The sequence below is a fragment of the Strigops habroptila genome, chromosome 12 (assembly GCF_004027225.2).
Source record: "Strigops habroptila isolate Jane chromosome 12, bStrHab1.2.pri, whole genome shotgun sequence".
Lineage (NCBI taxonomy): Eukaryota > Metazoa > Chordata > Aves > Psittaciformes > Psittacidae > Strigops > Strigops habroptila.
Window position 1 is genome coordinate 19,101,462 of NC_044288.2, and position 138,702 is coordinate 19,240,163.

At 42.8% G+C, this 138,702-nt stretch overlaps 4 protein-coding genes and 1 long non-coding RNA gene across 10 annotated transcripts; 2 read left to right on the forward strand and 3 right to left on the reverse strand.

The window, feature by feature from the left end:
• Positions 1-464: 464 nt before the first annotated feature.
• Positions 465-22,288, reverse strand: CCNJL (cyclin J like). Its single transcript, XM_030504009.1, has 5 exons — positions 22,128-22,288; positions 12,249-12,459; positions 4,599-4,898; positions 3,626-3,785; positions 465-2,591 (listed from the first exon to the last, which is right to left on the reverse strand). Exons 1-5 carry the CDS (start codon positions 22,188-22,190, stop codon positions 2,144-2,146), a joined length of 1,182 nt encoding a protein of 393 aa, XP_030359869.1. The 5' UTR covers positions 22,191-22,288; the 3' UTR covers positions 465-2,143.
• A 7,756-nt stretch (positions 22,289-30,044) lies between these two features.
• Positions 30,045-39,627, reverse strand: C1QTNF2 (C1q and TNF related 2). The gene is made up of 3 exons (XM_030504205.1): positions 39,546-39,627; positions 32,915-33,163; positions 30,045-31,631 (listed from the first exon to the last, which is right to left on the reverse strand). The coding sequence occupies exons 2-3, from the start codon at positions 33,153-33,155 to the stop codon at positions 31,018-31,020; spliced, it is 855 nt and encodes a 284-aa protein (XP_030360065.1). The 5' UTR covers positions 33,156-33,163; positions 39,546-39,627; the 3' UTR covers positions 30,045-31,017.
• Positions 39,628-46,424: 6,797 nt separating this feature from the next.
• On the reverse strand, positions 46,425-60,311 carry SLU7 (SLU7 homolog, splicing factor). Of its 3 annotated transcripts, none has more exons than XM_030503991.1 (16): positions 60,229-60,311; positions 59,320-59,505; positions 58,558-58,711; positions 58,190-58,270; positions 57,388-57,552; positions 55,832-55,897; positions 54,238-54,285; positions 53,606-53,737; positions 53,203-53,300; positions 51,762-51,829; positions 51,430-51,569; positions 50,372-50,533; positions 49,826-49,930; positions 49,551-49,625; positions 49,194-49,298; positions 46,425-48,245 (listed from the first exon to the last, which is right to left on the reverse strand). In XM_030503991.1, exons 2-16 carry the CDS (start codon positions 59,481-59,483, stop codon positions 48,066-48,068), a joined length of 1,743 nt encoding a protein of 580 aa, XP_030359851.1. In that variant the 5' UTR covers positions 59,484-59,505; positions 60,229-60,311; the 3' UTR covers positions 46,425-48,065. The 3 variants fall into 3 exon arrangements, with proteins under 3 accessions (XP_030359851.1, XP_030359849.1, XP_030359850.1); XM_030503989.1 differs by lacking the exon at positions 60,229-60,311 and adding an exon at positions 59,965-60,000; XM_030503990.1 differs by lacking the exons at positions 54,238-54,285; positions 60,229-60,311.
• Positions 59,882-64,999, forward strand: PTTG1 (PTTG1 regulator of sister chromatid separation, securin). Of its 4 annotated transcripts, none has more exons than XM_030503992.1 (6): positions 59,882-60,572; positions 61,419-61,520; positions 61,837-62,015; positions 62,661-62,754; positions 63,557-63,706; positions 64,844-64,999. In XM_030503992.1, exons 2-6 carry the CDS (start codon positions 61,439-61,441, stop codon positions 64,921-64,923), a joined length of 585 nt encoding a protein of 194 aa, XP_030359852.1. In that variant the 5' UTR covers positions 59,882-60,572; positions 61,419-61,438; the 3' UTR covers positions 64,924-64,999. The 4 variants fall into 4 exon arrangements, with proteins under 4 accessions (XP_030359852.1, XP_030359855.1, XP_030359856.1 ...); XM_030503995.1 differs by having other exon boundaries at positions 60,365-60,572; positions 62,670-62,754; XM_030503996.1 differs by having other exon boundaries at positions 60,365-60,572; positions 62,673-62,754.
• A 40,608-nt stretch (positions 65,000-105,607) lies between these two features.
• On the forward strand, positions 105,608-111,400 carry LOC115615801. Its single transcript, XR_003994145.1, has 3 exons — positions 105,608-106,030; positions 110,239-110,383; positions 111,164-111,400. It is a non-coding gene; the product is annotated as an uncharacterized LOC115615801 (long non-coding RNA).
• The last annotated feature ends 27,302 nt before the right edge of the window (positions 111,401-138,702 follow it).

The window sequence follows — 138,702 nt, forward strand, 5'->3', positions numbered from 1 at the left end:
AGACACACTGGCCATCTGATCTGGAACAATCTGTTCTTTTACGTCTCCACCTTGTCTTTGCCGTTTTTCTGCCTTTCTTGTGCAGTGATCAAATTCCTGATCTGTCTAATCCTTCACAATTTACTTTTTTGGCAAAGCCTTTCCATCACATGTCCTACCACTCTTCTGTAAAACATTATGAGTGCTCACATCAAGTATTTTGAAGGTAAAGACATATACTTTTTGCTAGCTGTTAAAAACTAAGGAGAAACCACAAAAAGAAGAGGGTACTTCAGCTGTGTGCTTGTTTATTGGAAACTTTCATTGGGAACTTGGCAAGTATTTTCACCATTAAGCACAATGGCAGTGCAAAGTATAACACTGCACATGATGCAAATTATAAGGTTGATAAAACCCTCCCCACAACAGTACTGCCATGCGTATGTTGTTCTTTACGACTGTTGACAGAAAAACACACACTGAAGTCTTCTGAAAATAAAGTTTAATATAAATACAAAGCCAACAGAATAAAAGACAAACTAAGTTCTCTAAACTCCTAGACTAATTTCTGAGGAGTACTGCCTTCTCAGTTACAGTCTGCATTTAAAAAAATAGGAAGAATCCTCTAGCCTGCTGAATGGAAGAAATTATTAGCTTGATATCAGAAGTTGTGTTCTTGGAACATAGTACATAAACACGCATTAGCACGCAGGCTCATTTTTCCCCTCCACCCTAAAACACCATTAAAAACAATTCTCTAAAAATATAATTTAAAACAGCACTGTGAGACACAACTTGAAAAAAATGCCCCAAGTCAGTAAAAGCATATTGCACATTACGTGTATTGCTGTCCTGAGAACCTTCAGAGAGAAGGCAACCCAAGAGTACTGCCTTCAAAGAAATTTACAGTAGGTTGCATATATCAAAACTAAAGGTTCACATTTGCAGAAGTCCATTTCTTGTAAATATGTACGTTAACATAAAAGAGCTTATACAGTTTTTTGAACTATGAGCCCTGGTTTAGTTGTGAAAGAAACCTCTGGATACATGACAGTAGGTGTGCGTCTCATTGCAAAGAAGCCACAGGATCTTCAATTTACCAGTTACATTTTCCAAGAGAATGCAAAGATGGTATTGAGAAAACCAAGTCAGCACTGCAGTCAAACTCAAATTTCACACTGAAGTTAACCAGTTCCCTATCTTTGCCACATTAGCACCAGTTCCTCTGTCCTGAGCTACTGCCACAAGTCATTGAGCCCAAAAGATAAAATAACTGAAGGCAGTGAACCTTTTAAGAGGTTTTCCAAGAGGATTTCTTCAAGTAACATTAAATCCCTGATAAAGCTCATGAACAATTTGACTAACAATAATCTCCAGTCTCAAAAGCAGCAGCATGTGAAAAGATCTAAGAGATGATTTAAAGTTTTGGGTTTGTTTCTAAAATACTTGAAGGCAGAGTGATGTTCTGTTCAGCAGCACCACATTTAGATTCCAAGAGAATTTTAAGTCAAAAATCATTTGATAGTCTTCTGGCCAGTGTTTCTTTTCTTCCTTTTATTCGAAGGTCTTACTCCTGAACTATCACTCCTGATCAAAGGAAATGGAAAAAGTGTTCTACATATAGATTTCTGCATAAACAAAGTTCACATTTAACTGATGCCAATTTCAGTATGTTTTAGTAAAAGCTTCCAGTAGTATAAGCTGCCACTGTTCAAACAACACGTCACTGGGGGAGAACAAGAGTACTCCATGTTTTCCAACAACATCCTCTAGATACATTGCTACTTGGCCATAAATTCAACACATACTCCAGCCTGAAATAACTCTTCAACACAAGCTTTCAGTCAACTCTGATGAGTCACTAACTGAAGATCAGAAGGAAGTAATCTCCACAGGGTCCCTACGCAGATGCCTCTCAAAGTGACATTGAGTGAGGTATATTAACAGATTTCATTTTCTCTCTCTCATTAAAAGCCAAAGCTACAACCCTTGGCAGAAAGGCACCAGGTTCCAGTCATCAGTGGATCCATATCAATATTGGCTGAATGGGCAAGTCATAAGGATGCTGTTCCTCTGTGGTTTTAATTCAGATACACATCTTCTATCACACAGAGTCTCTTCTTCAGTGTCTATTCATACCACCTTTTAATCCTGTAGGTATTTATCAGTCAAAACACCCAGCTGCATATGAATGATGATCACTGAAGTAACTACTGCCACAAACTGTGGAAATGCAGTGTCTGGGCTCTGTTCCAAATGCCACCTGCACGGCAAAGGGTGTTTGGATGGGCAGAGCCTGGGCAGATGGCTGAAGGCTGGCCTGGAGAGCTGTGTAGGAGTGCAGGGAGCTGTCAGTGCTCCCAGCAAGCAGACCACTGGGCCTGTGGGCCTGCTGTAAGGATTCACGATAAGCAGAGCACAAATCTTGCACTGGCCACTGGAACTGGGAAAGTGTAGCTGAATGCTGGGTTAAAGGGTGGTAACTAGATTGCTGGAAGAGAACTTGAGTAGTAGCTTGGTAACTCAGGTTTCCCGCTGCTTCCTGTTCTTGATGTTGAGTTGTTACTTGCTTTTTTATGTTACTGGCTTCATTGATGTCATTCTCATAATATCTGAAACAAATTATAAGTAGGATTTATCAAAGAGAAGTTCACTGAGGCTGCAAATATACCCCAAAGTGTTCACCAGTTAGGCTACATTATCAGCTTTCTGGCCCTATGTATATACTGTAACCCTCAGTTGCTTTCACAATTAATTTCTAATTACCCTTATGCAATCTTCACACACAACAGGTCTATGGATCATTTTGTATCACAAGTATGTTTTTACTGATGGACTGGTTGTCTTGGAATCTTAGGTCCACAACACAAAGACATTTGAAATAGTATTTGCAGAATATGAAAGTGCATAGCTGTAAAGGAACAATGCAAATTCCTGTTAGATATTAGGAAGAAACATTTTTGCACTTTTGATTATCATGAGAATGATACTGCGCTGCAACAAGTTGCCCTGGGAGGTTAGGAAGTCTCTGTCCTTGGAAACAGCCAAAATTTGACTAGACAACATCCCAAGCTGTCTGATTTAACTTCAGTTGGCTCTGCTTTTAGCAGGAATTCAGAAGGTCCACCATCACTCCCAACCTAAATCATTCTATTAAACTTTTAAAATTTTCTATTAAGACTGTATGTGCTCACATACCAGACCAGTACTGATGCATCACAGTCATGTCCTTTACTGGAGAAAGGACAAAGAACAGTTCTGAAATGCCTCCCTACTGTATTCTTAGAGACACTGGTGTCTCTCTGCAGCAAGCGTACTGCAGGTACAATGAGAAAACAGAAGGAAAAAAGCTTTCATCAACCATCTCTAAAACCTTCCATCCAATCACACAGACAACCAGTAGACGAAAACATCATGAACACTAAATTGTTCACTCCATTCTGCATTGCAATTATTGTTAAAATACAGTACTTAGTAAAGTGACTTGATTTTTAACATTTTATTCCTCTCTCCAAACTGAAGATGGAAATTACCATAGTAATACTATACTATCTTAATTCTAGCCAAACAATTATTAAAAGAAAATAAAAGAGCATATTAACATCATCTTAAGAGCGCAAACAGGTTTGTTTCTTTCTCGTCTTACATGAGCATCATCTCAATGCACGGGGCAAGATGTTCCAAGGAATAGCATGTTAGCAATTCAAGCTGTGTTGTCCAGGCAGGAGAAACCTGCATACAGATACGCGAGGCACACACACAAGCCGCAGCAATCAGAGATGGACGAAAATGGAGGAAAGTGGGATCTACAAAAGAAAAAACAAAAGCAATAATTACACTCCTGCTCATCACTGCAGTGAGCCCAGTATGTGTATACATGGCAAAGCAGGACAAAATTACATCCACAACTTTGTTCCACTCATCTCAAAGTACTAACTCATGACCAGAAAATGTCTCTCAAAACTGGATGAAGCTTTCCTGAAGATCTCTGTACTACTTGTTCTTAATTATTATCAAGGCTTCACTAAGTTTTTCATTTCAGAAAAGGCCACAAAATAGACTGTGCTGAAATTTGTAGACTGGTCTCAGCAGAACCACAGTTAGGTACTGGCAATTACAGGTTACACACATTAGTGTTGAACCTGGCCTGTGAGGATGCTGTAGTTCACTGCCTCTCACATGGGCAGATATTGGAAGCGATGCTACAAAGGAGATCATTAAAAGCTCCATCATTCTAAATGTGTCTTGCAGCACAGGACCCTCTAAAAAATATCATTTCAAAAGATTCATATATTGAAATGCATCATGTCTGCAACTGACAGTAGTTCACAATCTGTGGCAGACCGAAACTTTGACCCCATTTCTGACAGCCTCACCAATTACTATTCTAAGCTGAAGGAAAAAATTGATCCCACCTAGAGACTTCTGAAGAGAGAAGAGACTTACGCACAAAGAAGGGTCACCTCCCATTTGCCATCTGAAATAGCTGCAAAGAGAAACCATTCTGCACAGATAACTTTATGCAATCCATATTATGCTAAGTTTTAAAGCCTTTATCTCTTTCAGATATGCCTTTTGCCATATGGAAGATCATTCTAGCGTAAAACTAAACCTCTTACCTTGCACTGAGAAATCAAGGAAATAATAGGCATATTTCTCAAGAAAGTCTTTGACTTTGGTTGGCGAGGTGATGGGCCAGCCATTGTGAAGGTCATTCTCTCCAATAGACACATAGAGGTAGTAGTCAATGTAGTGTGCTGGCGTTGGCATACAGAGGTTCCAGCTGAAGTTTTCCAAAAGCAGTATTTCTATTGTAAGCAAATCTTGCTTGTTTAATACCACATTCACGTTGCACATGTATGCCAGGTTATTTAAGAGCTCCAACTTTGGAACTTTATCTTCTTTTTCTTCAAATTTACCTGCCAGAAGAGATGGTTTTCAGGTGAGATTTATCATTATGATTGAGTGTACAAAAGCCAATGAAGAACACTCCCAAACCCAGAAAGTCTAATGATAAAAGGTGCTTTTTAAAGAATGGTGAGAAAGTACAGTGACGCAAGTAGGAAAGAAGGCAACAGACTAGTCAATGTATTCCTACTATCCTTTTTACAGTTTTGTTTGTTTTTAATTGTTTGCATAGTATCAATGCCAAACCCAAGATTATAAACTCATTAGGATTAGATACTTTTTCTGACAATAACTGGAAGCAATCTGCTGAAGGGCATTCAGTCAAGTGTGAAGAAAGCAATCAGCATGGGGAAAATACAGCGAAGGAAGATCTAATATTGAGGGAAAAAAAGCTCCTTTGGGTATAAAAGCTAAATGCACATGCTACAAAAAGGAAGACATTAAAAACCCCTGGGCAAGGCCACCTTTGCCCTTGCTGCTTCAGAATTTCTCTTTGTTCCTTCCTGTCTTGGGGGCCTCATTAACTAAGGTCACTGAATGGCTAGGAGAAGTACACTGTAACCAAGTGATTAACATAAATAATTCCTACAGGGTTAAGAGAGAGCATACATTTTCAGAGTCAAGATAGATGAGCAAAACTGCACCTTCCTCTAAACTGTATTTACCAGCCTACTGAAACAGCAGTGGTCTCTAGAATGGCTCAATTTTCAGCAGTAGCTACAAAGTGCAGTCATTTTGTACAGAAAACCAGGATCTTGCTCTATTTCCTAAAAAGCATCCTCCTTTCTTAAAAAACATCCAATAGGTCTAGGCTGGGGAATCAAATCTGCTATCAGGAATACAGCAACAGTGTTACTTTGCTACAAACTTAAAGCAATTAAATCCTAAATACACACTGTTGCTTTACCAAGTTGAAAAAGACCTATCTACCAGACACTCCTTGCTCAAGAGCTAGCAACTATCAATCACCAGTAATAAGTTTCCACTGCAGCTTAAAGAGCAGCCCTGCTGCAAAATCCAAACCCATAGCTACTTAAGAGTACTCTGTAGTTACTTTTCCTCTTTGTTCTTGAGGGCATATATTGCACAACTGATTCTTGTTTCTGTTGTCCTTCTGCTGCCTCTGTAAGAGTGCTCCTTTACCAACACGGACCAAGTGACAAGATATTGGCATGTCATATGGCTTCAGAGTGTTTTGTCAAATCTAAAAACAATTGAGTACTGCACTAGAAAATTATTTTTAAAGGTCTTGCTATCCATTTAAGATATCAATTCCATCCAAAGTGTTTCCAGTATATTAAAACCCTGACCATTTTCTGTACTTCTAACAGCTTGTGTCTTTTTAACACATTCAAAAGTGGATATGAAATGCATTAAAAGTGTAGTATGGCAGCACCCCACCATCAAAGAGCAGAACAATAACAATGAAAACCAAAATTCATCCATCATATGAAGTACAATATGGAAGGGTCGTGGGCATACTGTCGGTGAAAAAGCCCTTCAAATTCAGGAGTCTGTATACATGGTCATGTGTTCATGAATCACTTTGTTATCTGAACTCAGAAAAGTTAAATTAGAGTGAAAAGTTAACCCTTTGTTCTCCCCCTCAAGTGATGTCAGCCTGTTGCAGGAATTTAATTAATATGCTAGTGGAAGTAGGAGAAATCACTGCATGCCCAGAGAACTAAGGACAGGATCTGTCATTCTGGCTTCTGTAGGTTCTAGCTCCTCCTTTCTTCCCACTCAACTTTGGAAATTTCAAAAGGTCAAACTATAGTCTGGAGAGCAGCACAGCAGTGTTGGGAAGGGCAATGCTATTGACTTGATAATTCTTATTTTTAAGCTTTCCACCTTGATCTAAACACTTTCCTTCCAAGTTTACCAAGCCCCTTCCCTACCTGTTTTGAATTGAAATCTGGAGAAGACAGCAAAAGTTAGTTCATGCCATCAGACCAAAGAGGTCAGAGGCAAGCTGGGCATGAGCAAGTTTAAGATGTTTTTTAAAATGCAGTGTGACCTTTTCCAGTTCCCCAGTTTCCCTAATTTAAAGATATCAGAATAGATCATTCCTATTTTTGTTCCTTCAGTTACAAAACTGAGGTTACAAAACTGCACAGCGTATTTATGCTGAGAGACCTGGGACCTCCAACACAATTGCTGCAAAAGTATTAAAGGCTCAGACAAGACAGTTGCAAGTTTAGTGCTGACCAAACAAATAACACTGACTTGTTTAATCAACATCACACTTTGGGAAGAAAAACAAAGCTGTTTCACCTACATTATCACCTGGAGTCTGTAGTTTGAAGTTTATGAGAATAGTGTACGAGTCATTTGCATGCTTTTGAAATGCCACTGTAGACAGCCTCAAATTCAAAGTTTGCTGTTGTGTTCTGGGCTTTGGTTACTGATAAAACCATCTAGTTGTCACTATTGCCCCTCAAAAAGTTTTGTTTTGAGGTAACAATTATCAGCCTTTAAAGCAATTCTTAATTTAAGAAATGTATGGATGCTGCAAATCTTTATATAAGGAAGCTTACTGAGGTCAATAGGATAAATAAGATGAACCTGTAACATAAATTTACATTTATGAGCAACTTTTTTGTAGAAATCTAAATAAATGGGGGCAGCATGGGATGTTTTTAATATACGTAATACTACTATGATTAATGATACTTTAGATCATGTTCTGTCCCACTCCGATTTCTACAATCAGATGCTCCCCAGAATAAAAAAAGTGAGTGCTTTTTATTTTACACATTCACACTTTTGATGAATGAAAGCCAGAGCAAGTCCTGTTGTCAAGGGGACAAGGCTGAAGCTATAAAGAGTACATTTCATTAGCACATTTGTCACATTATCAGAACAGCCTATCAATCCATGCCAGCTTTTCTCTAGGAAAAACTAAAGGTCTCAGAGAAGCATCACTCCTATCAAATATACCCTGAAGAACTGCTTTATCCACTGCAGCAGGCAAGTGGATGGAGCAGTCACAATGTAAATCTTCCTATGCAGCAGCAGTTCAGACTGATTGCTTGTGGTTGGGTAGATGATCTTCCTGGGGTTTTGCATGTGCAGCAAAACAAAAGCAGGACATGCAGGCAATTTGTTTTATTACATTTTCAGAGTCCTTGAGAAGACCAAGGAACAAAAAGGACTGCCAATTTAAGAGTCACTAAACTGTAAGTACATTTTGTCCCATACGCAATTAAAATCAATCCAAAAGAAGGATAAACCAGTCAAGCTCATCTAGCCCAGCATGAAGAAAAGGCCTTTGGCTGCTTACACAGCTGAAGGCCTACTTTTCTTTATTCCTACATTCTTCCAGAAGGTGGTACAACAAACTTCTGAGACTCTCTCCCAGGCTGCCCCCAGATACAAACACAGCTTCTAACTGTTCTCTAAGCAAGACAAGAGAGACAGGCTATTTTAGAGATAGCCTGCTTAATCTCTTTTTTCTGCAGTGTCTGTCATCTTTCTGTACAATACCTAGCATACATGCGAACCACTTAGCTCAGGGCACCTGAGTTTTTAATGCCTTATTATAGTAAAGTTTAATTACTAAAGAAAATATTCTGTACATGTTACATCAACAGGGAAATAAAAACAATAATTAAGACTACTAAATTTTACAATAATCTATATCCTGTACTGACACCCACTATCATCTTTTATTGAAAAGAAGTAGCTCAGCTGTCTTTGTCAGAACAGTTACCTGCTTAGGAAAATGGGACAATAGATAATGGATCAGAAAACACAGTCAAACAGGACAGCTGCTTGATGTCTGACAACAGCTCCAGGTAGTCAATAAGGAATTAGGCAATAAAGGATTACCCATGCCCTAAATTCAGCCCATTTAGCACAGACATCTTTTCTTGCTCTAATTGCTTTTACTGTCCTGAGTTAACTCAGCTGCTGAGAATCCACTGGCAGACTAAGGAGCTGGGCAAAATAAAGCCAGGAAAACCACAAGAAATACCCAAGTGCTTTGTGAGGCAATGCAGCACTGGATGTGCTGAACAATAAGCCAGCCTTGCTTAAATCAAAACTCACATTTAAGAACTGTTTTCGTGTCTCCATAGCAGCAGAACCCTCTTGAGGAAGAGGGGCCATAAGAACTAGAATTGCTGGAACATTCAATGCCACTGAATGGCTGAGATGTTGCTTTTATCAGGTACTGAAGCACCTGCTGCTGAAGGGGGTTAGCTCTTCAGGGAAGAATGGAACAGCTTTTAAGACCCAGCTAGGATTTTACAGCGACAAGCAAAAGCTGTACTGCTTTAACTATACTGATACACCATAACAGTATAGCCCCTGTATAGCAGAAGAAACAGTTGCAGTGGTTTAAGACGTACTGTCCAGGTGCTTGCTTTCTCCCCAGAGTTTACTGCTCCTGCAGCTGGGCCATCTGAATGGATTGTGTCAGTGCATCTCATCTACTGTGGGGCAGCTGGTTTGCACAGCTTTCATCAGGCAATTTGAGTCAAGCAGCACTAAAGCAGATGGAATATCTTTACGCAATCCCTTTTTCTAACAGAGCACTTAGGGCTAGAGCACCTTAATATCACTATCATTTTCTGTAATAAATTGCCCACTGAAGATGCAGTTTAGAACTTTGGTACAATCTGCTGCTGCTCAACAGTGCTCCTCTACAAGGAGCTGCCTTCTCAGCTGCCAGATGAGGCAAACTGAAAGTTCCTCAATTCCCTTCAAAGTGTTAGTTAAACTAGATCAATCCACCTACTGACAGCATCAGACAGCTGATTTTGTCTGGAAAAAAAATAAATCAGAGCTTACTAAAAGCACTGGGGCACTCCGGGGGAAAAGGAAAGTAGTAACATTTTTAGTCACTTTTAGGAGCATCCGTCCATAGCCTGGTGCACAGACCGCATCCTGGCTTCTGTGCAGGTGCATTGGTAACTATCCTGCTCTCAATCCAGCTGGCTTGGCTGAAGACCACCAGTCCCAGCTACCCAGCATTACTTCTCACCAAAAGCCAGCATCTCCCCTTTTGAACAATTAAAACCACTGGACTTCATTAATGATCTTGCAGCAGCAGGAACCTACAACGTCTTGTATTACCACAGCTGGACCTCAAAAGAAGGTCCTCTGTCTCTAGTCATGTACCTAGCCAAAACATCCACCTGGACAGGTCTGTCTTACAAAAACATGTTTAGTTTACGATTCTTATTTAGATCATAAAGTTTCCCTTAGTGCAAGTGAAAGAGATGGGCTATTCTAAATACATTCCTAAAGAAACTGTGACATCAATTTTTCCAGCAACTTTTCCTTCCCTCCCCCAAAAGCATTGAGTTCACTGTGAACAATTTTTACCATTCTTTTTCAGAACTGATTCAGAGGAAATAACAACCATTGATGACATTAGTAAACTTCAAAGCTTTTGTAGTTGTTCTGAGGAGCTAAACTATCTGGAAGGAATTTCCAGAAGCCTTCTTCTATTTTATGGTGTGCATGCATTGCTAAGAAACATACATCTTCTGGCTAGTGAGCAACTGGATAATATGAGGAACACACACCCACATTCCTCTCAACTGCAGCAGTTCCAGGCTGAACATTACTTGGATGCTAGTGCAATTTGTTTGGAACTGTATTATCTTCTCACTCCCTCCCAATTATTACCAAAGTGGGAAGCACTATCATCATCCAGTGTCCCTGGCTGGGGAAACTGCTGACCCAGTCAAAATGGGAAAAATAAGAAATTAGCCCAGCTAACTAAAGGACATCTAGCAGAATGCTACATTCTCCATCATGATAGCACTGCTGTTGTATGCTATGAAAAACAGGTGATGACAGTGTCTGTAGGTAAAGGAAAAGAGATGAGTTTTTGAGATCCTTTAGATCTAAATTAGAAGCAAGAAGCTTCAAAGCAAAACAAGTTTACAACAATTTCACTAAGCTTAAAAATAGTCTTCAACTTCCATTTAGTTTAGAAGTTTGTTGCTTCTATTTCAAAAGTTGTGTCTAAAAGCTTCTCTATTATGCCCCTCCTACCCCCAAAACAACCTACACTTACAGTAATTGGTGGGAATAAGTAATCTTGCCTCTAACTACACCTCATCTTACTTGTGGTCTGCACACTAACCTTAATCTCCTGCTCTTTTCTAAGGAAGCAATCAGGAAGAAAACCCAGAGTTTCTCAAAGCGTGTTTATAACAATTACTCAGTCTGTATTAAACAGTCATTTTGATATGATGTAAACACCACAACTATTATTGGGGTTTTTTTGCTCTCTATGGTAAAGGTGTATTTTGTTCCAGGAGTACAAGTGCCTTGCAACATAGCCTGAAGAACACTTTTGCTGCAACCCTCTGCTGAAAAACCATGCCACTTCCTACAGTAATGTTCTGCAGGAAGTTCTAATTGCTGCACTTGCAGTAACAGGCAAGGGACTAGTTTTATTCTTCTTTGCTGCAGTTAGAACTTTTTAAGGTGACTTTGAGTCAATACATCTGACTTAGAATCTTTTACTACAAAACATTAAAAAAAAAAAAATCATAGTACAAGTCTTCTGCCATTTCCGATGATTTTGAAAGTAACAAACTAAACACAGGAATTCCCGCTTACTGCACAGTGGCTTTTCTTGACTTGCATCACTTTGAACTACACATACCAAAACAGAATATCCTTATTGCACATTAGGATGGCCCAGAGAGTAAGAACAGAGCTTACTATGCTCCCAAAAGTCACCAAACTGAGCCCTACCTAGCATTTTAAACCTTACTATGCAAGTTAATGAGGCGTTAATTTTGTGCAAAGCTGCTTTGCTTCAACTTTCAATGTTTTGTTTCTACATGTCGGTATGAAAGCTGCCTTTACAGTAGTAGATCTTTCCCCCTTCCTGTAAGGGATGACTGATTCCAGATCAAGATGTATACATGCTACTGCATTGCTCTGATCTTAATTTTAGAAAGATTCTCACCCTCTTTAGTTCACTAGACATAGGCTTGCTCTTTTAAGCAAACTGCCTTTCCCCCCCCCCCCCCAACAGGCAGAAGTTGCAGAACATTTCCCTCTAGTATTATCATAGGGCAGTTTGTGAACTTCCTTTTCCTTCACAGTTGCATAGAGGTGGCCTAAAGTTGCATTTTACTTCAGTTATTTACATAATGAAAGTCTTGAAAGCTTTACTGCTTCTTTTTAAACCCTAGAATATAGATGTGTAGTGCAAGCTATGCAGTTGAGCCAAGTTTATTAACAGACTGCTTTATGCCTTGATTTGGACTTCATTAGGCTTTACCCTAAGTAGGTGAAAGCTGTTAACACAGGGAAAACAGTACATGATATATAAGGAAAACAACCATCTGCTCAGAAAAAAAAGCCTTAATAGACAGCAGCCAACTTACTTGCTAGGAGAAGACAGGCAAATGAAATGATGTACAGTTGCTTGGCAGTCACATCATAGCGATCCATGAAGAGGTCCAACAGATAGATAGCGAGATGCCGGGCTGTGGGACAGAGGTTGCAATGGTTGCTGAGCACAGTCAAGACATCAATGAAGTATCGGCGCATGCCAATCTGTGGTGAACAAGCCTTGTACACAGGCAATTTAAGTTCCTATGGAAAAAAAAATCGGAAGGAAAGAAAGGTCCTGAAGCAAAAACCATTTCAGTGTCTGGAATCCCAAACCAACACCCACCACCTGCTATGGCAAATACTTAGCAGCTACAGCACTGATTGACACAAAAATCAGGGCTGGATTACTGCATGTTTTGACAGTCAGTTAACTTCTAATACTTTGGTCATCCATACACTTTCCTCACAAGCATTAAACACATGGTCAAACACTGTAGTCTGACCCAGGAACAACTTGCTGTTGCTTTCTACAGAACACCAAACTTCTTGGCCATCTTAAAGGATTCCATTTTAACTTTGTTCACCCAAATTGCACTGTTACATAAAGTTTTAAGAGTTTCATAAGCAAGAAGGGCAAGATATTTCCCTGATACTGCCCCTTCCTCAGCTGCCCAAGTTACTGCATCTGGTGTAAAAAAATAAAGTGTAAGTCTTTAGAATAAATAACATATATCTAATATTTAAGAAATTCACATGGTACATGGCTGTAGCCACAAAAAAACCCGACAAAAGTAATCACAATGGGAGAATGATTAGACTTTTCTAGTTAGAATTTTCTAGCAAATTCCAGTATTCTCTGTAGTAACCTATTTCAGCATTTTAAGAACTAATTATTGAACTGACAGACTGTATTTCACAAATAATGTACTAATTTTATGTCTACCTATGCAAGATCTTCACCTCTAAGGGTTTTTACACACAAATTTGTAGCCACTATGCAAAGGGTAGCTGAAGGGTGGGAGTGAAGTTGCTTGGGAATACCTGCAACAAGCTAACGCCACTTAGAGGTTGACACTTTCCTTCTAGGCACGGTCATATACTAATGCAGTTACCATGGCCAGACTTGAACTAAAATGGGCTGAACATCATATTGATAGGCATGGACTAGAAAAATACCCTTTCAGCAAGGTGTGTATCTCAGTAATTTATCAAGGTAATACATTATTTTTGTATTACCTATATTTTAAAATAAATCAGAAGTAGTACAGTGCAGCAGGATAAAAGCGTTTCATAGTGGAATACAAAGCTGTACATAGCATTTAATTCTGCTACATAAATCAGGTCTTTTTTTAATCAAGTGTTGGGAGGAAGTGTGCGCTGGCTATCCCCTTTACAGAAGTAAGAGGCAGCACCTTGCACATGTGGCACGGTGGCTGCCCATGCTCCTTTCATCCCCTGGAAGGAGACATTCCACAAGGAGGTTCAACTTATCATGGAAAAATAGCTACACAATCAGACTCAGAGGGGCACACAACTGGAAACCAGGGAGGCTCCTGAACGAGAAGCAGTTTACAAAGACAGCAAGCTGAGTGCTGTTCCGGATGATTGCTTCCCAGGCCTTTTTAAAGAAAGTCAGTGAAAAACACATTCCGGACTGAACAGACACATGCTGTGGGCAGGCAAACAGCCCTTTGAAACCTGGGACAGCCTGCACTGGGGGATTAGAAAGAAATCGCCCACCAGTAACAATTTATAAAGCAGTGAGACAATGGGACATGTTCCCCCCCATTGTTTTATACCCAGAAAAACCCCATAAATTTGATTTTTCAATTGCCTTATGTACAGAGATTTCAATCCATCAGTGCAACTGACATGCACAGGTTCAGAGCAGGAATTCATAACATACCCATGAATGTTTTGGCAGAAATGGTTTCAAGCTCAGTGCTTACATCAGTTAAAATAGCTGCATTGTTTTTAACTATGTCAATACAAAGCCCAAGCTATCGTAAGATCAAGTGGCAATTCTACCTCTGACATATTTTGTTCTTCTAGGTGACTGGTAGCTTCAAGTTTCATTTTTTGAGATGTCTTTCCTGTTTCAACAACTAAATCTCCCAGCAAAATTATGCTATAGACTCTGAGGTCAGCATACATATTTAATGTGGTATTTCATTTTTAGACCACAATAAAACATAAACAGTAACTCCAGTTATACATGTAGTAAAAAATTCTGACACGTCTAAATGTTACAGTTCAGTGAGTGAGCATTAGAGGCTCAGAATGAAAGCAGAGATCCAGAGTTCTGCATCCAAACCTCAGGTGCTCAGAAGCCAGAACTACCTCTATACTCAGCCCACTGCACTAGAAAATTCAAAGACCAGTCAAAGCACTGGATTTAAGCCAATAGGATTATTCTGTTACTGGTTTAACAGACATTTACTCCCCTGTAAGACATCTGCTTTTTTAACTATATTTATTAGTTTTTGAAAATCTGTTACTAGCAAAGGACACAAGTGAAAGGCATTCTCATTTTCACCAACAACGTGCACATGGGCTTCAGTATAACAAGACTTGACAGCACAGACAAGGTTCAACTTCAGGATTACTGTTTGGAGGAACAGAACCATGTGCTGTGGTTTCTTACAAGATCAAGTTTCCAGGTATTAATTCATCAAGGGTAATTATCTGTGTATAGGCAAGAGCCTTGCCCTGCACCACATAGCATGAAGCAGCTAGTCAGTGGTTCAATAGGGCTGCTTTTACACTGACAGAGCTGTCTTAAAAGGTGGGATTTTCTTTTAAAGGAAAGCAGGTAGTACATAGTTTAACAATGCAAGAGGCTTACAGTTATCAACATGGCTGTGGATATGTACCTCTTTCCATCAACCCCCTTACCCAGGATTCTTTAGCATAAACTCATCAAGAAAATAATTATTCTTTTGAATTAAAAAATGCCTTTGCTGCTCTGGGGATAGTGATGCAGAATCAGGAAACACAACTCTTAGGGGAAAAAAAGAATGAACTTTTGGAGAGCAAGAATAAATCGTTTCCATTGCTTTTTTTTTTGCCACTATCTCCAGGAAAGCAAGAGAAGAAACTGGAAGTCCTGCTGTCTGCTGGAATTGCCTTTTCATATGCTGTTTCTGCTTATCTTTGACCTGTTCATCTGCATCTACTTCAACAACTTTGCTTTGGGCTACTGAGCAATTGCCACATTGAAATGCTAAAAGCAGCAGTATATAACAGACTCACAGGTGTCTTGGAAATTACTTGACAAGCTTTGCTCAACATATTGATCAGTGTCTCTCCACAAAAAGCCTCCAGAAAGTCAGACCACAGCGTTTAAAGGGATCACCACTTGAACTCAAAACCTGAAAAGTAAGGCTTGGACTGAGAAACAGTGTTAAGGGTGAAGACAAATTTCAAGCTGTCACCTCCTACCAGCTTCAAGACCTGACCTTCCAAAAGAAGGGAGTCAGTGTAAACATTTTTAAGTGGTCTTCTAGTGGACAAATCTTCCTCAGCAGTCACATCTGAAAGACAGCCAGGCTCCAGACATTAGCCATTCATTCTCTGCAGAGAGACAGCTCACCACCAGTAACCTGACTGCTTCAGCTCGCACCATTCATTACCTGAGCTTGGGAGACATGATTTCGTCTGGTTTGGATGGCTTTGTAACTGGACTGAGCAAAAGCACTTCAGAATCCATCCCTAAAGGAGACACTAGACAACAAGACTTAAACTAAAGCTTTTGAGCAACCAAGCAACCACAGGAAGGCAGCGCTTTCACTGGCCATTAGATCTAAATCAGCCAAACAGCAACTGAAGTGGAGAGGAAGAAAACTTAAGGATCACTTCCTCCAGCTTCCTTAAAGCAGCACATGATACAGGCCAGTCTACGCAGCACTTAAATTCATCTGAGTTCCACATCAGGTTGTCTGGTGGTTCAACATGGCAAGAAATTCCATGCGTACATTTTTTTCTGTCCAATTTCTTTTCAGGAAAACTGTTCTCCCACTGGTAACTAGTAATGAACTGACAAGCAGTCAGAGAAAAAAGCTAGCAGTAGAAAGATAGCAAGCGATGTGACACTATGGTAATAAGGCACACTAATAGCGATCAGTTCTCTGAACAGAACTGTAATTCATCAAGGTATTTTAGAACGACTCACAGGCTTTTAGACAAGGAAAATGAAACGCTGTAACAAACACGCCTCAGGTTCTGAAATTCAGGGAGGTGTTAACTAAATCTGGTTGTCTACCATGTAGTTTTCTACCAGAGCACTTGGACTTCAGTTGGGATCTGTTCTGTGCCACAGGTCAAACATGCAGCATCTCCTGATTCCTGCAATAGCTCCGGGTTCTCCTTACTGCCCTCCTCCCTGTCCCAGCTGCAGGGTACCAGCTGCTGCACAGCCAGTCTCCAGAGAGCTGCATCCTCTGTGGACAGCCAGGTAAATTACCTTAGCCTTTCTGGACCAGAACAAAGCACCTAAACCAAAGCTTCTCAGTAACAGTAAAGCCTATTCATCTAGAAATAACTGTTGGAATACTCCCCTCCATAGCCTTCATTTACTACTATGAACTTCATACTTCTCTCATTATTATATCTTATTATCTACTTCTGTTTCTGGATAGGTAATCAGAATTCAGCATTCAGCCCCTCCTACCACAGCTCACAAATATTCATCACTGATCCTAACCCAAAACCTGAAAAAAAGGTTCCAGCTGATGAAAAAGACACCCAACGAAGTGTAACTTAAGTTTCAACAAGTTCTCCATGATTCTTATTAATCCAGGGGAAAAGTATGTAAAACCAAGACACTATTTGTGTGGTGTCAGTACTCAAATTTAAAAGTGCCTTTACTAAGTTTTTAAGTCAGAAAAGAATGAAAAACCATGGTAACTTCGGCAGTCATTTAGCTCTCTGTATGTTGCATGTTCTGGAAAAACAGCCTGTACGTGACCTCCACCAGATTCTTAAGAATTCCTACAGCAAGAATAACAGATACTGCAAAGTTGTTGGCGTTAGAACAGGAAAAAGAAATGCCTGTAGATGAAAAATAAAGAGAAAGCTTATCTAGCAGGCTATTAACAGTTGTTCTTTGAAAGAGACAAACTCCTTCCTGTTTTGTGTTCTAAGCAAACAGCTTTCCAGCTGTGGGAGAAAGGCGCCAAACTGACCTCTTAGATGCAATTATTGCACCACGAGTAAGAAACCACTAAAAGCTACCTCCTCTAATGCATTATTTATGCAGGCAAGAAGGTGACATACAAAGAAAAATTTATACTACTTTTTTTATGCAGGAGCTTGAAATTTGAGAGCACTCAGCATGCTTTTTTTACAGTAGGTAGGTAGCATGCGACCAATTTAATTCTGCTACTAATGTCATGCTGCTCTCTCTCCCCCCGCAGAATCAATCCAGACTGCAGCACTGTGCCTTCCAGTAACAAAATCACTTATAGGAAACTTGCTGGTGAGTGCTTCCATGCTTAGCTGACTGCAGTTTAATTAATTGGTCAGAAAGATTAAGAGTCAGTGTGTTTGTGAACAGTCTGATAGTGGAGTACAGCTGATGCATTTAGCTTTTCCTCAAGATCTGAACTTAGCATAGACATTTAAGCTTCAGGAATACTACTGAGATGTCACACAAAAAACCTGTGGCAAACCAAGACGCTATTTCAACTGTACATAAGAAATTCTTGGGCTTGAATCCACTCCACCCTTCAGCACCCTTCCAACAGTCCCAGGCATTTGAAATTTGCAGGAAAGTTGAACTAGTATTGTGCTTGAAAATCCATTACTTCACGTGTTCCACTGTGGTATTTTATCAAGCATTTCATTAAGTCCTTCTTACACACTTCAAAGTATTCACAAGCAGCTAATCTGAGAAGGATCAGAGAAAGGAGTGTGAAAATTGAAATCCCAACTTTAAGGAAAAAAGAAGAGAGATCATGAATAACCATGTACTTTATTAGGACACCTGTTCCTTTCAGCTTCATGCACATGCTGCCATCTATAACATAAGCAAATTACAGCAAGCAACCAGTAATGCTATTGTTGCTGATTTTCAAAAGCTAGGGGGTTTTGTGTTTTCTGTTAAGTGAACAGATTATGCTTTTGTGGCAGTCTTGGATAAAAAACCTGCTATTAATACACCTCAATGCCTTTTACACCTACTTTCTTCTACAGCTGATTAAAACTGGAAAGGTGCATCAGAATGCAACGTTAATGTTTTATCCTATTAAATGAAATGGAAAAGAGCACAAAGCCTTTTGCACGTCCACAGGTTCTCGTCTAGATCTTGTTTTAAAAGGAAAACCCAGAAGCAACACTTATACAACACCCTAACACCTTCCCTCTGCTCAGTGTCACTGTCTAGTCTGCACCAACCTGCAGTTCAGGCCGTGCCAGGCAGATCTGACCATATCAAATTTACCATTTAATTAAACATTGAAGGGGTGACCATTTTTTAAAAGAACAAGAGTGGACTTAGAGGCTGAAAGATAACGCAGTACTTTGTTACATCAAGACCTTCACACTATCTGCACGTTAAGTAAACCAGATGCTTTGGCACCAGCACAGAAAGTACAGGGACATACACTGGATGCAGGGAGAAGTGGAAGAAGTGTTTTTACCAAAGTTTTTACTGACCAAAGTTAATAACAGGATCCTGCGCTACTAACAGGATGGTCTCAAACTGCAAGAAATGTATTTATGCTGACATTACTAAAGAGTAATGAAGAAAAGGGCCCCTCACAACAAACCCTGTATGGATTACACTCCTATTTCAGAGACTTCAGTCCAAACTGACACTCCGGACAAAGACAAGGGAAATGTTGCATGTCAAAATGGAATGAAACACATCATGGTGGTAAACAGCCTTTCCTCATTAAGATCTTTAAATCAAGAGGAGGGGGGAGATAGCTGTGGAGGAGCGTTCACCTAGAGGAAATCACTCATACGTTTCTACCACTTAATGGCAAAGGACTGTTTGCTTTCAGCAGAAACAGGATCAGCTCTCCTCACCTGGCTGAAAGTAATTGCAGACAGTAATTTGGACTGCCTTTAAAGAGATCAAGTTACAATTATTAACCTTTTAAATTCCCAAGCAACAAGTTCTGTAAAATTTGGCCCTCCTCTGAGAAGCTATGCAAGAGATAAATAAAAGGGAAATGCAGGCAGATTAGCAATTCTCATTAATTGCAGGAAATGAACATATCCTGGGAGGAAACAGCCCAACATAAGCACAAAAATAGGGGAGGAATAGCAAACAGACATCACTTACTTCTGGGACGCTCAGACTGCCTTCTAAAGCAAAGTATTTCCTCAACTTTAAACAATAAGCAAACAAAAAACCCCATCACTGACTTGTCACTCAGCTTTCCACTCTTGTGGAATATTCAGCGCTACTAAAGCAGACAGACGAGGTTTGGGCAGATGTTACAGTAGTCCCACATCCATGCAGAGAAGTCTCTGATTTTTGACATGGAAGTCAGCAGCCCAGCACAACCAGTACCTTTCCATTATCAATAATGTAGGGCCATTGTAGAAGTAGCAGAAAATATCAACACATACACACAGCTTGGTGTTAGACACTTCTACTACCAACACACAGAGTATGCTCCAATTTTTATTTTCCTTCTTAGCTCAGTCTTGCAACAGGTTTAATACTCTGGCCTAATCCAGGGAATATTTAACCTTTCATTTAATGCCTAAGGATGCGTGTAGCACTATTGTAATATAAGCATTTTGTTCCACTAGGTCAGCACTCTCAGTAACTAACACAATACAACCCTGCTAAGCTGAACACTACATCCCAATAACCACAGCACAAATATTTTACTAGTCAGACAATTCAGAGGCTATTAATTTCCTCTGCATTGAGCTAGAGCCTTTGGGAAGTCACAAAGCCTCGCAGCATCTTTCAGCCCTCTCTGAAGGAGAAGCCAGGTATAGCACACACATTCAGTATCTGCTCTCATGCAGAACATACCCATCAGATATAGCACACAGCATCTGCCACAAAGGACACCAACTTTCAGTGAGGTTAAGAATAATTCCCAAATACAAATGGGGGAATCTGAGGGATGGCATAACACTTTTTTCAGTTGTTAACATAAAACCTGGGCTGTTCCATGGTAGGCATACTTCTCCTGTATTTGTGTGCCTAAACTATTTTTGGGGAAAAAAGTGCTTTTAATGATCCTTCAGTTGTTTTCAGAAAATATTTGTTATTTGAAACAAATTATTTTAAACTACCTCTGTTCATTCTCACCAGACACACACTGTTCCAGAAAGACTCCTCAGCAAGTGTCTTAAACCAGAAAGGTCATTCAGGCTTGAGGATACCTTTGCCTGAATCTTCTGTACTCCATTATCAACATGTTCGTACACTAATAGTGCACTAACACACTCATACTCTAGTGGGGATGCCTCTATTGAAGCCTATTCTGTTCTATGCAGTGGCCACAGGTGTCCCTAAAACTGGTCCACACTTACAACACTGACTTCAGCACCTCAAAACTACTTATCTTCCCAAACTTTGTTGAAGGATCCTTTTGAGGAGTTCCACAACATCCTACAGTAAATTCTGACACTTCAGACATCAAAAAAACAAACCTTGGCAAAAGAAGATAAATCACAGGAATGAACCAAAGGAGTTTTAAGGGCTGTGATTATTTTTGCTTGATATACTTGCACTCTGGATTCTCATGTAGTACTTCCTTCAAAAAGCAGAGTTATCCTTACAAGGTGGGCAGAATTAGGATTATAATTGTCCAAGCAGAAAGAGTTATAAACCTTCCTCAGAGCAGAAAACGCAAAGCTCCCTCTTTGAGGGTTCTTTGACTTCAAACAATTCTTGTCATTTCAGCTGGCCTAGCTTAGTATCCATATACAAAGAACAGGTTTTTGCAATTTGGAGTCAGATGCATCCAAAAGCAGGCTGAAGAATGAAAGAGTTGATTAAAAGGTAATGGGCACACAGAAATAGATAAGTAATCAAAGCTTCCCCCCACCCTTCTTTTAACACCCTGCAAGTCGATTCTCAGTTATTCCTCCCTGCAGTGTAGGGTGAGAAAGACCTGCCTCAGCTGGAGGAGGTGAGAACTAACCAAGCCCCTCGCAGAGACCTAACAACAATTAACTCACCTGACATAATTTATTGCTAAATGCCTGTGAAGAGAACAAAGAGGACAGAATGTCCAAAGCATAACTTTGCTAGCCATAACTTTAGCAACTTAAAAGCTGTGTCAAGTGCAGGTAATCCATATTTGCCGAGGGCTCTCTCTCATGTCACCCCACTAAACTGCACTTCAGAGCTTCTCCGAAGCTGGAAGCCTGCTGAAGGGAACATGAGAAGCTAACGAGCAGCTCGGCTGTACCTGCTCCCCGTACGGGTTCAGCGAACAGCCGCCGGGCTATTCTGCAATATTATTGCAGTACATTTGGCTGGTTTTCTACTCCACGTGTAAACGATACATTTAACTTCCAGAAAAGCCCCTACAAGCCCCACTACAGCACTACAGCTGGTTTTTCAGCTCCTCTGCAGTCTACCAAGGAGCAGGATCCCACCTCTTAACTCGAACTTTAGCATTTATGAGAAAAGAAACAACGCTCTTTCTCCAGTCCCACAACACACTGATTTTTGACGAGTCAGCAGCAGCATCCTCTTAGGGTTTAACGCAACCAGTCAGCAGCGCCTCCGCTAAGTTAAAGCTACAGGGAAGTCGCAGAGGGGTATTTTTAGGCAGCAGCTTTCACGGGTTTGGCTTTGAACAGGTCTCGAGCAGAACACAAGGAAGGGCTCAGTGCGAAACTGCTCCTCCGCGACCCGCCGAAGGGGAGCTGCCGACCCCGAGCCCAGCCGGGGCCGCTCCGGGCCCTGAGGGGCGAGAAGGGGAGTAAGGAACAAAGCGGGACCCAACCTTCGTCCTCAGTGTGTGATGGATGTCCGCTGCCAGCTCCCCCTTCCACCACTGCTCCTCCATCCTTTTCTTTCCATCCAGACAAAGGTCTGGAAGAGAAACGGGGCCGCTCTGCAGGGAGGGAGAACAAACCGCACAAGTCACCCAAAGCCCCGCGGCCGTTTCCGCCGGCCCTCCCCGCCGCACCGGCCGCGCCAGCCCCCGCCCGGCCCCCGCGCCCCGCTATCAGCGCTAACGATCGCTTAACGCCTTGATTTATGCACCACGTCCGGGGCGCCGCGCAGATCCCCCGGGGGCACCTCCCCAACCACCCCCTCGGGTCCCGGCGGCGCTTGGGACCATCTCCCGGCGCTTCGGGCCGGTGGGAGCGCTGCCGCGGGGTGCACACCTCGGGGGAGGGCGCTGCTGCCGGCACCGGTGCGGCTCGGAGGTTAATTGCGCTAATTACCGGCCGGCTGCTCCGCGCAGGGACGCGTCCTCCCGCCCCGAACCCTGCGCGTCCCGAGCGCCAGCGGCCGTTAGCGGCGGTTACACCTGCGCTGCCCCCCGCGACACCGGACCGGACGGTGTGGACCAGGTTGCGCCAGGGCAGGGCAGACCCGGCGGAGCGGTGACCCGGGTCTGCCGCCGGTAGCTGCACCGGAAAGGGCAGTGCACGCAAAACGGCCGGAGAAAATGGAATGTAAAGCTTGTCCCAGTAACGAAGATTCTGAATACTCAATAAATATCCTCGGAGTTAACAGAAGAGATTGACTTTTTCCTTGGTTTATGATTCCCAACACAAGATGCCCTGCCTTAAGCTGCCAGAAACCTGTAGACAGAAGTGCTTGATCATGTCTGAGCGCGAGGTTTGGTAGGAGCACAGCTCCCTTTGGGCCACATGTCAAGGTTTGCCAAGGTCTCACAGGGCCAGAAAACAACTGTCCTGTGCAGACACTGAGCTGGGGCTTACCAGAGGATGCACTTCCACCCATTCCCCGTGTAACCCACATCTCGTGTCTTTGGGATAGGTCCCTGTTACACAGCAGCACACAACACAAGCTACAGCGGGACCCTGCTGTGCTGCCACAGAACCTGGAGATGCGTGGTTCACTATCAGAGCTCAGCCTGGCTAAAGCTTCAAGCCTGGGCATCAGTCACTGCGTTGCCCTGGGAGCTCAAGGACCCTCATAAATTCCAAGTTTTACACCAAAGAGCCCAAGAAACCACCAGGCACTGTGGTTCCCAGTCCTCTGAGGAACAACCATATGGTCCAGTGGATACTGCAGCAGACTGAACTGAAATATTCCAACAAGTCTTTCACAGCACTCTGCTTAGCAATCCCAGGGGCCAAAACAATCACCACACAACCTGTTTTATACCCAAATCTCACCACTGACCCAGGCAGGATGAAAAATGTTCACAAGAAATGTTAGCAGGCCTAGCAACAGCTTTCCCATTTAAAGAGCTAAATTTTCTTCATTGGTTTCCTAAAGGAAAGGAACAACAGAAATCTGTTGCTCCAGTCAAATGTTTGTGTTGATTTTAGTGTTCCCGGGAAAATATTTTTGTGATCAAAGCAAGCTGTTGACCAGATCTTCCCGGAAGACATGCCCCGGTTGTTTACAGTCCATCTTTGCTGGCTTGGCCCTGCTATAAAAGGGAGGCAGTGAAGTTAAGTGGCAGCAGCTATTAAGCCTGCAGATAAAAGCTGCCACCAAGTGTCCATCAGAAATAATTTTCCCCTATTTTCCTTTAAGCACATCCCAGTACCCTTAAACAAAGCATTTGGGTGCCTTACATTAAGGCAGAGAAAAATCTATCTTGTGTTTTTGCTTAAAACTGAGCATGTGCTTAACTGTTTTGTTGAATAACAGCCAAAGCATTTCTTTACAAGTAGTCTGATCAAGGTTCATACAATAATACATTAATTTTCTGTAGCAGTTTTTATATACATGTCATATCAATAATTCTCCTTTTTTTTTTTTTTACAGTGTAAATCAAACCAATAGTAGTATTTGAAAGAAAGAGTAGCACTTCTTCGAAATCAAATTTCAATAATATGAACATGGACTGGATTTGCAGAGCCTCGTGTCCGTGGCATCTATTGATTTAAAGCTCTTGTATTTTTAAAATCTGAATTCATAAAAAAATACCTTGAGATTCCACGTGAAATAGAAAACTGTCCCATGTGATGTTGGTTTTAACTTTGCAGCCAAAAGCTTTTGGTTTTCCAGAATATGGTCCATGTATTTCACTCATTCCATTGGAAAACAAATTATGATGTATCAGAAGTTTCCTTCAGTAACTGCATTGATATTAAAAGTGGAAACAAATAATGTTCTCCTTTCTGCAGCATGGCTGTTAGCAGTCTCAAACAGTGTCTTCGATATCATAAAATATTCACAGTAACAAATTAGAGCAGTAATTCTGGACTCGATAAGAGCTCAGACATAGCCTTGAACCTTGGAATTGCTCTGTTCCAAAGGAGGGAGTGCCAGCAAGGCCATGGACATAAACCAGGGGATCCAGAGCTGTTCTGATAGTCAAATGAGCAGCACACAGACATTATCATTATCTGGTTGATACTGTGAAAACTGACTGCAACTACAGTATGTCTTTTTCATCCAAACAGGTTCAGTCAAATCCTTCATTAGGTTCTGATAGAATGGGTGAAGTTTGGGTTAAAAACCAGGCTTTAGCCATAACACATATGTGTTGATTGAATTTTCAAGTGTTTTAAAGTCAGGCTGAGATAAAAGTAAAATCCCAAGGACATTTCCAAAGTAGGTTTGCATGGAGTTTATGTTAACTTCGAAAAGGTTTATGTTCTTTTTCATCATTAGCAAGTCAAGGCACAGGGGTAGAGTCAGTGAAATTCACTGGTGAAGCTGAAATTGTAAGCTAAGAGAATTGTCAATGTTTTCCCTTAAAAACCAGTTTAACTAAGCAAGTTAACATCTTTACCACTAGTACTACCATTCTGGGTGCTGAAGCAATAAAACTGCTTTTAGGCAGCAAAACTGTCTGAAAATAGCAGAGGACAACAACTGCAAAATGACCCCAAGTGGCTCAGGCAAACCCGCATCCTACCAGCCAGCACGAAGGGCTCCAAGGAGGCAGGCGCTCAGCTGGGGAAGCAACGCGGTGGAAATGCAGCGGTAAAACAGACAGCTCATGCACAGAGAGAGGCTGTTGCTGTGTCAGTGAGGAGCTGGGCTACTCTTAGTTGAGCCTGGGTAGGCTCAACTAAGTCAATGGGCTTTTTAAGTCAAGTCTCAGGTATAACACAGGCAGCATCTGCTCATGCCTGTGCACCTAAAGGGAGACTATGTACATGAGGAATATACACCAAGAAGCCACTTGTGTGTATGTTCGCCCCTCTACCCCACCTGCTACCAAAGGTAGAAAGGAGTTTCTTTTGCACCCAGCAAGGAGGTTGGTGCAAACAGGGACCACTTCATGCCAGCATAGGGCCCAGCACCCCTCAGGGCTACTGCTTCTCCTCCCCCAGGTGAGCAGCCCAATTTGTGATTACCCAGGTGCCTCCCATTTCACCACGGCCCCAAAGCTAGGTTGGCTCAGCAACAGCTTGAGCGTTATTTAAGCCAATTTGAGTGGTCTTGTACAGTGTAGTGATTTTTTGCTGATAGGGAGAAAGAGTTTCTTCAACTCTGTTTCTCTGTGCTCTTCCACACTTTCTATTGCCCTTTCCTGTTTCTTGTGCATTTTTGTTACATGATCTATCTTACTGAACCTAGTTTTTCTCCTAGGTTGGTTTTCTGCAATGGTTAGAGAGAGATATCAGTATGAAGCAAGGAGGCACAGCCTTGAGCAGCAAGAGGTAAGAAGGGCATTTTCCTTCTGTGGTGTTAAACTGGAACATTGTGATTTGTGGAGTTGTACCTAAATCTGCTTGTCCCGTTTCTTCTAAGAGCCAGCACTGGTGGGGCTGGGCAGGGAGGGCCTGATCCACTAGTAAGAAAAACAGCCAGGGGAGAATGCTGTGAGCCATGTGGAGTTGTGCCCTCACTTTGCTGAATCAGGCTTAGTACAGAATTATCACCAAGCTGATCAGAGGCATGGGGGCTCTGTGCCCCTACAGATGGCAGAGATGAGGGCAGGGTGAGAGCAGGGCTGCCCATTCTGTATGGAGTTCAGAGTTTGGAAAGCTTCAACCTGCTTTCCTCAGCTATTAGTAGAAACAAGTTATGAACAACTGTTATTTTCATTTAGGCAATGCTACAGGATAAGGACTGTCCTTGGGAGCTGTAATTATTAAGCCTGGCTGGTATAAAGGCTTTAACCCTGGTGAGCTGCTGTTGGGTGTGTAGCCATGACAGACTAAACCTGAGATGGTGCAAGGAAAGAGCAGTATTACAGATAGCATTTTAGGGTTTAAGGAAAATATTGTTGCACTTCTGTGTAGCCTGAAGAGCCTGTTTTATTCGAAGGCTTTTAAATGGTCACAGTTCCTAGCTCTCTGCTGATGCTGAGTGGTTTGATTCTTGCCTTGGAGCACTGAGAGCCCCAGGGGAGGTTCATGAGCCCATTGCTGCCCAGCAGCTTGAAACATCTGAGCTTTGTGCCTGAGAGCTAACATGAGGCACAAGCCAGCCCCCTCCCTGAATTTCCCTTGAAGCACACCATCCCCTCATCCCTGCTCCTTCCTGCTCTGAGCACTCTCTTCCTTGTTCCTCCTCTTAACTAGTGGTTTATGTGGAAATTAGAAACTCTGTGGACATACCCCTCCTTGTTAGAGGCTTTTGCTTCTTGACCTTCATGTCAAGCACCAGGGGACATGGCCTTTCCTGCACACAAGTGCTGAAAAACACAGGGAGGAATGACAGGGCTGTTGTGGGGTTACAGCAGTGCTGGAGTGTGGCATGGGGAGCTCTTGGGCTTGTGCTGTCCTGAGGTAACTGCAGCTTCTGCTGTTGGACCTGGCTTGTTTCAAGTGTGGAAGTGGCCCTAGACAGTGGGAAGGGGCTGCTGGGAGGTGGGACAGTGGGTATGGTGCAGAGAGCCACCGGTAGCCACATGGCCCCAGGGCTGTGTGATGTTATACGTTATAATGTGGGCCTGGCATAGTATGGTCATCAGGGACATGGTGCTACTTAGTAAGGCAGCACAGCTTCTAGCTGTGCCATTACATCATTGCTTTCCAGACATTCTGTATACACCAAGTCAATGGTTAATGTTAATTTTCCATAGTGAAATATCTTTGTTTTTTCATTTTCATTGCTAGCATTGAAGTGCATGGTTGAAAACCTCCCAAACCTTTGAGGTCCTTTTGCGCAGACTAGCCCTGAAGGGATGGAAAAAGGCTTTGGGAGGCTGAGTTAAGGAGTCAGAAGCTCACAACAGAAGCAGGAGGAGTTGTCTTTGGGCTCATCCAGCGCTGAGCGCTTCCCACCCTCCAGATGTTTGTGCAGAGTGCTCAGGCAGTATGAAATCAGAGTTGTGCCTGAGCTGGAAGTGCAGTGCTGCAAGGAAGTGGGCGTGGATGTGGGATGGAGAAGGCTCTGTGGGAGTGGAGACAAGCTCCTGTGGTAGAGAAACCCTCCTCTGCTTTAGAGGGGATGTGAGCAAGAGAGTGTGTTCATAGCCAGGTCCATCCTGGTCTCTGAGCCACCAGCTGAGCCTTTTCTCTGTTTCTAACTGAACACCAGAGGTGGGTGCTCCTGCCTTGCCTTGCCTCCCTGCCCTGCCATGTTGCATGTCCCGGAGAGAGTCTTTTGTACCAAAACATGGTGCAAAGGGCAGCTCTGACAGTTGTGGCAAGGGGGGATGCTGTGGCATAAGGTCAGGCAGATGTGGATGGTGTCCTGTTCAGCCAGGATGCTCCTCCTGCCTTCCTGGTGGCATCTGCCCATGTACTTGCCCAGCTACCACTGTTCCCAGCTGTTTTCCCACTGCGCCAGAGGTGCAGGCAGCTGCCTGGGCTGAGGCGAGCAGCCAGTGTGGGAGCAGTGCTCTCTTGAGGCACAGCTTGGCTGCGAATACCACAGCTCATTACTTGGTGAGTTTCCAGAAATTTATGTTTCTGGAATAAAGATACTTTATGTAAATCTTGGTTTCAGTTGAAAAAACCAACTAAGTAACTGCTTGGCCGGGGGATAATGGCAGCACAAACCAGAATGCAGCCTGAAGATGCAGAGGCAAGCCAGAATGTGGTGGTGTAAAATTCTCCAAAGTCTGAGCCAGTCATTTTGAGTTTTATGTCCAGTTCCCCCCACTTAAGTACTTTAATGATTGGCCACGTAGTGACCCAGGCACATTGCAGCTAGCCAGCTGCCCTTCCCTCCCTTCTCTCTGGGTGAGGCAGGATGAGGGGAGCCCTCCGCTGCTTGAGATGAATCTTCTTGCAGGATTGGGCTGAGTGAAGACATTTTGTTCAGCATTCAAGTTGCTCTTACAGCATTGTAAGATAAAATTCATCCTTTTCAAGAGGAGCCTGTGCAAGAACGCACATGTATCATCAAATGTTCATGCCTCTTTCACAGAAATACTTCTGATGTATCTTTAAATGTGCTCAGCCCCATGGGAGATTAAACAATCTGGAGAAGCTGTTCCACTCCCTCTGGCCTGCTGTGTTTTATTAGTTTGGGTTTCCATTGCTTGGAGGCAGCAGGTGCCTGGGGCTGGAGTTTGAGCTGTGCAGCACACAGAGCAGCACTGTGACCCCGGGGGGTGGCTGGGGCAGTTCCCGGGGGGACAGGAGGAGGCTGGAGCCTGTGCCGCTCCTGTGGAAGGGCCTGGCATCCCAGACTGAAAGCAAGTGCTATGGCACTGAGCTCCCAGCGGGGAGCTGTGGTTCTTTATAACTTGCGTTTTGATATACCAGACTTAAAAGACTCATTTATGGGTTTTCCTTTTCACTAGAATAAAAAGGACACTGCCAGACAGTTAATGTCGCTTGTTTCTCATCTGAGGAAACCAGCTTGCGTCCTTCTGAGAGGGCTGTCACGGGGAGGAAAAGGCTCCCTGCTGGGGCTTTCCCTGCAGATAAGGGAAGACTGAAGGGCTGAGCTGATCTAATTGCTCACTGCTGCTTCTCCTCCACCCTCCTCTTCTCAGCCTTATCCCCTGTGGTCCTCTCCCAGCTCTGGTATCTGCCTGGTGCCAAGGGGGCTCAGCTCAAAATCAGTGGAGAACTAACTTCAATACAAATAAAACCCAAACAGTAATAATAAAAACCACCCCTACTTCTCCCCCAAAATACTCACTTTAGGGAATGTGTAATGCACTGAATGAAGGAGGAAGAACAGGGAGAGAAGCAAGGTTTCTGTATTTTGGCAGCAGTGAGCTGTGAGCACTACTGGATTAATTACAGCTGTGCTGTGTAATTTTCCCTTCGGGTGCAGCACAGCGGGGTGGTGCTGTAAAGAGGCAACATCCTCCCCTGTGTCCCACCACCTCCCTTGAGCTGTCCCTAACAGGTACAGCTGCTGGGGGACCTGTGTTTGGGCAGAGACCTGTGTGCACCTCAGCCCAGCCAAAAGGTGGGCATTTCCCTCACTGGACTGCCAGGGTGGGAGTGAGGGGCTTGGCATGAAAGAGAAATACAGTTGTTGAACTGCTGCTGCCTTTGGGAGGCTGCCTGGAGATGCAGCCCAGGACACACGAAATGAGAGCACTTTGGAAAGAGAAATAAATTATCTGAGCTACCACTGTCAAGGAAAGGACATCTGCCACCTGGGTTAGCAGCTTTAGGGGAATGCACAGATCTTATTCTTCCACCTTGTTGGTTTCTGGTACAGAGAGTAGAAAACCTTGTGCATTCCCCAGCTTGCTGGGCTGGAGCGGGGAGCACTCCTGTTGCTCTAGCCCCTACAAAATCATCCCTAAACCAAATTGTGTCTGTGGAATCTGTAACACAGTCTTGAAATACCTTCTGGGAAGCCACTTTAATAAACATCAAGACTATTCCAGCGATACTTTTGTTCAGCTTTATTTTGTAAAATGTACTCAAAGATTTTTGTAAGGTACAACACAGTTAATGTAACTACAGTTACTGTAGTCCACAAAAATCATGCAGATATCTTGACTTGTAAAAGTAGGATTGATCTGTAGAGTCCATCCTCCACTGTGGCTCAGAAGCCCACAGGTAGTTGACTTGCACAGTCCAGTTTAGACTCTGATTGCGGCTTATCAAAGCCTGTCTGAAACCAGACACAGGACTCCAGTGCTGGTACATGGAGGCTGAAATCTGAGAAACACCAGTGATGCTCAATGCAGCAGGTTGTGTCTTAGGAGGAATCTTACCTTTAACCTTAAAAATGAGAGCTCTTTTGTGTCATTTCCTATTTAGACCAGATGCCTTTGCTTATCAGTGCTGCTTTGATGAGGCTGAGAGCTACTCTTACTTTTATAACTCTAGCTGATCACTTCCTGACTCTTAAGTAGCTGGTAAAGTGTAACTCTGTATTAAGAAGGTTTATTACTATTATAGGGTGTAGGGGGAGGAGGTGCACTGATACAGACTCTTAGCATCAGTGGCACTTCTGAGCTCAGCTTTCAGGAAATGGTTGTTGGTTTCCAGGCTTTATAACAATAATACAATAAAGCATTCTGCACCAGTATGTGACTTACATGTCCATGGCATGACTGAGTAACCAGCTGCAGGACTCCAGTGCTGGTACATGGAGGCTGAAATCTCAGAATACACACTGGGTGGCTTTGAGATTGAGAGATTCATGAAGCTGCTGAAAGGTGAGTCCTGCTGGTCCTGGTACCCTGCAGACCAGTTGATGACATCAAGTAATTATCTGAATAGCCAATACAGGCTGTTAGCGCCAGAAATGTGGAATCGTATGATAATACCACATATGTCCATGTACAGGCTACACTTTGCTGGACTGAGGTCTTGTGCATTTCCTGTTTTTTTCCCACAAGTTAGTTTCTCATCCTATATTTCATTGAGATAATCTTGATCAGGATATATCAGGAAGCCCGTAAATAAGCTGTCTGTCCAGTAGGGATCATAAAAGAGCCCATTTTGTTCTGAGTAAAATATTTGCAGCCATACCTCATCCTCCTGTTTCAGAGAAAGGATGGTTGATCCGGAGGCAACGTCATGGTTCCCAGTGTTGGCATCAAAAGTCTTGATCCGGTACTGCCCGTTGTGGACCAAGCCAATGGCCAAATGTTTGTTGGCCAAAGTGATATCATAAGTGAAGTAGTAAATACCTGGAATGCTGCATACAAATTTCCCACTGGAAGCATTGTAATGTCCTCCCTCGTTCATCAGGATCCTGTCAAATTTGATGGGCAGCCTTTCCCTTGGGTAGCTCTTTGAGACTGCCACGGAGAAGGCAGACTTGGCTTTGTTGGCATTACAAGTGCAGGGTCCTGGCAGCCCAGTCTCGCCCTTGTTCCCTTTGGGCCCTTTTTTCCCTGGGGCCCCATTTTTTCCAGGGTTACCCTTTAAACCTTTGGGCCCTCGTGGGCCTGCCTTGCCAATAGCTCCTGCTTTCCCCTTTGGGCCTGGCTTGCCGGGGTTTCCTGTTCTGCCTTGTGGACCTAGAAGATAAATAGCCTTGTAAATCTTTCAGTGAAAGAGTCGATATGGCAAGTAGAAAGGGGTTGTGTCATTCCAACAGTATATTTTCATTTAGGAGGAAAACCTTGCTGGTGAGAATCCCAGTGAAATACCACCTGGGAGGCATCTGTCAGGATTGTTTGGTAGGTAGTTGGCATGATAACAATGGGACTCGTGAGCAGGACAGCCTGTCCTTTTTAGGGACCAAAAGGCTGTTTCAATTATCTGGCTCACTTGGGAAAAGGGAGTAATCAATTTTAGAGCTAGCCAAGAACAAGCTTCAAATGTTTGGGTTTTTCAGGAATGGGACAGGTTTGCGAAGCTTTTTGGAACCCAGCTTTGAGCAGATGGAATACTTTCATCTTCTGTCTCTTATTTATTTATTTTCTTACATTTAACATTAATCTGATGTTTATAAAAAAATAAAACATCTAAGTGTAGTAAAAAGCCCAGCATATCTGGGGGATGAACCAGAAGACATGCAGTGCAGGGACTACCTTGAGATGGGAAGCGAGTTGTGCTGTCACAGTGATGCTGAAACTGCTGATTGTGGTGGGATCTGATATAAGACAAATTCACAGGGATTTATACCCTGTCTCTTGAGCTGCTGCTGCAGAAAGATGAGAGTTAAATGCAGCTGTAGGTGGAAACCTGTTCTCCAGATTCCCTGTTTTGGGGGTGGGAGAAGAGAATAAGATGCAGCTTTGGCATGCTGATGCTATGCTGAATCAGGAGTGCACTCTAGTGTGGCAATGGGAAAACACTGTGTTCTCACCGCAGCTGGTCCTGATGCTTGCTGACTGTAAGGCTGGATTTAAAAGGTCGTTGGATTAAATAAGGGTTGTTGTTTGCTTTGATTTAGATTCAGCATGGTCAGAGCAGTGCCTGTCACCCAGCTAGAGTGCTCTGGGCAGCAAGTGCTTGATTTTTTTCACCTGACTTTGTTCTGCTTGAGAGCAGGAGTCAGAGACCACCACTTTGTCTTGTCTAGTGAGCATATATCAGAACAGGGAAAATGTCACTTCATAACAAAATGAAGCCAATAGGAGTTGCATACAGCATTAAAATGCTATCAGCAAATAATGTGAGCTGACAAGTGTGAGATATTGGAGAGCAGAGAGTGGAAATGTCTAGAAGTTTCCAATGAGATCTTGTCTGTCCTGGGGCTCAGATTTGGGGTCACAGGTTGCTATTAACCAGGCTGTTGCACTATTGTGTTAACTAACACTAACCCTTGTGCTGTTAAGAAGTGCTTTTCTCTTACCTTCATCCCCGTGCTCGCCTTTATCCCCATCCTTGCCGTCCTTGCCATCTTTGCCTGGGAATCCCATCCTGCCAACTGTCCCTGGAGCCCCGGGTGCACCAGGGGGGCCGGGTGGCCCAGGGGGTCCAGGCAGGCTGCATGCCAGCTGGGTACCTTCCTGCAGAGCTCCCTTGGCAAAGCCCCCCAGGATGTGGCTCGCCACACAGGGCACAGTCCACAGGAGGAGCACAGCGGAGATCATGGTGCAGCCTGTAAAAAGGAGATGGGATGTGGCTGTTGTGGGTGGTAGCCAGCACATGTGGGTACGGAGGTGTCCCCTCCACCAGGACTTGCATGAACCCAGGAGATAACTGGGGTGTTTTTGGCAGGGTGCTGGAGCTGTTTGATTTGGTGACATGAATTCAAGGACTTGGCCCATGGAGTTTTCTAGGTCTGACCAATATTTTTTTCAGCCTTGCTCTTCTCTGTGTCCATATCTGTGGCCATTCCTTGTTTTGGTTTGTTCCCTGGGCCTCCTTTCCCCCCAAACACAAGTAGCGGTTGCAGAGGGGTGCAGAAAGCAGCTGCTTGGGACTAGTGGAGTGGAAGAGGAGAAAGGGTTTTGGTGTAAACCTCCTCAGTGAGACCTGCTCTGCAGCTGGGGTTTCTTATCAAGCACAAAACCCATAGCATGATGCAGGCCTGAATTTATGCCCCATCCCTGGCAGTGTTCAAGTCCAGGTTGGATGGGGCTTAGAACGATCTGCTTTAGTGGAAGGTGTCCCTGCCTGTGGCAGGGGGTTGGAACTGGATGAGCTTTAAGGTCCCTTTCAACCGAAACTGTTCTATGATTAAGAAGACAGGCTTATGGAGGCTTTGGGCCAAGGCAGTCCTTACTGTATTTTGCCTGGCAGTGCACACTGAGCCTCTTATCTAGTTCTGTTCTTCATCACAGCTCATCTGCACAGTACTGCACAACCTGAGCTGAACCATCCACCAAGTCTGGCTTTGTTCTGGGGTGCAGCTGCCCCTGCAGCTGTGACTGGCCCCATCAGTGAGTTTTCAACCTTTCACTGTGCTGCGCTGCCTCTCTGGGCAGGGGGGCAGTAGCTCCATCTGTTTGTTACTACCATTCATCTTGGAAAGATAGGTAACTGTTAAAACCCTGGCCAATGCTGGTCTCCTGCCTCTGCAAAGTGAGCCACTGCTTGAAGTATAGCAAATGCCAAGGGCTTTTTTGGAGCCTTCATGCACAGTGGGAGGCTGAGCCTCCTGGGCTTGTCTCACTCCACTCCTGCATAGGGAGATAGTGATAGAAAATAATTTCTGGAATAAAGCTATTCCCGTGAACAGGCTAATGATACAGAGCAGATATTATACAGTAAAATAACCCTCTGGATGTCTGAGCATGGAGCTGTTTGCAAATAGCTATGCTCCATGTGCATCTCCTGAGTATCTTCACTGCATCTTGAAATATTGCTCAGATGCATCAGCAGCTGAGAGAAGATGCCCAAAATCAGGCTGATTGATGAGAGCCCATCTTTGTGCACGACCCACCTGAGACTCTGGATATTAGAAGCATTCAAAATAGAATTAGAGTTCTGCACATGGCTACAGATATAGTAAAAAAAGAGACTTTCCCCTATACAGTATCAGTTTCTGACTACCCATGGGTAAAGGTGCTCCTGCCATCCCCTCCCCAGAACAGAAGGCCTCCCCATGCCTGGGCTGAGGATTTTCTCCTCCCTTTGCTTTGCTGGTGAGGGAGGTTATGGCCACAGTCACCAGCTCCCCAGGCCCGGTGCTCCCTGATGCGTACTGACCATGTGCTGATGGAGTCAGGCTCTCCTCCAGCTGTATGAATACGGAAACAAGCTGGTGGGGTGATGCAAGGCATCCCCTGGCCCAATTTCTTTCTTTCAGCTTCTGTAGCTGGAGTATCCCTTGGAGAAATGAGACACGAAGCCTAAAACTGTCCCACACAAATCTGTGGCTGGTTCACTGTTTGCATGATAGCTTTCTGATTAGGAGAGATCAAGCTAAAGCCAAAGGATTTTCTTCTTTTTTAAATGGAATTAGCCATGTATCACTTTGATATAACTCCTACCCTAGGGCTAAGAGGTGTACACTCTGATGGAAAAGAGTGCTATGCATTTTAGTTTTTTCCCTTATTACACCTACGTCTGATGGTAGGGGTTTAAATATTTTACAAGAATCATGAGTTTGCATGGGCTTTCTTGTCCTGTACAATCCTAGAATGATTTGGGTAGGAAGGGACATCCTGAAGTCCTGCTAATGAAATACAGAATAGAAGTGATGATTGAAAGGCAAGAAAACTGCCTTTCACATATTTCTTCAAGCTTTGGTGCTGAAGTAAATTTGGAGTTAAACAGAAGATGAGCTGGGATATCCCTGCCTTTCAGCCTGTTGGTGGTCTTTTGGTCAGGAAGGGTCCTGCTTGGCATTGTGTCAAACATTGGGAGGCTTTAGCATCTTCCCAGCAGTGTTATGTTTAACTCCAGCACTGGAAATAAGACGCTTAAAGTATTGTATAAATTTCATGTTGGTCTTAGTGCTCTCATCCTGGTATTGGCTGCTGAAGGGGTTGGAAATGCATATTACATGTTCCACATCCAGTGAGCAGTGTGCTACATACTAATGCTGAGTGTGAGCCTTCAGTTCTGCGATACGTATAATTAAGAACATGCAGAGGAGTGGGAAATGCAGAACAGATCTCCAGGCTGGATTTGGCTCTTAAGCCATTTTGTTCTTCAGTGCTCTTTTGCTTTCCTTATCCCTAAGTTTACTTGCTGCTGGTGAAAGGTGTCAGTTTAATGGCCTTGTGAGAGAGAAATCACCAGCCAGTATTACTGTGGACAGTTGAAAAAAGGCTTCTCAGTTCATGGGAAGGGAAACAAAATGTTAAAATGCCTGAGGATTGGGGAGGTCCCAAGGAAAGCTGCATCCCTGCTTCCCAGTAACCACCTCAAATGGGGCGGAAGTGAGAGGCGTCTGGAGGTGGATGACGCTAGTAAGTTGTGGCAAGGAAAAATGTCATTGTGGAGTGTAACCTGGAAAAAAGCTGGGACTGCTTCATGTAGAGAAAGAACATGCAAGAGGGAGCACACGGCAGGAGGGCAGCTCCTTCTCTTAATGCTTCTTACCATAAGTACTTCTTCTACCTACAGACAACCCAGCTAATTGACCTGATGAGATAAAAGAGGCAAACACAAAATGCCCCGAGGCTGGGAAGTTAGTAGCATGTGTACTTGGATAGGTGGGGAATATTGGACTACCTGGAGCCATGCTCTGACACAGCTCCTGAGTCCATGTTAATTAACGGCTCCACAAGAACATTTCATCCCACATCACAGCAGTGCGTGGGATGCAAAGCACAGTCACATTCACAAGAGGAGCTATAAATAACCTCTTAAAGAAATCTCTTTGAAAGAAAACAAACCTCATGCTGTTCCACCTTAAAAGGAAAATTGCTCCGCGATGTAGAACGACTGATGAGCTCCAAAAAGCAAATTGGAAACAGATCAGCATCTTTCCTCTTGGCAGCATGGGCGGCAGGCCTGGCACTGGAGGCTATGCAGCGTGCTTTCAGCTGAGGTCTTACTTTTCTAATGACAATTAATGTCTTTGTTTGTTAATAGTGCTTTGGAGACTTTTTGGGCAGAACTGATGCCTGTTGTGCGGGAGTGTGCACTGTGCCCAGCGGGTTACGAGCACTGACTGGTGGTGGAGGCGAGGAGAGCAGACCCTGCATTGTCTGATTGAGCACAGGGACTGGGAGATGGCTGTAGGAAAGGGACCTGCTGCTGAAATGCAAGCGTTCAGCTTCTCAGCATGGGGGCAGAGCACACTGGTACTGGGCACAGATTTCAATGTGGTAAAAAAGGCTAGATCAGCTTCACTTAAACTCTAGCTTTGGTGTCTGTAGCATAGGCATGGCTGGACAGGCCTTAGGGCTGCTGGGCTACAGCTTCTCCCAAGCAGAGCCTGCAAGCAGCACTAGGATTTGCTTGAGGTTAACAAGTGCATTTGTGCTGAGCTTGGGCCTTCATGTGTGACGTGCCTCTCCCTCAGTGAGATCAGATCTCAATGCTTTTCTTCCCAGTATTTAAAAATATCTATTGAGTCACTCTGAAACTATGTCTTCTGAAATACTTAGCAGCAATGGTGCTTTCTAGGTTGCTCTGAAGAAGACCCAGCCCTTGGGCTCAGGAGATGGTGCAACTCGTAGTGGGCACGTGATGGACACGGCAGCAGTAAGTTGCTCTGAGGGTCTTGAAGGAAAGACCCTTTGAGCTCCCAGTTACTAGGTAGGGTCTGGCTGAGACCTCATGTTCTGATCATAGTTGATCAGGCCTCCATCCAGAGAAAGAGGAGAGAGGCTCCAAAATGTGCTGCAAATGTCTGGGCTCAGAAGTGGAAGGATGAGGCAGACAGATGGAATGACAGGTGTCCATCAGCAGGGTTTGAGAGACAAGGTTTACCTGTGTTCTTTAGCTGAATCAATGGGAATTGTGCCATGGGTCCAAGGCATCCCCTGGGATGATTACAGTTTGTGCTGTGGATCCCACTGGGCAATTTTGGGGGATAGTTGTCAGGAAGGGGATGATTTTGGAAAATGTTCACTGAATCTTAGAGCTAGAACACACCTTTATAGAAAATACCTCAGGGCCAATAACGCAATAAAGACAGAGTGTCTCTGGTTTGCAAGTGTGGTACATGCAGCGCTGGGTGTTTACTGGCTTCTCTTTTCCTAACAAGCCATGTGTTTAGGGGCCTTCACTATAATTACATAACAAAATGTAATGAACAACTCTGTCTGAAATGGGATGTTCCCATGGCCTTTAGGTGACACTTTCTGTTTCAGGATGTTTTGTTATCATCACTTGTTACCTCAGTGGATCCTTCTCTTTGGGCTGCAGCTCAGGCCTTGGCAGAGGCTGCCCCTTGTCCGGCTCTGCCTGCTGCTGGGGCTCAGCTTTCCTCAGGATCAAGAAATGCCAGGAGCAGTGGCTGCCTGCCTCCCGGGTGCCCAAACCAGCCTGGGTAAAGCAGACACTTGTACGCTCAGCAGGATTTGAACCTGACCCCTCCATTCTGAAACCTGAGCATCCCATGAGCTTCTGTAGCACTAATGCACTTTTGTGGAGCACCTGCGCAGGGGGACTGCAGAGCCATGCTCTCTAATAGCTTTTCTGTGCGTAGTGCTTGTCACCAGAGCTACAGTGCATCACTGTGTCACCAGAGAGCCTACATCCTCACAAGCTGTGTCCCCACAGAGCTCCCTACAGCCCCCAATCCTGACCTGCAGCTCCTGTTTCTCATGGCCACTACAGCCTGGGGCATGCTTGCTGCTGCTGGGGGGCCTCACAGGCAGGAACTTGCGGGGCCACATCTGTTGCCATGTCTCCCCTATGGCTTTGGCTACCAGGACATCCCTGCTCCACATGGCTCCTGCAAGCCTTGGTGCAACCACCCTCATCCCAGCCCTGCTGCAGGTGAGCTTCCTGAGGCACTTCACAGTGAAGAAGCCAGGACAATTCTATAGATGTGTATGCATTAAAAAGGTGTGTCTGTAAGTAAAATTTTTGCCTATAAGAATGAGATGAAGGTGCAAAGGATCAGTTGTACTTTCTGGTGCTTACGGGACAGCTGGTCTGAAGTGCCATGAGAGGGAATGTCCCTGAGGGTTTGCCGGACGTGGGCAGGTTTGGTGACATGTGCAGTGGTTGGATAGTGATTTTTGTCCAGGGAGGCCACTGTGCCATGCAGTGGTGGTGTGTGCCTGCCCATGTGGAGGAAAAGTGCAGCAGGGAAGAGAAGAGGAGACATTTTGAGGGGACTGCTGTGCAGAGGGGTGGAGGAGGATGGTGGTCTGATAGCCTGAGAGGGGACCCAGCAGTGAACAAATGACTGTGACCTTTTACTCTGTTTCCTTTCAGTACTCTTAAGGAGACTTAAACAGAACAACCATCTTCCTACTTCACAATTTCCCAGCATACCTCAAGGTGTCCTAATTAGTCTTCAAAATAATCATTATACCTGTGAGCCTAATTCTCAGCTCTGGCGGTTGCCCTGCAGTGTCCCTGAGGTAGAAGCACAAGAGCTCTTGGCCACATGGGGCTGATGTAGATGGAATGAGGTGTGCTGCTGGTTACAGCAGCTGAAATGAATGTATTTAATTTCTGATATAAGTCAGTGAAGTAGTTACACCAGATACAAGTTTGATCTGTTATCTGCTATTGCACAAAGCAATGCCAAAGGAGATAAAGGAGAGTGATGCATCTTCTGTGCCTGAACCTGCATCACTATCTCAGCTTTAGGCATCTGGGGCTGCCTGTGCAAACCTCTTCCAGCCCTGAGCTAAACCCCTGTTACAGAACCTGCTGACTGGAGCCAGAGCAAAGGGAGAGGCTGTGGTTTTGGCTGTATGAGGTGGGTGCTCCCAGCAAAAGCCTGAGGAATGTTTCCTTCCTCGAGTACTTCTATAAGTGGCGACTGTTGCCATTATGGATTCCTGTGCAGGCGTTGCAAACCTGCGTGCTCAATGATTTAAACCTTATTTGGTCAGTTTTCGAAGTTAAGGTTAAGAGGAGGGGGGGAAGAAAAGAAAAGGCAAAGTGAATCTACTCACCACAACCGATCTTTTCAGTGAGATCTTGACAGGCGCTGGAAACCACTCGGCTTTAAGCAGCTGTTTTGCTGCAGAGCCCGAGCCCTGTCCGGCCGCAGCAGCGTCCTTCGAGGGGTCTGCGGTACCGACCTCGGTCTGTGATTTTTAAGGTTTTACTCCTTTCTGTGCGGGTCGCTGGCTGCCTGCAGCAGCGCCAGGTTTTGGCTCAACGTTGCCAAAGGCATATTTTGATTATTGTGTAATGGGTCTGCGCCTCTTCCTCTGTCACGTGGCATGGGGAGAAAGCTTTACGCACATATGGCTGGAAAGCTCTTGATGCTTGGGGAGCTTTTCCCTTTCTCTCTCTCCTTGTGTGAAAGGCTCAGGAGTTCCCTGGATTATTTCTGACTGATTCTGTCCCTCTTTGCGGTAGCTGCTGCCCGCACAAACAGCATTCATAAAGGGATGGGAAATGCACATCAAACTAGGGAAAAACTTTGATGCTTGATCCTGGAGCATTAGCAAGGGAAGGAAACCTTGTCCTAAGGGTGGAAACTCGCTTCTGAAACAATTTAGACAAACAGGTAACGGCCGATTAGTCCAGGCTTGAATTAAAGGAGGTTGTGAAGCAGCAGCTTTGTGAATTCGGAGAGGAAAGTCCCTCAGCACTGCTACAGGTGGATGTGCGAGGCAGAACATGGAGACACTGCCATAGGGATGGCAAGGCAGGAATGCTTCTGTCTTTGGAAAAGGTTGGAATTTTGTTTTAAGCTTGCAATGTAATTACAAATCCCCTAGCAGTTGCTTAAGGTAAGGCAGTAAAACCAGAAGCAGTGGCTGAAGTCAGACTTCAGCTTTAGCTCTGCCAACACGCAAGTATTGAGTCGCAGTAAATACCTGTCCCTTCTTGTTTTTCTGCTGCAGCAAGTCATGATGTTGATGCCCTGGCTTTATACTAGCCCATTAAACCCAGAATTTGGGTTTAAATGGTTTTAAAAGGTTTTCCTTTCAACTCTCAAAATTGATGGTGCTTCCCTCCCTGGGGAGGTGCAGAGAGACAAACTGGGGGTGAAGAGTTTCCTGACCCCATCTCCCCTGCCCACCCCTTCCCTCCCTCCCAGTTTGCAGGTTGCTCTGTGATGCTGCTGGGGTTGGTATGGATCAGACTGGTCTTTTTAAGTGGCTGATGGGGAGAGCCTGGGCAGGAGCTGTGAGATGACTCAGAGGTGCAGCCTGGCCCGATGGGTGCCTGGGCTGGCAGTGTGGGAGGTGATGGGGGACCTGTCACCCTGCTGGGAGGGCAGCCATGGCCCTGGGGCCATCATCACCCACACAGAGCAGGGCGCTGGTGCTCCCGGCCGCAGCCTGTGAGTGCTGGTTTTGGGTGTGTGGATCCTGCTCTGCCCCGGCCAGGATCCTGTGCAGGACTTGGGACAGGCGTGTGCTCGGTGGCAGTGCTCCAGATCCTGCCCTGCTGCTCTCCAGCCAGGGAGTATTTTCTGCTCAGTGCAGATTATCAGCTGGCTGGGAGAACGCAGGAAGTATCACTCCTTACTCTGCCAGAATTCATCCTTATCAGAGTTGTTGTGGGGTTTTTTAAGCTTTTGCCTGCACTTGCTGTCAGAATACGGTGGGAATGGATATAATGTGAAAATGAAGCATGCATACAGCCTGTTTGTGAGTTGTCATCAGTTCAGCTGCTCCTGGGAGGGGTGGGAATGTTTGCCCAAGGAAGAATGGGGCTGTTTTTGTGCTGTGCCAATATTCCCACGGACCCAGTGCTCCAGCCCCCAGCAGTGTTCCCTGCCATTGAACAACCCCGGCACTGGGGTGAGCACTGGTGGGGACACCCCAGACATGGGCTCTGGGAGCTGCTCTCCCCTGGAGCAGCTCTGGTGATCAGTCAGATATGAATTCTCACTCTTTGCTTGTTTCTATAAGGTTTGTAGGAAGCCGGTTCTCTTGGAGAGCCTCTTCCACTGGCTTGTGAGGCTGGAGTCAGCCAAAAGGCTCAAGGCATTGCATGTGCACAGGTTCTGCCTCATGTTTCTTGTGAAACCAGATAAGAACTTCCTGTGAGCTTTGCTGGAGTGCCAGTTGGGTTGCCCTGGGAAGCCACAGAGGTTTCCTGGGATGCTTGAGGAGAAAAAGCTCTTACTCTTCTCCTGAACCTGCCCCATGGCAGCTGTGCTGGGGCACTGAGCTTTGGGATGGGTGTGAAACGGGCCAGGGATGAAATGATGCCTGAAAATACAGCAGTCCTGCTGGGCACTTCAAGGTGTGCCTGGGGAATTCGTGGTTACTGGTGATTTTGTGCCCAGATCTGCAGCTTGTTGAAGGCAGCAAGAGCCTGACCTAGTTCAGCGGTGTGGGGAGAGACAGCGCTGGGAAGCTCCTGCCAGGCAGATGGAAAATATGTCTGTGCTGCAGTGCTGCGTCGAGCTCACCCGGGGTCCCAGACAGCTCTGCTGCAGAACATGCTTGGCAGCACACTGTGTTAAACAAACTGCCCGTCCACAATGAAACAGAGCAGCCTTGAGACTCCGTTCTCAGTTCATTTTGTTTCAGATAGACAGGGAAACATAACAAGGGAAAGTGTCCCTTCTGTGCTTCTTTTTGGCAATAGTCTCCCTGCCGTGACTAACATGGTTTTTATCGCTGAGCATGGAGAATGCGGCTCGATGCAGTGCAGGAGCTGGCTCGGTCTGATCCCGCCTTGGCAGACCCCAATGTGTCAGGCGGGGTGATGGGTCCCCACTGCTGGGGCCTGTTGTGGTGCTCCCTCCTCAGCAGTGAAGCCATCCTGCCCGTGTTGCCCCTCGTTGCCCCCACACCAGCCTCAGAGGTGCTGCCTCGCCTGGGCTGGACCAAGGATCTTGTGCCCTTGCCCATGCCCCCGGCACAACACACTCTGGTTTGACATCCTTCAGATGAAGCTTGTTGCTCACGTGGCAAGGGTAAGGTGCATCATCCAGCACCTACAGAGTAAAAAGCGTAATTTTAGCTGTGCTATCGCCTGAGCACATGCTTTGGGTGGGAAACGTGTGCCCAAAGGTGGGTGACCACATCCCAGCGGGGAAGGATCTTCCCTTGTTTGCTTTCTGAGTGTTGATGTGTTTCACCATTACAGATACTGACCTTGCAGCAATGACTGTAACCAAATAAAATGACTCAGCAAATGCCAAACTAGCTGCAGTTCACCCAGGGGCTGGAGACAGCCTGAAATAACAGCCTCCCCTTGCACTGGGCAATGGCAGTGAAGTGTCCCTCTCTTCAAAGATGAGTGTAGGTGCTTTGAGTGGGTTTTTTTGAGATCCTAATGGGAGGGGAAAAGCATTTTTCTGCCTGACAGACCTCCTGGCTTAGTGTGGAATGGTGATTTGAGTAATTTTTATTGCCCTGCCTAAAAGGAGTTTGAAGTCTGTGAGCAGTCTTCAGAGAGTGATTGTCCCTTTCCAAAAGCCCCCATAAAAATGAATCAAATCTCTGTTTAAACCTAAAGGATGCCCTTGAGACCATTAGCTCTGCTTAGGAACTACAGTCCTAACCCATTAAGATAAAAATAAATAGAGCTTATTTTAGGAAGAGGGAAGTGGGAACCAGCCCAAGCACCAGTGAGCCACAGCAGGCGCAGTGCAGATGTGTTAAGGTTGGGTTTTTCTTTTGTCTCATGCACCTTCTCATTCAAAGTGAAACTCAGCAATCTTTTTAATTTGCCACAATTGGCTCCTGCCTTAGTATCTAACAACATACTTGGACAAGAAAAGACTCTTCTGAAAATGCCATGTATTTCCCAAATACATATTAGTCTGTAGCAGCATCAGCAGCAATCCCAGTACCTGGGGACACGGGCAGCATTTGCCCAAGCCAGGACAGCCAGTGACAAATGCCACTTACCCATGTCACGGTACAGTGCCTCTGACCTTCAGGGCAAAGCAGCACCCCCCAGAGATGAATGAACAATTACTCATGTTGCATGCAAGCAGTGACAGTCTGTGCAGAACGTAATAGCTACAGCTAAAATCCCCTTTCCTGCTGCTGCTTCCCAAGCAGAGAATTTTGCTTTAGAGCTGGCTTTTCTGTTCTCAGAGAATTGGCAACTGAATAAAATTAAGTCTTTCAGCCATTCCTCAAGTATTGGGAAAATACGAGTGTATCAGCAGAATATACTGCAGGGCTGTGCTGCCTCCTGGGTGTTAAAACCCCCAGCGCTTTTGCTTCTGCACAACGCCCAGTGTAAGACTTGTCAAAGCATGAAGGGGCAGCCGAGCAAAGCCAGGAGCCAGCTGAAGGCACCATTTTCCCCCCTCAGCTTGGGTCTCATGCAGCCCAAAGGCTGATGGCATCACCCCTTCCCAATGAGGATGTGCAGAACCAGAAGCAATGTTCACATGAAGCAGCTTCTCCACCCGTGCTGCTCTAACAGCTGCCCTGCTAATAGGACACTACAATGGATGATGTCGACCCCAGGCCTTCTGCTCCAGCATCCGCTCCCCAATGCACTGGTAGCACACGTTGTAGCAGCTTGTGGATAAAAAGCAGCAATGGGTTAAAACTCTGCTGTGAGGTGGTGCTGGAGCTCTACTTCCAGCTTTATGTAAAAAATTGAGAACAAACGCATGTGCAAATGTGATAGGGCTGAAAATGCATCCGAAAACAAGTCCCACTCACAGGAGAGGTGATGGGAGATGACAGAGCAACGGGCTGAGGACTGCGCTTAGATCCACATGCCATGCAGATGAGTGGCTGGGTGGAGGCTGATTCTGAAATGCTCTGCAACTACTTTTAAGACTTTGTAGGCTGGAAATTCTGGGTTTGCAAACCTGTCCACTGAGCAAGGTTTTCTTAGGCACAGTGAATTTCCCCTCTGTTCCACTGAGGTCTGAATTGTGCTGGTATTTTGCAAGAAGCAAAAACTATCTCTGTCTACTGACCCTGATTGGGTCATCTAAGAGATGTGAACAAATCTCTTCCATGTAAAATAACTAGTTTAAGTTAGAATGATATTTCTGTCTATTTCTTTGTTACATCTGCCAAAAGAGGAGCGCTAACAGAGCAACAGGGAGTTGCCTGCATGTAGTTCAGGCCATGGCGTTTTGGCCTGTATGGCGTAACTCAGGTTATACCCAGAAGTGATAGAGAAAACTGCAGCTACTGGTTTGTAGTAGGCACTAGTGAGCACAGAAAATAGTCTCTTCTGCTGTTTCTTTATCCTAAAAGTTGAGCTCCATTTCATCCTTAATGAATTGCTATCATTCCTGCTTTTTTCTGATCCCTCAGCAGCCTAAACTAATTACACTCACACACAACAGTGCATCTCTAACTCACTCAGGAAAGCCATAAAGATCCAATTACAAATAAAGGTGGAGACAGTAAAAGAGCTACCTTCTGGCACGCCTCGGAAAGCAACGCAGACTGCTAAACTTTCCAACAAAAAATAAAAGAGAACATTTTAATCTGCATCTTTCAAAAATGCAAACGTCTACACATCAGCTGGCTGGCTCAGTCTGCAGCCTGAGCCTGCCTCCAACAACCAGAACTCAACAGGATGAAAAATGAGGCAATCGAAGCACTTGTTGAAAAGGGAGTTGAGAAAATAATGTCTGAGCTTTGCCAAGGGCAAGATTCAGAGAAAGCTGCTGGCTCTGTCTTGTACCACGATTTGAGGATTTGACTGGTCTGTGTTACCAGGCTAAGGTGTTTCCTCTCACCTCGCCTCCTTGTGCATGCGAAACCAGTTCTCACTTCAGCTACCTCTGCTAGGGTATGCTTGTTTTCACTGTATGTTCAGTTTTGTCCAAGCTAGCCTACAAACTTGCTTCAAATTCATTTTAGAAAGGAAAGAATTCTTCTTGTGCAATAGGGAATATGCAGTCATATTGCATGCCAAATTCGAGGGGAAGCAGATGGAGGAAAATTAATCCTCATGATCAGATCCACAGTGTTCTTTAACATTTAACCTTTATGATATAAATAGGACAACATGTTTTAAGCTTTATTTGTCCTTTAACTGTTGAGTCTGATCCAGACGAGATCTACTCTGCATCATTCACAAGCTCAAGGAACTGTATTTTCAATAAAATGCCACTAATTGCTTTTTCCCCCCGAGCTGCCTTTCTGCTTCTCCAGAGGAAACTGGTCCATCTTCCCCATCGGCTCTCTCTTGGCAGGGTGAGACAGGGCATGGCCCAAAGTCAGCTACAGTCATGTCTTTGGGTATTGAAAAGCAAAATCCATGCACACGAGCATATGCTCAGGGTGGAATTCAGTATGTTTATTTGTAATAAACAGATCTCCCTATAGCACTGAACATGCTACATTGACTTCTACATGAACCTTTAATTCTCTCCCCATTTTTCTCTTGAACATAAGAAAAATACTCACTAAACAAGCATCTAAACCTGAACTTTACAGGCTGCCTGGATTGGTGAATTATTTGTTCTGCATTCTAAATTGCTCTTTTCAGTGTTATTTCTGAATTGCCTCCTTCATAAATAATCAAGTCTGTAGCTACTTTTAGAAAGGTATCTTAATAGCTCAAGGAACTGCTGTAATAGACCCTTCTTCTACCTCACCTTCCCAATTGCCTTGGCACTGACCAAGACAACAGCAGTTGGTATCTCTGCAGCTGGACATACGCTGGCCAGAACTTCAGATGTTACAGCCCTGAGAAGAATAACAGTTTACAGTTCAAATCAGCTAATTTGGAAAAATCCAAGGACAGTTTGCATTCAGGTCATACCAAAGGATCTCTGGAGCACAGTAAATAACCTAAAATGTTGATCATCAATGAGAATATCACAAATAGTTTTAATATAGAACTACACTGCAGCCTAATGCAGAATTTCCATTATTAGCTATGTATGCTAAATTAAAACACTCAAATCCTCAAAGCACCTGTGAAATCACACACATGACACTTAAATGTATGTTTATTGTATGTAATGACTTGTGGAAAAGACCAGTTTTTTGTTTAAATTATCCATAACCTAGAGAGGTCGAGACATGAGCTGATGTGGAAACTTAGAACGTGAGTCACTAGTATAGCAGAAGGAAAACTCTATCCCTAATATTTCCCCCCTCCTCTGACTGTCTAAATCCACATGGTCTGTGAAAACATAAAAGCAATTTCTGCAAAAGCTGATTTCTATTTTCTGAAGATTTTCTTTCCTGCTACTTGTTATTAACAATTCCACCCCGAGATCTTTGATCTCACTACTTGGGTTTGTTTTCTTGCAAGTGCCAAATCAGGTTTTAAAAATAAATGCCCACAGTCAGATGTACAAGTCTTATAAAATAAAATCGGCATCCAGAATTAGCATTTTTGTAACAAAAATAAAGGGGAAGCAGACTTGGAGAAAATCTAATAAAAAAAGGAAAGCAGCTTTACAGGTACAACATGTTACAGCTATAACACTGTTTCACTTTCTGCCAGTAACTTTAACTTCCTTCATTGTTTACAAAGTGGAAATTCTAATCAGATTCTTCATTTTAAGAAGAAAAGCCAGGATTACAGCCTCTTCAGCCTTACCATTAATATAACCACATTAAATGTGGTTATAAAAGCCATGTTTAATCAGACAGTTTAAGCCATAACAGAAATGATTTGTAAGCCTTCCAACTCTAAAGTCATGCTGTGAAGTTTTTTACGCTTCTCCAACTTTTAATAATCCAAGGGGAAAACTCCCAGTTTAAGGACTAATATTGCCAAACACACAGCAGATGATGCTTTACATTGTCAAAAGATATTAGAGCCTAACACTTGGTATTACATCAAGCAACAGGATTCTGGAAGTTATAAGGGTGAGATGAAGACTGTTATCAAAAGAACTTGGATCTCTGCAACTGAAATTTGTATGTTAACATCTGCAGAAATAGAATTTAAAAGCTCTACAGTCAGCTTCTATTGAAAAGGCTGGACAGCATTTAAAATATTCCTATTAATTTAACAAAAACTGTACAAAGTTATCAGTTTTTACATTTCCAAAATAATTACTACAAAGTGATTGAGAGAAAATCTATTTCTCCTTTTAAAGCCATGTGACAAGCAACTCCCCTTATAAAGAAGAGGATTCAGTAGTTGAATACTTTACCTGTTGTAGTATTTTTGCAACAATTTTTATTCTATATTAAGTGACACTTAACAACCATTTCTTCTCAGCAGTTTTGCTAAATGTATCATTACTTCATGCATATATTGATTGGCCAAATGAACCTAGAATTCCAGCCAGGATCAGATCTTTTCCAATAAAGAAATAAAATACATACTTCTACTGTAATATCTTATATATATACACATGTGTGTATATATAATTTGTGACTATGTATACATACACACATATATAACATGTCTATAAATGTCTCCTGAATTGCTATGTCTATTGAACTAATTGCTATAGTATATCTATTTATGTCTATTGAAAGCCGTATTCACCAACTTTTTTGGTGCAAAAAAAAAAAGTCTCTGCCATAGCGAATTTCTATAGAGTTGTAAAAAACTATGAAAAAGAGTCTTGTGTATAGGAATGATTTTTGTTGTGACTACTGTCCAAGAAAAGAGGCCATAGGATCATCAGGTCTCTGACGTTTCATTCTGTAAGCTTCCATTTCCTCTTCTGTTGGCTCCCTGCTGTCATATAGGCTGTTGTATGGTCTCTTCCTCTCATCTATCTGCATGATTTCTTTCACGTGAAGAAGACGAGCCTCTTCTGCATTTAGTGCCTGAAATTAAAGGAAAAAAAACAAACCAAAACATCACAATGAAAGTTTGTATTAGATTTCAGTACCATGAACAAGCAGCAGGCAGAATGGTGGGATAAGCAATATACATCCGTCCAGTACACCTACAGCCCACTTCACTTAATGCTCAGTTTTTAAACATAAAATGATGGTAAAATGATATTTAACAAACAAGATCCTTTTACCTCTTTCCAATGGCCAAAATCAAGTAAGAAACTCCTCAGCTCTACCGAAAATGTAATCATGACCCAGGAAGTACAAAAGCAGATAAGCAAGCATGTGACCTTAGGGGTTTGGGTATGTGTATCTTTTTGGGGGGGTTATTTTTTAAATGCTTTTTGATATACATGTTATACTCCTCAAACTACTACTGTTGCTCCTTCTAGCTACTGAAAAGAAATTCTATTTGTACAATGCTTTTACTAACCATAGTTTCACATGGTGACATTATTTCACACTCTGAATATCCAGCGGCTGTGCTTGTGGAAGAGCTGTTCAGCAGCGTCAGCCTACAGCTTGGTGGATGGATTTATTGCATCAGCTGTGAGACTGGGCACAAGTCTGGGATCAGAAGTGCTAAGCTAAGCTTTGACAGTGCCTTTGATCTCCCCATCTTCCTCCAATACACAAATCATTGTGTTCTGAAATGTCTTTTATAGATCTACAGCTGTGGCGTAGACAGGAAGTGTTCTAAATCATCTAAACTAAGTCTTCCGAAACTAAACATTTATTGCATGCTTGCCCAAGAAATAGGGAATATACTTTAGAACATCTAACAGCATTTTAAATTTGCTTTAGCTCAAAATTAGCATTAAAGAACATCCCACAGAATACCACAGGAACTGCATTACAGGCTTTGTAAAACTGACATTGCTGTAAAGTATTTTTCAAGTTCTTTTTGCCACAAAACCACTGAAGAATATAGTGCACCTTTTTAAGCTTTTCTTGCTTCTTTTTCTCTTCACCCTCACTATCTGAATTTGAGCTCTTCTTGTGCTTCTTCTTTTTCTTCTCTTTCTGTTTCTCTTGGTGGATCTGTAAAGTGGGAAACCGCTTACTGTTAAGATTCAACTTGCACACAGTAATGTTGAAGTCATTAAATCCCAAGGGTCCACTGAAAACTAAGCTCTCAAATAGCATTAATAGAGATGTTAATGATCTAATAATGCAGTCTAATGATTCTCAGACTCATTATGACTTGTGTAATTTTGTAGTTATACGTATCTTTCCATCTCTTAAAACGCTGAGGAAAAACATCTGCCTTCCGGAGAAAGGCAAACAACCTACCTCCATCAGTGTTTTGGGTTTTGTCATGTGTTCTTCCTCCCTGGGTTGTTCTTCTAGTAAGCTTGCTTCAGCATTCTACACAACAGACAAGAGAAAGGATACCCATTTACTAAACATACTTGAAAGGGGAAGGACAAAAAAAAACCCCTAAACCAAACAAAAAACCCCACAAACTCAAAATACCCCAAACCCACCAAAGAAGCAAAACAGTTTAAAACTTAGATAGGAAGATTAATGGTTTTTAGCTCTTACCAAGTAGCTAAGACAATACTTACAGCAATTTCTTTCCCAGCTTCTCCTGTACAGTATGAGTACTTGACAAATGAGTGGCAGCACTTGTAACCCCACTTGCCTTCTTTCCAGTATGAACCCCAAATGCACTGCAAGAGAAGGCACATACACCCATAGTGATACTCCCATAAGGAGCAAGCTGCAATCTATTCCTGAGGTTATATCCTGGTAAGTAAATTATTTGAACAATCCAGAAGGGAAAGTTATGAGAAATAGTTTGTAATTTTGCATTAGCCTTACAGATAGTTTCAGAAAAGAGAAAAGCAACAGGATGTGGTCAACTCATATTCAAAGTCAAAGGGAAATACAGTAACTTTCCCTTTAGCTTAAGATTGCCATTGTAACAACTCAGATTCACATTGCAACCATGACAATTTGAAATCCTGCTTGGTAGAAAAAGAGAGTGTCAAATTTGAGACGGAGAAAATTTATTTGCTGTATTAATTATATTGTACTATATCCTACCATACCTCATACCCTTCCAATGGGAGGCAATCTTTTTTATAATCTTAACATAAGCTAAGGCTTACTGTATGGTTGTTGATCTTTACATCTTCTTCATATTTAGAGCAAGCAACAGCTTTCTCTTGTCCTTTGATGACTGTTCCATGCCTAGAGTACTCCACGTAATCTTCCGTTTGAGCTAACAGCAGTTCAGCTGGTGGGGCATCTAGATGTTCTTGTCCTCCATACTGAAATGCAAAGAGAAATGGCATATAGCAGTTTGGGAAAAAAAGCCCACCTTTTATGTGGTTAAGCATTACATTTCAAACTGTGTCTCTTTCAGAAGGCAGTGAAGGTGACACAAATGAAGTGGATTGAGACAATTTAATCTTTAGGGAATAGTTAAGAGTGAAATACATCTCCTCCTATGGCCATTGTGGTAGGGTTTTTGTGTTTTGGCTTGGGTTTGTTTGTTTTGCCTGGAGGATTACAACAGTGCTACTCCTCACACAAAGCAGGAAAACTTTTCAGACCAAACCAGAAGGCTCTGGTATAACCAAAGCAGTACTTTCTGTCCCACTCCTGACAAGGTTAGAATCTAAATGGATTATTTAGTTGCCAGCTGTCCAAGAAGCCAACTGCAAAATAGAAAACAAGTATTTGCCTAGAAGACTGCACTGAAAATTCTAGACTGAAAATTCTGCTTTTCACATTTAAGAGAACAGGAATGGTTAAAAATAATTCTGGGAGACAGTAACTTGGGTATTTTACAAAAGATACCACTTTTAAACTAAAAAAAAATTTTCAACCACTTGTATTATTTAAAAAAATATAAAAATCCAAATTCCCACTCCTCCTACATACTGCTGTCAGATTTTTGACTGGAGAAATTCTAACAGTTAATGGAAGAGCTCGCAATAATCCAAAGAAATATGAGCACACTTTCACAGTTTCCTATATTACATACTAAAATTAATCTAATTGCTGAGATAGTGTGTTTAGATACAAAAATCTTTTTTATGAATCTAAGCTGCTGAGAACAGCTGATGCAGTTTCACACAGCATTACCAATTTTATTTGTTCCTCAAGACCTAGGCTTCAAACTCAACAGAGTTCTTATTAAATAAAATCAAATGTCTGTTACCTTCTCTAAGATGCTTTCTTTCTGCTGTGCCTTGAAATCTTCTTTTTTCACTTTGAAGGATTTATAAAGTAGCTCTAATTTTGTAGGGTCTGCTTGAAGATGAACTTCAGAGCCTTTGTCATAAGCCTCCCAAGCAAACACTGTGTACACAAGAGGTTTCACTTAATATTTATTCTAAAACTGACATGTGCATTCAAATTATGATCTTTAATTCTATAGTAATTTGAAAGAAAGCCTCAATTTAAAAATATTTATTTCTCTTTTGCAAGAAAGAAGCATTAACTTACGTCTTCTAAATCAATTTCCTTAGAAAAACCTCAAAATCCACTTACATTGAGTCTGTGCCATTGAAATGGTATCTCCAGTGTAGCGAACAAAGTTATCACCTGCGTAACCAACTCTGCAGAAAAGAATAATAGGATTCTTAGCATTCAAGTAACATGATTTCCTTTTAAATACAATCATAGAACACCAACGGGAAAGTAAAAAGTCTCCTTTGTGACCTGAGAGTTAAGAACAGAGGGAGAGGAAGGAGCATTCAACTCAACGTGTGAAAAGCAAGTCTAGGCTCCCCATAGTCACGCAAGTGTTAGATAGCAACTCAGAATACTTGATGCCTACATTTACATGGAATCATCTTACGACAGAGACCTGGAGCTGTGTCTGGGATACCAAGCACTGTAAGTCAAACTTGGATCCAACTGCACAATAAATATGCATAAATGGTATATGATATTCTAGCACAGTGATTCTCGCTTTTGGATTTGTGAATCTCTCCTCCCACCCAGACCCAGTGTATGGCTCTACCATTCTCGGTTACCTTCTGCACCCCTCGAAGAGATTCAATGACTGTATAGAACAGATTAAAAATCAAATAATATTAACAATCCAATTTCTTATTCTTTTCACCTTCCCAAAGCCACTCTGAAAAATTCAGTCTGTGGCGGAAACACAGATTTAACAAAGGTCAAATTATGATTCTGGAGAGAAGTGAAAAGATCAGCATCTAAAAAAAGAGCTGGCTGGCATGATTCTAGCTGGGGGCAAGGAGAGGTGGAAAGAGAATCATTTGCTAGCATTTATTCACTGCCATTCTGTTTCAGGCAGAGAGCTAATCCAATCACTGTACTCTGAATAAATATTTCTACTCCAGGCCTGTCTGCTCTGCAAGGCCACAGCACTACACAGGTCAAGGCGGGGTCACAGCTCAAGTGCTTGACTCAGGTTTTAAGTGAGACAGTCTTATGTGCAGCCAAAAGCCAGCCTATGGTATTCTCCAGTTATCTATCTAGACAATGCCAAAGCTTTCAGACCTTTTTTACGCAGACTCCATTAATATATGAGGAGCTCTTGCTCCTAATTCAAGCATTTACTTGGGTACCACAGATATTCCACGTTAGTCTCCAGTGCTGAATGCTTTCCAACAAATGAAGTTTAAGATTTGGTTACTGAAATACTTTACATAAACATCATTATTGTTTACAGGAATCACCTCTAGATACAGCAGTATTCTAATCCTTGTACAGATCATTAAACTAAATGGTGGTCCATATGCCTGAACATTAAGGGCCAGAATTACTAAAAACCCCACTTTTACATACTAAAACAAAAAGTGCTGCTGAATATTTTTTTCCATATTTACTACTACTTCTATCCATAACTGACTAGAGATTCATTAGTAAAAGGACATACACATAAAAGAAAATACAAAACTATTAATCTCATTTTTAACAGTTGTGTTGGATACAGAAGCATGATCCTGTTTTAACTTACTCATCTGGATTCTTCCCTGTATTGGCATATGGGTTTTCCCTCATTGCTCTTGTTTTGGGATCATAGTAAGCGGAGTTTGGATCTAGATTTCTCAAGTACTAGGAAAGAAAATAACATATAAGATATTTAATATTTATGATTGTAAAAGAACTGAAGTTACTCCTATATTCCCCAGCTTAGACATTTTAAGAAGTTGCAGCTGTGCAGAAGGATAACCTTGACAAAGTCATAACATGAGCAGGAATAGAACTGAAAATAGACCTGAACCTCCATGCCCCAAGACCCATACATAAACTCATTAACATTTGAGCACAGAATTGTTTAGAAATGAACTCTCATGAATACAAAAGAACATAAAGATAAAAAAAAGAACATAAAATTCTGTAAAGAACTCTTTACTTACTTTAGCAATATCTTCCCGAATACGTAAATTTCTAACTGTGATACGTCTTTTCGAGTCAAAGTTCTGTCCAGGCATATCAATGTCATCTGCATATTTATCTTCATCTTCATCTTCACTGTTATGATCTCTTTCCTGAGGAGAGATGGGAAACTCCTAAATAAAAGGGGACATTCACACTAGAGACAAGTATGAGAACCTGATTTTAGTGGTTTCATTAAAAATTCTGCAATCTGTGTAGTTAAAAACTAGCATCATTTACCTGGGCTTAAGTGTGCTATCATGCTAACCTAACATTCAACAGTTCTCAGAAATACTCTTGTTAAAGGACTTCCACTTCCTCACATGGGAACACTTACAAAACCAGAACTGTGATTATATTAAGGAAACAGTTATCATGGACGAACTATACCACTTGAGAACTAGTTATTTGCATGCACTTCCAAGGTTTGACAACACACAGGAATTAAAACCAAAAACCCTTCTGTGAAATCCAACGATCTCTGCTGGAAAGAACGGGCAGCCAGTGGCACGAACCCAACATTCAAACCCTTATGCCACCCTTGTTTCACTGTTCCACTAACTACAGGTCCTTTTTTCTGCCCATGGTGTAATGCAGTGGGTAGTCATCTTACTGTCTGTGAATTTGGTTCCTCTTCTCCCCACTGGTGTCTTGGGGAGTTCTGCAGCAAACAAAGAGCACATCAGCAAAGAAGACAAAGTAGTGGAGAGAGGAAAGATGGCAGGGATATAAAGAGCAATCAAAGCAGAGCTTGATGCTGGATGCAAAATACAATTTACATGTGGCACAAAATGCACAAAGATTGCAACATAATGTTCTAGGAAAGAGCTTGTAAATGTCTCTATTACAGACACATGGTGGAGATCTTTTCACTGTTTTCCAATCTAATTTTCCAAGCCTCTGCAGGAACAACAAATTCTAGAACTGTCACGGTTTGTTAGAGCTTGCTATGCCTTTGAACACTAATGGTTTACACTATGATATTTCATATCATGCAAACATAACCAAGGTTCAACTCTGAAGCTTAAAAACAAAAGCAATTAAGAAATATTTATGCAAGTGTTTAGTGAGGATTGACAGGAATTCAGAAGCCATGATTTAATCTGGAGAAACAGAGCCAGACTGTATTTTTCAATGTGCTTAGCCTCTAATTTGAGAATACTTGCACCATTAAAAATGGAAATACGTGGGAGTCCTGGAGGACTGACCAGCAAACTGGCTACGCAAAACAGTCTTGGTCCTGTCAAGATCTCCTGCCAGAGATAGTTCTTATGTTTCAAACACACTGCCCTTCTTACAGCTTCATTTTGTAAGGAATATGGAAGCCAACAATGTTTGCCTTGAGGTGAAAACAGGCACCAAAAAGAGAAAGGTTATTTTTCTACCGGGAAGGTTAGAACGCTGTATTTTGTGCTGGGTCGGAGATTAAGTTCACTCTGCCATCTAGTGACAAAATGTGAGGTGACAACCTCTGGAAAACGCAGGCCCAATTGTATGTAGTCTTTCTGTTGCTTGTTTTCTCTCTTGCAATATTAATTAAAAAACCCCTACTTCTGACCAGTAGCAGTATCTAATTTTTCCCCATTTTACAAACTTAGAATATTATCAGAAATTATGTTTAAAATTAGAATTTTATATCAAAGATTATCAAAAGCATTGCCTGTTATCTAAGGGGAGCTTGTGGAAGTTAGCAGAAGGTGCAAACTCTGCAGTTGTAAGCTAGATGGGAACGACACTGAAAATAGTCATAGCAACGACTGAAGAAGAAACAAGTTTGGTTTAAGATAAAGAAAACACCTTCCTAGTCTAATTTATACCAAGCATTACTAAACCAATCCACAGTCACGTTATGGTCATTACCTCAACATTAGTCAGCCGTAACCTTTCAGTATATGAAAAAAGTTACATGTAAAACAAGTTTTTTTGACCCAAAATTCAATGTCATTAATTTTAGCAAGAATAATCATCATACAGAATTTTTACCCATAAAGGGAAAACAACCAACTTTCACATGAAAGAAGATGCTTCAAATTCTTGAATGTGACACATACGCTATGCTGGTGCTAGGGAAGTCTTTAAATTATTGAAGGGCATAAAAAAAGCAGTAACAGGCCCTGTATTGAGAAGAAAAGCAACGGAGAGCAGAAGTAACCTGCTGTATTTTTATTCAGGCTAAAGAAAAATACAAAAGGGGTTAGTTTACTTACCACTTGCTCCAGCTTCCCTGATGCTAACTCTTCCTGAAGCTTCTGGGCTTTCAGCGTACGTTTGGCCTGTGTTATCATGAAACACATTTGTTTTAATATTTCTTTTTAACAGCAAGTGTGTAATAATACTTCTTTATCACAACCAGCTCCTCTGACTGCTGTCATTAAAATATATTAATTATTACCAAAAAATGGGGGTTTTAATTGTCTTGGTGCTTGTAAAAAATCAGCAGCCTACAGCTGTCTCCTGTGCTTTACCACATTGTTTTTCTGAAGCTCAAGGAAAGGAAACTATGTACACTAACCATTTTACTACTTTATATTATACTGTTTAATAAAAGTTTACCAGAGTTTATGCAGCTGTACCATTAATACATTCATGCTACTTTAAGAAATAGAGAGCTTATTTTAGTTCAATAGGGTTTAAAACCAAACACGTTTTACTATTGTGTCCTCATAGACTAGTTAGAAACTTCAGTGTTTAAGGTACTTCGTGACTGATGCTGCATTTATGGTTCACGCAAGAAGCACCAAAGTCTAGCACCTGAAGCGGGATTTTAAAGCAGGATGTAGTGAATTTTTGTACATCACAGAACCACAAACAGTTGACAACGGAGGTACCTCTGGAGACTGCCAAGGAAAATCCACCTGCCCAGAGCAGGCTTACCTGCAACAGGTTGCCTAGGACCGTGCCTAGGCAGGTTTTGATTACCTCCAAGAATGGAGGCTGCCCAGCCTCCCTGGGCAAGCTGTTCCACTGTTTGATCACCCTCACAGTAGAACATTTTTTTCTTAAACAGAATTTCTTGTATTTCAATTTGTGCCCACTGCTTCTTGTCCTGTCACTAGATACTACTGAGAAGAGTCTGGTTCTGCCTTTAAACACTCCCATCAGACATTTATGCACACTGATTAGATCACTTTTAGCACAGCTTTCCTACGTACTGTAGGAAAATATTGAGGACCAGGCATCGAAGGGAGTTACTTAGGCACCTAATTATCTTTTGGAACAGCTAGCTAACATCCAGCTAAGGTAGTGAACTCTTTTTTTTTTCTCTTCTTAGAAGTTACTTAGTGCACATGCATTTGGTGCATACAGATATAAAGTTATCTGCAACAGCAAGATGCCAGCCTGCACAGAGCTGTGTACAAATAGTCCACTGCTCCATCATGGTAACAAAAAGGATTCATGAATAAAATAACATGAATGAGGTTACAAAATAGGTAGAGATTTATTGGCTCTAATACAGCCAGATAATAAATTCCTTTCTTGCCTGTGATTCAATCTGCATCTTGGGTAATAAATTCTAAGGTTTGCCTATTAAAAGGTGAGCAATCTGGAGAGACACTTTATTGTACAGATTCATACTCGGTTGCCAGTTCAGATCTCAATTTTCAGTTTAAATGAAGTTTGCTATCAACCACAGTATCCATCTCACTTTTTCATTATCAATACAGCACAAGGTCTAATATTAACACTGCACATAACAAACATGCCTTCTCCCAGCCAAGCCAAACACTAAGCTTTTCCTAAATAAAACATAGCACCTACATACCAAATCAACCTTGGCATATTCCTCTACAATCTTCATATGCTCTTCTGGGTTATAGCCATTCCAACGGTCTCGCTTTCCATCATAATCAAACATCAGTTGAGGCTGCACATGTTCATCTGGTGCAATATTCATGCCTGTGTATCTTGCTCCAATTTTCCTGGGTCTCTGAAAGTTAAAAAACAATGGCTGGATCAGTCCATTAGACTAAGATACATTACTCAGATACCCGATTAAAAATAGTATCAATTGAGCTTCTCTAGAGCCAGTTAAATTCAGCACTATAAGCCTGTGAATTGTAAATAAATACAAGTAATTCATTTCTATATTTTACAGTAGCACAACTGACTCCAAACCTCATCAATTTCAAACTCTATTTTCCACAGTTATGAAAGAAGTTTAAACACAATTTCTGGGGATGGCTTCCAGCTGGCATGAAACAGAAAGACAGCACTTGAGTTAAAGCAAATTATTATGAACAGCTAAATGTTTTCACCTATTATCACAGTATCAATAATCTCAAACAGATCAATGATCACAAACAGAATTGATGAACAACACCCTGAACAGTATCATTCTTTCCTTTTGTTTTTCCTACATAACAAATTTCTTTAGAAATTTCCAAGCCACCTTCCAATATCTGCAACGTGTTTCAAAATAGCTTTTTCAAAACTAGTAATTTCTATTTTATCTATAGCTGGCTATTTTTCACTAAGATTAGAATCCACACTGTTTTCAAAACCATTAAAACATCAACAAAACGATTCTATTTCTATGATTCTATGATTCTAAAAGTTGAGTTTACCTCCATGCAGTCTTTCTTACTATGTGTCAATGCGCCACAGTTCTCGCAAGCTCCTTTACGGTATCTAGTTGCCACAGCATGCTAAACAACAAAAAAAGACAGTGATGTACAAACTTGTGGCAAGATTCATACACGTGTTCCCAACACCCAATTCATTTTTTCCATACAAGTAAAATGTGCATGATCTACCCAAGCCCAGAACATGTATTTTGATTATTATCAAAAAATGCCTTGTGTTTGATCAAATCAGACTTGACAGCTGAATCAGAATTCCCAACTCCTGTCTTCCTCAAAAACATGTAACCAGAAATTATATCCTCATGGACTCAACCCAAATCTTTATTTTATGACAAAAATATTTTGCATACCTCTTTAACTCCTCGTTTGTACCAGTCTCCAGAGGAACTATACTGTTTCTGCTTCTCTGGCTGTGGCCTCTGATGCTTTAGTGTAGGTCTTTTAGAAGGATCTATGTACCACGGTACTGAGGATATGTACTGAGGAATATGAGGATTGATATCCCTGTAAAAGATGTGTAATAAATACATGGCATAGGGAAAAAACCCCACAAAAACTTAGCCTAACAAATAACTCTTACATGAAAGTTCAGTGCTTTAATAAATATAATTAAGTTGTTAACACCACATTGCAAATTTAACTAGATAAACACAGACTCATGTTGAGATGTCGTCGTCATCTAATTCCTGACTCCAAATCAAATACTTCATTCTGTGCAATGTTACTGAGCACAAAACCAGTAACATTCCTCTTCTCAGAAGCAACAAGCAAGAGACGGAGAACAGATAAGGTATGCTGTGAAGTTCCCCAGTACCAGGTTTTGGTCACTTTTAAATCACCACCAATAAGTATCCACACAGATGGAACTTTTAGCTGCACTGTCAATAAATTACAGTCAATAAACACTGAACCCACATTTTTTGTGGGGAAAATATGTTTCTAGGGATGACAGGAATGTTAAAAGCAAACTAACAGAGTTCAACTATTTATTTCCACAATGACTCATGTAGAAATCATGTATCACGCTCATGATTATTCTGTAACCACAACAGGGGAAAAAAGACATTTTTAACCAGTAGCTTTACAATAGCCATAGCTTTGATTAAACTTACTTTCCTTCTTCATCCACCTCAGCAGGCGCATTTCCTAGTTTCCTCTGTTCTTCTAATTCCTTTTTTTTCCTCCAGTCTTCTCTTGTCATCTTCTTTGGTTCCTCCAGGCTCACATCATTTGACCCTCCTGACGGAGCGGCGTTCATTACCGTCCCTGATGACATTTTGGTTTTTTTCTTTTTTTTCCTGTTAAGAGAAAAAAGCCAAAGCCTTACAGATCAGTATTATTTGACAGCACAGTTCTTCGACATAGTTTTGCACTGAGTGAAACCAGTTACAGTGTAAAATGCATTCAAAAATAAGCAATGGTGCTGGGAAAACCCCCTTACTATTAATGAATGCAATGCCTCGTTTGTTATGTTGATTAATGTATTATTTAGGGTCACCTGCTGGAGGTGCCTTACCTCCTATGTTGTTCATCTATAGGAATATTACCAAGTCTTGTGTATTTTCCTGCCCATGGCTGGAACTAGACGATCTTTAAGGTCGCTTCCAACCCAAACCGGTCTCCGGAACCATAGTCTCTAGTTCCTGTTCCCTATCCAGCAGTACGCTCGCGGGGACGCGCAGCAGCAGCTCTGCACACAGCAGCAGGACACGCACTACCGGGCCCTGCAGCCCGCGCGGAGCGGGACACGGACTCACCCGGCACCGCTGCTGCTGCTGCTCGGGCCAGCAGAGCCCGCGGACCGGCCGGGGCTGCCGGAAGGCCCCGGCGCGTCCATGTAGCATGCGCGAACCCGGGCCTACGCGAGGCGAGTCAAGAGAGGCCTGCGAGGAAGCAGCGCTCCACCAGGGCCCAGCCCCGGAGGGATGCGGGTACTTCCCCGGAGCCCAGCGCGGCCGCTCCGGGCGCCGGTCCCCGCCGCTGCCGCGGCCCCTCCACCCCAAGCCCGCGCCCTTGTTTACCTGCCAGGCCGCGCCGCCGCCGGGACCGCACCGCGCGACGTCACAGCGAGCGACGGCGCTGCCGGGGGCGGTGCCACGCCGTCACCATAGCAACCGGCTCCGCCCCCGGTACGCAGCGGGTGGAGCCACGGAGAGGCAGGCGCGTAAGAAGCAGCGCGGCTGAGCCAATGGGCTGCGGAGCGTTAGTCGAAGCAGCCAATGGGCGATGCGCAGGCGGTTTAAAAGGTGGCGGTTCGGCAGTGCGGGCTGTCTGTGGCTCGATTCGGCCTTTGCGTGACCTGGAGCGGGTCTGAGCCTCCTCGGTGCGGGTGCTGCTGCGCTGGGACCTGCCGGGGGTGCCTGAGGTGAGCCCTGGGCTGGGTGAGCGCGGCTGGGAGCAGGGGGTGGTTGGTGTTACTGCTTACAGCCGGCGTCTCCGTGGAGTACGGGAGGAGAGAGGGCTCCTCGGACCAGAAGTGGCTTGAACTGAGGGAAGTGCTGAGGCCTGCGGCTGTCGGCCTTGCTTTGGCGTTGTGCTTGAGCTCTTGAAGCTGCACTAGCTAAAAGCAGCTTTTCCTGCAGGCCCCTCTTGAATGCTCGTTGCATACCTGTGCAGTGGCAGTGACAAGGTCCAGGCGGGAGCTGCCTGGCTGTAATTAACGGTGTGAGGGAATGCTCTGGTCTGTTGTCTTGGTTGAGGCTGAAAACCAGTGATGAAGTAAGCTATTTGTATAGGGTGTCCTCTAATGGTTTCTTTTTCTGGTGAAAACATGTCTCTGCTAGTAAAGTGACTGTAATTGCACTTACCTGCTCAAATGCTACATCTTCTGAGCTAAAGACTGGATTGCCTGGCTAGGAGATGTACTCTTATTGTACTGGGGAAACTACGAAGAAGTGACAAAGCAAGCCAAAGGTATTAGATCTTTCCATTTAGGATTGCTAGTGAGGCTTTACTACTTTCCTGAACTCATACAAGCTCTTTTAGGACTATGAGACTACCATGTGCACTAACAATGCCTTCAAACGTAAGGGTCTGTAGCTAAACTACTATGAAATGGTGTGAGCTATGGGTCTCTTTCCCCTTGTCTAAGGACCAGCACATGGCAGCTATATTGTCTTTAATGTGGTCTGTTTAAAAAGTGTGCTTTGGTGGGGAAAAAACCGACAAGAATGATTTCCTCTTTTTTTTTTTTCCTGCATGGGCTTTTCAGAGTGTCTCATCAGCCTGAAGATGTCAACTCTGATCTTTATTGATCAGGAGAATGGTGAAGTTGGTGCTACTAAGAATCGACTAAGACTCCCTTCAGGATCATGTGCGTACATGCTGCTTTAAGACAGTAGGGAATGAAACAAAGTGCATAAATCCATGTCTTGTTAATGCCTGTTTTGATCAGTAATAGTTTTCTATCCTTATATCTGCTTCTCTAACCAATTCTACTGATTTCTTCAGTTACCATAAAAATGAAGAGAACTGTTTTTGCCATAGATGGGGCTTGTGCTTCTGAGTTATAAGTGGTGGGCAATGATTTTTCACAGCTACTTTTCCAGCACATGCACTTACTGAAGCAAGCTTTAGGGTTGATATGGTGCTAAAGCTTCTTTGTTATGTTTTCCTTCCACCCACACCAGCAAAAGTCTTATCTGAAAGAACACAAGTTAACACTCCACTTCCCAAAAAAACAATTGGTACATCTCCTGCCACATCTCGCTCTGTCAGAAAGGCTCTTGGAAATGTGAATAGAACTCAAGAAGTCACAAGCAAGTCGGAAAAGATAAGACAGAAAAGTCAGCCTTGCACTGCAAACAAAGTGAGTACAACACACTTATGAGGGACAGAGGGGAACTTCCCCATCAGTTTTCACTGTTTAGCATGATGTCCTATTGTACAGAATATCCCTTTGGTCTACTGGGTCAGCTGTCCCAGCTGTGCCCCCTCACAACTCCTTGTGCACCTCTAGCCTATGCATGGGTGGGATGAGAAGCAGAAAAAGCCTTGACACTGTGTAAGCACTGCTCAGCAATAACTAAAACATCTCTATTATCAACACTTTTCACTCTGAATCCAAAATGTGGCATCATATGAGCTACTAGAAGAAAAATAACACTATCCTAGCCAAAACCACAAGGAATACAAGAGCCTAGGGGGTACCTAATGGCAAAGAAGTGGCTTTAGAGAAAATACTGAGTTATTCTCTTGTTCACATGTCAAGTATCAGGAACTTAATATTATGAGTGTAAATATTCCAGAGCAGTGATTTATTGCTGCTGTGTATAGTACTGTACTACATAAACTCACATGAAGCATTTGTCTCTCTTCAGGTTATTTGTGTTGAAGGTATTTAGGCATAACTTGACTGTAGCAGGCGTTCTTGTCTGTAGACCTGTATAGCACAGGAAAGCCATTACAAACAGAAACTACAGTAGCTCAAATAATGTGACTTCCTCTTTTTAAGGTCACTGAGAAGACTGCTGGTTTAGAAAGCTGTGGTGTGGTGGCTGAAGAAGAGTGGCCAGAAATAGAAAATATGTTTCCTTTTGATCCTCGAGGTAAGAACTATTGGTGTAATTATTAAAATGAACCATCAGGCTTTCATGTGTTGCTATTTTTTAAAAACTTTTTCTGAACTATTGTGGCACAGAAGTTAGCATTGCTGTTCTCTGGAGTCCTTAAACACAAGAGTGCTTGCTGCTTCTGAAACACCATCTTGCTCTCTTTTAAGTATTTTTAACAGCAGTAGCTGTGCTCCACAGATGTAGTAATCAGAGTCCTTTACTGTGATGGCAGGAAACTACTTCCAAATAACCATGCTATAGTCTCTTAATTCATTAAATAGCAACTAGTAGACAAATATTAAAAGGAGTACCTAAGCTGTACTGGAAAGTAGACTAATTTTAAGATTGTATGCTGAGAGTGGTAGTTTGTAACTGAAGAGATTCCTACTGCTGTAGGGGATACAATAGTTTCATCTTCAACTTGTAAAGCTGTTCTTTGCACAGCCCACTGCAGATATTCTATCAATCCTCCAAAGTGTGTCCTTAAGTCATCCAGTTCATCTGGAAGTGAGTGTGCAAAAACTAATTTGCCTAAGACTACTTCAGTGTTGAGGAAACGTGTATTGTGCTTCTTAGGAAGAAATTACAAAAAGCTCCTGCTTTACATTAGCAGTTACATTATGCAGTGTATGGGATTTTATGGACAACTAAGGTGTAACTGTGAATAAATACCCCATAGAGGGGGGATTGTTGGATTGTGTTGTTTTGGACCTGCTCCCACTTCATTTAATCTAGGAGAATTTGTGGCTTTCCAGGCTGGACACTTACTAAATTACAGTGTGTCTTTCTCAAACAGACTTTGAGAGTTTTGATCTTCCTGAAGAGCACAAACTAAGCAATATCAACCTGCATGGTGTTCCCCTCATGGTATTTGAAAGGACATATGACAAATGTGTGAACATGGTTCCTTCACCTGTGAAGATGGAAGAGGTTTCATGGGAGTCTAGTAAGTGGGAACTTGGCATGACTTTCAGTACATACAGTGCTTGTCGTGGTTTAGGAAAGAATCTAGTGCAGAAGTGAACTGCCACTGCTCTTCTAGCTACCAGAATAGCACATGACTGTCAGCTTTTGGTGTATAGTCAAGCTGAATTTAACTGGTCAACCACTACTAGTACAGGTAGTGGTCTCAGTGATGTTGCTGAGTGTAGACAGAGGTGGTGTGTGGAGTTACTGGGCACCAGAGCCAGCTCAGGTTGGGTCAATGCTGTACTTGCACTGTTTCTTGTAAGGCTCTACCTGCTCTGTTGTGGGCATATCTATGGCTGCATGCATTGAGGTGCTCCAGCATGACCTCATGCACAGCCACAGATACTTCAAGGTATACCTCTCCACCATTGACTTATCCTTGGGCCACAATCCCTTCAGAGGTGTACCTGCTGCAGCACAGATATAACTGTAGCCTCAGACACTTTGAGATGTACCTGCTCTGGCACAGGCTTATCCACAGCCAAAGATGCTTTGGAGTGTCCTGCTCCTGCATGGACTCATCCACGGGTCACAGTCCCTTTGACTCGGATTCGTGCTGGAGTTCCAGCCTGTCCAGTAGAGCAGCACAGAAACAGCAGTGGTGCCCTGTCCATCTGCCAGCCCAGGTGTACACCACTGCTGTTATTGGAATGTTCCAGGCATGACAGACCAAGATGATGAGCAGTGCAGTGGTACAGTGAGCAGTGAAGTGAAAATCAGCCACTAACAAGCCCTAGACTCTAATTTACAGTAAGGCAAGCAAGGTCCATGGCAAGCACAGGAGCCTGCTGATTAATGGCTGAACAGCAATAACGGGTGCAAATTTGATTTAGCACATTCCAGTTAAATCTGCTGTTATCTTGAACCCTTTGAGCCTCATGTTGGGTGCCCAGTAGTAGGTAGTATGAAGAAGATTACCCCAGCCAAAACCTGTGTGCAGCAATCTTTTGCAAAGCATTGTGGACTGATTAGTGAAGTGGAATTGACTTATGCAATCATACTACTTCCCTTAATCATTCAAGAGCCTTATGTTAATCCACTGGGAGCTAGCTTATATTTGGGAGTATAAATTCCGGGTTTCGTGAGAAACTAATTTGTTCTTTCTAACTTTCAGACTTGCTACAATCAACTGCTGACTTCCTTGCTACCCTGGATGAGATCATTGACATGCCACCTCCAAATTATGACATTTAATGCATATTCTGAAGCTTCTATTGAATTCAGATTTCATAGTTCTGTATTTTTAAATAAAAGTTAAACCTGTATAATACTAGACTTGTCTGTTTTCAATAGACCCAAGATGTAGATAGTACAATAGTGCTTTGGAAAAGGAAACTGTTAAAGCAGAGCCTGGGCAAGCTGCAAAGCAAGACTATAATACACTGTTGTCCACTGTATCTGGAAGTTAGTACCTGCTGATTAGACTGCATGGTCATGATAGGTTGAGGCCCTTCTGAACTGTTTAGATGACTTTATTAAATAGGCAATTGTTTAAAACTGATGTGTATCTAGTGTAAATTAGGTACTAGAGCTGGTACTCTTTTGGCATTTTCCTTTGTTGAACTTGTTTGCTCTTCACTGTGGTTGTTCAAGATGATGTGTTGGATTCTTAGGCAGCTGTAGATTGCTTCTAATTGTATCATCATTACGTGGTGCTAATTGCTGGGTACTGTCTGTGCTCTGTGAGGAAACCCCATCCTTCAAGTTATAAGCACACAGGCTCAATAATCTTTTTTTCTTGCATTTTAAGGGTCTTAACTCCTGTTGTTCATCACATAAGGCAAGTCAGTTGTCGAGGTGGTCAGCCTTCACTTAATTTGCCCTTGGGCAGTGCTCTGATCTATTTGGATGACAGCAGCCTGAGCTGCTTTCAGCTAATGCTTAATATGGATTGCAATGCTATGCTTGTGTTCTGGTCACATGCTGAGGCAGAAAGCCTTTCTGTATTCCATGATGCACCTGAGCTCTGAACAGGAGGCACTGCCATTAGTTCACTGTGGCACTGTGTAACTGCAAGCAGTAACAACAGCAAGACCAGCTTTTCAGCTCACATTTTACAGTAATGTCTAAAGTAACAAGAAATATGCTTTTATGATTGCAAACTGACTATGAGATGAAAATGCTTTAGCAAAGGAAGGGGGTTAATTTGGTGTGGGTCAGTGCTGTATCCCACAGTTCTGTTTCTTGGAAGCATACCGTGGCTGCAACCTGACTGCATGAAGATGAGATGTGAATCTGTAACCATGCTCCTTTCATATGTCATTTCTAGGAAGCTTAAAAATGAAGGCAGTGAAGGAGCTCTTGTGCTTTCCAATGGGTTGTCTGGTCTGCAGGTGCTGAAGGGAATGCACAGCCCTGCTGTGATGACATAATGAAGGCTCCTTTTAGCCTTGAAAAGGGCAGCAGGCAGAGCAAAGAATACCCATTTTCACTGTTTCCTGCTTATGGATGTTTCCTTAAGATATTTCATTCCCTTAAGTGCTTTTTACTCATTGCGGGGTAGATGGGCCTTTTTGGAATTGTCCTCTTGCAAATGCTGACCTTCAATCAGTTAGGACTAGAAACTTGCGGTTGCTAAATTATCAGATATCTGATGAAGTGAAAACTGATATTAATTCTGTTTCTTCTTCAAACTTGCCAGGGTATCAGCCAAAGTGTTAAGCTGTAACAAATTATATAATGGTCTTTATCTCTGGTTTCTTATATTTGTTTTCGGACTTCAAAGAATTCAGGGGAATATCAAACTAAACAAATATGATTAAGGAAATTCTGTATAGAGATTTCCAGTTTTGGCTGATTCTTAATCGCAGTTTAATAGCTTTTGATTCTGAATTAACTTGGCCATCTCTGCTGAGAGATGTTTAATGGGTATAGTCTACCAGCTGCAGGAGTTAAACTATAATAACTATAAAAGAAAGTGACAAAATGCATCTTCCTTTGGCTTTTTGTCTTTACCAGTTCGAGTGAGATGGGAGAAAACAGTCCAAGCCCAATTTTACAGAAAAATGCCTGTAATTAAGGCACTGAAACTGGTTACACAGTGCCATCATGCGGCCTCTTGTTAAGCAGCCACACAAGTAAAAATAGTCCTTGGTATGCAAAACAACAGATAACATGGTATAAGATACCATAAGAGTATGACGCTAAATCAACGTAAATGTAAGTTGTAACCTTTTGTATGTACAAGCAGACATCTTCTCTGGAGAGAGACACTTATGCTTTGTGTTATGGAAGTTTTATCATGGTAAAAATAATTATTTTTAGTTGGTTTAAAATATTCACTGTGATCAAGCACCTAGATCTACTATCTGAACTTCCAGAGATAAGCTTTTCGTGCTGAATCCATGTATGTATACATGCACACATGTCAACATTTAAAACATGCTTGGTAGTTGTAAGTTTTTTTACACCAAAATGGATAAGCATTTGTCTAATGTTTGTAAAGGTGATAAATGATTCAGATAGGCCTGTTGGTACTGACAGACTTTAATCCCGAAAAGTTGTTGCTTGTGGTTGCAGTGGAATGAGTATGCAGAAAGCAAAATGTGAGTCAGACTTGGGAATATTGCTGGTCTGTCTTGCATGAGAATGAATGCTGCTGCAGTGTAGAGCAGAAGGTAACAATGCTAGAATAAATGATGTGAGTTCATACTGGTATAATCTTATTTTGCTTAAATTATTAAATCCTTTCAAAGTCTAGGGGAAAAGACACAGTCACAGGTTTCTGTCCTTTACCTACATCCAATCTTTTTCCTGTGAAAATAAGAACGGGTGTTTTGGGTGCAGAGGAACATTTTCTTTAGGATACTTTTTAGCGTGTTTCATCTGATTTTCTACAAATACTGTCTCTTGCAGATGCTGGCGAGCAAGACAAGCCAGTCAAAGCTAGGTCTGAGTAAGAAGCAAGCGCGGTGCTCAAGATTTTATATGTAAATAGTTGAGATCAAGAAGGTATGTTTCATCATGTGGCCCATCTCTGGAGCCAAAACAGAAGTGTTGCTAGGAAGCTTCTGTATTGGGTATAAATCTACTTAGAAACACAATGCAGACATCAGTTTTCTTTTTACTGCTACTGTAGCTATTTAATATTTAAACATTGGTTAGCTTTTAAAAATGTTGTCCATGATCCTTTTGGTTTAAAAGATTCAAAATAAATAAAATGCTAATGGTCAATTTCAGACACATCCTTGACAAAATCCAGACTTAGAAAGTCTCTATAGCAGATGAATGATGAAACTAACTTCAGTTTTGGTTAGATGTTAACTCTCAGCACCAAATTTTGGGTGATTGGGAATATTTTTGCTTCCTATGGTAGTGTACCTTACCTGGAGCTTCTTGTTTTCATTGGGATTTCTGGTTAGTGCAGGTCCAGGCTTTTGCTTTTACACAGCTTTATTTTGTAAGCATTCATCAGAAAGATCCATTTGTTTCAGCTGGCTTTTCCCCATTTCAAGTACTGTTCAACTTGACTGGCTGGGGTTAAAGGGAAATGCATGTTCCTGTGACCTGCATGAGAACAAAGCTGTGATGAGACTCAATCTGTGGATTGAGCTTCCTGCCTGCGGTGACCTGAGGAGATAGAAGTCACAGACTCATAGTCTCCTATTTAGAAAATGTAAACACTTGTATCCCCAGAGCTACAAAATAGCCTGTGCCTGCTCATGAAGTGCTGGCTTCCTGATATGCAGGGAGCCTGGTCCCTGGGAATTTGGCACTGCTTCATGCCATTTCAGTTAACACTGACTTCTACTGGTGGCTGAAAAATCAACTTCCTTAACTGTTTTAATATATGCAGCTTTTTATACTTGTAAGGTTTTGTTTTCTTATGAGGTATTGTCATAGATGCAATAGATGCAACTTGGGTTCAAAATGCCATCTGAGCACTAACCTGCATAACAGAAGTTCTATTTAAAACTGCTTGTGGTGTTTTGGTTTACTTGATCAATTTACATTTCCTGCAAAGATCTGAGGTAAAGTCTGAGATTTTAAGTGCATGGCTGTGATGAAAACAAATGCTTGCTTAGTGTCTTGTTCTCAGTTTTAACAAGCCTTAATAAGTCACTGTAACTGTATACCATGATTGGCAAATCTGGATTGTAACCAGGTACACAGAGCAGGTATCCTTTTAGTTGGTTATCACTCTGTAAAGCAGCATCTTTGACAGCGTTTTAGCTGTGAGAATCACTTTAAATCCTTACCTGAATTTCTGTAAGGAGAACTTGGAGATTCATATAAAAATAATCTCTTAGCAGGCTCAGTAAAATTACTTCAGTGCACATCGGATAATTCATCCTATTTGTAATGTTCTGGCAGCGGGTGGCACCATGGTAACAGCATGTATTACGGCTTCTCACTCCTGCAACCTGACAGCTGTGGTGTGATGTTTGCCTTTGGTGCACAGTGCAGGCATCTGTAATGGGTTTCTTTGCTTCATTAATGTGAAATGGAGGATAAGAGTCAGCAATAAGGAATTCAGAGTGCCTTTACCCTGTGACTACAGGGAATAGCGTATCAGCCAAGGGCATTTTTATCTTTTGTCGTTTAAAAAGAAGAGGAATTAGAAGCCTGGAGGCAATTGGTCTCTCTAGGGTTAGCAGAGCCAGGAATCTTGTAACTTTTAGTTTCACTGTAGTTTTATTGGTGTTAGCTGTATAGAAATACAATAATGTCCCTTTAACTATCCCCAAAGTGGTACTAACTGCATTCCAAGAGACACAGGCACTGATCTGCCCAACATGCTATAATGAGGTTTATATACAGATTATATACACAATATACATTTAGTAACTGGTTGTTTGGGATCTGACTGCAAGCATGTGGTTTTGCATAGAAAGTTACAAACTATGTAAGAAAAGTATAATTGATAAATTTATTTCTAACTGTAGTTGGGAAGAAGTTGAAAGCATGGTGGGTCTGTTGTGCTTGAATGATCTATAGAATTAGAGGAAGAAGTTATAAAATGTCCCTAATGTGTATTTTCTTGAAGTCAGATTATGAAGAAAGCCAGGATGAAAAAGAAGTGTGCAGGCAACTTACTGGGGTGGGTGTTTTGTGCTTTTCAAACAGGTGAGGTAATCTCCCAGTCAATGAAGTTGGAAGGAGGTTCATGGAGCTGAAGGCAGTCTGCAAGGATATCACTGAGATGCTGAACTTGTCTTAAAAGTTGCTGAGGACCTTTAAGATCAACTAAGATGGAGATACTGCTTTGGTGATGAAGATTCTTTTTCTTGTATCATTTTTCAGTTACTTAAAGCAGAATTAGAGATGCTTCCTTTGGGATGGTATAATGACTGGTGTAGCTGTACACAGAAGGATTTGAAAGAGGGGAAGCAAAGCTTTTCTACATGGGACACTGAAGAGTCAAAGATCAGACAGAATGGTGCAGGGTGATAGACATAATGTGTGTGGAGACATAGTCTTCTCGGTAACATTTCTCTTATTGCATCTTAAATTCAACTTCTAGCTCCAGTGTGGCCTGACATAACCACAGCCTCAGACACTTTGAGATGTACCTTCTCTGGCACAGGCTTATCCACAGCCACAGATGCTTTGCGGTGTCCTGCTCCTGCATGGACTCATCCATAGGTCACAGTCCCTTTGACTCAAATTCACACTGGAGTTCCAGCCTGTCCAGCAGAGCAGCACAGAAACAGCAGGGATGCCCTGTCCATCTGCCAGCCCAGGTGTACCACCATTGCTGTTATCAGAATGTTCTTAGCATGATAGAATCATAGAATGGTTGGGGTTGGAAAGGACCTTAAAATCATCTAGTTCCACCCCCCCTGCCATGGGCAGGGACACCTCACACTAAACCATGTCGCCCAAGTCTCTGTCTAAGATGATGAGCAGTGCAGTGGTACAGTGTGCAGTGAAAGCAAAAACCAGCCACTAACAAGCCCTAGATGCTAATTTACAGCAAGACAAGCAAGCTCCATGGCAAACACAGGAGCCTGCTGATTGATGGCTGAACAGCAATAACAGGTACAAATTTGATCTAGAACATTCCAGTCAAATCTCTTGTTATCTAGAACTGTTTGAGCCCCATGTTGGGTGCCAAAAAGGACTGTCGTGGTTTAGTCTCAGCTGACAGAACCATTTGCTTGCTCCGTCCCAGCAGTGGGCTGGTGTGAGAAGCAGAGAAGGCCTTGACTGTGTGTAAGCGCTGCTCAGCAATAACAAAAACATCCCTGTATTATCAACACTGTTTTCTGCACAAATCCAAAACATAGAGAAGAAAATTGACTACCTCAGCCAAAACCAGCACAGTAGGCTTCATAGATGTTAAAACAGCCAACAGAATATCCCAGAAAACATGAATTTCTGTCCTGAGAAAAAACCTCTATCACCTTGCTGTACCATTGAGGTGTGTCCTGGCAACAGTGTCCAGTTTAGATGTCACCCACGCTTCAGCTCACAACTGTCTTATTTTGGGGTTAGACTGTTTTCCTCATAGAGCCAAATCCTGGAGGAAACAGCTGTTTTTTGAGCTATTTAAACATTTGGGAAATATCCTTTCACATTCAGGTATTCTGCTTGGCTTCAGGAACAGGCTTTTGGTTTCATTTTCACAATTAACCCTGAGCCTCCTTGACAAAAACATCTTTTGGAGCTGAACTCTCAGGCAGCCTCTCCTCGTGGCAAGTGTGTTTTTTGCGTATTTCCATCTTGAGAGAGAGTCCTGCAGGAAAAGATAAAAGCCTGGTTGGGGCAACTCTGAAGGTAAATTTGACCTAATTTCCTTTGCCCAGCAGTCCAGAGGTAAGACACCAGCATAACTAAAAGTGACCCTTGGGGTGCATGCTGTAAATCCAGCCTTTTATAACACTGCAGCTTTGGCTGAGACCTACTTGCATGTGAGTGCTCAACAACCCGGTGGGATCTGCTCTGATGTTTCCTAGAGACCAGATCCTGCATCTTCTGCTCTCTCCTAATGCAGGCAAAATTTCCATGAGCAAAACTTTGAGAGCACTGAGTAAAACCAGGAATTTCAAAGGTGCTGTAGTCAAGAAGGGGTGATTACAGGTCGTGTGGATACATCCAAGCTCCCTTTAGCCTTGCCCTAGACATGTCTCAAAACTAAGCTGCTGCACAGTCTCTGCAGAGCAGCTATAGTTAAGCAACACTGGTGGGAGCTGCTGTTATCCTGATGCCTTTTTCCCCTGTTGCCTGCTACAGATTGAAAACTAGCCCAAATCCTCGTGTTTGATACTGCAAGCATGGTAGGAAAGCCCATGGGTTGAACTTCATGGCATGGAGGTAGAACTGGATATCGTCACAGTAAGAGTGAGGGGCCATGCCCGGGCTGGCACAGGCAGCCCCTCACCATACCTGGAGGAGGTAGAACTAAGGGGTGGGACTGGGAGAACTGGGCTGTCCTCACTATGGCTGGGAGGTGGGAGCTCTGGATGGTGGCAGGAGAGACAGACCTCATCCCTTTGGTATGGGTGGCCCTTTGCTGTGATGGCACAAAAGACAAGGCTGCCTTTCTAGGGGAAAGACCCCTCCTGCCAGACTGCTACCTCTAGGGAAAGCCAGGCCCTTTTTATTGCAGTTGTGTAAGTCCAGTCTTCATCTGTGAATATAGAAGCCAAAATGAATTTAAGTATAGACATGTTTATATGTATATATTACAAAGATAATTGTAATTCCTATAATGTTATGAATATGTTCATTTGCACAGGAGTCACAAGGCAGGGCATTTGCTGTCTGGTGAGGTGTTGAACTTGCTGCATTGCTGTTCAAAGTCTCCAGTGGATGGCAGAGCCAGACACTGAGTAAAAATGGAAAAGTCAGGGTGAGAGCTTTGAAGGATGAGGACAAAATGCTGATGACGTGATCTGGTTTACATGCAGAGAACATTTCACTGGTGAGAGATGGGGTTATCATTGTGAATGATCGTGCAGGATGGCTGTGGAAGGATGCAGAGACCTCCGTGATGGCATCTGAGGGGGTTTGGTGTGGGTGCTGTGAAAAGACAAGCGGAGAGGCTGAGCCATGAGAGGGAGGCCCTGCTGCTGGATGGCAGGAGAAGGAGGTCACAAAGCAGCTTTTCCCAAATTCCTCTTGCTGCGAGGCTGCACCTCTAGCCTGAGCCCCAGCCTCACTGGGGCTGAGTGAGGGACCAGTGCCGAGCAGCAGGGCAGGGGCAGAGCCTCTGCCTTATGGCCTCAGTGCACACCACCACTCCATGTGCTTTGCCAGCCATGCAGCCACTGCTAGTTCTCAGCAGCCTTCCTTGTGCTTCCCATTGTTAATTCTTTCTCTGGCCACAGCAGCCTGTGTGCGTGACATGGATCCAAATAAGGAGGAGAATTCTCCTTGATCCTGAATTATAGACCCTTGTCTTCCCAGAGGGCAGAGGCTGACCCTTCGTCCGAAAGCCAAACATATTTTCTCGTGAGCTGTGACAATGTGATTGCTGTGCAACAACAGAGAGTGCCTTTTTATGTTTCTCTGTCACTTTTCTCTCCACTGTTGTTGCTCAAATTTCTTCTGACATGTCAACGAGATGCTGCTGTTAACCTTCTATGAATAGCCAGCTGGAATACTGGATATTTAACACGTTTAAACAAAAATCCCTGGAAATATTCATATTCCACACAGTGTTTTTTTCCAGCTGCAGTGTGAGTGTGCACCTCAGAAGATGGAGAGAAGAAGAGCAGGAGTCAGCAAGAGTGCAGGGGAGAGCAAGCAGAGCTCCTTGGGACAGGAAGTGCAAGCTATCCTGTTCTTTGGTAAACCCCCAGCTATCCACAGAGATGCAAAACCAACATGTGTCTGTCCCTGCAGCAAGGGATCTCCCTGGGACTGTTGCAGGGAAATTCCTGCAGGCCCTTACCTCTCTCCAGAGCGATACACAGTTCTATAGCCTGTGGGGTGAATAACGTGGCTATAGCCATATAGCTTCCTTCTGAAGCAGCTTGGATAGGCTGAGAAGTCCATGTGGTGAGTAGGTCCCTGCAGGAGTCTGAAGAGCATCACTGAGCACCTCTGCAGGGCAGGGATTGAAATGGCCCCTCCATGCGCTGGTGGATCATTGAGAGGGATGGGGCTGCGGCACAGACACCTTCTGTGCTGGGTTGCCCCCAGCAGGGGATATCAGCTTTTGGCGGAACAGTTTCCTCAGCAGGAATGTTTTCTTTGGCTGTTGTTGTTCTAGTGCAGGTTCTGCAAAGTCTCTATGACTCAGTTTTGGAATAAGAAAAAAACCCAAACAACAAAGCCAAGTTGAATAACTTACCTTTTGGCTTCAGTTTTCTCTAAGCCAGGTGAGCAAAACCATTCCAGCTTCAGGAATCTATAAACTAACATCATGTTTAGCTAACCTATCCTCTTGTTCCTTAATCAAATACATTGTACTGCTGGAATTTATTAGTTCATAGCATTTTGCGTTTTGTTCCGCATGGTCTCAACCTCCTTTTAAAAATATGGTTAACCAGAATTGTGGTTCTCTGTATCTGTTGCTTGTGGAAATTCCAGGCAGGAGAAGTGAGTTGTGATGCTCTCTGATGGACTCTGTTTATTTTCAGGGAATGTACCAAGATCTGTTCATCTAAACATATCCAGCAGCAAACAGTGAGTGACAGTTTCTTTGCTCTCAACCTCTTTTCAGCTTGAAACCTTCTTCCTAAGGTTGTTTAGGTATTGCAAGTCCTTGCGCATCACCTTCCTTCTTAAAAAAATACACAACCCTTGAGAGCTGCTTTTAGAAGCTACGTGATCCTCTGCTTGGAGTAGAGCCTACTATGTTTCGTCTCCTAGATTTTGTGAAGGAGCTTATAAATTCTTTTTAGGTATTTTAAATTGTCAGTTAAAGTGTCCCATTCTTATGAAACCAAGAATTCTAATTCCAAAGCTGACCTACAAAATCTTACTCTCTAAACTTAGGAATGAAACTTCATTTTGTGAATGCAATATCCTGTGGTTCCAGAAGCGTGCTGACCTACCAAAGCATGTGTGGGAGAAAAAACCCCAAATGAAAATGGAAACATTCCTGTGGGAAGTTGATTCCAACAGCACAGCACTTTTCTAAGAATAATTATTCCACTGGCAGATGTTCAAAACTTGCAAGTTGTAACCAGGTACCGGATTTCGCTTTTTACCTTCTACCCAATCTTGCCTCAGCGTTTTTGCTTCAGATAAGAGGTTCTCAACTGCTTCTTTCAGTGTTAGTAAACCTTCCTCTGAAGTGTTTTGTTCTTCTGTGCCCATCTTCCCATGCCTTATTCTGAACTTCTTCTGAAACTAGGAAGGATCTGGAAATGCTTTGCATTGAAATCCAATTGCCTTGAGGGAGCTCATATTCTACTTCAGTTATGTCCTGGTTCCCCAAGCTGGTGTATGTGACCATGCTGTGACTCTTAAGTCTTTTGCTGCAGTGGTTTGCTGCTTTGTAGAAGACTACTCTTGGAAGAAGCAGAGGGGCAAAGGCCTTTTGTAGTGCTGGAACACAGCCAGTTCCGTCTGCCCTTCTCCAGGTATTTTTTTGTTTGGAACTAGCATCCTACTTTTCTGATTAATACAGAGAGCAAACATTGATTTGTCCTCCTAATAGCTTCAACAGGGTGCTTGAAACAGAGGCCAACATAGTAGGAACCTGATGCACTACTTGTGGAACAGCTAATTCTTTAACTATTTTTCCCTGTTTAGGAGCCTGCAAAAGTTGGTGGGAATTTGTTGCTGATCTAGGGTCTCAGTGCTTGTGAGGCTGTCCAGGCTTAAGGGCTGAGTGTTATTTACTGGTGCTGCAACCAGGAATGCAACATTTCTCTTTGATGGGCAGTACTGTCAAATATGTAGAGTATAATTTTCAAAATTGCCTGTGTGACTTCAGAGCCCAGGTTCTATTTTTAGATGTAATTTGTGTGCCTGGAGCTACACCTACAAAAGGATTTTGGCCTTTTTTGTACCTATCCCCCACATGCAGATCCTCGGAACTCCTGCCATAATGCTGCTGAGCTGCGGTAGCACTGATGGCTTATGGCTCTTTTGTTTACTCCAGTTGATTCTTGGATAAGCATCTGTTTTTAGGCAAGCAGCTAGAGTCTCATTTATGCTTAAGCCCTGCTAAGATGTTCCTTGGCCTTCTTGTTCTGTGGAGGCTGATGTGACAGTGTTTTCAGAGCAATTTCTTCTCATGTGGGATGCAGGCAGAGTAGGATGGCAGCTGAGGAGGAGGTGTTGGTGTTTCTATTTCCAATAGCACAGTACTCAGATGAGTGCGTTAGAAACCAGTGCTCAGATTTCAAGATGCTCGAGGGGACTTCAAATCCTGATCCCAGTTGAGTTATTCTGGAGGACAGTTCTCAGCTGCTCCTCCTGAGCAGAGCTGTGTGGGATGCTGCAACGTGCCTGGGCAAGGAGGGGATAAGCTGGTGGCTTGGTGGTTAGGCTGCTTCTACAAGAAAAAGGCAAACTGGTTAGAAGACAGTCCTCTGCATGGAGGACTTCCCTCCTTTGGGCTGTGGTCAGCGAAGAAGGGTCCCTTTTCCTCTCAGCTCCAGCCCTGCTGGCACTCTCTGCTCTCAGGTTCATTCGCTCTGGTTCTGGATGATCGGGTCCATGTCCCCTGGCTGCGTATCTGCAGTGAAGGGGTTGCTGTTTGCTATCCCTCGTGCTCAGGGCTGACTCACTTCCTGCCTCAGTAACTCATTTGAAACCTTCCTGTTTTCTGTAACTTCTGACTGCAAAGCATCTTAGTGAAGCCATCTCTGAAGCTTGTTACAGACATTGTACTGTGCTGCCTGACACCACTCTGCATCAATTCTTTTCACTCAAGCTGGCGTGATAGGGCAGCAGCAGATATTTTTTACCCATTGAAATGCTGCATTCATCTTGGTGAGAGCCATTTGCCACAAGTGCAGGTTGCAGGCAAACCCAGAGTTGATCATGGGCAGCAGCTCTCAGGCAGCAGTGAGCAGCAGAAGTGCTGCAGGCCAGGATAGAGCCGCGGCAGATCTGCAGGCATGCGGTGTGGTCTGTGCTGTACCGGCTCTCACAGCCTGGCTTTCACACAGGTTAAAGCCAGTCACAGAAAAACAATTACCAGAATGATAAACCTGAGTAGAATAACTCTGGCGGGGTTTTAAGACACTAGGACAGATAATCTGGCTGTCGTGACCCTGAGCAAAGCTGTTCTGGTAACATCCAAGCACTCTGCCCAACTACGGAGCAAAATTCTTCCTTTAGGTTAAGAATTATGTGCAAGTACATGCACTCACATACACAAACAGATTCTGGGGGGAAGGTTAATGCCTCTGTATGAATCTCTGCAGGCATTTCCTACTGGAAAGCTTCCCAGTTTAGAGAAACATGTCAGGTAGGGTAGCTGCAGCACTCCTGTCTTGGCTTGTTCCTCCCTCTTTTGTGAGTCTTGTCCATGAGCAGAGCTTTGTGGCTTCCGGAGGTTGCATAGGTCATCACAAGTATGCGGAAGGGTTGTTTCTGCCATCCCCTCTCTACTCTGCTACCCAAGCATGCCTGGCAGAGCACTTCACTGCTTGCAGAAGAGGTGGGAGTACCGTGTCCTAATTTATATGCCTATTACAGTGCAAGATAAATCCTATCTGGCTTTTGATATGACTATAGCCTTTGTAAATGTGCAAAGTGGGCTATGAAAGGTGCATGGTTTATAAAGTATTTCCTAGGTTTCTCTGTCAGTCCAATCTCTTTTGAATAAGTTGTATTGGATATTAAAGCAATGAGTCAGAAATCAGTAGGAGAGCTCATAAGATTTGTAAGTCAATTCAGCTTAAAGAAACCTGACAACTAGATGCACAAAAGTAAAAAATAATATATGTACTTGTATAAGGCTCTATAGCGTAGGAAAAGACCCACAGAACTTATCTCTCAAGGGAAACAAGTGAAAGTTTGCTTTTAACTGTATTGAGGGAGAAATTCCAGTTTCTTCAAAAGTATTGTGGATTTTGCCATAGTTTTCAATGGGACCAAGCTCCAACTCCTCTTGGAATTCATAGCTCATGGTATTATCACACTGTCTGTCACAATGAAATACTGTAAGCAGAGTTGGAAGATTAATGGTATCGTGCAAGAAGTGACTATATGTCTACTGTGCTTTCTGAAGGCTATATATTTTTGAAAGACATTTTATGTACAGGACCTGATTTATCTCTGATGCCTGCATGTTTTATACTGCTGTAAAGATTTTAACTAGCTTAGGATCCTCTCTTCTGTGAGGACCTTCCTCCTCAGTGAGAGCAGGAAGTCAGCCCTTTATATTTGTACAGAATACAGTGAACAGCGATAAATAAAGGAGAGAAGCTGAAACTACCTGGTGGTGATGATTCTGGCACCTGGGCTGTGATTTAATGCCTTTAGAAAGCACTGCATGACCACACATTGTGCTTCTGATAGTGCTGTGCTCAGGGCTGTAGTGTTGTCTTGTTTGGCCTAACATAATATTGCCGCAAGAAATTCCAGCCACTGAATTAGGGTAAGATCTAGACTTCCTGCCCAAAACCAAATTCAGTTAGTCAAAACTTTCCAGATGAGATGCTAAGACAATAATAACCATCCCAACTGATGCCAGCTGTCAAGCAGTGCACAGTATATTGTCTGTCTCTTCCTTTATCGGTCACGGTGTACAAGCTTGCTTCTCCCCTTTAGTCTTTGCTTTTGTTTCACAAAGCAAAGCAGAGAACCTGTCCTGTCATCCTTCCTTTCTAAAGGCCTTTGTAAATGTTTAGGCTTTCATGATCACCTTTCTGCTTTTGCTTGGAAGATATACTGAGGACTGAGGAATGTGATTCTCTCACCATGGGACTCAGGTTGTGTTTAGCTTCTGCTTTAAGTTCTCCAGCTGTGACACATGCACATAATGGAACCTTCCTTTTGGGACTCAGGAAACCTGAATAATCTTTACTTTTAAAGAACCAGCAAGGATGTATTGGTCAACAGGGAACACATTAATTTAGTTCAGTGTCTTTTACAAAGAGGCTTTTAAATCTGGGACTAGAGCAAAGATGCATTTTGAAAGGTGTACCAGTGAACACTGAAAATACAAGTCAATCCCAGCCTGAAACATCACTGTTCCTCTCTTCCTATGCAATGACTTATACAAACTCACTTGTACATCCTTCTTGATTAGTCCTGTGAGGATCTTTGCTTCTCTGTGCCCAAAGTTGACCCAGGGCAGCATCTAAGACATGGTATTTTATTAGCTAACACCAGGTATCCCATGCTGGTGAAAAGCAAAATTCCAGTTTCATATGTTTTCAAAACTTTTGGAATATTTCCCATCTGGATCTGGACTCAGTGTCAATGGATCTGTCTTCCAGTGTTAATTACTGTTGTTACATATTTTAACACAGGTATTAAAATGAGGAATGGTTTTGTGTCTGAAACTTCTGCTCTTATGAAAGACGTTTTGCGTATTAGCATCGTTGGAGATCTGTAAACCAGATCTTGGGATGAAACAAAAGATGGTACATACTTTTGCCCTGAGTATGGGCAACCTGATCCTTTGTACTGACTCACACGAATGTGGTTATTAAGAAGAAGTATCTTCCCAATTTTCTTCTCTCCAAAGTAGCTGGTCCATACATGAGCTTGTTTTTATGGTAACCCTTAGGGTGAGTGCAGCAGAAAACATCAGAGCTCTCATGAAAAGCATTTGATATGTTTTATTCCTTGGGAGTGGAAAGCAGATTAAGCCCTGACTGCTTGCAGTCCTGTACCTGGGAAAACATTCCTAGTTGCTTCCAGACTCGTAGATGGAGTGAGTTTCTCCAAGATCTTCAGAAATTGTGTGAGGAGAACACCCTGGAAAAGCTCCTTGGCCTGAGTGAGATGGAGACCAGTGGAGTGGGAGTGCTTTCCTGCAGGTGAGTCCTGATTCAGTACCCATCAGAACTGGAAAATGTTGGGGGTTCAGACTGAGGTAGTAGAGATTTACTTTTCCAGGGCTAAATCCACAGATTGAAGAGTTGAGCCTTCTGTTAGCCTGCAATGAGTGGCTGTGAAATAGGTTTGGAAACATCTGTCTGATGCCTGGTAAACAAATGTCTACGTTGAACAAAACAGGGATTGGCACACTTGCCAGCTTTGCCTGAGAAGCCTGTAGGATGAGCGAGTCCCAGTGTTTCAAACAGTTCCTCTCTCTCAGAAACAATCTGCCTCAAGTCAATGGTGAACAACATCGAGATGGAGTACGCAATCTGTGCTGCTGCTTCTGCTGCCTTATTTGTTTGTGGGTAAATAAAGGCATTTAATTAATCAGACATTTCATTCCATCCCTTTTTAATAAGCTTGAATTACACACACTTGAGCATCTTGATGCAGGTACTGAAAAATACATTTGTTTATGCCAGTTTTAAACATCAGTTGCATTATTTTGGTTACCAGAGATGTTAGACTACAGGTCTAATCTCTTCTCCATTAGGGTCTTGCTTTTTATTTAGATTTTAAAACTGTATTCAAATGAGGTTTTGACCGAAACTGAATCACTATGTACTTGAAAGCTAAAGAGCTTATCAGGCATCTGATAATGTTTTCAGGATTTCCCCAGATTAGACCGCGGAGTGTACAGACAGGAAGCTGAAGTATTGAGCGCCTGACCAGGGCTTCCTCCTGTGCAAGAGTGGGGGTTTCTCTGACTTCGGTTAGCTCTACATGCATGGTCTCAGCCTTGAGATCTAAAGGATAAAAAGCACCCAAATCTCCCAGCTGGGTCCTCCGAGCAAGGCGAACAGAGCGCTTCATTTAAGCCCCGCTTGCAAGGTCAGCAAAACAGTTCTCACCTCTCCCTGCTGTTGCATTACCTTCCTGGCTCTTTATCAACCAGGGAATCAGAAAGGGACTTTCCAGAGCTATAAATGGCTGAGCTGAATAGATGGAATGAACCTGTATGCAAATGAGTTTTGATTCCTTCCCTTTATAAAGTTAAAATGTTTTTGAGAGAGAAAGAGATCGTCCAGAGTGTGGGTGTCCAAGATTGTTACCTTGGACTGGCTGTGTCTCTCTCCCTGCTGTCTGTCTGTCTGCCTTTCTGCCTGTCTGTCTTTCCATTGTAGAGAACAAAGTGGAGTGATGTAAAATAGAAAATGAGAAATGCAAACCTCTGGTGATTGAAGAGAAGGAAGGAAAATGAAAGAGAAAAAGCTGAAGAGTGGGAAAAGATAAAATAAAATGAATTTTGGGGATTCCACTGTGAGTAAGAGCTGAAAAAAAGTAAGCTGATTTATTACATGCTTATCTTCTGCCTGAGAGCCAATATGCTTTGTATATGTGAAAGGTAAATTGCACACTAAAGATTGAATTAATATGCCAAATTCTTCCTCAATTCCTCCAGCTTTAAACCAGAGTAATTCTGTCAGCTTCAACAGATTTATGCTTTGTAAACAGCAGCAGAATCGAGATCAAGTATTTGAAGTCATTTTGGGTTATATTTGTGCTAATGCAATGAGAAATTTAGAGTGATTTTAAATACTGTTGCGTAGGGAATCTGCACATTTTCTAATGCTTCTCTTCACCAGGCAGGAATTTTTTGCTGTTGTCCTTCCAGTGCTGTTATGACTTTATTCCAAATCCAATGGCAATTCGGAAACAAGGGGCAGTGGTAGCATTATGTACATTAATGTTTTCCTTGTATTATGATTTCTGTATATATATATTTTTTCTTCTAAATCTGTATTTTAGCCCACTTAAATAGCAACTATTTAAATAGGGAGTGGATGTGAGTTAATTGATATGATATGATGATCTCCATTAAATGCCACTGATTTTGAAAGTGCAATGTTTGATTGCAGCCGAGGGGATTGACTGGCTATACCTGGTTTTCTTTCACGTTGATCCTTTGCTTCTTTGAAGATGGTTTATTTTCTTCTGTCTGTGCTCTGAGCTTATTTACGCATTCAAAAATTTGTTTTACGATATGGAAAAAAGGGACGAAGAAAACACCACAGTTTTCCATGGTGGAATTTCCAACAAATTCCCTGTTCAGTTGCAAAGGTGCAGGGATGGGTTTCTGGAGTCTGCAGGATAAGGCAGCTCCCATCCTTCCATCTCTTAGCCTGATTAGAGACAGGTAGTTACTCTTTTTTTTCTCTGAATAGTTTGCTTGCTGAAACATGCTATTTTGAATGAGCTAAAATGATTTACAAAGTTCAACTGAGTGCAGCAAATAGTATCGGGTAAATAACAAAAACTTAAAATACTTTAACATTTTCAGGATTAAACCTTAATTAAAAAAATATCTGTTTTAATAATAATAATAATGATAGCAAAAAAGAAACTTCTTTTTTATTTTAGGCCCAAAAACACCCCTCATAATGTACCTAAAATTAATGTGTTTTATCTTCAGAAAATAATCAGGGGGTGGGGAAGAATCATTCCAGGCTCAGCCAAATTACACTTTTCTTTTGCCTTATTTTTTCTTCTTTCTGCTTAGTGGATGAAAAAATTGCTCATAGCCATAGCTTTGGTACAGACCATTATTTGGACTGGCTATATTTCACAGTCATCTTGGAAGATGTTGAGACTTTACTTTCTCTGGGAAATGGTGATGAAAAAGTGAATTATTTGGATGATAAAAATGTATACTTTTATGTCTTTTTATTGGTCAAAATAAACACATTATCCATCTTTTCCCATAATTAAAAAAGAAAGGAGAAAAGTCAGTTTTCGTTATTTGAGTTAGATTTTGTACATAATTTTTGAACCAATTCCCTAATTTCATGAGCACGGCTTCAGCTGCTCTCTCTTCTGCAGCTTTTCAAGTATCCCTACTCTGTCCTCGTTTGTTTCAGGATGAGGCTTCACTGGTGCTTAATACAGTTTCATTGTTGGCTGAGCAGGGCCTGGAGCTCCCGGGGGAAGCGGGAATTTGAGGATTGCAGACACGGCAGGACAAGGGCCTGAGGTTGCAATGGGGACTCTTTGGCAAGGCAGAGGTTTCAAGTATGTCAGTGGCTACCTGTGACCTTCTTGGGAGGATTCATAAAGGAGAAGCCACAAAAAAATGATTCAAAGCTGCACCTAATCCTTTAGTGGATACTGGATATCCAAGCCCATACCAGCAGCTCTAATGATCTTATGCTAAAAGTCTGTGCATGCATCAAAGAACATCTTTGCTTTTCACTGTAACCATTAGTTGTAGTCAACACACTTGACTAAGTGTTCTAGATGTGATCGTGTTGAACCTCAGTAGTGTTTAAAATTGTTTCCCTAAAATCAGATCAGGTGAGCTCAAGGGAAACACGATTTAAAACCCTGAATAGGAGGCAAGCATATCCCAGAGGAAAGCAGAGCCAGGTCCCCCAGGCTGGCTGCGTCAGCATTTCTCAGCCTTTTCTAATGGAGCCCCTTTGAAACAAAAACCTTGGACTATTTCACATGCCCGAAAAGGAGCTGTCTGCACCTGCAGGCAATCCCTGGCAGCATCCAGAAACAGGCTCCCAGCTCCGTCTGCCAGCGCTTGTGCATCCCTGCCAACAGCATGGGGATAGAGGTGCATTTTTTCATCTTCTAAATGAGACTGTTCATGGACCAGCTCCTGGTGTCTGACAGCAGTGGTCCACAGCCCTCCAGCTGAGTAATGCTGTCTAAATAGCTTGCAGGGGTTAGGGTGCCTTAACCGGGTCACAATTCGTTGCTCCCAGACTATTTTATTAACTGGCACGTACCTTTCTCTGTGTTAACTATGGCCAGTTTCCACAGTACTTAAGCTGTTTCACTATTCTAATATCACACTTGTTTATTTCGGTATATTAATAGTGAAACAGACTGTGTATGTATTGAAAGTCTGTTTGCTATTCATAGACTACTTTATTTTCAATAACTACAGTATAGTTACAATATAAAATATAAATACAGCAATCTTTTATATTTCAGTATTGATATATTGAACCTCTTTGAAGAAAAAAGATATCTCTGGCTTCTAATGGAGTACTAACATTACGTTTATTTATTACAATGTGCTTTTCCAAATAAACTCCTTGCTGGGTGATTGTCACATTCCTTTTTTAAATAATGGGAGGGTTACTAAAAGGTGATTGATTGATGTTTGCCTGTTTGGTTTTTAACAGCTTATACAGAGCCTAACCGTTTGGGATTAATAACATACAGTACAGTAGTTATGCAGTGACAAATGCTGTAAATATCTGTGTACTTTCAGCAGTTGAAATGTTACCAGTTCTATTGAATTATTACAAGTGTGGAAACTGGAAGGGAACAAGAAATGGCCGTATACTCTCTCCTGTTTACTTTTTACCCTCTTCATATATATTTGAGCATTTAGATCACATCTGAAACACACGGATTGACCAGTCATTTCGAGCTCACTCTGTTCCCCTACATTTATCAGGAATTGGTTCAGATGAACAGTTCATCTTACCACCTCGTCTGTTTTTTCATGGGCTGGTGATAGCATGTGTGTCACCTTCAGCATCTGCCGTGGGTACGGTGATCAGATATCCTGACCAAGGGAGGAAGTGTTGCTGGGTTTGGAGGCAGCTCCATAGTCGAAGAGGTAGGTCTTTCCTTCATCCTCGTTATTAGTCAGCTGGTATAAAACTTCTTGTATGTTTAGAGTAAAAATTTATTGCTGAAGTTATAAATAATAGATAAATATGGTGTTTCACAGAGTTGTGAGGGGTTTTTAACTTCTCAGTTCTCGTTATCCTTATTAGCACACTGAAAATTGGCTTTCCAGCTATCCCTCCTTACAACATCTGAGTGCTGTTAATACAGCTGTTCCTACAGTTGTATCGATGTGCAAAATATGTTTTAGACTGTTTACATCCCTCTGTGCGGTGTTTCATCCTGTTAGCTGAGAATATATTAAAAAAAATATGAAGCCCATAAATGCTTGTATTTTTCAATGCAAAATACTTGCCGAAATTGCCTCCAGGCTGTAACTTATTATGGCTTTCTGTGAGCATAACTGAAACTATATGATCTTGTAACTATACTGTGAGTATACGCTATAGAGGTTACTAAAAAGAATAGTTGGTATTAGAAGTCTGTGCTGATGGCCAGATCTTTGTAAAAATCTGAAATTACATTTTCATTATACACTTTCTGTGTTACTGTTTTAACCAGATGCAATGTGTACAGATGGCTGATTAGCTGAAAATCATCGTATCATAGAATAGTTTGGGTTGGAAGGGACCTTCAAAGGTCATCTAGTCCAATCCGTGTGCTATGAGCAGGGACATCTTCAACCAGATCAGGTTGCTAGAACCACATCCATCCTCAACTTAAATGACTCCAGGGATGGTGCACCTACCATTTCTCTGGGCAACATGTTTCACTGTTTTATCACCCTTATTGTAAAAAACTTTTTCCTCAAAAATATATGTTCTCCTTAGTGATTCGTGCCCGGTATCTCCTTTGCTATGTATTTTTTCTTTAAATTAGTGAAAAAATGCCCTCCCCCCCAAAAAAAAATCAGTAAGTTTTAGGTCAAAAAATGAAATGGAATATGCAATCATTTTTATCTTTCAAGAAGGAAAATGGTCTGTTGCACAAAGTACTGTGGTGTTGGAAAATGTGATTAAAATGGAGACAACAGAATTGAACCTCCAGAGAAGCAGAGTGGAATAATTCTACAGGAGAGGAAATTGAATGTTTGTTATTCGTGACATAGACATTGGCAGTAGAAATATAACAACCACTTGAGATTAAAAATGCATCCAGGAAATATCTGGGAGTTTCAGAAAGCATATTGGGAACAAATGCACTTGCTTCTGCCAAGCCCAAAATATGTGCTTGGGCTAATACCAATTCATCATGAGATGTACATTTTTTTTTCAAATACAGATTAACCATTTTTTTTTCCCCCTTCTTTTTGGTGGGGGGACAGTGAAAGTGTCTGTGTAGTTGCTGGGCTGAAGGCATTATGGGCCTAATGCGTTTGTCATCTTGAAGGGTTCAGGAGAAGGAATACCTACAGGCAATTCCTCATCTGACAGTGATGTGATGAGAACCTGGGTTGTAATCTTGGAGCTTAGCACCAATGTATCTATGTCTGATGTGAACTGTTTTGATACTGGCAGAGTTTAGCTCAAGAGCAATGTTAAGGTGTGCTTTTTCTTTAAGTCTGCACCGAAACTTTGGTCTTGGGTTTTTCAGTGGTGAACATGATCTTTACAGAGCAAGGAAGGATTAATCATGTCTCTGCATGTGAACGCTCTTTGCCTGTAAACATGAATATTTTCTTTACTCAAAGGTATTAACAATATTTAAGGTGTGTTAGGATATGGGCAGCATTTGCCTTGTACCTAACCAGTAGAGTCAAGACTTTCTTGTTGGTCCTTAATTTGTGAACAGAGCTGCTCTGCTGTCAGTAGGAGTGATGGAAGCAGACCTGGTCAGTGTAGGAAGGTTGTTTCTGGTGTGGGGTAACCCTGAGCAGGGACAAGGCAGGCTCCCCAAGGCCCAGCACACCACGCAGCTCCTACAGGACAGTGAGCTGGGGAAGAAATCTGAATTACTGTGGGGTGCAAGGGAGGTTGCTTGCCCTGGGCTAAGCGGGGACAGATGGGCCAGGGCGAGCAGCCAGTCCGGCTGGGAGATGTGGGAAAGCTCAAAAAATGTGGGGAAAGAGGGGAAAGTCAGAGAAACAGGGACTTTTTACATCAAGAAGACCAGAAAGGTCAGGAAAGGGTTTTAAAGGTTGATGGTTTGGGTTTTAAATGTTGAGATCTGGGTTTGTCGTGCAGAGCAGTGGTTTCTCACTGACCCGAGCAGCAGGGGTGAGGCTGGTGTGCAGCAGCACCTGGCAGTGCTGTCACAGGGGGTGGATGGAAGAGATCTGCCCAGCAAGCAAAACACCCCAGGCTCTGTGGAGCATGCAGCCCACGGCCCTGCTTCTGAAACCCTCAGCTCTCACGCCCTGCAACACAGCAGGACAGTTATAACCTGAAAGCTCCTGCTGGGTTCAAGTGTATGGCTGCCTTTGGTGTCACTGTGGTCCTTTCTGGCTGTGAGCTTTCCTTTTATTAATCTCAAGATCTCAAGATTTCATCTTCCATTTTGCCCTCTTGTTTCGACTAACCAGATGTCAGTGTAGCTGTGAGATATGTATTTTTCCACTAGCTGTGGGGAAAATGTATTTAACTAAATAAGGGTGAAGAAGATACATTATGCTCCTAATGAAATGTGACCATACTCATATTTTATTTCAAGTTCCCCATTGGTGCTAATTAATTGCCACCCATGATGCACTCATTTGAATAGTATCTGGATTTCATGTGAAGCTGCAGTAGATCATTGACTGGTTAAGAAACATTAAAATCTGCCTCTTCAGTTGTATGTTCAGAGAAATGTAGATGTTGTATCAAAAAGAAAGGTAGTAATGGCAGCATCGAGAATAGAAGTAAAGGATGATAAGGAAAATGTGGAGAATTTATACATTCCATTAACTTAATGGCTTTAGGATCTTTATGTTCTTTTCCTGTTAGAACACATTTAATCCAAAAGGAAAATTATGGAAGAATAGTCTTCAGGCACTTAACATTACTTAATCACTCTAAAAAGGTTTGCCTTTCGGTGTAGCAGTAAAACTTTATATGGTGATTGCCTATTAAGTATCTATCTGTTCTGTAGGAATTGTTAATTCTCCTGTAATGAGATATCCAAGCTATGAGGTACTAAGGGACCTTGCTGGAATTGGAAAAAATAATGTTTTTTCAAAAAGTAGATTTATGGCCTGTTGAAAAGACTCACCTCCTCGCTGCTCTTGCCAAGGGAGAACAATATAATTTTATGGGCTGTCTTCTTGTTTGCAAATGCATGAATTTAATCCTTGAATAAATGAGCTCTCACAGGGACGGGGGCACTGCAGGAATGACACTGAAAGGACAGAGGATGGCACACTTGAAGTTGATAAGAGGTCAAAGCAGACCGCGGCTGAAACTGGCATTGTGGTTTTTAAGATCCTGAAAGAACTAATGCACTGTGACAGTATTAAACTCAGCAGGCAGATTGAGAGAGTTTGACCTTTTTTCCTATTTAGTAAAAAAACCCCTCTAAAGCCAATTTACCTTGAAAATTACTATGGAATTATGAGCATGCACCAGTCCATACCTGCCCTTTAGGGATTTCACTAACACACTGGTTGTGTTGAGAGAGAGCTCAGCTGGGCTGTCCTCCCCAGGGAGACCTCTGGGACAGGTCATCCCAGAGCTTTGGGAGGGAGCGGAGCTGCCTGCTCCAGTGGGTGCTGCAGGTTCCCAACTCTGAGATAGTAATCTTGGGTCATACTCATCTGCATCCCTGTTTTGTGGATGTCTGCTCTCCATGCTCATCTCCCTGGAAGGTAGCAACTCTGCAGGCACTCACATGGGAAGTGGGAGAGGTGGGTTTAGCTTCTCATGAGCACAGGGCTGGGGAGCACTCCATGCTGCACTGAATGCTCAGCTGCCCTCCTGGCCTGGGAGGGGGCTGCCACAGTAAGGCCAGCAGCAGTGCCTGAGCAAGCTAGCTTAGAGCTACCATAGGTCCATTTACTGTGTTTTGTGGAGAGGCATTTAATGTTTTTCCCTGTCATTAGTGCGCCTGATCGCACAATGCAAACGAGCGCCAGTTACGTGTTCCCAGCTGAGTGTGCTGACCATACTGGTGCCCAGGCAGTGCCAGCTCCTTGCAGGAGCTCTATAGAAATGCCGTGCACTGAACACAGACAGGGGGAACGTCCCAGGGGCTGGGAGCATCCTTTACTCTTCCTGAGCCTTTCTCTGTTTTTACCATATTGTGTTTTCACTGATGACCTTTTGATTTTGTTCTGCTCGAGATTGGAAGAGTGATCACTGCAGAAAGGCCGCATAGCTGGTGAATGTCTTGCTTAATGTCAACAACGATCTCCTTCACAAGCAGTACTCCAGTGATCAATCAGAAAAATCAGACAAGCAAAATTTATTGCTGTGGTATCTTATTTCAAAGTTGCAGATAAAGTTGTGTCTTATTAATTTGTTTTTTATTTCCTCTAATAGAAGTCTCAGAGTCCCACTCAGTGGGACTGGTCTGGGCTGTGAGTACCACCAGACAGTTGTTTTGAGAAAATGTTTGTTCAGAGATTTCCCTTCCAGCAAGAGAAATAGTTAAAGAAACATATTTTTAATTTCTGTTGTTCGGTTGACTGGTTCAACTGCCTAAGAAAACAATTACAGCTGTAAAGATATGGGCACACAGTTGGATACTGCTGCAGCGGAGCTGTTGGATGTCCTGCCAAACAGCGTGCTCTGCGCTCAGCCTCTGCTGTGTTGCTAATTTAGCTGAGAAAGTGACACTGGGTGTTATCAAGAATCATTCTCTGCAATTTTATCAGATGTTTGTTCATCTGAGATGAAGTTTTTAGAGATAAATGTAAGAGTGGGTTCCTAGGAAAATTAAATTATTTAGAAACCCAGATAGTAATTGCTATAGGACAGGCTGTACAAAGAAAAAGGTTTTCATATCCACACAGTGCTGGCTGCACAGTCACCGATATCCCTGTCTTCAGCTTGGTGAGTGAGCTTTGCTGGGGGATCTTTGAACTCCTGCCAGGGCTGGGCAAATTTTTGGTTGGAATAAGTTGGGCTTTTTTCAGTCAAAAAAACCCAGAAATATTTTTGAATGGGATTACTTTCTGAGGGAAAAGCTAAAAAACAACTTGATGCTTTTAAATTTTTGTTCAACATTTTTATTTCAGAAGAAATTTATAATTTAGAAAAATTTAGGAAAAAGATTAGAAAAGCAATATTAAAAAAAAAAAAATTCATTCTCTTTGAACCATTCTGTTAAATAAATTGACTTAAATTTATTTTTTTAAGGCTAAAATATTTAATTGGAAATCCCCTCAACCTCAAATATCTCATTACAGATCAAATATTTAGTTTCACTGAACCCAAAGGGATTTTTTTTGTGGTGCCTCTTCTCACTGGAACATCAAGAAATATGTTTAAAATGTTCCAAATAAATCCGATTTTTTTTTTTTTTTTTTTAATAACTAAAACTGTTGATACATGGTGCTATGCAAACATAACATCTAATTTACAGGTGAATGCATCATCCAACATCTTAGCCAGTCTATTTTTCCTCGGAAATTCCATGTTTGGGGTATAAAGTTTAATGAAATCTGTGACTTCTCTTAGGCTGTGTCAGAAGTGATGAGGTGTTTCCTGTCTGAGATGTCAGCTTTGATCTTCCCTGCATGTGAGCAGTATTTATCTATAGTCCAAACCTCCTGCCTTTGGGTGAGATTGTCACCCTGGGATGAGGTTGTCACATCAAAGTTGTGTCAGGGCACAACCATGCAGCTGTAGCACTGGTGGCTTCTGCTGGCCTTTTTGCCACCCAGATTCTGATAACTCTGGAGGGCTGCACTAGTGCCAGATTTCCTTCTCTTGAGCTTCTGGATGGATTAGGTTGTTAACGAAGATTTTGCCTCTGTGTCATTGTATTTAAAAAAAAAAAAAGAAAAGGGGAGGGGGAGGAAATTTATAACCTACCTCTTCAAAATTCCCAAGGACTTCCAGAAAAGTGCAAAAAGTTACCCTGTTATACTCCTTGGCTATAAATTTCATTTTTTGTTACTAAGAATTCTGCTATATGTTAGAGCACATCCTGTCTATGTGTGTGGCCACTTCTGGTGCCAGATGAAAATACAAAATAGCCTATTTCTCAATATATGTCCTCAGGCCATTATTCTGCATCTGACCTACAGTCTGGGTAGAGTTGCTTTGTCTGCAGTGAAGGTTTCACTCTTCTGTTTTACAGCACCTGGAAGGCAGCCAGTCACTGGAGAGAGCAAGGAGGAGTATGAGATACTACTGTGCGTCAGGACAGCCTTAAAATGAATGTCGTTTATTCTCAGCTTTGAGAACTGAATTCCATGGGTTGTAATTGAATCCGCTGTCAGACCCATGGGGCTCAGTTCTACAGCTTGGATATTTCTGTCTTCATATACACGGGAGATCAAAGAAGCACTCGATCATTCGCTGAGTCTTCTGGATGGTGATAGCAGCAAGTAGGAGAGAAAGAATAACTGATGTGAATCATTTTAGCAGGCAGGTTTCATTGCGAAGGCCAGGCTCTCTCATGTTAAATAGCTATATGGTGATTGAACCTCTCCTTAACTGATAGGCTCTGTGTTGCTATTCACTGTTTAATTCACTCTATTCTTTCCTCTTAGTTTTATCAAGGTTACATATAAATCCCTGAAATATTGTTGGTTGAATGATAGTCCCCAAATAATGCAAAGTTCCTAACAGCTGAGCTGCGCTAGACCAGTACAACCCTGGGTCTCCCCCATCTGAACACCGAGTTTACCAGCCAATAATCTGCTGTAACCTCCTCTCTCTGTACCGCTGCTGTGCAGTTATTGTTTCTTTTGCTTTGCCAAATACCCGTTGTCAGCAAGAAAAAAATCTCAGTTGTGACTGTAAAGAATATGCATTTGCACCAGCTGCAAGTACCCTTACATAAACACACATTTGCTTTCCTGAAGATGGTAATATGCTCCCAGAGTGTTTGGATTAGGGAGTTTCTAGTGTAATCAGTGATGGCAATGTGAGTGCTGTTTGAAGGCTCAGCAGCACAAGCATCCCCTTATAGGGGGATTTATTCAAGTCACAGGCTGATGTATTTTTTTCTTGGAGGATCTATGCTAAAATTTTTCATTCAGGCATCAGGAAAATAATGTTTGTGGTCTTTAAGCATGTAAAGAGTTCTCATTGCCAATGAGCTTTCCACCTCTTTCCTGCAATAATAACACCTTCTTAAACTACATTTTTCCAACTCAGTACAGTGGATCATACATTGATCTCATCCCTGTGGTGCAATGCTCTCAAAAGCATAGAAATATTAAAATCCCACAGGTGCAGGAGCAGCGTGCTCAGCTAAGTAGCTTAAAACTGTCATGTGCCTTTTATTCTGAAAATGTATTTACACTAAAAATAATCAGATACAATCACTGTTGCCTGTGGATACAGATGTACCTTCATACCGAAGTGCTTTTCATGTAAGTTTTTATTCTAGGTGTTGAAGAGGTTCTTTGTGGCTGTCTGAAGTGTATTGTGCTCACTAGTCTAGATATTACAGTTCTTGCAAGAATTCACCAGTTCCAGCAGCTCCTGCTGTGAGAATATCCATTAAAAAAGAGGGAGGAATGTACAAAGCAAAGGATGATAAAGTTTCATTTTTTCATTTCCTCTATCATCCCTGTCAGAAAGAGGAAATGACATTTGAGTTCAGAGTTAGAAAAATCTGCAAAAGAAGAGGAACAGAATAGTTCTACAGGATGTCTAATGCAGGCAGCATGGTGAACAGCAGATGGCTGAAGGTGCAAAACTTCATCCACTTCCTTCACTACGAAGTCCAGTCTTCAGGCAGTGATGCAGCAGAGAAGATGATGAGTTTATAGTGGTAACCACACAAGGCCACTGATGAAATCAAGATGGTCTTGGTAAGGAGTCTTTGCAGTCCCGTCTCTTTGAAGGCAATCCTCAAAATGTGGTGTAAGTAAAGCTTTTTTTTTTCTCCCTCTAAGTCTACAGTAAGCCATGAACTAATAACAGCACGATTGATGTTATCTTGAATTAAGCTGAAGTTGTTAAAACATGAAAGGGTGAACAAGTCACCATCATGTGAGTGAGTGAGCAGATCCAGGGCTGTTGTTACTCTGATAATGGCTTGTGCCTGTGAGAATACTCGCAGGAAGGGTGAGAGGGTTCTCGAGGTGAGCCCCCAGAGTGTGGTTCCTCCTACAAATTCACACACCAGAGCACCATATCTTTGAAGTGCAAATGGGACATCACTACCAAATAGTTGGTAGCTGTATCCGAATGGCACTGAACCTCCCCAAGTGCCACAGACAGCCTGTGCCTAGGTGAAAGTCATGAAACTTCTGTCTAGCTTTTGAGCTCCAGCTTTCCAACAGTGTTGGGCTTGCATGTAGGAAAACAGTTGCACAGTCCATGTGTAATGAAAAAGTAACGCATTTTTGTCGTGAGCAAGTATACGTTCTGATTGTAGCTGTTCATGTGAAAAAATGGTGAAGGAAAGAGCTGTTCCCAGAGTCTCCTTTTTTGTCTCAAAGCTGCCTGGGTGTTTTCTGTACTCCACAATTGCTGCTGGGTGGGAAAGAACAGATTAAAATGATTAGGCAGAGAGCTAGTTTGAAAGCAGAAGCAAGTCTGCCTTTCTGCCCTGTAGTGACCAACCATTCAGTGTGTTTGTCCTTTGCTATAGGCTCCTGCAGTTACTTTTGAATGTTGCTTGCCCTGGGTGACAAGGCATCTTCTTCCTGGACATTCTTGGGATCTTCAAAACAGGTAAGTTCTCAAGTTGCAGGCTGACAGCACTGTGCCTTTCAGCAGAACAGTATTTTTAGCATGCGGTTTCAAACCAGCGTACCTTCTGTCTGACTAATTGTGTTCCCTCACAGTACGCTGGTTTATTCTACTTCACTGTAGCCAGGGCAGTCCTCAGGCTGCCCCAGCTTGCAGCTCACGCTCCAGCCAGCCTGCACGAGGCTACGCACCTCTCAGCACTCTGAAGTAATGCAGTGTCATGGTGCCGAAGGTAAAGTGTCTCAGTGACTCATTTCCTGATGCTCTGTCAGATGTAGGACGTGTTATGCGTATTAATTGGTACAAGACCTTACTGAATTCACCAGCTTTGTGCACAAGCACCAGAAGTGAAAGCATCACAACTCTGAGGACTGCATCTCTTCTGAAGGATTTTCTCATCTTTTCTTGTTCCCTGACTTGCAAAACTGATCTCTTCAATCTGGTCCTCTAAATACTTCATTTCAGAATGAAATTCTGGTTTTTCATGGTACTTTTTTTCCTCTTGACAGAATGATTCAGGTGAATCCAGATGTATTTGTCAGTGCTGCTGTAGATTTGAAACTTGACTTCGGGGCAAGTAAAACATTTGCTAAAAGAATATACCCTTATCTTTTTCAAGCTGATCAATGCCACCTTCTGGTGCTTATTATTCTATGATCTTGCTCTGTTTATTTTGTTCTGTATAAATCAGTGGGTTGAATCCCCTGGCACAGCTCCGGCAAACCAGCAAGGCTACTTACATTTTAACTGAGAGTCCAGACATTTAGCCTTGAATTCTCTTGAGTGCTTGTTGCTCTTCACTTGGTGGTTTTCTACTTGCTATTCACACCAAACAAATGAGGACAGATACCTACACCCTTCTTCTGGTATGAGCATGCATGAGTGTCACCCTCTGCTGCTGTTTGTGTGGTTTTCTGCCTCCCACTCCTTTGGCTGACGTTCTGTCCCCAGTTCTTGGTCCTCAATACCTCCCTGCCTCTCTTGGGGCATCTCTCTTGTGGTTTTTTTTTCCCTCCCCTGCATATGGTGGGATTGTGTTTTTTTTCTTTCTTCTAGCTCATTCCCCCGGACTCTTTTCTCCCTGCTACAAGATAGTGCTTGAATCTGGTGAAAAAAGCAAACTTCCTGAGTGCTGGAGGGGCTTGTGCACTACTTCAAAAGCAGGATGGAAAAAAACAGTGGAGCAACACAGAGAGGGGAGCGGAGAGAGGCAGACAGAGGGAGAGAAGCTGCTGCAGCAGTAACAGCCCTGTAGGTGTTCCTGTGGTTTGCATTGCAGGTAAAGGTGAGAAAAGAAAGTGACCTGCAGCATTAAGCACTGCTCCCTTTTGCTGCCTCCCACCCATCATCTTCCCCCTAAGCCTCTGCATTTCTTCTTGATACAATGTGTGCCTTGCCTAGGGAATGCTGACGAGAGGCGTTAGCGCAGGCTGCAGACAGGCGTTTATTCTCAGCAGATGATCTTAGGCCTGTTCAAATGAGTAGCTGTTTATTGCACACTCCTCTAGAAATGGCCCTGGACTTGGTGCTCTTTGGTACCCCAAGACAAGATAGCTGTTGCTGAATGTGGCTCTTCTTTTTGGCTATCAACCCTTTTTGCTTCCAGGAAAATGATGAGTTTATGTCAGGTTCAGTAATCCTGATGTCTGCACAGTTGAGAGAAACAGCACTTCAACATGAGTGTGAGTGTGCATGTGTATATATGGAAACTACAGCTTTGACAAACTTCTCATCTGCCTTGGGAAAGAAGCAGCAGGGCTTAAAAGCTATGGAGTTGCAATATGCTGACTAAGGTCACTAGTTTTCAATGACTCATAGTCTGTTTTTGTGGCAGCCCAACCATACAGCAGGTTGTCCTTTTTTATCTTCTATTTCTTTCCTTTAAAAAAACCTCTACATCAGAAAAGTTAATACCTAAAGATAGCCTGGAAGATCTGTCCCTTTGACAGGACATGTGCACTCAAGTACAGAAATCTCTGTTCACTGGCATCTCTCCCTCACTCTGCTGTACTAGCCTATTTTTGCACTGGCAAAGACATTCTTTTAAAATTTACATGAAGTTAAAGTTATTGTGGAAGATATTTGCTAGGTTGTCTTTCTGGTGGTCATCCTTATTTTGCATTTTCTGACTGCTCACTGCCAACCTGGAGAGGAGTGTTGGGCAAAGCCAGCTGAAGCAGGCTGTGCCATTATCTAACTGAGGTACTGAGATATTTCTGGCTCCCATTAGTTTCTATAATGAGGGACTTTTCCAGTTTTTCTTCTTCTTTTCTGTGCTAAAGATAGGACTTGCAGTGCCCCAGCACTTATGGATCATAGAATCATAGAATGGTTTGGGTTGGAAGGGACTCTAAAGATCGTCTAGTTCCAAAACCCTTCCATGGGCAGGGACACCTTACACTAGGTCATATTGCTCAAAACCTCCTCCAATCTGTCCTTGAACACTTCCTTGAATACTTGGAATTAGTCAAAAATGTCATTTGTTGGAAGAATCTGCCAAGACAGGAGGCTTTAACTTCTATTTTTTTCTAATTTTTCTGATTTTTAAAAAGAACTCTCTCTGACTTTCCTCCCCTTTGTTTTCCTCTCTTTTACCCCACCAAAATTTTGTGGTCTATTACCTGTTGAAAAAAACTATTGATTTTGGAAAAAACACACACAGATTATTGGGAAAGGAAGCAGTTCCATTTCAAGATGTGAAGAAAATTCTAAAATCAGATTTGAGACAAAACCACAAATCCCAGAGGATTTGTCTGTATGGGTTAATATCTGTTGCTTGCCTGTAAACTCTGCTGCTGTACAGGTGATGGCAGAGCACCACCAGCCTTCATGCATCACTGCCGGAACACCAGGCAGCACTTCCACTGTGCTGTGGAGCTCTCTCTTAGAAGCAGATCATAGACAAATGAACCAATTTGTACAAAAATAATCATCACTGGGATGATTCTTTCAGATTCATAATAGTGTATTAAATAATAATCATTAATTTGTTGTCTAGAAAAACACCCGGACTCAGCCAAGCATTTCCAGTTTCTATAGATAGCAATTCAATTACTATTGTGCTGGAGTTAAATCTCGTGGTATTCCTGTGAGAAATTTTATTCTTTATTTATTCTCATTTTATGGGCTGGGACACAGGGACGTACTTGGCTGAGGACACAAAATAAATCTGTTTGAAGTTTTCTAGGAATTTTGCCATAGTTAATATCACTGGTTGAAAAGCTTGAGTATAAAGGAGGCTGTCAGTGTTGTCTATAGCCTAGACCTCCTCTGAACAGTTGCCCATAGTGCAGAAATGTCCATTATCTGCTTGCACTGTTGCTCAAAAAGTTGGTCTGCCTGTTCCTGCCAGGGAGAGATCTTAGAGGAAAGGCAAATGCCTCCTGATGTCTACAGGTCACCAAACACTATCAGAGGCAGAACCACCTAAGTCACAGCCCCACCTCAAAAGCCTCCTGTTAACATTTTACAGGTTCACTTGTTTTACATATTTCCTCCTTTCTGTGTTTTCCTCTGCAGGCTCATGTAAGGAAGAGTTTTTCCTGGATGCAGAAATCTCTGGTTCTTGTGGCATTTTTAGGCACATCAACTGGTTCACACAGAAAGTCCTTCAGAGCAGACCCGAGGCCACTGCACATCCTTCAGTGCCTGGGCACCTGCACCATGGTAGAGGCTTAGCAGTGGAAATTTTTATCTTTTCCAGCAGAAAAACAAAGCTCTTCTCTTGACTGAGATCTCATGCAGTGCTGACAGCATTGTCTGGGGCGCTGCCAAATAACAAAGGGCAATATTGTCTTTAAAAAGCAGAAAGCATATTAAAAGTTTCTAAGCTCTGTTTGTGAAAATCTCAGAGTCACTTGATTAGGAGCTCAGAATTGGTCTGACTCCTTCCAGCTTTCCCACTTCACCCTCGTTTCTGCGTGATATTGCAGCTGCTCTGATGAAAAACAGTTATTTAAAAATTTGCTTGTAGCTATGGCAACCTTCATGCACTGTGTTTCAATCGAAACTCTGAAACAGCAGCAGAAGTGTCTTAATAGGGTATTTATGAAGATTTTAGTCTTTGTACATTTTAAAATCGAAATATTCCATTTTTAAAGGGGGGGGGTTATCAACATCTCATTAATTTTGGAACAGCATTTTTATTGTGGGAGCTGCTGCTTAGTTGGTTTTTTTGTGGTTTTGGTTTTGAGTGGTTTTTTGGTGGTGGTGGTTTGAGTTTTAAGATTCCTCTGATTCCTTAAACTCTTCAGAGACTAAGACCTGGGGCACTTTCCAACTCCCTGTTCCTCCTGTCTGCGCCTGCTCTCCTGCTCTCTCTAGATGGCTGGTTTTTGTAGTGGTGTGGTGGACAGGGCAAGCAGTGGTGTTGGGATCAGCCTTGGGTGGGGATGGAGCATTGCCAGGGATCCCAGACTTTGTCTTCCACTGGACAATACAGGTGATTCATTTAGCCCTTTGTCCATGCAGCTGCCAAGTTGCCTGCTCCAAGAGAAGCAAATAGATGTGCTTGCAGTTAGATTGTTTAGTACGTCCATGTTTCAGTGTTTCTTCTCAAAGGCACAAACTTTCAGGGTGTACTCGGTTTCTCTAGGTACAGTCACAGCAGGATTTAACCTCACAGACATCTCAGTTGTGCTAGCAGCACCTTAGTAGGGTTAAATTTGCAAACCTGCTCTTTTCTTTTCCTCCCTCTTCTTTTTCCCTGTGCATTCACACCTTCAAAATCATCAGGATAAAATTAAGGAAGCCTTGCTGAGACATACACTCTGCTGCCCTAAACCCCCTTGAACCATGATGATATGTTCTGGTGCCTCCGAAGTGTGGATTAGGTCTAATTAATACTGTTTCTTGATCAATGGTTTTGACACAAATGCATCGAAGGGATTTATGTAATTACAGATGTAACAGCAAGGGTTTTTTGCTAGGAAGCTCCCAGGGCTGCAACAGGGAAGTTTGCTTCTAGGGATGGGGTTTTTGGCCTCCAGCCACTGTAGGTGCATGACTGCCCTATCACTCTTGGGCTGTTTTTTGCCTGGGCAGGTTTGAAGCTACTGGTTTGCACTGAAAGGTGCCTTAGGTGTGGACATGCACGTTCCTCAGCTAGTACATGTTTGTATAACTGAGCATTGGTACCTTTTGTCCATACCAACAGGATTATTCCTGACGCATATGGTGAAATGTTCATTTTTGGAAATGCCTCACAATAGGTTATAATGAGCCAGCTGAGGAGGTGTTATCATGGTAGTCAAAGAGGATTTTTGTGTTTCTTTATTCTAATCTGTAAAAAAAAGAATTGAATTGATCTAATTTCTCACAACAGATCTAAGAGAAAACACGCAAGGGATGTGAAACATCCAACACCTTCTAGCCCTCCTATTCTGTGTTTTGGATAACTGACATTGTGTCCACCCTCCTCCCAGCACAATGGGCATCCAGTGTCTAATTCATATGCCGTGTCTGTTGCTGTGATCAGATGAGACAGGACGAGGACACAGAAGAATATATGCCTATTAGGTAGGCAGGGCTCTAGAAGGGGAATAGCACTACTGCAAAAGAGATTAAATGATGAAACTTTGCAGTCATTGACTGTGCTAAACCAACCATACTTTATTCAGAGCTGTGAAGCTCTAATGGAGATTGGAAAAGCTTCCAAAGAGGCTGGAATTATACCTGTACTGGCATGGGAAGTTTCTGGTTTGATAAGTAATTGGAAGGATCAAAGAAGATAAAGCTGGATGGGATCTGAAGGAATCCTCTAGTTAAGACCATGCAATGTGCTGAGAGGCATTCATAGACATCAAAGAGATGTAGAGCTTGGGTTCAGGGATGGATCTGGGCTTTAGCAGTTTCATGTTGTGAAATTTCCCTATCATAGTACAACCACATATCACAGGGTTTGCAGAGCCCTGCATGCCTTTGACATGGAGGTGAACACGCAGGAAGGAGAGCTGAGGTGTGCTCATCCTTCACTGAGTATCAGCGAAGCATGAAAGGGGCTGGAGGTACAGGGCTGCAGAGACATCATCCAGTCATGTACATCCTCTCTTCTGCTGGGTCTGATGCAGAGAATAACCTGCTGAGCCCTGAGGACTAAAGCTCTTCTGCCTTTTTTAGGAAGTGCCACATGCAGCACACAGGCACAGAGGGCTTCACTGCATTCCCATCCATCTGTTGGGGACACGTCAGGATCCATGCCAAACTGTGGATTAAAATAGCATTAACACCATCTACTTAAGGACATTGTACTCAGACAGTTGTACCATGAGCCAAATCTTTCTGCCTTACAACAAAAATATTATCCTCAGTTTGCACAGAGGCAGTCAGAAAGCTGTGTTAGAAGCTCTAGCACATGGTGGTATGTTTTTCTGTTTTGTTTATTGGTTTTTAAGTCAAATTGGTTTCTTTCAGCAGTTGGAGAAAGAACACAATTAGAAGGCCAAAGACAGGGAATGATGCTGGGATGATTTGCTCAGCAGGATTTATGCCCTATATAAGTTAACTTGCAGCTGGCAATCACCTTTGCTTAGATTTCATTTTAACGGGAATATTCTCAGTCACTTTTTGGGATGAGAAGATGTGGATAGGTCTGACTCTTTTCAGCAGTTCAGTGCTTTTAGCTGCAAAACTGTAATGGGATGAAAAATGCAGTTTGGAAAGGAACCAGCACTGTTTGTTTTGTTCTGCAGTTTCCCCACTATTGAAAACATGAAAACAAACTCTAACAACAGCTCACAACTGGAAGGAGTTAACCAAGTAAATACAGGAGCTACGACTTGTGAAAGCTGCTTTCAAAAACTGTGTGAAGGAACCAGTGAATCCCTGCAGGTCCTCAGCACTCCCTGGTTGGGCTGCTGCTGCCAAAGCAGCTTGTGGCTGCTGGCATTGCTCTGACCTGTGGCACCAATGGCTTGGTGGAGCTACCAGGACAAGCTCTTGTGGGACACCTTACATTGAAACAAAGGTACAAACATTTGTAGTAGCCTTTAAAAGATCTGTCTGTCACCCATCTGTCTTCCTTTATTCAGATGCGGTGTGCTGTTTCCAACATATCTAGTCCATCTCTAAGTTAATAAATTAAGGGTTTTAAGACCCACTACTCTCCATCATTTCACAGGAGCTCTCCAGTAAATCTCATGTATCAATAGCTTTGAAATTAGTCTCTGTAAATTTTCTTAGTGTTTAAACTTTCATTACACCATCCTGACAAGACACATGGCAAGCTCTGGCCTCCTACCATTTAGTTTTGCTTTCCTTCAGGGATTTTTCTCTTTCTCCTTAATCTTACAGCTCACATCCTCAGGAAAACAAATTAAATACATTTTAAAAAGTGCTCTGAACTTCTGGTTAAATGAAACCATCTTGTATAAACCCCTTCTCAGGTCCAAGAAATCTTGCGATAAAGCCTCTGATGCAAACTCCTCAAAATTGGCTGGGAAACTGAAAAAGTGCATATTTGCTTGAGCAGAACAAATATTTATAGGAGCCTTCCAAGCTCTGTCTCCTGCCATCTGGCTCTGCAGCAGCGGAGGCGCTGGAGCCTTCCCCTCGCCTACACGTGCGGGGGGAGCGGGGCAGAGCTGCGGCTGCACTGCCGGGGATTAACTGTGTTTAATACCTCGGGGCTTTTCCTCCCTCTCCTCTCCAAGAGAAGTTGTGAGGCTCGTTTTTCCCATTAGAGGGCAGGAATGTAACGGCGAAGGGCGGCAGAGCGCGGAGCGGGGGGAGCCCGACAACGCCAACAGGCAGCGGGCGGCGGCAGCGACCCGCACCGAGCCCCTCCGCACCCCGCCGCACTGGACAGCACCGCACCGGGCCTCACGGCACCGCACTGCTCCGCAACACCTCGCCCCTTGACCAGGCGCAGAAAGCGAGCCCTGTGTGGTCCGGCTTGGGATCAGTGCTAATGCACTCCTGTTTTTGAGGAAAAAAAAAAAAGGCTTTTAGTTTCGGAAGGGAAGGAAAGGGGAAAGGATGCAAACAGGGTGTGGGCATCTAGTGATATAGGTTGCTAAGTGTCTGTCAAGCGCTTTGGAGGGGAGAGGGAGAACAAAGAATGAACCTCTCCCAGTAAATTCTAGAAGTACAAATAGTGGAAGAGGTGGTGTGGTGTTCCTCAGGGGTTGCTATTGGGGCTGATGTTTTTCATCATCTTTGTTGGCGACATGGACAGTGGGATTGGACACTCTCAGCAGGTTTGCTGATAGCACTAAGCTTTGTGGTGCGGTCGACATGCTGGAGGGAAGGGATAGATCCAGAGGGACCTTGACAGGCTGGAGAGGTGGACCACTGCAGACCTCATGAAGTTCAACAAGGCAAAGAGAAGGTCATGCACCTTGGTCAGGGCAATCCCAGGCACAAATAAGGCTGGGAGGAGAATGGATTAAGAGCAGCCCTAAGGAGAAGGACTTGCGGGTGTTGGTTGATGAGATGACCATGACCTGGCAGTGTGAGCTTGAGCCCTGAACCTCCCTGTGTGCTGGGCTGCATCCCCAGAGCATGAGCAGCAGGTTGAGGGAGGGGATTTTCCCCCTCTGCTGCGCTCTGGGGAGACCCCCCCCTGCAGTCCTGATCCAGCTCTGGCGCAACAACACAAGAGGGACGTGGAGCTGTTGGAGCGAGTCCAGAGGAGGCCACGGAGCTGCTGCGAGGGCTGGAGCAGCTCTGCTCTGGAGCCAGGCTGAGAGAGCTGGGCTGGGGCAGCCTGGAGAAGAGAAGGCTCCTTAAGGGGAGACCTTAGAGCAGCTCCAGTGCCTAAAGGGGCTACAGGAAACTTGGAGAGGGGCTTTGGACAAAGGTCGGTAGGGACAGGACAAGGGGGAATGGCTTTGACCTGCCAGAGGGGAGATTGAGATGAGCTCTTATGCAGAAGTTCTTCCCTGTGAGGGTGGTGAGGGGCTGGCACAGGGTTCCCAGAGAAGCTGTGGCTGCCCCATCCCTGGCAGTGTTCAAGGCCAGGTTGGACGGGCCTTGGAGCAACCTGGTCTAGTGTAAGGTGTCCCTGTCCATGGCAGGTGACTTGGAATTGGATGATCTTAAAGTCCCTTCCAACAAAGACCTTTCTAGGGTTCTATGATTTTACTTTAAGAATATTAGTTTTAGCAAACAATTACAGGTGGTATTGGAACAAGGGGTAAAGTTAGTAAGGGAGTGCTCTCAAAACCATTACTTCCACAGGCCGGCACTAGGAATTTGTCTCATTCCTTCCCTGGATGCTGCAGGAGAAGAAATTCAGTGATCCCAGGATTGTTGAATCAAAATAGCTCTGCAGTTGCCTTTGTTTCATGGATTGCCTGTTCACACAGAAGATTTTTCATCTGAACCCTAGAAACGTTTACTTATTCTCCTTCCTCATTCCCCAAAGAAGCCTGGTTTGCAGCAACATGTAGGTCCCTTTGGTTGAGCTGCCTGCAGAGCTACTTGGGAAGCCAAACACAGCACTCCAGATTGATTAAAATGCATTGCTTGCTTTTTGTCAGCAGTGCTGATGTTGGTAAGAACAACAGGGCAAACACCTTAATAAGCAAGCCACGAGCCTGTGTAGTGTTTATCTCACACTAAGTTTGGATATGGCTCAGCTATTGCATACAGGCAGTGGTGGTATTAGTTTTGAATGATGTTGGAATTAAGTACAACTGGGTCTGTGTAGGAGCCCAGAGAGCTGCTGAGCAAAGTACTGAGCTGCAGAGCCTACTGCCCCCAGGGCTGTAGTCTGAACCCAGACCCAGTGCAGAGCATCCTTGTGCGTACAGATCGTTGGGGCGGTACTGTGGCAAAAGAAAGCTTTCAGCAGGCTCAGACTGGGCACAGAGGCTAAAAGACCCTGTCACAATGGAGGTATGGAGGGCTGTGAGGACCAGTACTGTGTGTCTGCCACTCTCCATCCACACTGATGAAATAAAGGTGAAAGAGGCAGCTCTTCAGGTGCTTTACTGGGTGAGTATATTACAGAAATAGAAACAATTCACCTGGCACTGCCCTCCCATGTGTAGAGCTGCCTTTCCATAATGCACAGAAGCACCAAAAAGCTTCTTCTCCATGCACAGGAGAGAGAATAGTCTCCTCTGCTGCCAGAACTACAGAACTACTCCAAATTAGATAATAGTTTTAATGGTAGGGTATTTTTTTTTATCTGAAAAGCTATGGCTGCTGTCCAGGTCTCCTAGGTCTTTTTTATGTGAATAAATATTACAAATATACAACAGAGAGATAAAAAACCTCACTGAACAGTTGCACAAAGAGACAGAAGGATAGCATTGAATTGCTGAAATAGAAATGCATCAGTGGATGTAGATGGATCTCACCTGTGAGAATTGAAGTCCCTTTTCTCTGATTGTCTAGTTGTGACCAGCTGGGTTTTGCATCCCATCTCAAAAGGTAGAGCCATTTGTTTAAAATGCTTAACCTTTGTTTAGGAGTTGCTTCAGTAATGACTCACGGAGGAGAATGCAGTGAATTGAATCACTACTCAAGTTGTCTACTGTGTGAAGAATTTAGTTGCAGAAAAAAGGCTAGCGAAAAATCTCTAAGGTCTGAGGTGATCTCAGCCCAAACTGCTGTAATCGTTTTAACTTGCTAACTGCTGCAGTCTGAGCTCAGCCTCACTGCTGATGGCATTTTCCACTGCAAGATTGTTCTCCTACTTTTCTTTGGATTATGTTGGTATTGCCCAATGTCTAAATATAGAGTAACTCAATGTTTCCATTCAGTGCTTTTGTATGTAAAACATGTTAATCTGTTCTAAGCAGCAGAGCAAAATATCTAAGCTGATATTTTGGCACCTCCTTTGATCTGTAGCTATTTCAACTTTCCTGAGCTGTTTGAAGGGGAAACATGTCCTGGCGCAGAAAACAGAGCTGCAGTGGTCTCACTGCTAAAAAGCACTGAGGTATCTTCAGCTGGTGGGACTTTTCTGTCAAAGACGTCCAGATCTACATGGACATGCTGAAATTGTGGTGGTAACATTGCAGATGTGATTTCCTGCATCAAAAGGAGGCACTTTTTTTCTAGCAGGTCAAGGACTGGATCAGAAAGGTAAGGACTTTCTGAGGAGGTTGAAGTTTTACTCTCTAAGGATAACAACTACATGGAGAAGCTGGTCCTAAGGATGGCAAGGGGATAAGTTCTAACCAAGGGTGTCTGTGAGCAGTTTTAACAGGCGGTGTCCGAGATATCGGTGTCTCCAATAAGCCATATAGGCAGTCCTGCTCCTTTCTGTGCTGATGAGTAAGGCAGTTCTCAGCTCTCTGCCCTCTCTGCCCAGCAGAGCTCACACAGCCTCCAGCAGCAGAGCAAACAAACAGCATCCAACACCTCCAATCATACCCAAAGAGAGGTGCTGCCTTGGAAGCTGTGAGGGAGGAAGGGAGTCAGCAGCCAGCTCTCCTGCTGCGGGCAGAGGTACCTTGTACAGCCTGTGTCCTGCAACTCTCTCAGCCCTTGCTCATCACAGGCAGTTGGAAGGACCTGCGCAAAAGGCAGGGCTGTGTCACTGCCGTATTTCATCAACTTTCCTTGCTCATAATTGACTTGGTGTTGGACATCTCATCTTGATTCAAGCCAGGGAGAGTCTTGTAGCTCCAAAGTAACTAAGTGGAGAGACCAAACATTTCATGGGAATCTGAGTAATCTGTTGGATGGCAGAGGGCACACAAAACCTCGATTTCTCACAGTGAGTTACGAAATAATTACATCATAACTGACAAAGCTGCTGCTTTTAAGGAGGATAAATTTCCCAAGGGCAATACTAAGTTGACAAGTTTTCAGCTCTGGTGTGTCATTTATTGCTCTTCCTTGTGTTGACTTTTTATAGTGGTTTCTGTGGAGCAAGTGGTTACTCAGCCAAATTAATGTGGCAGAACGAGACCCTCAGATGGGGTCTAGGATTTCATCATGGAGCTTTTCACATATTTCAAAAAACATATTAATGTTAGGAGAGATCATTTATCAATTACCAGTTTGCTTCCTAGCCCACACCACGGAAATTTCACCCAGGGTTCTTGCAGTGCTTCCAGGAGTTACTGGCAGAAGCAGCTCCCTGGAGCTAAAGTAAAAGAGGCAATTTAATGTGACTAAAGTTTAAAAAATGCTTCTCTCTAATACAAGTGATCTGTGATGAATTAGCACTCCTCCCAGGGTTAGAATATAAGCCCAACAACTTATACCTGGCAGCCTTTAATAGCTGTACATATGCAGCCTCTTTGCCTTGCGACCCAGGAGAATGGCTTCTTAATATTCCTCTTAAAGACTTAGTGTTTGTGCTGGGTTTCCTGTAAATTCATAGTGTTGCATTTGCAGCCAAGCTGCAACAAAACCCACAGAACGATTAGGAAGCCTTGCACGTACATACAGAAAATGCAGTCACAAGATTGCTAAATAGAAATTGCTCTATCTTTAAATGATCATGAGCTGTCAGCTGTTCCTTTGTTCGGATTATTATAGACACACATAAAACATTTGATTGAATGCTCAAGTTTTCACCAGCTAGGATCCAGACGGATGTCTGATAAAATAACAAACACACCCCACTCCACCCCTCCTCAAAATCCCCTTCCTGCTTCGACTGAATTTCTCCCTGTACTGAAGCCAGTATTTCATGGACTAAATTGGACAAAGCAAGCAAACAATCTCCTTCGCATTGATTTCCAAATCAAATCATTGTTAATCACATCAATATTCCCTGCTGATTCAACAATCTCCGTGGCCAGCTTTCTGGCTCAAACAAGCTCCTCCGCATGGATGCTGTGGAGCCCTCTGTGCGTGCTGCCCAGGTTTGCTATTAATTATTGTTGGAAGCATTCAAGTCTGATTCTCTCACCTCTTCTTTCTCACTCCTTTTCCCCTCATGCAGCAAGGAAGAAACTGAAATACCATTCTTCACTTGACATTGGATTTCTAACCTCTCTCAGTGATGTGAGCCTAGTGCTAAAATACAGATCCAGGGCACCACTGGCTTACCTGTAAGCAATCACAATGCCTCAGCTGCTGGGAAACGTGGCAGACATTTCAGTGTGGTGAGTTGCTAATTTCTGGGGCAAAACTCTGCTCTTTTGTGGTACAACTCATATGTGGGGTGTGACAGCTTAGGGGGGTTCCGAGGCTGCCTCTTGAGGCTGTGCTGGCTGCAGAGCAGAAGCCTGCTCCTGCAGACATTTGTTCAAGGGATTAATTTGAAATCCATGTGCATCTCTTTATGTTCAGTGAGACGCCTCTTATGCTTTAAACTAAGCAAGTGCCTGTGCTTTGGGAGGATGGCAATCGGGGCGGAAACAGCAGAGCTGCAGTCTGACTGTGGCAGGAGCAGCACTGGTGCTGGCAGCCTGGTGTGGGAAGGGATATGGCAGGATTTGGGCTCAGCCCCTGCCTCTTCAACAGCTCTGCCCGAGGTCAGGTCTCACCGCAGGCAGTGAACAACTCCTTCCTTTGCAAAAGAGGGAGCAGAAAGGAAGAAAAGGTGGCAGACTCAAACATGACTGTTTCCAGCAATAACAAGAAACCCTGGGGGTGTGTGCACATGTGGGTGAAGAAGCACACTGAAACCCACACAGAACACATCACAGTCCAGTATAGAGGAGCCTGCCTCAGACTGTATTAATGGTCAGTCTGAAAAGGAGAGGATGAACCTCAGAGACCGAAATACTTTCTTCCAGTTAGACACAGCTCACAGGAACGCTGTCTGTGCACATATGGGCAGAAATGGTTGGGAAATCGTATCCTGCCGTTTGACATGTAGTAAATGTACCCTGCCAGATAAGTAAGAGTCCAGGACTATATCTGTAACATCTATTAGCAATGGTAAATTAATTAGAAGTATGAACTAATTAATCTCCCTGCTCTCTGCCTCTTCGTTCACCAGGGCAGTGAGGCTCATCCTGCCATAAGCAGCACAGCAGCCTGTGCTGTGTCCTGGGTAGCCCTGGTTTTGCTAATGGCCCACACGCTGCTCCCTGTGCATCTGGGGACCAAGGTGCCCTCTGTTTAATGAGGCCACTGACAGCCTGATGATGCTTTCTGTGAAAGTGTTCGCCCTTATGCCTTTACTGTCTGCGGGCTGGCTACAATATGCCCTTAGGCTGGTGTGCGAGCTATAGAGTAGGGTCACCAGCAGAGGCTCAGATTGAAACGGGATTTTGAAGGGTCTCTGCCTTAGAAGTGGAAGCCTGCTGAGGTGAAGAGGGCTCGAGAAAGACAGATAAACTTCTCATAAAATGGTTAAGATGAATTTAGGGAGTATTGGAGTAACACATAGACCTTTGAACTATCCTTTAGCAGAATAGGCTTTGTATAGCCTCAAGGAAGCTTTAGCTAAGGGCAAATTTGGGCTAGCTTCATATCCGCTGGGTTAACCTGCTACAGACCACTGTGTTCTCTGCAAATGGCAGAGACTCTGCACAAGCAGGTGAGCGCAGCAGGAGGCTCTGCAGTGGCTGCATTGTCAGCCCATGGCAGTGCTACAGGTGGCTTCACACTGAGAGCTGGTCTTTATTCTCTTGCTGTCACGTTTTTCTGTCTGCTCACTTGTAAATCAAATTGCCGTGTTCTCTGATGGTAACGTTTTACTCCTCCTGAAGTTACTGTTTGCACAGTGGCATCTGTACAATGCTATTTTCCCCTCTGAATAATCATTTTCATAATCTGAAACTGAAAAGAAAACCCAAACAACTACCATGGAAGAAAGGAAAATTCTCATGGAATAAATTTCCATAGACTCTGTGAAATTTCCCTGTAAATGCATATTACTTCTGGAGCTCCCCATGAATACAACAATGAGGAGAATTATTCTGCTCAGTTTTTACCTACTGCCCCTACCAAATACTTTCCTCAGCATGCTATCAAAGGTGTTGTAGAGCTGATGCTTTTGCTATTTTCTGTTTAATAGAGCTGATATTCAAATCGAGTGATATCCCTTGTCACAAATATAATTTCATCCTTCTACTGCACTTGCCAAGAACAATGCAATGGCTTCACTGTTAGATACTGTGCTTGGTTCATTACTTCAAAATATGCTAGCACTTTGTTCATAATAGGTTTGGTGGCTGAATTTTTAATGGCAAAAATAAGGTATTTATTTTATTTGTATTTGAAGAAGGAGCAGGAAACACAGGCACCTTGTGAGAAAGCTTGTTTTTGTGAGACTAAGTCCAGCTTTGCAGCCGTGCTGGACCATGGCAGCACCCTTTTTCGAGGTGACCCTGAAAATATTGCAATTACTACAGGTGATTTGTCATTTAAGGGTGTTATAAAAAATACTTCAGGGGCTCTTGCAGCACATAGGTGAGTTTTACCTTTATCTTTGCAGACCCAGCAGAGAAGATCTGACCGGCTATAAGGTCTAAGCTGCATGCGGAGGGAGAAAACCTTGCCTGTGCTCAAAGTATCTTTAAATCAGTGGCAGAGATGTTTCTTGTGGAGGTGCTAAATTTGATGGAGGAGCACAGGCATGGATTGGGCTTCAAGATCATGTGGCCATTGGCACCATCTGCCCTATTTCCTTCTGGTCTGTTAAATGCTATATTCAGGTCTGATGTGTCCATTTAAAAGCGAGATTGAAACTGTACCAGGTACCCCCAAATTATCCTGCAGGGAGCAGAGCATGAAGCTGCAGCAGGGTAGGAGGAAGGGGACCAGCTGCAGGCTCTCACAGCACAGAGGAGCTCACAGGATCCCATGCTGCCAAGGTTCTGTGCTGGTTGGCTCCTATCTGAGGGGTTTGTAGGTACAGCCAGTGATAAATAGCATTACAGGATACCTTATGCATAAAGCATCACTGCCTTGCAGAGGGACTAGGCTTCCTGGGGAGAAGCATGGTGGCATTTCTGGATGTGGTGCTCTGCCCCTCTGCCCATGGTGGGCTTCACCCTAACCTGCACAGCTGCTGCCGCTTCTCCTGGCCTGGCCCCACACCAGCCCCTTTCCTCTGGGCAAATATACACATTCCTGTCGACATGCCCTCAGACAGCTTCACTGGTCTTCTCCTTGCTTAAAAAAGTTGAGAGGCTGCAAAAAATTTCCATATTGCAACAGGAATCTGGGGGTTCCCCTGGGCAGGACTCCCCAGTGGCGTGTGGGGAAGAGAGGAGATGTTTTAAGAAGAAGCATTTGAGAGTATTTCTGCAAAAAAAAGAAAATATTTTTAAAGCCTTGTGCACAAAATTTGGCTTCTTCTGAAACTGGAAATTGTCTCCCAGCAACATATGCTAATTCATTAGATGAATTTCATTCATTGAAACGTGAACTATGGTAATTTCTTTCGACTTTTGAATGCAAATTGCAATTCAGCCTTAACTATGGCGGTATTCCCATTACACGGGGCTGAAGAATGTCTATAATATTTACTTTACTCTTTGTTTTTAACATAGCAAAATCTTTTTTCAATAAACCTCATCTCACCACAGAGAAGCCTTTTGTGCTGTTCCTCACATGTCAGTTTTGCAACCGAGGGGTCAGCTCAGGGTAACAGCATCACCAGGGCCGTAGGTCTACTGGGCACCTGGGGGGACCATATTGTGTCTTACTTCTTGTTTTGTTCCTGGTGGGAACTGGGTCTGTCCAACCTGCTGCAGTTTCTAATACTCACAGAGCAGGAGTCTGCTGAGGCATAGCCAATATCTGGCTTATTTTCGCTTCGATTTAAATGAGAAATTAGTTGCTTAATAAATAGAGGAATTTGCTTCCATTTTGATTTGCAATTTGAATTAATGATTCTTCCAGCAGAAATGAACTACTCCAATAATAACAGCTTTATAACCTTAAGGCTTCCCTCTGGACTGCTTATGAAAATGCTACTTAACTTCCATCAGTATTGAGCTTGTACTGAGCGTCATAACCGGTGAAAGAAGAGAAATAGCAAGAGGGAGTGGGAGAGAGGGAAAGAATGAAGTTCACTCCCCCTATACATCAAGGTGTTTCTGAAAGATTGTTTTGATAACTTTTTTCTACTCATAGTAGACTGACCTGTGTATTTATTTGTGTTATTCTCTCTGTATAAGGCTAATGACTGTCTGAAATTATTCACTGAAAGCAATTGTTTGGACATCTCTCCATGTACTTTAAAAGGTGATAAAGTACAAGATTTTTGTTATTGTTCAGCTCACATCTGGAGTCAGCTCCAGCCTGTGTCTGGCACACCAAGTCAATAGCCTCACTCTATATTCTGCTTGCATCTTTACCTTTCCTGAGCTTATTCTCTCTAACTTGATACTGCTGGGTGTTGTACTCACAGGAGGAACTGTGTGCAGGAGAGAGTGCTCTGGTTTGCAGTGGGAAGCTGGTGTGAGGAATTAAAGCTCCTGTTGTGACAGAGATGACAACAAAAGCAGAAAACTTCCTCGTGCAGAAGGAAAACCCGTCAACTGAGACATTCAGAGGTGATACATGGGTATTGAGCAATGACTTTCACACTAATTTCCGAAGTGCTGTTATGGCAGCCTAGGTCATGCTTTTGAAGGTTCCTTGCCAAAGGCTGCCTGGCAAGGTTTCTTCCCACTACTGCAGCTGGCTGGCAGGATTTGTTTCCACCTACACTTTATGTGTCCGTTATGCTAAAGTACAGTGAAGCGAAAACAAATCCTCTTCAATGCTCTCCCCTCCCATTCCAAAATCCTGGGGATTTTGTGTGCCAATTGCACGTAACAAGGAAAATTAACTCAAGGTTCCCCGTGGCAGGGGCCACCAGAGCCACACTGTCTGTCAGGCTCTGGGAGCTGCCTGTATTACAGCATAATTTCCCCACCATTTAACATCATCGCTGCAACCTCCCCCTGCCATCACCCATCTCCAAAGGGCTGTTACTGCCCAGTCTTAAGATGCTTGGGATAAGCAAATATCTCAAGCTGAGAAGTCTGGTATTGGTACATTACAAGAAAATCTCTCAACCTTAAAATTGCTTATGGTAAACAGCTCCAATGTGCAGATATAACTGTCTAACACACCAAACCACCTCAGGAGTTTAGGAATAAACATGGCAGACACTGATGTGAATGTTTATGGGGTGAGGGAAGACTGGCACAAAATACAAAGAAGCTGTGTTTGAAGGAAAGGCATCTTAACATAAAGGTATTCTAATCTTTACCTTTCAGTATTTAAGCCACAGTGCAGCCATTATTAAAGCAATTAAAATGCAATTACTTTTTTATCTTTTATTTCAGTTCTTGAATAATTAAAGCCACTTTACATCCAGGATGATCCATAAAGGAAGGCATTTGGCATGTGAAAAGCTGAAAAGAGTGGAAGACTTTGGGGTATCAGCAGTGAGCAGCAAGCAACTGAGATTGTTAATGCTACAGTAAGCCGCCTCCTTTGCACATCTCTACGGGATCATGGAAAGAGGCCAATTGCTGGATTTCTGTACTTTATCTTGATTAAATGGCTGTTTCAATTTGGTATTCACTCCTTTCATACTTGTAATCACTTTAAGATTTTCATTTTATAGTATTCACTTATTTAACTGCTTGTTTCCTGCCAAGTCTAAAAAAAGAAAGGCTTTTCCCTCCCTTCTCCTTGCTGCAATAAAGGCAAGAGTTTACACAAAATTACTTCTATATTTAAAGTCTCCTGATGTAAATCTCTGTCGCTTTAAATAGTCAGAGTTGGTAGATACTGCAAATAAGTACTGGAGTGAAAGATCCTGAAGCTGCTGGGAGAGGCTGACAACTGCCGCAAGCACATGGACAGGCTGATGGGCGTCCCTGGGGCATGGGGAGGCGTGCAGCATCCCTAGGACCTGAGTGGGTGTTACGCCTCCCCAAATCCTCCGGAAAATTTTAGGGATTGCTGTGATTCCTCTTCACGTGTGTGCTGCCTACCTGCGAAGGGGTTGTGCCCCCCAAAGCTCCTGCAGTGCTGTGGGGTTGGGAATGAGAGAGCAGAGGCTGCCGGAGGCTCTGTGTCATGGGCACTTCTCCAGGGATGCGGGAAGAAGAAAGCTCTTCCCATGGGGCTGCAGTGATTGTCAGGCTGCCAGCAGCAGAAAAACAACCATGTTTCGGTTCCTCATCACCCAAATTGAGTATCATCTGCCCTGTATCTTGGCCAAGGTAATGGGAAAAGAAATACAGTCTAAATGTGCTGGAATGGATGAAACCCTCTTAGGTTTTAATTTTATTGTTAGAGACTAAGGAAACCAACATATTTTCAGGCATTTGCTGGACTAGTTAGCTTTATCACACTCATTTGTCAACACTTTTTTATCAATGTTGAGGGATGTAGTTTAAAGAAACTGTGCAGTAGGAAAGTTAGAATTCATCTGAGAGGAGCTTCCTTAGAGAGAGGATCAAAAGTAGTGATCAAATGCCTGTGGCACTGCCTGTTGGCCAAAGGGATCTGCCATTACTGTCCCCTTAGGAAAGCAGTGAAATACTTCAGGATCCTCAGAGGTGGTAGCATTGAACCACCTGAGAAATCAGTACGGAAGGATTAGCTGGCAGATTCCTGTGGCCAGCCCCAATCCCAAGCATCTCAGCCAAGGTAAGCTCAAGGGTCATCACTAGAAATGACACAAATGTCATTGCTCAGGTCATCTTGGAAATAGTTTCAGATTACAGCCTAATAGTAGGGCAAGACTCATCCAGCTCACCCATCCAAGAATTGCACTGTGCTGTAAACTGGGTTTAATTACTCCATTTTATGTACAAATAATAGCTTTTGATCTGCTGAGGGACTCTTACCAGTTTGTGTATCCAGTCCTACAGAAACGTATTTATTATGAAACACTTTCGCTTTTTTCCTCTCCAAAGCTGACTGGTTTTAGTACATACCTTCAGAGGGCACAGGGAAGGGCAGGAAGAGTGGCTGAATAGTAGAGTTGCAGAAAATCAAATTGGTCCTAAAACTTGGCTGGCTGCAAAACTTTATCAAAAGAAAAGGCAGCTGTGTTGCGGCTCTGCCAGAGCAAATCCACAGGCAGAGGGGACTAAAGTCTGCTTTTGCCTGCACTCAGTTGCAGTGCTGCAGTGTGAGTTTTGCTGAACCAGTTCCTGGTGTACATGGGTACAACAGTCTAACAAGGTGGTGGAGAAATTACTATCCAAAGAAAACTCTGTTTTGTTGATACATATATACTAGGTCAAAAGTAAAAGACAATCACATAAGAAAAAGTAAAGTTGTGGCCTGCGGGACTTTTGAATGTAAAGCTGGATCTGCCTGGGACCTGGGTCTGGTCAGGATTTGTATATGATTGCTGATAGACACCTAGGATCTGGTCAGTTCATGGCACAAAGCTAGCATAGGGACCAGGACTCTGTTACTGCAGGAGACTGTTTTCTAGATTTTCCTGACTATCAAAAATCTCTTTTTCTTTCTTTCTAAATAAATATACTAAGAAGATGTTAAAAAGAGCTGTGAGTGGCAGGACTGTAAGTTATGAGTCTCCTGCTTCTTGCTTTTTTTAAGTTATAGTCAAAAGGATGATGAAATGAAGAACAGATACTGTGAGGGGAGATCTAAAATCTAAAATGTATAGTAAGAGTAGTTCAGCTAAAAATGCTGGAATCCAAAGGCTCCTTACAGTGTGTGGAGTTTTCATGTTCAAAAAGCAGTAGTGTATTTGATGATGTCTGAGATCTGAAAAACCTTCCCTATCCTTTGTATGGATTTTCTTTAGCCTTCTAAAATCTCAGTGATGATGAATCAATCCTATCTGAACACCTCTGTAAAAATCTCACATCCTTTCCACTATGTTTCACCTATCATTCCCCTTTTCAATCAATAGAACAAAAGCTAACTTCGATCTTCATTCATAATTGGTACAAAAAACAAGCCTGAAGTTTGAAAAGAAAGTTTTAATCATTTCTCCTTAACCAACACCTTCCCCTCCAATATATCTGTTTTCTGACCAGGTTTGGTAATAAGAGAGTGGCGTGAGTTCTCATGGGATTTCTGACACTGCTGGAAAGAGCACCAGCCTTGCCTTTCATCATGTCATAACCAAAAAACTCATAAGGATGTGTATAATTGGAGATCTTCTGAAATTTACAGAGCTGGAATAGTTGCATGATGAGCCAAAATCTGGAGCTGTGATCTGAGCTGGCTTTCCAGAAGCACCATCACCTTTTGGTCAGAGAAGACTTAGTCTCTTCAGCTCTGTTTCATACCACTTTTCTCTCTTCAACCTCTTTCTAGTTGTATAGAGCGGCTCAAAGCTTCGTTACATTGGACCCCAGGAATACCTAACGTGAGCTTTATGCCATGTATGGATCACCTGCTTAGGCAGTTTCAAGGACATCACTAGTGGTAAGATGAGTATTTAAATGCTTGTGGTATTTCAGGGGTGTTTGGACTTGAGGGATGGAGTCTTAGGATTTTCATGGCTCTTTCTGGCACTGTGAGCATCATGAAGCATGGGCACCCTCTAACAGCTCCAGCTCAGTGTGATCTCATTCATAACCACTAATAAATTGCCCAAACTTTCTGCACAATGGAGGTTTGACTTTGCTGTGATTTCTGCGGCAGGGAGGAAACTTAAAGTGCAGCTAGAGGAAAAAATGCAGATGTGCATTTGACTGAGCTTCAGAGTGGTGGGGGCCCAGTCCTGTACCCCAGAAGCTGGCATGCCTATAGCCCTCTGTGCTCAGAAGGCAGGGGAACAGAAAAGGAGGCTGTGTGAGTAAGGACAGTATCCCACTGCTGCGGGAACACTGAGAGCTTTAGGTGAAAATTAGAGCAAAGCTTGGCTTTTTCTGCATGTTAAAATTATGGCTAACTGACCCTTTTACTTGCTTTTCCTAGACCTGCTGGCCGAGGTGCAGAATAGCTGCACAAATTACAGTCATCACAGACAACTCCTTGCCTGGCTTTACAGTGAAGTAGAATACCCTGCTTGGTTTTACAGTGAAACCATAATTCTGTCCTCTATATCACAGCCACTGCAGGGCACGAAGGTCCTTGAGGAACCAGGGATGACATTTCTTTTCAGGCTGCCATGCCCTGGCCTGACGGTGCTGCAATGAGAATAAGCAGCCACAGGAGGGTGGAAAATTACCTGCCATGTCATTTGGTTTCAGTAGGAGTGGGCCCCTCCCAGTTGACTCTATTGCAGAAGTTTTCTCTATACACTTATTCTGCAGCTTGCAGCCAATTCCACTTGCTTTCCCTCCTGCAATTTCTCCTGTCCTTGAATTTGATCGAGCCAAGCTGTAACCGGCATGGTATTCAGGGCCTGGAAGATAGTGTTTCATGAGCTGTGCTCTGAAAAATTAGAAGAGTTTACCCTTCTAATTACCTCACCCTTCTCCCCCAGCCCCAAACATGCAGCAAGGCCTGGGCTTGACCTCAGGAGCTGCTGAGTTTTTATTTTCACAGATTGATTTCTGTGGAACACCTCAGGGTATTTGCTGGCATAAACATTGCTACAATGGCACAGGCTGTTTGTTTACATTGATAGGAGGAAAAGAGCCCTTATTACTGAAATTCTGCTTTCTTCCCTCAAGCTTCTCCCCAGGAGCCAGCACGTAGGCAATATTGATACCTGCTTTTTTTAATTTAGGGCCAATTGTTATATATAGATGGATGTGACGATGCATAAGTAATACACCACTTTGCTGCATGGCTTGTTTATTCCAGACCTCATTGGCATGCACAGCACACAGGCAAACCGAAAGCTTCTCTGGATGAGTATTGTCAGATAACTTGCCAGGTTGTTCCCTAGAGAAAATTGTCAGGCACACAGAGCTGGAGTTTGTAAGGTCCTTTTATTTCATCTTTTCAATGCACTCTATGCTGGTACAGCAAAGTTCAGGCTGAATCAGCACTCCCATTAGAATTCCTTATTTTCAGGAATTCATAAGCTGTGGGTGAGCAGAGGGACAGCAGGATGTGACTGTGCGAGAGCAGCGCTCCCGGGATGAAGTTGTTCTCACAAAATTTTGAAAAGCACACAAAAACAGAATGACAAATGTTCGTTGCATAAAGCAAACAGTCGTGCTGGGTGGCTGTCAGAAGGTGAGCACTGGGGACATGACGCTGATGCATTCAGAGCATTTGGCCATCTGTGCAGACACCCGCCTGCCTGCGGCCCATCGTCCCCCGGCTCTGAAACATGGGCAGGGGAAGGGGCCTTTCGTGATCCAGAGGGCTTCTGGGCTCCAACGGGACACAAATGCCTGGACAGCATGTTTGCTGTGGAGCTTATCATGGCACATGATGTATTCTACTTAAATAGATTATGAAAGGCCCAATTCTCCCATTAATTGCAAAATTCTCAAGATCTTCATTATGAACAGGCCTTAAATGTACAGTTTACAGCCTTAATCACTTGATATGCCATATGCCATTCCCCAAATCTAATACCGCGAGCAAAACCCACTCCTAAGTGCTTTATGATGAACTCAATTTACAACTGATACCAAATACTATTGAATTCTCTCTTATTGTCTTACTGCTGGGAAGTGCCTTCTGCGTTTTTTCTCTGGAAAAAACTTTATTAAATCTGCGGAAACAAGAGGTGAAAGGGGTTGGATTTAGAAATTTTGGAGAATAAACTCTGACCTGCTTTCAGTGTGAGGGCAGTCGTGATGTTTTCTGAAGAAAATGGGGAATGGCAACCAATCGCTCTGCCTCTGCCCAGCTCGCAGAATACTGGTTTGCATAATGACTGTATATTAAATTTACATTAGGCTTATAGTTTATAGCGGTGCCTCACTGGCTACATAATGCATGGAAGTACTCTTAGCATCCAGCTGCTGGAGCTGCCCATGATTTTGGAAGCTAATGTAAGTATAAGGATTTTCCTTAGCTGACTGCATGGTGTTTGGTGTTAGTTGTTTCAGAATAGCGAGAGGCTACCTCTTCTCCCAGCATCTAGAGATGACAAGAATTTTGTTTGTTTTTGGGGAAAAAATGGAAACAAAAGATATTTCAAAGAAATGATACTTTCTTGGGTTGTCTGCTGGAATTGTTTTTTTGGTTAGTAAGTAATTGCCAAGCTAAGCTGCAATAGTAATATAAGCATGGTAATAACGAATGCTGATGGATAGCTGATGTAAATTTAGATGAGCGACCTGCCTGACCATAAAAACAAGGTGTCCTAGTTAATGGGCATGAAAGGCTTGGAAAAATGAATATGTGAAGTATATTGAGTGAAGCATAAGAGCCAAGTTAAATGCAATAATGTTTTGGACTTACTTTCCTCTTCATGGTGGGCATCAACATACTGCAGTCCTGCGCCATCAGCCTCAGGTGGAGAGGGTGCAAGCAATTTTAGTAGCAAAGATGAGCTAACTCATGCAGCTTGTTTTCTGATGCATATACATGAGGAGGGGCTTGGAGGGGCTGGTCAATGAGGACAATAGGCATATTGGCTGCTTTGTGGTTTGTTTTTTTTCAGACCCACAAATTCTATGTCTAAGTTAGGCAGCCAGGCTTTTAAGCTCTCTCCATAGTCAGCAGAAACAGATAAGCTGCCTTTATGGGGAACAATTCTAGTTGCTCCTGTCTTTCCTCATTCTTCTTGTCTCAGAGCCCCTAACCAGATTAGCAGGAGGAAATTAAATCATTCCCCAAAGCTGGCCAGGTTTTCCTGCCCGCCCCAGATCTCTCTGGCAGGCAACCAAAGCCCTTGTAGGAAGAGAGGGAGATGCTAGTTGGAGAGTTACCATGTCAAACAGTACTGTCTGTCACACAGAGCTACAGACAAACAAGTAATTTTAGGTTGGATCAACCTGTTAGATCAGTGGCTTTGCCCCTGCCCATGGCAAAACAGGCTCACCTGCCTTGTTGTGTGCTGAAGAAACTTATGTCATCTCTACTTCCACTATTTTAAGTAAGTTTCCCTCTTCAGAAAGTGCCTGGGGTGATATGGTGAGCACGTCTAATAGTGACACAAATTAACCATTAATGCCAGAAATACAGAAGACTTTTTTTCCTTGAAATGCCTATGACCCTTCAGCTGATGAGCAGTTCCCTGGAGGAGCACTCACACAGCCAGTGTCACAGTGGCTCTTACACTGGCAGCACTGTGTGGCTGAAAACCTCCCATGGCATCGGGACAAACAGTGTGCAGATTCAGGAGGACTTGGTAAGTGGAGCTCAAAAGGCTGACAGTGGGAATACAGGTATTTGGGATGTAATAGGTGCACTCCCTCAGCCTCAAGTTAGCCCCACAGCAGCAAGAGAGAGTGCAGGGCAGCGTGGCTAAGCACATCTGCCTTATAACAGGGCATTGTTTACAGCTGCCAAAGACAGTCCCTTTCTCCAGGCTGACTTTACTGAAGAGTGTTTCTTGCGATGAAGCTATTTGTCTCCTTTAAATAGCTTGGAGCAAAACACGGGTTTTCTGGGTGTCACCCATTGCTACAGCCCCCCAGCAGTGTCCCCACTTAAGACAGTGCTGGGGGGCCCAGCGTGGTCTGCAGTGCTGTGTTGATTTCGGGGGGTGGAGGGCTCTGAGGAGCAGTGGGAACGTGACTAGAGCTTGAATTTTAAAAGCTTATATTATTAAAATATGTTATTTAAAAGTATATATTATTAAAACTTTTAAACTTAATTTAAAATGACTTGTTCAATAACTAGTAGATGGGAGAGGGAAATTAATTTAGTGTTGGAAGGTGTCTGTTTGGTTGAGCACCACCAAAGGGTGGCAGCCAGAGCACCAGGGGTCCCTCCTTCCCTCAGGTATTTTGGTTATAATGTCCCCATCACAAACATGGGTATTTTTCATGTGTGTATTGGGCAGCGTATACAGAGGATGCAAATATGGGACCAAGTATGTCAGGAGCTACACCCTGTGCCAGCTCCTGCTGCCCTGAGTCCTCTCTGAGCAGTGGCCAGGGATCTGGCAAGGGCGAAGGCCATGGTGGGTTCAGCCACAGGTGACACTAGCCCCTGGGTGGTGGTGGCTGCCTGACATACATGGAGCAGAGCAGAGCCATGGGGGCTCCTTCGTCACAGCCCAGGTACCAGGGAATAACCACCCCTCCATGCTGGCAGCTGTCCTCAGGGTCTGGCTGGATGAGGCTGAGCCCCTGGCAGAGGGGTGAGCTGGAGGCTGGTGCAATTATGATCCAAAATAGCTTTGGGAAAGATGCCTAACATGAGGTGAGGGACTTGAAAAATTGCTTGAGGTGCGCGGTCAGCCCTGGCACGTCTCTTAAATAAGAACCATCTTTTCTGCTGGGGTAATCTATCACACTTGAAACATTCTGAAAGGCTGTAGCTTTCCCCCTAACCATCTTTATCATTTTAATTTAAAAGCTTTTTGAAATTATCACCCAAATAAATGAGAAGTAGTAACAGGGTAAACTGCTCTGAGCTCTCCATTAGCGCAAACAATGCAAAGTGACTGTGCTCTATTTACAGAAAATTAATGAACGTAAAAAAGATGAAGTGCATGTCATTCTAGTGATCGTAAGTTGTTTTTCATGCAAGGAGGTTTGCAGCTTTATACATTCAGTTATGGGACAAAAGAAACATCTCTGCAATATTAATAGTTGTAATATATGATTGTATGTGAAGGGAATAGAAATAACGTTTATTTTATTTAATGAAGACTAATGAAGTTGTCCTGATCTTTCCATTACAGTTTCAACAAGTTTTTCTAATCAAGAAGATCCTACTATTTGAAAGCTAATTTTTCATTTTAAACTTCTGAAATGCCAGCAGAACAGTGAAATGCAAAGGCAATATTGCAGAATCGGAGAACATTTCCAGTTCTAATAGGAAACTGATGCATTTTGGAGGTTTTGTTGTGGTTTTGATGAAAAGAAAAAAACCTCAGGCTGTTATAGAAAAGTTTGGTTTTCTGTCATGGTGCTTTGTCTGTAGACAAACACGGCAGATACTCTGCAGTGGACTTATCCACTGGATAAGGTGGAAGAGAAAAGGGAGTCTTTTTCCTGAACGGGATCAGGGCAGGATACCACACAGTTTAAGATAAAGGACACAGTGTTGAGGGATGGAGAGAAGGAAAGAGGTAATCAGTGAAATCAACTGTGCCAGGGACACCAACGTCAGCATAGATAGCCTTTGAAAAGTGCCTGCAGCTCTTTAAGCCTGGTTACAAATATTGGAAAACAAATAGGACCAGAATTTTTTTTGGGTATGCATGTTCAGATTCACAAAGGAGCATGGCTATACGGACCCACATGCCTTTGGGAGGTTGCAAAGGGAGGGCATGGATCTCACCAACCACATGTATGGCTGGTTTCAGAGGAGAACGGCTCTGACTGTCCCTTTGGTGTTGTGGGCACCTAGACTAACTCATGGGCAGAACAGAGAGCCTAAGGCAGGAGTGGGGAAGCTCCTTAAATAGGGAAACAATTTAAACCTCCATCATCTCATCTACTTCCTGGGCAAATGAGCTAGCAACTGAAACATGGAGGAAGGGAGAAAAGACAGCTCTGCCCTTTTATCGCCACCTGCAGCTGTGTTTCCAAAACCCGTGCGGGAATGCCCCAGGAGGTACTCATGACTGATAAGGGTCTTTGTCTGGGTGAGCCTGTCCCATATCCCTCTGTCAGCTGCTGGGTTTCGGATCGTGCATTGCAGTGCTGCTTCTAGAAGAAAAAAACCATAGAGTAGTTGCACAGAATTTTGTTGTCTTAATTTCTGTCATATATATCTCAGGCTGTGTTGGTGCTGCTACATAAATCTGCTGTCTAACACCTTCTCATAGCATTAATAGGGTTGTTGAGCCTTCAACATTTTTCACACCTGGCAGTTTCTTAGAATACATCAATTATTTTCCTACCTGTGTTCACAGTTTTGTTGTCATTTGTAAAAAGAAAAAAAAAAAAAAGAAAAGAAAGGATTGATTTTACTTTTTATTTAAACAGAAGAACTAAAGTCTTTCGTAGCCTTTATATAAGCACAAACGTGATAACTACCAAAGCTGATGGTGAAATCTGAACTGGTGAACTGCCATTTTCAGGCCAGCAGGCGTGAAACAGAAGCAGGACAAGACAGTCATACTGAAAATAAGATGAAAAAAAAAATCGTTACCTGTTAGTGCCTTTTCTAGCTGCATTGATGCACCAAAACACATGTAAACACCCACAGATACACATGGAAAATATTTCTGACCTGTATTTTTTTATTGCTATAAACTGGGTAAAATTTCCCATATCATTTATCTTGGGCTGAGAAACAATTGGCTTCTCCCATTCCTCCCCTCCTCCCTTAGTAATTCAGGTTTATTGTTGCCACCTGTCTTGTCCCCCAGGCCCCCCTGCCTCAATTACTCTTTATGCCCTGCTCTCATTAGGCACCAGCTCTCCTCCAGCTTAACACTGGAATGGTGCCCTAAAGGTGGCAGGGTGGTGAGACCTTTATGGCATCTTCTGATGTCACTGGTGCTTGTCACTGGTGTCACAACAGTGCCATGCCATGCAATGGCAGACAGGTTCTTGGCATGCTGAGGAGCCCTGAGGCAATATTAGCTTTGAAAAAGAAAAAAAAGGCTTTTTGCCCTGGTGTACTTCGTGTTTTCCCTCAGCAGTCATCCACACATTTACTTGACTTCTTTCTTGCCCTTACACACATAAAATAAGAAAGCTGACAATTTTAATATGTATAGACTTTTCTGCCTAATTGAGATTAACATAGACAGTTAGTGTATTAGCACAGGAGCTGAACCTTGGTGCCTTACAGGAATTGCTCATCTATTTGCAGGGTCAGGTTCTGATTAGTTATTTTAACACTTGGATATTTGCAGTGCAATGTCATGGGATAGACATACTCATGCTGTCCTGCCCTTCACAGCGTGCACAGGGAGAGGACACCCCCCCACTATGTGTACATGCACACACACATGCACATACACCACACCGCCTATTCTCTCTCTGATTTACATGCTTTGCCATATTCTTTAGTAGGCATCACATATCCTTGTGTGGTCAGGAAAGAGTATGACGCAGCAACCTGGTCTTAAGGACCCCTTGGCCCCTCCTCATGCCTGCATGGATGACCCAAGATGTTGCTGCCCTCTGGATAAAATGGAGCAATGAAATGACTTCAGAAGTAGCCAGTACATTAAATTTGCAGTGGATCAACCACCAGTAACTGCTGGGTTGGTGACCTTGAGCAAGTCACCTTCACCCGTGCCTCTGCCATCCCCAGAAACACAATGTGATTGCTGGAAGACCTGCCCTACTGACTGTGAACTCTTTAAAAAATAGAGGTGGATTTTCTTAGTGGGTGGTTTTTTTTTTCTGTTCTTTTTTGCTTTTCACATGTTATGGGGGGACCAACAGGCTCTAGGGGCGTGTCAGGACCACAAGAAGCAGAGCAATGAGGACAGAGAAGAGCAGTGAGGTGACATCGGCTGTACCCCGAACCCTGCTCCCCTCTGGTACCTGTTTCACCTTGCTGAATACTTCCAGCAGATACCCAGTCCTGTGAGAGCACTGAGCTTTGCCTGCAAATGACAACCAGAGGTGGCTGGATGCTGCTCATCCAGCCTTGCAAGAAGTAAATCTGGAAAGGGGGATAACCCACCAAACCCTATGACTCTGCTGCTCCTCTTTCTCCTTCTCCTCCTTCTTTGCCCCCTCTCAGTTTTGGGGGTGTAGATGTCTCTGCTGGCTCTTCTCATCACAATGTATAAAAACCCAAATTCCATTTGCAGTGGAAGCAATCCAAGACATGGCAGAAACTGTCGGAAGCAGGATTTGGCACCCGGGGGAGCGGGGCCCATCTGTGGCTCCAGCCGCACGGCTGCTCCCTGGAGCTCGGCACATGGCTCGGCTGTGGGCACCGAGCAGGGAGGATGAGGAGAGGGGAAAAAACACTCAGGGAAATTATTTACGTGACTTTGATTTCTGCACAAATCTTGCCCTAAAAAGGGCACAGCTGTCACTCCATTTGTCAACAATAGCAAGTAATTATGTAAAGAAAAACATCATTGTACTTTCGACTTTGATGCTTGTTGTATCGGTCAGAGACCGATAGATGGACCACTTGGATTACTTGAGGTAAACGCACGGTGTGAATGCGCAAAGCTGGAAGGGCTCCTCTGGCTTCAGCTAAGCTGGTTATTTTTTTCCCCTAATAATAGAGTGAGAATTGAGAAAGAGAGAGAATATTAGCGGTGGAAAAAGCAGCTCCTCTTTGTTGAATAGGCAGTTTAATTTATTCCCAAGCACAATGTACCTGAAGAATGATAAGAAACAACTTTGATATCATCCTAAATAAATAAAAAAGAGGTTACATAACCTAATTTTCTCTGGTCTTACAGCAGTTTTTATTTTATCAGCTTTAACCAGAGGAAAATTAATAAGATGAGAAAAGTAAGGCTACCTGGAATGCTACGGGAGATCTTAAAAAGAAAGTGTCTGTAAGCTAATTATTTTGTGTGCAGGTCACTGAGCGGCAGTTCAGGAGGACTGGCCCCCAGGAGAGGCTGATGTTGGGTGTATGGCACTGAAGGCTCAGTCCGAGGTCCCAAGGCTGGAGCTCTCTGGAAAATCAACTGACCATGTGTGCCACCTTGCACCAGCGTTGGGGCTGGTTGGGTGCTTGGGCTTGGCAGGTGGCCATAAATGTCTTGGAGGTGGGGGGACCTCCCTATGGGGAGGAGAAATGCCCATGTGTGGGTCAGCCGTGGTGAGTGCAAGCTCAATGGTCCCAAGCATTGCAATGCCCCCAAGATTTCAGAGGCAGCTGATTAAAATAGGTTGTTTACTCTGTGTGAGAGCACAAGCCCTTTAGTTTGTCATTTCCTTCCATCCTCTCCACCCCCAATCCCAAAAACAAGAACTAAGGAGAAAGTAAAAGATTAAATAAACAATTATATATATTTTTTTCCAGATTTTGATTCTGCTTGATTTAGAGATGAACCAATATTACAACTACAAATAGAGGACATGATGACAGCTACTTTGCTTCCCTTCCCCATATCCTCCAACATTCACATGCCGGAACACGGAGCCCATCAGTCTGTCACCTGCTGAAGGTGGCTTCAGGCATGCCTTTAGCTTTTTAGGATTTGGGTATGTATTAATATCAGTGTGGAAGGAATAGAAGATATGAGGGTTTAAAGGGAAAAGCCCCATTAAAAAAAAAAAACCAACAAAAAACAGTACTAGGTAATTTTACTATTTCTTAGTTTCTTGTTGCATTGCAAAGGAGAAGGCAAGTTGAGGAGGCTCATTTGCAGCATTTTCAATTTTGAGCAGTACAATTCACATTAGCCCAAAGCAGAGGGTGTCAGTGCCTGTCTGACTAGCTGGTGAGGGCAAGGGGAAATTGCATCAGTGCAGAATCTCAGCCCGCAAAGCTGCCATGGGTTGCACTGCAGCAACATCTTCTGCAATAGATGTTTCTGGGAGGCTTAAAACACCCTTTACAACTGGGGCTATTTGGCTGCCTCGTGGGTTCTGCTTTTCTGCCCTTGGGCTGAGCTTAAAGGCTTCTGGTAATGAGAAGACTTGATGCCAGAAGTGCCTGGGAGCTGGCTCACCCTCCTCCCAGCAGTGATGCCCGTCTGCCAGCCACTGGTCCCAGGGCACAAATAACTCTCACAACTGATCCCAGGGCATAAATAACTCTCGCAATGGTCTGACGTGGAACTAAGCCTCTTACTTACATGCATTGTAACCCTGCTGCTGGAAGTAAACTTGTACATGCAAATTGTACATCAGTAAACAGTGACAAATGTGGCCTGGTTCCTCAGGCGTTTACATTGGTACTTTTTGTGCTTTGGGAATGCAAAACGTGGAATGGGAAAATAAATTAGCCGGTATTGGGGGTTATTTCACTTGGACTTATCTTTTTACAAAAGAAAGAAACTCCATGGTTGTGCAGCACATTAAGAGCTGTTAGCTGTAAAGAGGCAATGGGTGCTTTTGGCTTGCTTCCTGCAGTTTACTGCTTTCATGCCACTCAAATAACGACAAAACTTGTGTGTGCATGGTTCAGCAGGTCATTATTATAGTTCCCTCTCTGGCCCGTGGTGTGCCAGTCTCACTGCTTGTCCTACAGTGCCAAATGACATACAGACAGGGGTTACAGGCAGACATTTGCTGTGTACTCCTGATAACCAGGCCAAAAGCACCTTCTAGCCCAAAACATGTCTGTGAGGTTGACTGAAACAGGCTAGATCATGCTTCATGCCAGAGCCATGCTGCAATACAACCACCGCCTCTGATTTACCCTCACTGTACCAACAGGCTTCGTAGCATAAAGAAGATAATACAGGAATATAGCAAGCTGCAGATATCCTTTGCACTAGATTGTTGTACAGAAATATATTGCAGATGGTATTTACTTAAAAGACAAGTAAATTTTTATTTTTGTGTCTGCTTGGAATAAACCTAATTAAAAGCTAAGCAGAGTGTTTTCCTCTTCACTTAAAATCTTACAATTAGTGGCAACATCTGTGGTGTACAATTTATTATTTGTATGTACAGTGTTGTAAAATGCACTTTCCCAGCACTATAAACTGGTCTACAAAACCCCTGCAAGTAGCTAATTAAACAACATTAAAATGCTAATCTAATTTGGAGTAAGAGAAGTCAATATAATTTCTTGTCTTTAAAGTGTTTTTCTTATTCCATTACAGAACTCCAGGGAAAATGTGCTATGGGATGAACTGGAGGGGGTGTCCTTTCACCATATGTGGGGTCTGTAAAGTACAGGCTGACACTTCAGTTGAACTCAATATTTGGATGTTAGGTCGCAGAAGTGTCCAATGGATGGTTGTTGAATCAACAAGATTTGAGTGAAACAAGACTTCAGGGGATCACAGTCACTGCCTTGAGTAGCACAAGGAACAGACTTCTGCACCTCATAGTACATGGTGAAGATGATGGCTGAAGAAGAAATTCCTCCCTGGCATAAAACACTCTTTTACCACAGCTTTTCATACCCTGAAGCTACCTAATGCAGAACACAGTGGGAGTCTTCTCTGCAAGGACAAAAAGGATTGCTCACAGTGCAGAGCTGTATGCATTGTTCTTTTGAGCTGGTGTTGAATTCAGTCCCTCTCTCCCTCTACTCAGCAAATGCATTAAACATTTCCCTCTGCTGCCCTGGTGTTAAACCCCGGTGATGGATGCACTGTCCTGGGAGGTGGAGTGCTTTCAGAAGACCTTTAATATCAAGGTGCATGGGCAGGAGATGGACATGGGAGCCAGAGTAGCTGTTCCCTGTCTGGTGTCTGGTAGGAGCTTGACCCATCCGTGGTGTGACTCACACCCTCAGGAGATTGATTAAGCAGAGGAATACCTCTGTGTGCGTTATAAATAGCCTACAGCGTACATAGCCCATTTGAAGTTAAAGAAGTCAAAGGATGACCTTGATTGCGGTCATTGGCAGCTAAATCAACCTATGTGTCTTTGCCCAGAGGTGGATCAAACAGGAGCATGTGTAAAAGCAGGAATAGCTGGGAGGAGAAACTCCTTCTCTGGGGAATTTCACCGGTGACTTTCCTCTGCTGCTGTTACCTTACTGCAACTCCAGTCCAGCATCAGTAACTCTGGATGGAGATGCAATGTCAGCATATTAATAGATACACTGTGGATAAGCTTACAGGCAGTACCCTTCAGACCACCTATGCTTAATCTTAGCTGATGTATTTAGCTGGGGTACAAGGGAGCCTTTAATCACTACTGCAGGATTAATGGCATCATGAATTGATCTGAGCCACTAGATGCCTACAAGTGTGGCCCTGCTTTTAGTGAGCAGAAGTGGGGACACATCAACAGCAGATCTTTTTTGGAAAGACCCATTAATACTGCCTCCTCTACCCTTTTAGTCCAGAGATACTCAACTGGGCTCTGTATCCTCTCTGTGCTTTTAACCTCAGCTATTAGCTGTTCCTTCAGCTCTGAGTTGAGTTCCCAAGTCTATTTAAGCTAGCAGAGTATCTTTCTGCAGCCCATCACAGCTGCCAGCCATCTAAATGATATAATTTGCATTGATTTATAATTGCATTGATTTCATTAATACAAAGCATTTTTAGCCATTTAGAACAAAACCTGATTTTCTGTTGTCATTGTCTACACAATGCCTGGAGATGAAGGTATGTTGGGCTTGCTTTGGCTTCCAGACATCTCCATTCCCACCCTGTGGCTGGTGCACATCAGCTCACGGAGGTACCTCACTGTGCAGTCAGCTAGGCACAGACTTTCTGGTTTGTCCAGGAAATTGGGAGTCTTTTCCTCTTACATTCAGGTGGGAAGGGAAAACCATGCGTGACTGGGACCTGGATTTATCAATGAATACAGAAGAAGTTGGTCGGTACCAAAATAATGGGCGACATTTGCCCTGGCCCTTAGACATACAAAATATCCATGAGGATCAAGAAATTAAATCTAACATAAATAAAGCCCTGATGCCTGTCCACCTTTTGGTGTGTAGGCAGCGGGCTGCCCTGTCTGGCTAACCTTTCCCCTTCTCCATTGACTAACCAGGACCACCGCGGGGAAGGGAGCATGTGAGAGTTTTTGCCCTCTATCAGATAGGGGTATGCTTGTAGTGGGGGGAAAAAAGGCAGCTTGTGCCCATGCAGGGTAGACATGAGGGGTCCCGCTGAGCCCAGTGGAGCTGTGCTGCTTTTGAGCTGCCAGGTATCCACCCTGCTGATTCTCAGTTTTAACGCAGGTTAAGCCCAAGCGTCACAGGAGACAGGAGGAAAGAAGAAAGCAAAGATTTTGGGGTAGAGCCATTAATAAATTCCCGTAAAATGTTTTTTCCACTCTCACTGCTATGAAAGTCTTTTTCGTTGCTGTTGTTTTTAAAACACTCAAACTGATTCTTCTTTTCCAGGCTCAGATTTGATTTAAAGTGCTGTTAGACTTCTCAGATCTATTTTGGCCTAGCCTGTTAAGACAAGCCTGCAGACAGATCCCATTAGCACCTACTCTTTCCCCCACCCTGGTGAAGTCCCTTTGTGTGACCTGGAGAGTGATGAGCTGTTTCAAGTGTAAACTCAGAGACAACCAGGGACTGCAGAGGTAAGCACATGTTCAGGGACCAACTAATGCACCCCACAAAGGCTGTGTAGGTAAAGAGCAACTGTCACAAATAGCCAGGCAATGCAATATGTACACACTCATCTCTTTTTCTAGAATATTTGCAACTTCTATTTCCCTTACTTTTAGCAAATGCACTGACACATTACATGTCTGATCAGTCTTAGGAAATTCCTGGTCTAAATTTTTTTCCTTCTGTGAAAGCTTTTAATAATTCAGATCCACTGAGAGGGACACTTTGTCTTCTCGGCTGTGCAGAGGACAGCCTAGACTCTGCCTCTCTGATGTTGAACTGCTCAAGACTCCCTTTTACAAATTCTTAGGCCTAATTTAGCTTCTGTTAATTCTTCTTTTTCACAATTTTAATTCATATGTTAGAAATCATAGCGTTTGATTAACAGAAGTTTAATCAAGTTTTAATCAATACATACATATATAGCATTCAGCCTTACTGATTTGGTTGATTTGTGTCTTAGGTCAGAGAGACCTAGTACCTAGGATATGGACATAGATTTATGAGACTATTCAAGCGATATCCCTATAAGGTAGTGGTTTGGAAGGAACAGTACCTTAAAGATTATTCAAGTAGAACTTTTAATTGTGTTAAGAAACAGAGTTGTATACTAAGAACCAGTCAAGGAGAGAGAGAAGAATACTGGCGCAAACACAATCGTTGGGATTTATCCAGGACCCTAAAAGGTAAAAAGGACATAGCGAGGAAGACGTCTTACTTCATCTGAGGAAGACTACTTACTTCATCCTGAGACCCCTGCCCACGACCACCAGGAGGCACTACGCAAGCGCAGAACATATGGAAATGACTTTTATACTCATTATAATACGAAGCGGGGATGAGTCATGAATATGTATCAGCATATTGGGAGAGGCGATGCATATGTAATACTTTACAGGATAAATTGCGGGCGAGTTGTGACGGTCTTTGGAACCAGATTTGGGTGAGTACCCCTGGTTCCCGGGGCCTCGAAATAAAGCACCACATATAACCTCCTTAGAGTGGTTATGTGTTCATTCTCTCCGCTAACACATAGACTGAGGAGACTGGCTGGTTGAACATGGTCCTCACTACAGCTGATCCATCAGCCAAAATCAGGCTAAGTTTTGCTGGCTATCATGACTGTTAATTCTGGCTAAGCTCTTCCATATACAGAGAATTATCTGCTCCATCAGGCAGCTCTGGCAGCAGCAATTCAATGGGAAGTTACTGGATTGTGACACTACAAACCACTATGGTGCTCCATGCCTTGGTCTTCAGGTGAGCTGTCAGAGCGGCGGAGGTTATGAACTGTCTGAAGAATAAGGAATTGCACATACTAGGAGGTATTCAATAGGATGGGCAAAACTTAACAGATTAATCTTTCTTCTTTGTTAACATAAGTACCTGAAAAAACATAGAACTTCTCTAAAATAATATTCATAGATAGATGCATACAGATATGTACCTAAATCTTATGAGTATGTAAGTATATATTTCAAAGCAGGGATGTTGGAAATGCACACCTTTGCTTCCCAGGGTTACAGTACTTAATGATTACTCAGTTCAAATCCTCCCACTATCTAACTGCCAGGATGAAAAGGACTTTTTACTTCCTTTCCTCCTGTACGGTGTTATTTTTTTAATGTTAAATGGGATGCTTTTGACACTCATAAGAAGTATTAATTTGTAAATTAATTTATTTATAGGCTTTTCTATAGAGTTCAGCACTGTCAAGTCTGAATGCCCTTCAAAAGTTGCTAGGTGACACTGTTCAGCCTGATGAACAAATGAGAGCTCATAATGTTGATGCAGTGACTCCAAGCAAACATCCTGCTTTTGTTTGACAGAGGCTTCTTTCTTTTTTTGCAAATCATTGTAGATTTATTATGAACCACGAGCAAGCTCAAATTATACTTTTCACCAGTTACAATTTGATTCATAACTAAACTAGTTCAGAAAGTCAATGCAAATCTTTCCATGTGTTTTTGTGGAAATCGGAGCAAATTTATATATTTGCATGAGCAACAATATTCACAGACTGATCCAGGAAAAACCCCCATTTTCACAGTTTCTAACCTGAACTACATTTATCGAAGATGTAGCTAATTCCTGGTTTCCTGCCTCCACTGAGTACAGCTGATCTGAAGAGTGCATTGTCTTTGTAACACTCCTGCATATTCAGGAAGACTAGTTAAAAAAGCACACGCTCAGTGGAGCCAAGGCCCAGCATACAAAGCAGAAACATACATGAGTATGCATGTGCTTGTGAACCCAGGACAGAGCCTCAATTCTGACAATATGGGTCCATCAGAAAAAAGCATGTTTTTTTCTGACTCCTTCCCAGTAGCTGGAGCCATGTTATAAAATGGGTGAAAAGACCCAAACACCCTTTATTTGTTCACATAATTTTCCTTCCTTTTTTTCTTCCTTAAAACAAACATTTCCTGATTCTTTCCTCCCTATTTTGAAATAGTAACGACTCTACATTGACTCACAGTGTTCACAAGGTATTTCCACTTACATGGAACTGGTGAGAAACATGTTTCTAACAATTTCCCTGTAGGCAGGAGCCTATGGAGCTGGGAAATGTCTCTCAGTGGGGCTTGTCTACAGCAAATTGTGAGTTTGAAAAGGGGCTGTCAAAGGGCTTTCAAGGCTTTGGCCTGGCTCTCTCTCTCGCAACATTTTTGTGATCCAAATTGGCATTGATTCGAGATGTGTTCCTCTGCAGGGTAAACAATACCTTAAAGCAGCTGCTAATTAGCTCAGCTCTGTTCTGTTCTTGCTTTTCATGTCTGGATACCTCATTCAGAAATAAGAAGCAGAAGGAAAACATCCAAGCAGAAGAATCAGTAGGCAAAGGAAAAAGAAATGGATGGGGACTGCAAGTGAAAAATTAATGAGGAGAGACCTGATTTCACAAAGCTTATATAAAGCTGGGCTGCATCTGTGCAAGAAGCAGTGACCCAGAAAGAGAAATCTGTAAAAATTTAGAGCAAGGTGCAAAACTGGGATTGCTTGTTTATGGCCACTGTGAGCTCATCTTTGACATTTCTATCTGGTTTTCCATTGTCTCTGGCAAGTGCTGGCTCAGGAAGCAGCAGGGCTTCATCAGTGTTCACAGAAGGTTTGGCTAACTGTGAGTCCAGAGAAACCGTGCTGTGGGCTCAGCATGGCTTATCTTACACTTATTTGGTGATATCCAACCTCCTTATGCAGCTGGTTTTTTTCTATCCATCCATTTTATGTATGTTATATATATAAATAAAAGCACTTAGCGTCTGGCCAAGATGAAACTCTTTGTAACAACACTGCTGCCCATCTGTCTGCCTGATGAGAATTCGCTTTCTGGAAAGCTTGGGACTGTTGCCAGCATAGGCAAACAGGTAACAATCTGTGTTTGCAGGTGCAGCAGAAGTCTGCAGAAAGTCACTCTTGCTGGAAAAAAACCCCAACACTTAATTATTGGGCATGCTCTTTCATAGCTGATCCCATAAGAAAAAGATCTTGCATTATAGGGTTGAGATTCTCACCCCAAACACTCTCCTGAAATACAGGACAAAGAGAGAGGAGCATCTGCAGGAGTGCCAAATCAGCATGCTAGTTCGAATTACGCTCCTTGCTTACTTGCCTGTTGCCCTGAGTGGAATTATTAAAAATGAATCCGTGTCTTTTGTATTAAGAACATCTCAGGTAATACTGAGCAGTTCACTCTCCGCTGTTAACAGGTCTCCGGGTATCACCAGAGCACTTATCTCTCCCACTCATTTTTCCTGCCAATCTTTGCCTTACAGTTTGAATAAAGGGATCAAGGCACCATCTGCTGTTGCACCACATAAGCTATTTCTTAGTAGCATCATCTACTGCAGTAGTTAGCAGTAAGTCTAATTTGATTGTTTCCAAACCAGGAAGGACAGCTGTCAGCCACCTCCCAGAATGGATTCAAAGACTATAATCAAGAAATCTTCTCCAATAAGTTGTTCAAAGCTGGTGCTTATCACTCTTCAAAAGACTGTGAAGACAATAAACTAGTCAATTTACTCTAATGGACAGGTGCAATCTGAGTATTTAGTGTCTTGTTAATATTGACTGGCAAGCTTAAAGGAATTTGAATGCCATGGATGTCAGCTGCTAGACTGGCAAGACATGAAGCAGCAATGATAAATATTTGTACTTGCGCAAGAGGCTAATTCCAGTTTATTTTCTGAGGTGTTAACCATTAAAATTAATAATGTTTAAAACTTGCACTTTGTGAAACTGTTCAGATTTCCCTTGGAAACAATTGCTGTTAATTCTCATAAAGTTGCAAGGAGCCACCATACAATAGCAGGGATTTCTCCTGAGGAATCTGATCTGGATTCTCTCTACATTTGGCACCACTATTGCCTGCCCTCTTTCGACTCCCCCACTTCTGCCAGCATCCCAGTCTCTAATGACTTGAGGCATTCTTATCGTCATACCACTTCTACCATGTAGGGCAAAGGATTATCATTTCCACTTACAGACTGGAAGGGCAACCACAGAGAGACTGCTTCCCACCTCCTGGAAGATATTTAGCTCTGTTGACATCACTGTGCAGCACCTGCAACTGATGAATCCTGAAGCAACCTGCTTGTTTTCCTACAGACAGCTGCCCAGGGCCGTACCCCCTTGGGGGACATCAGCTGGTGAGGCAGCCTTCCCCTGGTTGTTTTAGGGTATTTATGTATTTTGGGTTTGTTTAACAATGCTGTTGCAGGGAACAAATTATTAAACCATCTGTTGCACAGGTTTAGAAAAATACACACTTCCAAAAGTATGTTTTCTTTGTTTTAGCAGCACATTATCCATTTTGCTACTGGCACTTGCATCTTTCTGATCCTGGGACCTCTGCGCAGAGGGAAGAGCATCCTTAGGGCTGGGTCGGGAAATGCCTGGTAGCCAGCAAGTGACTTCTTAACCTCAAGATACTAATTAAAAAATGTCCTCAAGTCAGCTCCAAGTCAGATAACAAAACAAAAAGCCCCAAAAGGCCTAGAAAGGGATGGATGTTCAGTAAATAACAAGCCCTGTAAGACCTTTCTGTTGGTGCCAGGCAGATAGTTTCAATACGCCAAGCTGAAGCCTTACTGAAAGTTGAAACCACTTATGTACAGTTTCTTTTTTTCAGAAACACAGGCAAATTGTTAACTTTTCTCTTCCCAAATATCTGATTATTTAGCAGAGTCGAACTATTAGTGGCTTAACAAAGAAAGAACTATACACAAGCTAATAACAGTACTTTTACAATAAATCCTAGTTTGCCTTTTGTGAGCTGAAACAATTGTTTCAATGCTGACAAACAATTGATTAGAGTTAAATAAACAGTATTAAGTAGACAAAATATTTTTTGAATGCGAGCATTTGGGGATTCTGAATAGTTTCCAATCCCTTATCAATTTTAAAAAGGATTTTCATGTATCACTGAATAGCATATCTAAATAAATTGCAAAACAGAGGTTTGCCCGTGAAACATTGACTTTGAATATCTGCTTTTCATCAAACAAAACTAATTTGCACTTTAACCTATTTCCTGCTTTTTTAGGTGTTGTAACTTTCCAGTATGAGTATAAAACATTATATGTAACAAATAGAGCATATCTAAGGACATACTTCCAACAAAATAGTTTTTGAACTTTTGATGTTTGTGGTATCATTATGAAGGTTAATGATGATAGGAGTAATAGCAAGCTGTAGGTGCTGAAACTCTTATAGTAAAAGAACAACAAAGTGAATATGAAGCTTTAATGTACTGACATTTACATGCACCTATTATCCTAGTATTTGACTAACTCCACAAATTCCATTTTTCTTCAAAGTTTCTCCAATTTTATACCAAAAGCACTGAATGGAAAGCTGCTGTTTTGAAAATGGACAGATCTCATATTAATTCTGTATCATGATAAAACTTTTGCCATAAGCCACACAACTGCCATGAAATATTATGTTTCTAATTCAGTTGATTTAGAAAAAGAATTATTAATGTCTTTATATGGAGGTAATACAGAAATCCAGAAAATTTAGGCTGTAGTGAAAGTCTAAAGCCAATTTAATTAGAACACAAGTGAAAATATCAGACTTTCCCATTTCTTAGCATATGCAGGACCTGTCTGTGTGCTATTGAATGCAGTAGAGGCTCTGCCATGGACCCCAGAGGGGTTTTCTTTCACAAGAGAATTCTACTGTCTCTCACAACCAGCCCTTCAGGTCTAGTATGTGCTAATGAAATTGCTCTGAGAAATTAGCAATTACGGATCCAAATATTAAAATGTAGCTCTCCTCAGCAGAAACCAAAACTGATGAAGCCCTTCAAAAAAAAAATCTGTATTTTCAAACACTGTGATTAAACCCCCAGTTGCAGAAACACATAATACGTGTAAATCAGAGAGACCTCTTAAAGATGGGCTATAGCTGATTTCCCTGTACAGCTTGTCTTTAAGTTTCTCTGGTTGCTAAGATACTAGCAGTATTACCTTTCACTATGTCTTTGGAATTTGAAGATTTATATTCTCTTACTGCCTGTAAAAGTCTCCTCCACGTATTGCATCCATATCTTTACCTGTACCTTTCCTTTCAGAAAGAGTGTAGGTGAGATTCTCCACACATATAAAGCCACAGACCTCCAGTTACTCTAGTAGAGCACTCCTACCTTCCAAGCACTTAAAATCTGGTCTACTAAATGCAACTGCTTTATTTAGAAATTAGCAGTTTTGTTGTGTCATACCAGGTAATGTAGACTTCTATAAAAGCAAATAACTTCACTGGCCTAAAAGGTGTCATAATTATTTTATATGAAGGTTCTGATTTTCAAAGTTAACTTTCAAATTCTATGCTCAAATACCTGGTTGCCTCAATCAAAAGACATTTGATATCTAAATAGTTTTGTATTTTGGTGCTCTACCGTCAGCCTTGAACCACCATGAAGCCTCAGGCTGGGGAAGGCTTCTTCAGGATTTTATAAATGATGATGTCCATTTCCAGGAGAACTGAAGATGGAGTGATTTGAAAGAAACTCATTCTTTAAAGTTCATCACTCTCACTAAGCATGATTAAGCACTATATAATTTAACATTATTTGCTGATAGAAAATCAAAGCATTTGCCCCCAGCATGCTGACATTTACAGCAGTGGAGAACATTTCCACATTTTATGCTTATAATAACAGATGAGGTATGAAATGGATTCTGATAATGCTTTGAACACCATGGAAGTTTTGTCATTTATCACAGCATATGAGCTTGCTCTGGATCCCTACCATTATTGTGATGTATTTCTATATAGTAGAAGTAAAGCTTTATTTCAGTGATGGATTGTGGATGAACCTTTGCGAGTCCAATAAGCAGGTTCTTTTCAGGCAAGCCCCACTAATCTCATTTCTCACAGTTCCGTTTGTTGTTGTTAATAAAGTCTTGGGCGGTCAAACAGCTGATGTGGATTGTCTGTAACTCCTAAGTGCAAAGAGATCAGATTCTCTGTTGAGATTCTCGACTGTGATACATTTCTGTGAAAATATGATGTATCACAAATAACCAAATGTGGAGTAATCTCTAGAAACTGCAAATCAGTCTAAATTCTAAATGAACGCAAGTCAAATGCACACATGCTGCCAGAATGTTCTTATTAAATAAGCTGCATTCCAAATCAGTATTAGGATTTAAAATATTTATTTGGTGTGTGCTTGCACTCCTTTATCAAAAGGTGCTGGAGAGTTAGATTCCTTTGGGCTGCAAACTTTAGCTTTGGGGTTTTTTTCATCTGAGAACTAATAGCTGCAAGCACAGTTCTGGCTCTTTGATGTCTCTGGACTATATTCCCTCCTTACTGTGAAATTGAAGATTATAAAAAGGAGCAATGGATCTTAAGAACAGATTCCCATTCCAATTTTATAGAAGTCCAGAATTTTTGAGAAATCTTATTTGAATCTTTACAGCATTACCTCCTCTCAAAAGAAGATTAAAAGCAAAATCATTTTAGCCTACTACAAAGTGTGGGGCCATTCTTCACAGTCTTCCACACTTAACGGAGAACATATAGGGACTCATACTTAACTAGTTTTACTCATAAAACATGTTAGATAGGCACTTCAAACCTTGAGTGACCTCTGAACAATGCCCAAAAGTAGTTAAAGAAACTTGTTTGGAAACTTCCAGAAGGCCTTGGACATGTTCTTCCTTCATCATTATGGTATATTCCTGGTCTTGGTACTTATTAGTCCGTCTCTGTTCTGTCCCATATAGACAGTAAGAGAATAAAGAATCGGCTTTCCTCTTCAGATCTTGATTTAGACCACGATATTACTGGCTTCAAGCTGGCTAAACATTGTGAAAGAGGAACCCTTCAGATTGAGCACATATAGATGTTTGCTCTTTCCAGCGAAATTCTTCAGAATTAAAGTATTAACAAAACAAGAAAGGCTCTAATTAGATTTCTGTTGAATCCAGCTGATTCTAAATAAGCTCTATTGACCTTCCTGCAGACTTCTGATTTACATTTGTCCATTTTTTGGTGGCTTTTTTTGTTTATTGTGGGGTTTTTTTGTTGTTTGGTTGTTTTTTTAAAAGAAACAAATAAATGTACAGGTGTTCCCTAAATGGTCTGTTTGAGGTCAAATAGAACAATGTTAGTAAACCAGGGAGGAATACCAGCATACAAAAGGAAGGTCCAGCTGTGTTTGGATTCATCTTCCAATGTATTGTCTACTCATTTTAAATAGTTTTCAGTGCTTGGAATACATTGTTTCCATTTCAGGTTCTTTGGATGCCACCTTATGCAAAGTACAATGCCCAGGAAGACTAAAGTACCTGCTGATCCACTGGGACAGCCCAGGGTACTATAAGCATAGCAGCTATTACACCAATGCATTCAACTGCAGAGCCCAACTTTGCTTTCCGGCTGGCTTTGAAATCTTTCAGGGATTGCAGGCAAAGTGGAGAACAAGATCTGAACAACTGAAAGCATAACAAATAGCTCTGACAAGTTTCTTGTCAGGGTTACCTGAAGCAATTGAAGAGATTATCTGTGGCTCTTCAGCCACCCTCATGATGAGGACAATAAACTGATGCAGAGAAATAACCACCAGGGTTGGCAGCAAAACTGCTCCCCAGTCCCACAGAGATCTTGACTCAGCTTTGTGGGGTTGAACTGGTGGCGACAATGAAGTAGCAGCTAGTGACTCGGTTCCTGTGAAGTCAAGCTCAAAATCAGTTTCTGTGGAGCCAAAACTTGACCTGTTGGTTACAGTGGTGATCATTTACAAAGCTCTGCTTTTCTGTTAAAGAACAAGATAACCACTTAAGTTCTTTGGGCACTGACATGGAAAGAAACCTGCAAAGTATGCTTGGAGGTGGGAGCATACTTCAGTAGCTGCACTGGAGATGGTGGATAAATGACCATCGCCTTGAATGCCTTCAGAAAACAGACAGCTATCCCTCTGATGTTTTTGGAAAAATAATGATTCAGACTCTATTCAGTCTCAGTCTTGTTTATGTAGCTGAGAATAATCAGGTGTTAAATTAAAGAGCGGGGCAGCAAGTTCTGTTCACAGTTTTCTCATGTACTGATAATTGCTGCAAGTTCCAATCACCGGCAATGTCAAAAGTACTTTATAGATCTTCAGTGTTATTTGGTCAGCTTTCTAAATCCCACCCTCTGTGATCATTATCTTCAAGAGTCTCTTGTCTCCACGTTTATATTTTTACTCATCAGTGCTGCTTACAAGTACCTAATCATGCCACATCCTGCCTGCAGTCACCTTGGCCCTAAAGCAAATAGCTTTGTACTAGAACACCACCTCAAACTGCAATCAAACAAATGAATTAAACATTGCAGCATCAGCCAACAAAATGACAAAATATACTTAATTCATCCTTGGGAAAAGTGGTTTCTGTGCTAGAGCATGATGCAAACCTATCGCTACATAATTTAAAACCTGAGTTCGTATTTCTGAGATATACAAGAAAAAAGAACAAACTGGATTCTTCCCTTTACCCCACCTGAATAATTCTGGATTTTAGACTGAACAGTTATTACTGATATTAAGCAGATAATCAACTCTAATTTTCAAAGACCACAACTCCAACTTGCTGTGCTAAGACATGATCAAAGTGTAGACATGTGTATGTATTTCCCACACCTTGTATTAGAAAAACCTGAACAACTTACCTCTGTTAGGAACACGAAGGGTGGCTCTTCACTGACCATTGCAAGCAGCCTTGTATCGCATCTGTTAGTCAGCAATAGATAGACCTGGTAAGTCAGCTCCTGTTCACCTCTATACGAGGTGCCACCTTGTTTGTCACATAGGTATAGCTCTGTATAGCTCAAAGCACTGTTGCATATGCAGTATCCTTATTATAATAATATCATAGACCCCCCCCAAAAGTATGCAATAATTTCATAAAAACCACATTAATTTTAGTGTTTTATAGTCCAAGGATATGAAATATTGAATATCACTAGAGGATACATTAAAAAGTGAGACACATGTTCTGTTGTGAAGCATTCATTCCCATTAGAACTAATGGAACATGCATCTTGACAGTATTATTAAATATATCTTGAACTAAAAAAAAAAAAAAGCTAGCTTGGAATTCCAGTTAGGTCTAAACAACCCATTTAGTAAATACACTTCCCCTCTTGCATACAAATTCTTTGGAGGGCTTGCTTTCTTACTGTAGGCTTGCTTTCACTGGAAAAAAACCCCATGTTTTTTAACTCTAGATCCTACTTCCCAAAGGGATTTCAGCTAATTTACCTCATGATCAAAGGGAAG

What these genes read in the sequence shown, in the direction of transcription:
- CCNJL (XM_030504009.1), bottom strand. Translation starts at nt 22,190, where the DNA reads ATGGAGGAGCAGTGGTGGAAGGGGGAGCTGGCAGCGGACATCCATCAC. An exon ending in ATCACACACTGAGGACGAAG is followed by an intron (nt 12,460 to 22,127) that starts GTTGGGTCCCGC and finishes TTTTTTCCATAG; the next exon opens with GAACTTAAATTGCCTGTGTA. An exon ending in CCTTGATTTCTCAGTGCAAG is followed by an intron (nt 3,786 to 4,598) that starts GTAAGAGGTTTA and finishes TTTCTTTTGTAG; the next exon opens with ATCCCACTTTCCTCCATTTT.
- C1QTNF2 (XM_030504205.1), bottom strand. Translation starts at nt 33,155, where the DNA reads ATGATCTCCGCTGTGCTCCTCCTGTGGACTGTGCCCTGTGTGGCGAGC. An exon ending in AGGCGAGCACGGGGATGAAG is followed by an intron (nt 31,632 to 32,914) that starts GTAAGAGAAAAG and finishes TTTATCTTCTAG; the next exon opens with GTCCACAAGGCAGAACAGGA.
- SLU7 (XM_030503991.1), bottom strand. Translation starts at nt 59,483, where the DNA reads ATGTCATCAGGGACGGTAATGAACGCCGCTCCGTCAGGAGGGTCAAAT. An exon ending in GAGGTGGATGAAGAAGGAAA is followed by an intron (nt 58,712 to 59,319) that starts GTAAGTTTAATC and finishes CATCTTTTACAG; the next exon opens with GGATATCAATCCTCATATTC. An exon ending in AAGAAAGCATCTTAGAGAAG is followed by an intron (nt 50,534 to 51,429) that starts GTAACAGACATT and finishes TTTGCATTTCAG; the next exon opens with TATGGAGGACAAGAACATCT.
- PTTG1 (XM_030503992.1), top strand. Translation starts at nt 61,439, where the DNA reads ATGTCAACTCTGATCTTTATTGATCAGGAGAATGGTGAAGTTGGTGCT. An exon ending in AAGACTCCCTTCAGGATCAT is followed by an intron (nt 61,521 to 61,836) that starts GTGCGTACATGC and finishes CACCCACACCAG; the next exon opens with CAAAAGTCTTATCTGAAAGA. An exon ending in AGAGGTTTCATGGGAGTCTA is followed by an intron (nt 63,707 to 64,843) that starts GTAAGTGGGAAC and finishes TCTAACTTTCAG; the next exon opens with ACTTGCTACAATCAACTGCT.